We start from the raw sequence: 144,179 nt of genomic DNA, 5'->3' as shown, positions 1-144,179 counted from the left end.
TGTTTGTATTTGCTCTGAAGTTCAGGGTGCTGGCTTTTTCCCTGAACTAAGTGAATGGTATTTGTATGCTGAATAAAGTAAGCCCATTAACTCCTTAATGTTGCTTTCCTTAGTAAAGCAGATCAAAAGAAACTGGGCTTTTGCAGTGTTCTGTGAACTGGTTGTTGTTGATTTTACACCCCCCACAGCAGCTGCTAGCCAGATTGTTGAAACAGGAAGACCCCAGAAGGGGGTCAAAAAGGTTTTGGGATGGAAAAGCCCCATGTTGTGGTATCATGTTTTAGGTTCCTTGCTGTTATGATGAAGTGGGATAACTGGATGTGGGAGTGGAACATTTGGTTATGGGATATAGTTCTCTGATGTCTGAATAAATATTATACTTCTTCTACCTTCTTTATGGATCATGTCTCATACTTTGCAATACAGAACTACATAGGCATTTTGACAATTATCATCTACATTGTCATTGGCGCCTTACTGATACACGTGGTCCTCTTCAAGAACAAAGGACAAGCACAATATTTACATCACAAACTTGGAGTTAGTGACTCTATGGATATGAAGTAACTCTTAGACCACTCAGGTTCCCTAAAACACATATCTGTCTCACTACTCTGTAGTCTTCTTTTTAAACAGTAGATGTTTAGACCCTTGGAATAATGGGATGACAGGATTTCGTTATGGCAGCTAGGCAACACATTGGATACAGCACCAGACCTGGAGTCAGGAAGACTGAGTTCAAATACAGCTTCAGATATTTACTAGTTACGTGACCCTGTGCAAGTCACTTAACCCTCTTAGTCTCAGTTGTATCATCTGTACAATGAGCCAGAGAAGGAAATGACAAACCACTCCAGTATCTTTGCCAAAAAAAACCCTAAATTAGGTCATAAAGAGTCAGGCATGACTGAAATGACTGAAAAACATTTCATTATTTAAAAATTTTTTAAACTGCTTACGATACTGGCTCAATAGCCAATACTGAAAATAATTAATCTTCCATAAGATGATATAGATATAAGTAACCTGGTCTTTGAAAGGCCAGGAATCACAGAAAAGGAGCCAATAAGGAGGTATTTAATTATGAAAACAACTAGTCCACATGATCCCTTTATGAGGTGCAAAAAAAGTTCTTGAGCTTATTTTGAAAGAAGCTTCACCTCTGAAAAAGAAAAAAAAAATCAGCTATATCCACAGCGGCTTTAAAGTAGTTAAGCTGGACAACAATTTGAAGGTTTGGAGAAGACAAAAAAAAGAACCATTTATAGAAGAACCTAGCTCTTGAACTCTCTGGATGATGGGGGAAAAGAGGAGGAGTTTTGTCTTTCTTCATCCCCATGTGGTATCTAACAGCAGAGTTACTTGCCTAGAAGACTCTTCATTCAACAGTTGAAGAGTCAGAGAAACTGAGACATGGTTAAGAAGCACATAAGGACAAAGAAAGACAATCACTCAGGCCAGAGGCAGCTTTAAGGAGTATGATCCCTAGCAGTAGAGAAGAGAGCCAATTATGAACTCAATAAAGAATTTGCCCTGGCAATCGAGTGTTGAGCTTTGTGAAGACTCCACATTGTAGAGAAAGGACTTTCTGTTGCTGCAGTTCTCTGGTCCCAAATTGCCTTGGCCACATGTTCCCTCCATGTGTGCCACATTATCATTGTATCCTAATTTGTGTCCATTCTTCTCATAGACACTTGGTGTATTTGTGTGAGAATGTATCCAAAATTTGGGGGTGGGGGAATGTTTTAGCCTACTGTTATTACCGCACCATCTGAGCATAGACTTTCTCTAGGAGGTAATTGTATCTACTGGCTAATAATCTATTGGCTAAGAAACACAATAGTGAGGATTCATAAGCTACTGTGTTAGGAGTAGAGACACACAGGTACTCTGGAACTCAAAACAACACTTATACCCTGAGAAATAGATCCATGTGTGGGTACAAATTAGGAAAGTAGCCCAGGGGAGATGAAACACAGACATCTTAAATGCAACATGTTCAAAATTCAATGCATCATCTTCACCCGCTCCTAACCCCATCCCCTTTAGAACTTTCCTATTTCTGTCTGCAGCGCTTCTTAAACTGTGTGTCCTGACCCCATACGGGGGTCACAAAAAATTGGCAACAGTAAAAGGTTTCAGAACATGCAACAAAAATAATTAATTCAAAATCAAATGCATAATGAATCCAAAGTGTTTCTGGCAGCGCTTGCCAGTGTTGCATCTTCAACTTCACTGCACCCTTGGTTCTGAACACACAGCATGCCATGTGTATTTTGCACTGTGCATGCCCTCAGGCCAAAATTTGAAAAAGGGTCTCGAGTGAGAAGAAATTTTAGAAGCCCCGCTGTAGAGGACACTACCATCCACCCATTAACCAGGCTCTCAATTTAGATTTCATCAATCTGTCTCACTTCCCATATCTATATAATTGCTAAATTCTGTCGATTTCCCCGTTGAAACACTTTTCATATCCACCCCTTCTCTCCACCGACTACAATCACCTGGTGCAGGCCTTCATCACTTTATACTTGAACTACTGTAATTGCCTTCTGGTTGGTCTACTTCAAATCTCTCTCTACTCCTAAAGCACAGGTCTCACTATGTCACATCTCTACCCCACCACCACATATATACTCAATAAACTCCAGTAGCTCCCCATCATCTCCATGATCAAATATAAAATCCTGTTTGGCATTTGAAGGCCTTCCAGCCTGGAACCTTACTAAGTTTTCAGTTTTCTTATGCCGCATCTCACCATCACCACCACCCCTAAAGTACTCTGTGATCCTTTGACATAGGCTTCTTGCTAATTCTCACATATGACACTCCATCTCCCAATTCCTTGAATTTTCACTGGCTACTCCCCACTCCCAGCTCCCCTTTCCCCATCTTCAGCTTTCTTTTGTGTTTTGTTTCCCCTCATTAGATTGTAAGCTTCTTCAGGGCATGGACTGTCTTTTTGTTATGTGCATCACCACTGCTGAGCACTGTGCCTGGGACAAAGTAGATGCCTAATAAATGTCTATTAATTGGACTCAAGTCCTGCCTATGGCCTTGGGACCCCTGTTTCTCAGTTCCCCCCAGGCAACTCCATAAAACTCTGAGTCACAGAATAGTTGCTGCTCTGCATTGGCAAAAGAGTCTCCTTCTAACACTCAAACCACAACTTCAGAAAATATAACTAAATGAATGAATAAATGAACAGAGATAAATAAATGAGTGGATGAATAGATAGATAGATAGATAGATAGATAGATAGATAGATGATATCTGCATATAGCTAATTTTATCAGACTTTTCAAAAATAGCCTTGGCCTAGATTACTTAGCACACATAAAGCATTTTATAGGTGTAAATTCGTTGAATTGCCTAGACTGCTGTCTACTGTGGGTTTAATCTCCATCCCTTGCTTGATATCCTGAAAACCTACCCTGACTTCTTCCTATGAAGAAACAGGAGCACTAAAGGGCACTAACCAGAGCCAACCTCACATGAGGATTGGTTTCTCCCACATGGTTCTGCCTTATTCCAACCGTTTATCCCCAACTCAAAGCCGTCTAGGAGAAATCCCTTTTTTATTTCTTTATATCAGGTATCAGATCTTACCTAGCCTAGTTTAGACACCCCACTTCTTACCCTTACTTCACCTAAAAGCAATGGTTGGGGTTTCTATTAAGATTTTCCTGAAAGTGAACAGAAAGCAGACAAAATAATTAATGCAATACATAGGTTATTGAACTACAGCACACAGGATTCTTGTCCTCAAAACCTCACAATCTTGCCAACATTTCCAGCACAGCTTCTTATATAAACTACCTCTCTCATCTCCCTAGCACTTCAGCCTGGTCCTGACCATAGTCAGCAACCATCTTGCCTGATTAAAAAACCTTATACTTCGTCCAGACCTCATCTGTAAGATGACTGGATCAGTCTACTTTACATGATCACTAATGTTCCTTTGGTATATAGTAGGGAAATCACTAGTTTTGGAGTCAAAAGTCCTAGATTCAAGTTTCTGATCTATTTCTCTAAGCTTTGGTTTCTTCATTGGTAAAATGATTAGGATGGACTTAGTTACTTCTAGCTAGCTATGTCATCCACCCAGCTCTTGCATGTGCTTGCTATACAAAGCTAGGGCCTTCATGATCTGTCTTATCATCGTCTACAGTTAGTACTTGCAAGTATTTGGCCTTTGTATAAATTTTGTGTTTTATCTTTCTACGTATGCATTATATCCTCCCCTTCCCTCATAATATAAAAATACAAATATAATAATTATATAATAATTTATCTGTGTAATATATATATATCTGTATATGTCTATGTGTGTATAGTTTATATAAAATATAAGCCCCTTAAGGACAGGCATTGTTTTTTGTCTTCACTTTCCCAAAATTTGACATAGTGCCCTGAATATAGCCCAAGCCTACTTCATGCCTACTTCATGCCAGGAATTTTGCTAGGCATAAAGACTCTTTCTTTATGGAGGAAAGGGAATTAAATGTGATTTCATGAATATAGGAAACTTTCACTGCTACAATCAGAACCTACACTATAAACCTATAATCTTAAGCAGTTGCCTGGGACATCAAGAAGTTAATTGACTTGCTCAGGGTCACACATCCAGTCTGTGTCAGAGACTTGTGACTTGAACCCAGGTCTTCCTACATCTAAGGCCTATCTACTGCAGGTCCACTGTAGCATATTTTTGTCTGTTTCCCAAGCCCTTATCATAGTGCCCTTGCACATGCTACCTCTTGGCCTAAGGATACAAGGACAAAAGTGAGACAGTCCCTGCCTTCAAGAAGTTAATGTTGAATTTTGTGAATTCACAAATTGTTGGATTCAATTGAATTGATTTTTTTGACTTCAGTTGGCCGATTGTTTTGTTTGAACCCTGTGATATGAGGGACTCCAAAGATGTTAAATATTGTTATATGTTTACAGCTGCAGAGTACAAGCCCTTGGACATAGCTCCAATCCATATTTACTAACCTACATGAAAGAAATGGAGTCCAACAGCACACAAAACACTGAAGAGGCAGAACTTTTCAAATATCAAACCTGAGGTAGTGGAATTTGTATTGAAGGAAATGTGTTCATGTCAGATAAAGGCTTTCACGATTTACCACATTTATTCTACTTCACTGGTAAAACCTAGATGAAACATGGAAAAGAAGTCATTCAGTATAAATTGCAATGTCAGGTTAGGTTCCTTCTTTATCAGTCTAAAGAAACTTCCTCATAGAAAAAAATCATAACAACCAACATTAACACGATACTTTACATATGTCATCTTGGTTGATTCTCACAACTGTGCTGTGAGATTGTTATGGGAGTTGGACTCTGAGGTCTAAATGGTCTCTAAGGCATTCCTAGCACTGAGCACAGGGCCTGGCACACAGTAAGCACTTAATAAATGTTTGTTGCTTGACTTCCAGCTCTAAGTCTATGGTCTTGCTGTAGAAGGAGCCCAGGTTGAAAGAGACCATGTTGCTTGCTCATGGTCACACCACTCCTAATTGACTAAGGTAGATCTTGAATTCAAGTCTTTCTGATTCCAGAACCTAATCACTACTCCATATTGCCTCCCACCATGCCACGCTACCACTAATATCTAATGGTTATTATTAAATTGAAAGATAATGTTTGTTTAAAGTCATAATAAGGCCTCAATTAACTATGTTGTTATAACAATTATATAACAATTAACTCAATTAACTATGCTGTTCAGTCATTTTTCATTTATGTCCTACTTCATGGTCCTATTTGGGGTTTTCTTGACAAAGATACTGAAGTGATTTGCCGTTTCCTTCTCCAGATCATTTTACCGATGAGGAAACTGAGGCAAACAAGGTTAAGTGATTTGCCCAGGGTCACATAGTTATTAAGTGTCTGAGGCCAGATTTGAACTTCAGAAGATGAGGCTTCCTTACTCTAGGCCTGGAACTCTATCCATACTGCACCACCTGCCTCCAATTAACTATATGAACTTCCATAAACAACCATTTTTGATACTTCGTTGTGGCACGGTAGTGACCTCTGGTCTAGAAGATTATGCCAACAGAGTACAAAACCTGGTAGAATCTACCAAGATGCAGCTGCACTGAACACTGAGCCTGTCTTGAGTTGCATGTCTGTTGACTGAGAACCAGCCTAGCTAATGATAGTGGCTCATCACAAGAAGGCTAATCTCATAGTGAAGAATTTTTCAGGCACAGTTACTCTTGAAGAATCTCTGCTAAGTTACAGAGGGATTCAATCCATGACAGCAGAATGAGCATCCACACCAACAAAATGACAGGTTATTGAAATAGCTCCCAACCTAGTGCCTTTGCACATATGCCATTCTTAGGATTCTCTTCTCCCTCACCTTGCCCTCTTAAAATGTCTATCATCCTTCAAGACCGAACTCAAGTGTTATCTCCTTCTTAAGAGCCTTCAGATTTCCTTAGCCATTTTTGTTTTCTGCCTCTTCCCTCAATTTACTTTGTATCTAGTTTGTCTATATTTTATATTTACTCATCTCTGTAGAAGTTATTTCTCTTCAATAAAATATAAACTCCTTGAAGACAGAGATAGTTTTATTTTTCATTTTGTATTCTCAGCAGCTATCATAGTGTCCGACTGTGGCATGCATAGAGCACTGGGGCAGGTGTGCTGGCACCCCTGGAGAAAGTATTATGATTGGTTCTCTCCCAAAAGAAAGAGCATTCCCCCTCCATCCCCAAAGAAACGAGAAATATCAATGGTAATGCTTACCCTGGGCTGCTAAGTGGCACAGTGGATAGAGTGTCAGGCCCGGAATCAGGAAGACTCATACTCCTTAGTTCAAATCCAGCCTCAGACACTTACTAGCTGGGTAACCCTGGGCAAGTCAACGAACTCTGTCTCAGTTTCCTCACCTGTAAAATGGAGCTGGATAATGAAATGGCAAACCAAACCATTATCTTTGCCAAGAAAACCCCAAAGAGAGTCATGAAGAATCAACCCAACTGAAACAACTGAACAACAACAAAAATGCTTGCCCTAGGGTGTGTTGGCGCACCTCGTCTATTCTCTGCATGTGCCTATGTGTCAAGCACAAAGTAGGCAACTAATAAATAAATTTTCATTGAATTGAGTTTATATGTCAGATCCCTTTATTGAGACTTTAAGTTTCATGAAGAAAGAAACTATGGTTTCTTCTATAATATTTGTATTCTCTCCAGTGTTTGGTGAAATGGTCTCTACACCATAAGAGCTTACATCTTTATTGACATGAAATGAATTCTAAACTCCCAGGTTGGATTGCTTAGAATAAGACAAAAGAATGAAAGAGACCAGCAGCAAAACCAGAGAGAGACAGAAGGTCAAGAGGTCATTATCAAAAGGGTGGAACCGTAGATTAGGAGAATTCCACCTTTTTGGTGGTAGTAGTATGGTGACAACAGTGTTAAAGACATCAGGTGCCTGGAAATGAATTGTGTGTGCCAGACTGGTGCCAAGTGAAGTTCTGTTACCCAGTTGCAAAATGTTCATGCAAAAATCCCTCAAGTGAGCACAGAAAATAACCTAAGTGCTTCATATAGATGAAAACTGATTTTTCTCATGAGCTTGTCTGAGGCTTAAAATTGTCTATTGGATTATTTTTCTTTAAGGCCCCATATGAACAAAGCAACTCCTGAAGGTTAAGGCTTCTGGGTGCCACAGACACTTGCTTTAGGCTGGGGAACCTGTCATAATTAATCATCTTCAAACTAAATCATAACAGATTATGGTAATTCCATGCAAATCACTTTTTTAAAGAGAAAACCTAGTGGTAGCAGCATGGCTGGCTTCTTGTTTATCTGCTATGTCACCTCAAAAGTTGACAGCTCAAAGTGTCCCTGAAACTCTGTAATTGTGAAAAACATTTAGGCAGCCAAGCATGTCCGTGCAATTGTGTTAGATGGCACTGAAGTTCATTCTGTGGGGTTGGTGTAGGGCTAGAAGGACTTCCTCCAATGTTGCTTTCCTAAGAGCCAAAGGAAAAACCCAAGTATGTTGTCATCATAATAATCCCCAACTTTATGTGGTGCTTTAAGGATCACAAAGTACTTCCTTTTACTTGTCCAATAGTACAAATTATAATAGCCAACTCTCCTACAATATTTCATGGCTTACAAAGCTTGTGTATCTCCCCTGTAACTTGCAAGACAGGCAGAGTTTCTAATTATAATTCCCATCTTATGGGTGTGGATATTAGGGTTGACAGGAACTGACTTGTCCAAGCTCATGGGCCAACCCAGTAGCACAGCTGAGACTAGAACCAAGATTCTTGACTCCCCATCAAGGCATGGTCTTTATGCTAGAAAATGGTGATGGAAAGGAAGATGGAGCTTAGAAGCCTGACCCCAACATTCCCTTGAGCAAGGTGCTTCACTCTCGGAGACCTCACTTTCTGTGTTTGTAAAATGGGTTTATTTGGACTACCTGGACTGCTCTGAAATTAATTAATAGGTGATTGGAAGCTAGGGAGTCAAAAATTCTTCCTGAGTAAAAATATCCAGTCTTGACCAAAATGTAATTCTCGGTCAAAAACCAGAAAGCTTTTGCATTTGAAATATAAATTGATTAGACCTAGTTTGATGTTATTGAATGCTATCAAAAATAGTAGCAGTTTGGCATTGATTCCAGGCTGTGGGGTGCACTATCAGCATAATTAAAGGCAGAGAATCTCAAGCTATTTCCCGATCTCGCTTTCTTATTATTGTCTAATTGCTCAGAATGTCTGTCTGTTACAGAGACAAAGCAATTAGGCACAGCAAGCGGCAACAATGGGGATCATAAAGCTAGAGTCAGCTTCATTAGCAACTTGGAAATCAGCATAAGAAAACATTAGAGAAAGGAGTGGAATTGTAATTGAAAATAATTGGATGACACAGTTCGTTTATGCTCTCTGTGCATGAATGTCCCCCCCCCCCTTTTTTTAACTTGGCAGGGTCTTTCTTCACCTGAGCTCTGAAGCTGGAGTTCTTTAAAAATAAATAAATAAATAAAGGTGGTAAGATTTAGGAACTAAAAAAAGATCCTTTAGGCTAGATCAACTTTGGGAATAATCTTACTGAGAACTGAAAAGAGGCAGCATGATAGAAGTGACTAGAAAGGTCTGAAGGGTTTGGGGTCCTGGACTGGAGACCCAGATCTGCCTCTGATTAGCTGTGTAATCTTGATCCAATCACTTTCCTTCTCTGAACCACAATTTCTTCTCCTATATTAAGAGACTAATACCATTTGTGTTACCTTCCTCACAGAGCTGTTTCAAGACTCTAATGAGAAAATGGATGGGAAAGTGCTTTGTAAGGGAAAAGTGTTGAAAAGCCCCGGCATTGTAGAGGTAAAAGAAACCCACAAGTTTATCTAATCCAGGTCTCTGATATCACATGATGTCTCCATATAACATTTCAAAATTCCATCAACTAACCAGTGGAGGGAAAAGGGGATTAGGTCACTGTCCAGTTAAAGACAATTCACCAACACATAAATCAGACTGGATAACCTCTGAGTTCCTTTCCAACTTAGAGAGTCTGTGATTCTGTGAAAATAATCTCCCATATCTTCTCATCTTTCTGCCCTTTCTGATGTTACAACTACACCGTTCTACACATTCCGCCATATCTAAGACTAATCAGTTTCCTATTTCTGGAACGTGCACCTCTTTCACCTGTTAAGTTACTTTATATCCTTTGAAGGCCAATTTGAATGCTATTCCTTGTAGCTTTCCCCAAAGCCCCACTCTACCCACCTTTATTTCCTATTGGTATTGGTCTTCCCCAGTAGACTTATCTTTCTGATGCATTTACAATGCAATACAGTGTATTATAGTTGCCTGTCTCTTTCTCACACTGTATGCTCCTTGAGGATCATAGATTTAGAGCTGATCAGGAACTCAAGGACCAGAAACCATATATTTTCTAAACTTTGAAGTTCCCCTAGAACTTCACACTACACAGTAAATGCTTAATGCATGGTGTTTATTTGGTTGAGTAGGTGTGGATTTAATTGGATGAATAAATAAATGAATTATTTGAAAATGTCAGATGACAATATAAATAGTACCGTACTTAAAAAAAAAAAACAACCTTAATGTAGATGGAATTTCTCAGACTCACCAGCTCAGCAGGAAAAGGTAAAGGCATTTGTGGGTTTTTATCCTTTGTGAGGGCTAAGCTACAGCATGTCCAAAGAAACAAGTTTGTGCTTAGAAGGAGCAATGCATCAGAGAAAGGAGGGCCCTACAATTTCTGCTACAAGGTAGATCTTGGTTCAGGACCATCAGAATTAGACTTACACAGACTGAAAGAATCCTGGGGTTGGAAGGACCTCAGAAGACATCTGGTGTAACCCAAACCTGATCAAGAATCTCTATTATAACATCATCAACAAATTCTCAAATCTTTACTTAGGAACATCCAGCAATTGGAAATCCACTACCTCCTGAGGCACCACATTGCACTATGGGACATTTAATTGTTAAGGCAATTTTCCCCTACACTGAATGATCTCACTCTCTCCTCTTCTTCCATCTTATTCTCCTATTTCTGCCTTCTGGGACCAACCAAGACAATAGGATTCCTCTTCTATCTCTCCTCCATAGGATCTCTAACAACTGGTGATTCAGCCTCTACCTGGAGACATTCATTGATAATGAATCAACCCACTACCTCTAGAGGCAACCCATTCCACTTTGAAGCAGGTCTGACTCTTAGGAATTTTTTTTCCTTGCATCAAGTCTAAATCTGTTTCCATGTACCTTTTACCTTGCACTCAGGAGTCAAGATTGACAAATCTAATCCCTGAAGCAACTAGGTGGCACAGTGAGTACAGCACCAGCCCTGGAGTCAGGAGGATCTGAGTTTGAATATGGCCTCAGACCCTTTGACATACTAGCTCTGTGACCTTGGACAAGTCACTTAACCCCAACTGCCCTGCCTTCCCCCTTCCAAAAATAAAAATAAAACAAAACAAAACCTGACAAGTCTAATCCCTGATTTGCATGATTGACCCATAAAATACTTAAATATACCTCATCACCACCAAATCTTCTTTTCTCCAAGCTAAATATCCATTTTTCCTTCAAGAGATCCTTAAACTGTATGGGCCCTGGTTGGCTCAGAATGAATGTAAATGACAATTGTTTCTCTTTTTTTGACTAGGTAAAGAGACCATTCTCTGCCTCATTTCTTCCCTAGCTTTAATCACTGAATGGGCATTGCCTCAGGCAAACCAAGACCTGTTAAAGACCTTAGCTTAAAAAGGTCAAGTTCTCCCACTGCATCCACAGCCGTCTCCAGACATCCTGATCTATATCTCCCCACTGGGCCCAGCTGGCTCCAGAGGAGAAAGTGAGGCTGGTGACTTTGCACAGCCCTCCCTCACTTAAATCCAATTCACTTGAATTTCATGGCATCACCTCCCTGATGTCACAGTCCTCTTCAAGAACAAAGCATAAACAACAACAGCCCCTACGGGTGAACCCTAGTTTATCATTTCCTTTCTAAATCATGGCATCTGGAATTGAACAAAAGTTTACAGATGTGGTCATACTAATGACTAACATTGAGCTTGCAGTGCACTAAAATCCTCAAATCTTTTTTTTTCACATGAATTGTTGTCATCAACATCTTGCCCATCTTACACAGTGGATTTTTGTTAACCTAAACATATGACTATGTTGTTATTCAAGCATTTTCAGTCATGTCTGACTCTCCAAGACCCTATTTGGGGTTTTCTTGGCAAATATATGAGAGTGCTTTGCCATTTCCTTCTCCAGCTCATTTACCAATGAGGAAACTGAAGTAAACAGGGTTAAGTGACTTGCCCAGCATCACTCAGCTAGTAAGTGTCTGAGGCCAGATTTGAACTCAGGAAGATGAGTCTTCCCGACTCCAGCTCCAGTACTCTATCCGCCATGCCACCTGGCTGCCCATATAAATAGGCCCATATGAATGTGGTGTGGCATAAAAAACTGATAATAAATGAGTGAAAAACCTTGCATTACATGCTTACTATGTACAAAGCATTGCACCAAGTTCTGGGTATACAAATAAAGACAGTCCTTGCTCTCAAGGAACTCTCTTCTGTTTCTTTTTTTTGGGGGGGGGCAGGGAAATTGGGATTAAGTGACTTGCCCAAGGTCACACAGCTAGTAAATGTGTCAAGTGTCTGAGGGCGGATTCAAACTCAGGTCCTCCTGACTCCAGGGCCGGTGATCTACTCACTGCACCACCTAGCTGCCCCACAAGGAACTCTCTTCTAATGGGGTAATAACATACATGGAAGGTTTCATCTCCAAGTCATATGGAAAGATCCTATTGTTCTTAGGGGACAGCAGCAAAGAAGATGGTAATGCAGTTTTTCAATGTAATTTCCACTGTTAAATCATATCATTTTCTGATGTTGAACTATTTGACAATGCCAAGGATTTTAGTGGCAAGAATTTTCTTTTCTGAGTCTTCAGTAGCTGTAACTGCATGATTCATAGAAGCAGGTGCCAGACCACATCTCCCAGGGGGGTTACTTCCAAGGATAATGGCTATAGTAGTGGAGCTAGAAAAAGCCTATTTGGTCTGAGTTTAGTCTGAGGAGCTGCCACTCCTGGGGCTCTTAGTCTTACATGCCTGACAGTGGCAAGTAGTCAGAAGTTGGTGGTGGTAACAATAGTTGTGTTGGATGAGCTCCTTCTCCATGATGTATGTTTCCCTCAATGATGACTGCAAGATTTTTTGCAAGCCTGCAAGAAATGTTGGTGGTCTAGGTGTCATTGCTATTCCTAGGGTTCTTATATTCTGAATTCTGAGCTTTCTCCACTGAGGTTCAAAGGGAAGAGGTGGTCAAAGTGGTCCTGGTGTTGATTTATCTGGGACATGCCCGCTCCAGTCTCCCTCAAGGTGTTCTGCTACTTACACTAAGCTGGCTTGTCTGCTCTGTGGGTAGCAATTGGCCATAGGCAAAGGGGGGATAGATAGGATTCTCCACTGAATTTGTTTCAGATGACCTGAGTTCAAATCCCAACATGGGTGTTTCCTATTTAGATGACCTTGAGCAAGCCAGTTAATATCTCTAGGTCTCAGATTGCTCACTTGGGAAGTAATGGAGTCACACGAGAGAGTTATTAGCCTTCATCACCAAATCCTATGACTTTGCTATTAAATTTAATCTTATTAGATTTGGCCTATCATTCTAAATGATGTATATTCTTTTGGATCCTGGCTCCATTATACAATTTATCTGTCTCTCCTGACTATATAATCTATAGCTTTGATAAGCATGCCAATTCTGTTTTCCATATAGTCATTGATAAAATTGTTGAACAGCTCAGGATGATGCACAAATCCTCTGGGCTGCTTCAGTTAATCATGAGTCTCCTATCACCGAAAATTTCTAAACAGAAACTGGATAACCCCTTGTTGGACTGTTAGGTTATACTAGATGCCCTCTGAGATGACCTCTGAAGTCCCTTCCAGCTCTGAGATTCTGTGTTATCAACAGTCAATAAACTCTAAGCTAGGACGTATCCAAACTGTAAGTGTCCTCCCTCCTTATCAGCCCAAGGTTTCTCTTTCTAAGAACAAGGATGTTTCTGTTCATGTGTGATGCTTCAAGATTCTTGGAGACAAAGTCAGCTGATATTCTTTGCTTTTCTCTCTGAGCTGGGAATTCCGTGCTCTTTGGAAAGAAGTCCATGTGTGTTAAGGTATTTTTTCATCATTATTTTTGTTATCCTCTCAAAACACTTTTCAAGAATATAGAGAAATAGAAAGAAAAAAGTACAGTTGTGCAATTACAGCTTTAAAATAGTGTTTGAGGCTCTTTCTGAGAAGGCATTTGTTGGTTGTCCTTCAAAGAATGACATAGTTAAGTCAAAGAAGTTATCAGGTATTATCAAGTTATCCAGAACATTGGTAATGGCAATGCATCCATCCCAGTGTATATAGCCACCATGCTGGGAAGCAACCCCTGTGGAGCTACAGCTTGGCATCTGTTCCTGCAGGTGTTAAAGTCATAGCTACTTAAGACCCAGAAAGGAAAATCCTTTCCACCATAGTCCTTGGCAGTGTCACATGATTTAGCATCAGAAACTAATATGATTTGATCAGTGGGGGTGTGATATCAAAGAAGAGGCATTACCATCTATTTTGCTTCTGTACCCTAAGGACCATGGGACCTTTCTACCTGACTTATAGCTGAAACCTTTCATGTGTGATGTCTCCTCCATCAGAATATGAATTTCTTGAGAGTAGGGAGTATCTTACTTTTCTATTTGTATTCCCAGCAATTAGCACTGTATTTTGCACATAATGAGTACTTTTTCATTCATTCATTCAGAAGAGGAGGAATGAGCATCCAGTCAAGGTCAAAGAAAGTAGAGGAGGAGTATCTGGTCATTCCTTTCTCAGGGGTCCTAAGGCAGCTGTTTTTCAACTTGACAAAAGTAGTACAGAAAATTGCTGCCTTCTCAGGGCATGCATCCAAAAATCATTACAGAGAACCTCCTAAGATTTATCAGAATGGAGGACAACTCTCCTTAGGTTGTATTTTCCTCATTGTGCTGTTGCTCACTGAAAAAAGTGATGCATAGGAAAAAGTAATTTGGGAAAAGAAATACTAGATAAGAACATGGTTTTAGAGATGGGATTTGGGTTCCTAACCTATAGCTTATAATGTAGGGATATCAGATTCCTGGCCAGAGATGAAGCATATGTATCTCCCAGATTAAGCACCATGGAGAGTAGACACAAAGAAAAAAGAGAAATAACAATTTAGACATCCATAAATTCACAGAAGACAATCAAAGAAAATAGTCAACATTAAAACCTATGACCTTAGCTGTCTATTGACAAACACCAAAAGTTTAGGAAACAAACAGAAGAACATGGAGATCCTAATGCAAAGAAACAAATTAGACTTCATATATATCACAAAGACTTGGTGAAATTAATTCCAGATTATAGCTTTACACAGGTGTAACTTATTTCAAAAAGGGAGGGGGCTAGCATTGTATATTAAAAAGATATCTTAATGTGAAGAAATCCAGGAACCCAAGTGGGGAAGCATGATATAAGACACAGCTGTGAATAGTAAAGAAGGAAGAAGCAGAATTGATTTGATCATTAGAGGATACTGCAGACTACCTGGTCATAAAGAGTATAAAGATGAAAAGTTTGAGAGCAGATCATAAGATTAGCATAGAAGCATGATATAGGAATAATAAGGTACTTCAATTATCCAAACTTAGATAGGGGAGACAGAGCTGGCCTCAAAGCCAGAAAAACCTGAGTTCAAGTCTCACCTCTGCCATATATGAGAATGTTAGCCTGAACAAGTCACTTAACCTCTCAGGGCTGTAGGTAATTTTCTAAGATTATAAGTTACAGAGAAAGTACGGATATATAGTGGTCACTTGAATTGATCGGTGAAACAAATATTGGTTATGTGGATGAATGAACAAATGCATTATAGATTCTGAGAATGGGAACGGTTGAAGGGACCTCAGATGTCATGTAATTCAACCCATACGTGAAAGGAATGTCCATTATAATGTATTATTTAAAAGTGGTCATTCAACCTCTGCTTGAAGAACTCCAAAGAAGGTAAACATACCACCTATATCTGATAGCCCCTTCCCCTTTAGGACAACTCTAATTTTTAGGAAGTTTTTGCTGATACCAAGTGAAATCTGCCTCTTTGCAATTTCCATTCTTTGTTCTTGGTTCTGGCCTCTGGAGCTAAACAGAACAAAGCTAATCCCTCTTGTTCAAAACAGCCCTTCAAATACCTGAAGGCCCTACACCTCCTCCCCCATTCACCTTTAATCTCCTCCCAGACTACACATGGTCAGTTTCTTTAACTCATTCTCGTATGACATGGGTTATAAAGTTCCTGCATCATCCTGATTATCTTCCTCTGAACACTCCAACCTAGCAACGTCCTTTTTAAACTGTGGTGCCTGGAACTGAGGACAATTTTCTAGATAAAGAATGATGAGGAAAGAGTATGGGGTAACTATCACCTCCCTATTACTGGAAGCCAAGGCCCTCTTAATATAGCCAGATGCTATATCACACTGCTAATACATAATTAGCTTGTAGTCCACTGTAACACTCCCAGTCTTCATCAGAGAACATCATAGACCAGTAGCTGTCTAGCCACACCTCCTCTACCTTATAATTGCAAAATTAGCTTTCTGTTAACAAATGTAAGACTTTATATTTATTTTTAATGATTTTTTTCTTGTTGGCTTCAGCTCAAAGCTCTAGCCTGTCGAGACCTTTTTGGATCCTGTTCTGTGTCATCTTCAAATTTTATGGACATGCCATCAATGCCTTTGTCCAAGTCACTCATATAAATGGTAGACATGTGACCCCAAGTAGCCAAAGTGATCCCAAGGTCACTGTACCAGAAACCTCTTGCCACTTTCATATTGAACCCTTATCAACTATTCTTTGAGTCTTACCATCCAACCAGTTCTAAATCCATTTAATTATGTTGTAATATAATCCATATCTCTCTTGACACAGAAATGGAAGCTGAATAGCAGAAAGTGGGAGCACCAAAGGGTACCTGGCACAAGAGCACGATATTCTGGGGATTCAGAACCAAGGCTAGTTGCTGATGGAAACATGGAGAGATAATTGGAGAGTTCTGAAAGCTCAGAGCCTTCTATAAAGGGAGACTTTGGGAGGAGATTACTTCTCTAGCCCTCCAATTGGAGAGGAAAGACAACTGAGGGAGTTAAGGAGATACTGTAAGTCAAAAACTGAGTCAGGCTGCTTGGTGCTGAAATTTCAGGTGATCAAGTTTATCCTGAAGGAGGCATGGTGCTTCTTGGAATCAAAACCAAGAAGATTGGCTGCTGGAAAATGAACAAGCATTTATTAAGCATGTACTCTGCAGCAGGCACAGGCTAGGAGCTGAGAATACAAAAGAGAAAAACAAAATCATGCTTGCCCTCAAGAAGCTACCATTCTAACACATTCTGTTCAGAGTGTGGGCAGCCAGTGGACCAGGAGACAGAGTGCTGGGCCTGAAGTAGGGAATATAAGCTCCTTCCCCCTCAATTCAGTAGTAAGTTGGCTAAATAAACCAATCTTTTTTGGAGTTAAGAGCATGAATGTGTTTTTAAATGTTGTGTGGGACAGGAACCAAGTTTCCTGGGTCTATTTTTGGTTCTAAAGTCCATATCCAAGGATAACCTTCATCTTTCTTAACTGTAGTTTCTCAGTCTGAAAAAAGAAGGAACTTGTATTTGCCACATGGGGAATGATGTGGGTGATATCTCAAATCAGAGAGCATTTATAAAAAAAACACTTTGCCCAGTGACTGGTAGTAGGTGTATAATAAATGCTTTCTTCCCCCTTAGGACAAAAGAGCTATGCTAAGACCCTCTTAGGGACCTGCCAAATCAGGGTGAGATTTCTGCCTTTCTGCTGGCTGGTAGAAGGGCCCTACTGATGCTAAGGGAATTAAATAGTCCTGTCTAGCAGTAGTAGAAACAATACAATCTGTGTTTGGAAAAGCAGTATTTTAATTCTCTTTTTGGCTTTGGAAATCACAGTGAATGTAGTTCTTAAATGGTCTATCATGGTTTTGCAATGCTGGTCATTTCTAGCTAACAAGCAATGACAGACAGTTCACCTGCCTTCTTGGGTGATAAATCAAAATCAAATTTACGACATTGAATATCATAGAAGCCTAGACAACCAGCCCCAGGAGACACCTTTACCAGTACTCAGGGCCAGGCCCTGGCCTTCAGCACCTAAGCGTTCCAAGACAGATGAAAATATATCATTTGGGTGGATGGTGGCAAAAGAGTAGGGGGTGGCAGGGACAGAGAGAAGAGGAGAAATGCAAAGAACAATTTTCCAGGTGCCCAGGGCCAGTATGGGAGAGGTTTGTGTTTGCCTTTTTGGGTAATTTAATTATCCAATTTGCACAGCTCAGATTCAGCATCTGGGCATTGAATAAAGGCCCATTTTTCCAGCTGGGTTAACAGAGATACCACAAGGTCAGTTTACTTTTTTTGAACACATGCTGATCTGTGAGGGAAGAGGATCCCTCCTCAGATCCCCCTGTCCTCACATAGTAAACTAGTGGGACAAGGGACCAGAATTTGTTGGTTATGCATAGTAATAGCATCTACTCTTTCATTTCCTTCTGGAAAATAAATGATGCAGAGACTTGAAGATGTTGAAACAGTTGGATCAGGTTTGTATTAAGCAGGAAAAGCCTGATTCATGAATTTGGAACCTGGGGGTGGGGGGTCTAGGGAGAAGTATCTGCAGGCTCAATCTTTTCTTATGTGGGCATTACTGATAAGAACCTGATAAAAATCAGTTTGATGGAAACAATCACAAACCTAAAAAGAAATTCACCCCTATGGTAGAGACAACTTGGGTTAAGTCTTATGGGTAGGGTAATGAATCTCCCACCCCCACCATTTAAAATTTAATTGAGTTGAATGTATGACCATTGGAAATCAGGAAATGTAGATTCCTCCAAGAGGTCAAATAGCTTTACATGCATTTACTAATATACCATTAAGATGTAAGGGTACTCAGGAAAGATAGTGGACAGAGGCCTGGGTTTGGAATCAAGAAGTTCAAATCCTGCTTTTGACACTTTGGATCTTACCCTGGCACAGAGCATAGTGCTCTAAATAGTTATTCAGTTGTTTCAGTCATGTCTCACTCTTTGTGAACCCATTCAGGGTTTTCTTGGCAAAGACATTAGAGTGGTTTGCCATTCCTTCCGCAGCTCAATTTACAGATGAAGAAACCAAGGCAAACAGAGGAAATGACTTGCCCAGGTTCATATAGCTAGAAGTGTCTGAGGCTGTATTTGAACTCAGGAAAATGAGTCTTCCTTTCTCCAAGTCTGGGCGCTCTATCCACTATGGCAACTGAGTCAAAATCCTAATTCTGATCCTTACTACGTGTGTGAAGTTGGCAGGTCATTTAATCTCTCTGAACTTCAGTTCCCTTATCTATACAATAAGCATATTGGGCACAAGGGCTTCCAGAATCTCCTCCAAGGCTAGACCTATATACTTTTTTAGTATATGATGGTATATAGTATATAGTATATGCACAGGTGAACACAGAACAACAAAAACTCACATTTATATAACGCCTTATGATTTGTTACTTTTCTATAGCCCTCTAAAATTTAAAAAGTACTGTCATGAGGATGAAACAAAATTCTTCTCATGAGAACATTTTTCTTTCACATAAGAGAATGTATATGAATAAATGACAGTGGTATAAAAAAAATCTGTAAGTTGTGACCCAAAACCTGAAGCTGTGGGTCAGGTTTAATGTCTCTCTCTCTCTCTCTCTCTCTCTCTCTCTCTCTCTCTCTCTCTCTCTCTCTCTCTCTCTCTCTCTCCCAAACCACCTTGCTTCTTTGAAATTTCAGACTATACCTTGAACACAGTAGCTGTCTAGATCACTATGAATGTGAATAAAAGGGTTGTTGACTCTTATACAAACACCCAAGGTAACAATATACATACTGGGTGCAAGACAGCTTTTATTTTAGCCCATATAAAATGCAGAAAAGTCATAAAGGATTCATAGTAGCCCCATAAACAATCATGACATTTTTCTTCTCTCTCTCATGAGTCCCACCTTACCCCAGACTCGTAGAACCACCTTGTGAACTGGGCCTCCTAAAGAAGAGAAATGAATTTGGGGTTGCTGGTCAAGTCAGACTACCCCATGACATTCTAATGAAGCTCCCACTTTCACTCCAAAAACACACAGACATACAGAATAGTAGTACTACTCAGCACTCTCCACAAGCACAGCTACATGAAATTTTGCAGCTAGGCCCAGAGTCCCTGAGATATACCTCAGGAATAATGAAGAATGCCACATGAAATGAAGATTCAGTAAAACAAAGAGAAATACCACTGAACTCCTCTGTCTCATCCAAAACTGTACCAGGTGATAGGGGTTGAACTGAATGAAGTCTCTACTAGAGGTCAGTTGGAACAACACCAAGAGAAGAGGTTTTAGACTTCAAAGCTCTAGACTTCCTGGTAGGTGAATGCTAAAGGATAAAGAACCAAAACCAGGGCAAATTCCTGGTTGTGAGCTGTAAGTTATAATGGTTATGGATTATAGCAGTAGGTAAGACCTGGTCTTCATTTCTATGTCCATCTAGTCATTACAGTTTAAGACTGCAGAAGGAAAAGTCTTGATTCAAGTTGGATATGAACCCAGACATGACCCCATAGACTGTAGAAGAGGAGATAGGACTAGGACCAAGCCATTTCCTCCAGAACTTTGTATCTTCAGAGACATACAGTCTATATCTAGGATAAAGCTGAACCTTGATACAGTGATGCATCATTCTAGGACTAAAGCTAGAAATAGAACTAGGGCCTATCCACCCCATTCAAAATTGCAGGGGGCGATAGAGTTTGATCCTAGAATAATTTTCCAATTACCTGAGTAAATGGAAGAAAACACCTAATGCAATAGAAAATGCTGTGACTTAAGAGAATCCAATATAAAATCCTAGAAGAAAATAACTGTGCAATAACTACAAGTGGAAACCCACAAAAAAGTATGGATTGAGCACAAAGAATACAAAAGTATATGAAAGAAATGAGTGAAGAGTTTATACAAGTGCTAAAGCATTTGGAAAGAGAATAAACAGCTTAGAACAGAAGTCAGAAAACCATACTTAGGGGTGGAGCCAAGATGGCAGAGTGAAAACAGGGACTTACCAGAACCCTCTTACAAATTCTGTCCAATACCTCTAAAAAATGAATCTGAGCAGATTTGAGAGAGGTTGGAGCCACTAGGAGACTGAGTGTGACAGATTTCCTGCCCAGGAGAATCCTCAGGGTGGACGAGACAGATCTGTGGGCTGGGAGAGCCCCAGGCACACAGAACTGCACCAGACCACATCAGAGTGCGAGCAGCAGCAGAACTCAGCCAGCAGACCAGGCTTGGACAGTGCTGAATGCTTAGAACTAAACCATATTGAAGCAAGAGTGGGAGCAGGCCTGGGGCTGAATTGCCAGCTGCAGTGGCAATCCACAGGCCTCTCAACCCAGGATGGGAGTGTGTTGGGGCTACATGAGACAGAAGCACAGAGCCTGGGGCCACAGCAGCAGCTACTCCTGGGGCTATCAGCCCACAGTCAAAAGGTTTGAAACTCACCTTCTTGAACTTCCAGAAGCCATGATGATCAGGTAAAACAGCTCTCATCCCTCCCTTGAATAACCAGAGAATAGTGCCCTAGGAGAAACCCTAGAATACAGGAGCCAGAAGTGGGGATTCATTGGTTTTTTAGCTCAGGGGGCTGGGGAAGGGGGCCCCTTTTGTGGTGATGGAAGGAAACCAGAATAGGAAGGGAGGCATGCCAGCAAGTCCCACCTTAACAGACCAGCAGGAGATCCTGAGCACCACTGGGTGGAGCCAGCAAGCACCATCACCAAGACCCCAGGCATGGCTTTGCACAGCCAGGGGATTAGCAGACACCAGCACAGACAGCTGAGACTACCCATGCTATATAGCGCAGCTCTAGGGGAAGAAGAGACTTCCAGCAGCTAGATCACCCCTCCCCCACACCTCATACTTTAACCCCGGAGGAAACTCAGAAAAATGCCACTGGGCATCGATCCTTGATGCACACCAGCCAGCTTCAGCTCAGCACCAGGTGAGTGGCAGCATTATATAGACTCTCGCTGACAAAACCACGGACCACAGCACACAAAGCCAGTAACCAGGCCCATACCTCCCAACACAAGACACTTGGGATAGAGCAACCTGGGCTCCAGAAGCAGAGATGCTCTTAAAAAGTCAGGAAAAAGGCAACCACTATGAAGAAGCAGCAACCACCATGAAGAAGCAATCCAGAAAAACAAGGACCATTGATTCTTATTATGGAGAAAGGGAAGATCGAAACACTAATTCAGAAAAGGACAGCATTGACACTATACCTACATCTGAAACCTCAAAAGGGAATATGAACTAGTCTCAAGCCCAAAAAGCATCCCTGGAAAACATCAAGGAGGATTTTTACAAGCCAAATTAGACAGGTAAAAGAAAAAAAGGGGGAAAAATCATTGATGAGAACAAATCTTTAAAAAGTAAAATTGGCAAAATGGTTAAGGAGGTACAGAACCCAACTGAAAAAATGATTCCTTGAAAAGTAAAATTAGCTAAGTAGAAAAGGAGGTAGAGAAGCTAAATGAAGAAAAGAATTTGTGAAAAATTAGAATTGGGAAAGTCAAAGCTAATGACTCTATGAGGTATCAAGAATCAGTCAAACAAAATCTAAAGAATGAAAAAATAGAATAAAATGTAAAATATCTTATTGAAAAAACAACTGACCTGGAAAACAGATCCGGGAGAGACAATCTAAGAATTATTGGTCTCCCTGAAAGCCATGATGAAAAAAGAGCTGGGAGAGTATCTTCCAAGAAATCATCAAGGAAAATTTTTCTGAGGTCCTAGAATCCACCAATCACCCCCTGAAAGAGAACCCAAATTGAAAACTCCGAGGAGTATTGTAGCCAAATTACAGAATTGTCAGGTCAAGGAGAAAATACTGCAAGCAGCCAGAAAGAAACAACTTAAACATCATGGAACTACAGTCAGGATCACACAGGACCTTACGACGTCTATGTTAAAAGATTGGAGGGATTGAAATATGATATTCCAAAAGGCAAAGGAGCTTGGACTACAACCAAGGATCTGAGCACACTTTTTCAGGCAAGGAGATGGACATTCAATGAAAAAAGGGAATTCCAGACCTTCCTGATGAAAAGGACAGAACTCAATGGAAAAATTGATCTTCAAATACAAAACTCAAGAGAGATATAAAAAGGTAAACAGGGGAAAAGAAAAAAAAACCTTGTTATTTGATAAGGGCAAATTGTTTACATCCTTATATAGGATTATATTGTTTTATATATATATATATATATATATATATTTATATATATATATATATATATATATATGTTAAACTTGATAATGGTATAGTTATTATGACAATTAAAAGAGATATTCATAGACAGAGGGTGTGAATATAAATTAACTGATGTGCTGATTAAAAAAATAATTAAGGTAGGCAAAAGGATTGTTCTGGGAAAAGAGGTAAGGAGGAGATAGAAAAGGGTAATTACATCACATGAAGAAGCATGAAAACATATTACAGTAGAGGGAAAGAAGGAAGGGAGAAGAGCAGTGTGTGAGCTTTACTCTCATCGGATTTGGTTCAAGGAAAGAATAACATACTCTGATAACATAGATAATATAGAAATCAAACTCGTCCTACAGGCAGTGTGAGGGGAAAGAAAGGGGGGGCGGGGTTTAGAAGGGAGGGAAGAAGTAGTAAGGGAAAGGGGTAAGATAAGGGAAAGGGTTGATAGGCAGGGAAAATTGAGGGAGGGGGTGATCAAAAGCAAAATTCTTTTGAGGAGTGGAAGGGAAAAGGGAGAAATAAGAGCATAAACAGTGGGGAAGGATGGAGAAAAAGACACAGATAGTAATCATAACTGTAAATGTGAATGGGATGAACTATCACATAAAATGGAGGCAGATAGTACAATGGACTAAAAACCATAATCCTACAATATATTGTTTACAAGAATTGACTATTTCTGCCTTTCTGCATGGGATTGTGAGGTTTTTATGCCCTAGTACATGGTCAATTTTTGTGTGTGTGCCATGTACCAATGAGCAAAAGTATATTCCTTTCTATCCCTATTCAATTTTCTCCAGAGGTCTATCATATCTACCTTTTCTAAAATTCTATTTACCTCCTTAACTTCTTTCTTGTTTATTTTGAGGCTAGAGTTATCAAGTTCAGAGAGATCATGATACAATAAAAATTATTTGTAATAAAGGGCAATGGAAAGATAAACTAAAAACTGATTGGAAACTAAATAATCTAATCCTAAAGAACGAGTGGGTCAAACAAAAAATAATAGAAACAACCAGTAACTTCATTCAAGAGAATGACAATAATGAGACAATATACCAAAACTTATGGGATGCAGCAGAAGCAGTTCTTAGGTGAGTGTTTTACCTTAACTCTCTGAATGAGAGCAGAGTGTTTGAGCTTTACTATCTGAATGAGTTTTATGTCTCTGAATGCTTACATGAATAAAATAAAGAAGGAGATCAATGAATTGGGCATGCAACTGAAAAAGCTAGAAAGAAAACAAATTGAAAATCATCAATTAAATACTAAATTAGAAATACTGAAAACCAAAGGAGAGATTAATAAAACCAAAATCCAGAAAACTACTGAACTAATAAATAAAACTAGGAGCTGCTTTTATGGAAAAAGTCAATAAAATTGATAAACCTTTGATCAATTTGATTTAAGAAAAAGAAAGAAGAAAACCAAATTACCAATATCAAAAATGAAGAGGTTGAACTTACCTCAAATGAATAAGAGATTAAAACAATAATTAAGAATTATTTTGCCCAATTGTATGCCCATAAATTTGATAATCTTAGAGAAATAGATGAATACTAACAAAAATATAAATTGCCCAGATTAATAGAAGAGGAACTAAAATATGTAAATAACCCCATCTCAAAAAAAGAAATTGAACAAGCCATGAATGAACTCCCTAGGAAAAAATCTCCAGGGCCAGATGGATTTACAAGTGAATTCTCTCAAACATTTAAAGAATAATTAATTCCAATCCTTTATAGACTATTTGGGAAAATAGGGGAAGAAGAGATCCTACCAAATTCTTTTTATGACACAAATATGGTGCTAATTCCTAAACCAGGGAGAGCCAAAATAGAGAAAGAAAATTATAGACCAATTTCCCTAATGAATATAGATGCAAAATCTTTAAATAAAATATTAGCAAAAAGATGACAGCAACTTACAACAAGAATAATACACTATGACCAGGTAGGATTTACTCCAGGAATGCAAGGCTGGTTCAATATTAGGAAAACTATCAGCATAATTGATCATATCAACAACAAAACTAGCAGAAACCATATGATTATCTCAATAGATGCAAAAAAGCTTTTGATAAAATACAACACCCCTTCCTATTAAAAAACACTAGAAAGCATAGGAATAAGTGGAGTCTTCCTGAAAATAATAAATAGCATCTACCTAAAAACATCAACAAACATTAGATGTAATGGGGATAAGCTAGGTGCATTTCCAATAAGATGGGGGTAAAGCAAGGATGTCCATTATCACCCCTATCATTCAATTTAGTACTAGAAATGTTAGCTTTAGCAATAAGAAAAGAAAAAGAAATTGAAGGAATTAGAATAGGCAAAGAAGAAACTAAGTTATCACTCTTTGCAGATGATATGATGATATACTTAGAGAATCAAGTAAAAAACTACTTGAAATAATAAATAACTTTAGCAAAGTTGCAGGATATAAAAAACCCACATGAATCCTTGGCATTCCTATATATTGCTAACAAAGCCCAACAGCAAGAGATAGAAAGAGAAATTCTTTTTAAAGTTAGTGCAGACAATATAAAATGTATGGTAGTCTCCCTGCCAAAACAAACCCAGAAACTATATGAACACAATTACAAAACACTTCTCATAAAAATAAAGCCAGATCTAAATAAAAGGAAAAACATCAGTTGCTCATATTTATGTCAAGCTAATATAATAAAAATGACAATTTTACCTAAATTAATTTACTTATTTAATACCATATCAATCAAACTACCAAAAAGTATTTTATAGAGCTAGATAAAATAATAACAAAATTCATCTGGAAGTACAAAAGATCCAGAATATCAAGGGAATTAATGAAAAGAAATACTAGGGAAGGAGGCCCAGTCATACCAGATATTAAATTGTATTGTAAAGCAGCAATCATCAAATCTACTTGGTACTGGCTAAGAAATAGAGTGGTAGGTCAATGGAATAGGTTAGATACACAAGACACAGTAGTCAATGAATATAGTAATCTATATAATTGTGGCATAAGAAATGATTAGAAGGATGGTTCAGAAAAAACTGGAAAAGTGAAAAGAAATCCTGGGGAAGGTGGCCTAGCCATACCAGATATTAAACAGTATTATAAAGCAGCAATCATCAAAACTACTTGATACTGGCTAAGAAGTAGAGTGGTAAATCAGTGGAGTAGATTAGATACACAAGACACAGTAGTCAATAATTATAGCAATTCCTCTTTGATAAACCTAAAGAGTCCAGCTTCTGAGTTAAGAATTCACTGTTTCACAAGAACTGCTGGGAAAACTGGAAAATAGTATGGCAGAAACTGGGCATAGACCAATATGTTATACCATATACCAAAATAAAATAAAAATGTGTTCATGATTTAGGTATGAAGGCTGATACTATAAGCAATTTGGGAGAGCAAGGAGCAGTTTACCTATCAGATTTAGGGAGAAGGGAAGAATTTATGACAAAACAAGAGATAGCACTACAAAATGCAAAATGAATAATTTTAATTATGTTAAATTGGAAAGTTTTTGTACAAACAAAGCCAATGCAACAAAGATTAGGAGGAAAGCAGAAAATTGGGTAAGAATCTTTACAACTAGTGTCTCTGATAAAGGCTTCATCTCTAAAATATATGGGGAACTGAATCAAACTTACAGATTCCTGTAAGTCATAATATGACAATTAGTCATTCCTACAAGTCATTCCCCAATTGAGAAATAGTCAAAGGATGTGAACAGGTAGTTTTCAGAGGAAGAAATTGAAGATATCTATAGTCATATGAAAAAATGCTCTAAATCACTATTGATTAGAGAAATGCAAATCAAAACAACTCTTAGGTATCACATCTCTCGTGTAAGATTGGCTAACATGTCAAAACAGGAAAATGATAAAAGCTGGAGAGGATGTGGGAAGATTGGAATATTGTTACATTGTTGATGGAGTTGTAAACTGATCTAGCCATTCTGGAGAGCAATTTGGAACTATGCCCAAAGGGCTATGAAAATGTGCATACCCTTTAACCCAGCAATACCACTTCTAGGTCTGTAGCACAAAGAGATCACACAAGTGGGAAATGGATCACTATACAAAAATATTTGTAGCAGTTCTTTTTGTGGTGGCAAAGAATTGGAAATCAAGAGGATTCCCATCAATTGGGGAATGGCTAATCAAACTGTGGTATACAAATGTAATGGAATACTATTGTGCTATAAGAAATGAGGAGTAGACAGACTTCATAATAACCTGGAAAAACTTATATGAACTATGCTGACTGAGAGAAGCAGAACCAGGAGAACATTATACACAATTACAGACACACAATATCTGTAAGTACTAACTTCAATAGACTTGCCTCTTCTCATCAATGCAAGGTTCTAAGATAGCTCCAAAAGACTCATGATGGAAAAAGCTATCCATATCCTGAGAAAGAATTATGGAGTCTGAATGCAGATTGAAGCAAACTATTTGCTCTCCCTTTTTTCCCCTTCGTTTTAGTTTTGTTTCTTCTTTCTTATGATTCATGCCATTGGTTATAATTCATTCTTCTTTACAACTTGACTACTAAGTAAATAAGGTTAATGCAAAGGTATATGTAGAGCCTATATCAGATTACATGCCATCTTGAGGGGGAGGAGGGAGGAGAGGTTGGGAGAGAAAATTTGGAACTCAAAAACTTGTGAAACTGAGTGTTGTAAACTAAAAAGAAAAAAAAATAATAAACAAGCAAAAAGACAAAAATAAAAACCTGGAAAGACTTATATGAACTGATATAATGTGAAGTGAGCAGAACCCAGAGAACACTATACACTGGAGATCAATTATGAATGAATTAGCTATTCTCAGCAATATAATGATCCAAGACAATTCCAAAGGATTTATAATGAAAAATGTTATTCACCTCCAGGGAAAGAACTGATGAAGTCTGAATACAGATTGAAGGATACTTTTTTAAACTTTCTCTACTTTTCTGGGGTTTCTGGGGTTTCACAATATGACTAATATGGAAATGTGTTTTGCATCATTGTATGTGTGTAACTTATATCAAATTGCTTGCCATCTCTGGGTTGTCATTGTTTGTCCTTCATTCTCAAATTGGATTTAAGTGAGGGTGGGCTGTACAAAGTAATCAGCCCCACTTTCTCCTGTGGAGCCATCTGGGTCCAGTGGCAAGATATAGAACAGGATAACTGGAGATGGCCCCTGTCATCTCTGGGAGTAATGAGGTAAGGGAAGGGGAAGATAATTTGGAACTTCAGATTTTTTTAAATGAAGGATAAAATTGTTTTTACATGCAATTAAAAAAATAACAAAAATTTTCATTAAAAAAAGAAAACCTTACTTAAATACCAAATGCCTTGAAAAATAGAAATAAAGTGAACAAGATTCAATAGTTGACTGAGACAACAAGAATAAAGGTCAAAGTCAAAAGGCAGAAAGATTACAACACGTGATTTATCTACTATCAAAAACAGCTGGCCTGGAAAACAAGATAAGAAGAGAAAATTTAAGAATCATTGTCCTCATTGAAACTCATGACCAAACAAAAACTTGGATACCATGTGGTAATAAATAATAAAAGAAAATTGCACAGATCTATTACTGAAAACAAAGAAAAAAAATAGAAAGAATCCATATCATTTCCTCAAATATACCCCAAATTAAACACACCCATAAATGTCAGAATCAAAACTCATAACTTCCAGGTTAAAAATAAGAATAATAATAATAACAATAATAATACATCTATCCAGGAAGAGATCAACTATAAAAGAACCAAAATCAGGATCACACAATTTTTAAAAATTTATTATTTTTATTTTTTCTACTAAAACTTAAATGCACAATAAGAAAAGGGGGAAAAGCATTGCCATGTGCACAGAAGAATGTAAGAAAGGATTCAAAATATACAGCAATAAATGTCTCTTTCAAGAAAGCCTATATATTATACTATACATTATGTTGGGAGCTGTCCATCTTTTTTTTTGCTTCCTTAAAAATTTTCTTTTGTTCTCTGCTGTGCATTTTTTACTTTGGTTTTTTTTCCCCCTTACTCCTCCCCCCCACAAAGGGTACAATTAAGCATGGATGTACAAATATATATATATATATACACACATATATATATATATACATATATATACACATACATATACATATGTATACATACATACATGAACACACAAAAAGATATATACACATACATATTCACATGTATACACATATGTGCACATACATATACACATACACATACATACATACCCTTACACACGCATGTATATATACTTAAATATCAATAATCATACTCATATATCGACAAATACATTCATTCATATATATCTATATAAGACTGTAATATACTTAATTGCCTTCTGTTTCTCTGACGGTGGCTAACTTCTTCCTTAATAAATCCAAGTCCTTCCAAATTTTTCCTGGTCCACCAACTTGTCATTTCCTATACCACAACAATATTCCAACCTTATACTGTCTAGTTATTTTAAATACTCTAAAATGACATTGATGAATATGGTTGACACATAATTACCCTATTTTTCTCTTTTGATTAAGCCTTTTTTAGCCTTAACTTTGTCCAAGATCATGATTACCCTGCTCCTTTTTCTACTCCTGATCTTTATTTTATATTTATGTGTATCTCTTATTTCCTATCCCTCCTGACTCCTCTACTTTACTTCTACCTGCTATCCTGCCCTCCTATTACATAAACTACCTCTCCGCCCAGAATGCCTCCCTTATATTCCCATTCCCATTAATCTAAACACCCTTCTATACCCCTCTTTATCCTATTCCCTCACCCTTTCCTCTAAAGATCCCTCCCTTATCTTCTCCCCCTTCTTATCCCCTTAGCATTTCTTTCTGAATTTAGAAGACTTTTATGCCCTTCTAGATATATGTGTATTGTTCTCTCTTGAATGCATTCCTGATGAAAGTAGGTTTCCAGAACTACCAGCCCTCCTCCATCAAATAATTCCGCTATGTTGGTTCTTCCTCTCACATCTCATTTGTATAAGCTAATTACTCTTTTTAGCTGTTCCTAAATGGTTTGACTTTTTATAATCACATCATACTCAGGTCTACCCCAATCTTTCTTACAAACTATCCATTACTAATAACAATCTTAGACATATATTTTACATTTCCTCATATAAAAGGTAAAAATCTGTCCTTTTTGAGTCCTTTATAATTAGTCTTTGATATGTACCTTATATTTCTCTTGGATCTTCTATGTCAAATCTTCTATTGAAATCAGGGTTTTTGTTTGTTTTTTGTTTTGTTTTGTTTTTTTTACAAAATCCTGTAAGTCAGACAATTCATTAAATATCTGTAATTTTTCATTCAGGATTATTCTTAGCTTTCCTGATAATGATATTTTGGGCTAGAACCCCAGTTCTTTTGATATACAGTGTTTCAAGACCTGTGGTCTTTTAGTGTTGCCACCGCTAGATCTTGTGAGAGTGCAATTGTGGCACTACCATATGTAAATTGTTTTTTCTTTTGTTCATAATATTTTGTCCTGGAGCTAGGGGTGGAATTTAACTATAATATCCTGTGGGTTTTCCTCTTATGATCTCTTTCAGGTGGTGATCAGTGGGTTTTTTTTGTATTTCTACTTTCCTGTCTTGTTCTAATGCTTCAGGACAGTTTTCTTTCATTTTTTTCTTGCATTATTGTATCAATATTCTCTTTTTTATCATAGCTTTCAGGCAGTCTGACTAGTCTTATGTTTTCTCTTCTTGATCTGTTCTCTAGATCAGTAGTTTTTCTTATGAGATCGTTCATATTCTCTTCTGTTTTTTTTATTCTTTATATTTGTTTTATTAAACTCGGTCTCTTTTGATTTTGCTGGCTTCCCCTTGCCCAAATCCAATTTTCAAGGAGTCATTTTCTTCCATAAGATTGGGGATTTCCTTTTCTAATTGGTTGACTTTCTTTTCATAATCTTCTTGTTTTTCTTGAATTGTTCTTTTTTTTTAGTTTTTTTTTCCTCAAGCTCTCTCATTTGATTTTTAAAGTCTTTTTTAAGCTCTTCTATGCATTCTTTCTGAGCAGATGACCATTTGACATTACGCTTTGGGAAAGGAAAGGGTTTCTTTGCTTCAATATCCTCCTCTGAAGATGAAGCCCAATCTTCTCTATTCCCATAGTAACTTTCTGTGGTTGAATTCTTTCTCCTTGGCCTGTTCATTTTTGTTTGTTTATTTTTTGGTAGCAGCTTATTTTTGTAACCACCTCCAATCCTTGGGCATGGGGATGGTGCCTCTGGCCTCAGACTTTCCTTCAACTCTCCCCACTGGAACCAAAACCAGGATTTCCAGCATCCTGTAAGTGCTCACAGCCAGTAAGTAGTGTCCCCACCCCACTGCTTCTGCCCTCACTTGCATGTGCTGGTTCCTTCTCAGCTGGGGCTGCATCTCTGCAGCACAGCTGGGTCTGACATTCCTTGTCAGCAGAGGTTCCCTCAAACTTACCCAGCTTGGATGCCTGACTCCCCATGCTGTCTGGGAGGCAAAAGTTCCTGTGGCTGGGGCAAAGATACTGAAAAGAGACTGAAGTAGAAATTACTATGCCTCAGGTGGATGCAACATATTAGGAGAAGCAATCATAGTATTTCACAAATTAACGATGAAGGGGGAGCGGGTTAAATAGATGATTATAGGAATACCATCAATAAAAAAGAAATGCACAAAATGGCATATCATCTAAAGACTTAAAAGAAAAGTTCATTGAACTACAGGAAGAAATAGATATTATTGTTAGGGATTACACAAATCTAACTAAAATATAGACAAGTTAAAAGTTAAAGGCCAGAATACAAATTTAGAAAATTTAGCCAGACAGATCTCTAACAACTAGTGGTACCTCCCAGTTGTTTTAATTTTCATTTCTTTAATTCATGTCTTTTCAAATGCTCTCCTTCCCTCCTGCTTCTCCACCACCCATTGAGAAAGTAAGCAATATGATATCAATTATACATATAAAGTCATGTAAAACATATTTCCATGTTAACCATGTTACAAAAAAGCAAGAAAAATAAAGGTTAAAAAAAGTATGCTTCTACCTGTACTCCAAATTCATCACTTTTTTCTATCTCTGTCTCTGTCTCTGTCCCTGTCTCTCTCTCTGAATAACATTTTGGGTCCTTTGGAATTGTCTTGAATCATTGTCTTGATCAGAGTAGCTAAATCTTTCACAGTTGATTATTACAATATTGCTGTTACTGTGTACAATGTTCTCCTGGTTCTGCTTATTCTCACTTGTCATCAGTTCATATAAGTGTTCCCAGTTTTTCTGAAACCATCCTCCTCATGATTTCCTAAAGCACAATAGTATTCCATCACAATATTTTACTACAACTTGTTCAGTCATTCCCCAATTGATGGGCATCCCCTCAATTTCCAATTATTTGCCACCACAAAAGAGCTGCTATAAATATTTTTGTAAAAATAGGTTCTTTTCCCTTTTCTAAATGCCATAGTCCTAAAGAAAGGATAGATCAGAAAACAAATTATAGGAACAATAGATAATTTCACCAAAGAAAATAATAATTACACGATATAACTTTTTTGAATAGAAACCAAGGTAGTCCTTAGGAAGAAATGTATATCTTTAAACACTTTCATCATAGTATCCTAAAGTCTTGGACTTGTCTAGAAGGGAAGAGTATTTGGAGTTGCTAGGCAAGCAATTACCTTCCTATTGGACATTCATTGTCACTCACCACAATAGTGAATGACAGTGCATAGATCTTTTGTTCTCACATACTGTGAATCTGATTCCCCAATTCCCTTTCAGTTGAAGGAGACTACATACACAAAACTCTTGTCTGAGAGGCTGCAGCTGCCTGGGAAGTTTTCTTCTCTCTCTGGAAGGCTGAGCCCCAAAAAGGCTTGATCTTGGGGTATTGTAATTGGCTGTATCTATCCAAAGGCTTCCCTCCCCCTAGGGATCAAACTTTCCTCTTCTCTCTGACCTGTGCTCAGAAAAAAAAAGGAAAAATAAAAGGGAACCAAGACTATAATGGACCCTGTTTTTATAAACCCAACACAATGAGATGGCTTTGCCCCACAGAAGCCTGAAATGATGATGATAATGATGAGAGTGATAGCATTTATCACTTTAAAATTTGTTAAAATTTAAAAAAAACCTTTACAAACATTATTTCATTTGATCCACATAATAGCCCTGGGAGGTAGGTGCTACTATTATTCATTCCCATAGGAGGCAACAGAGAGAGGTTAAGTGACTTGCCCAGGTCATGCAACTAATAAATGTGCTTCATTTGAACTCAGGCCTTTTTGACTTCCTGTCCAGCACTCTACTGTGCCACTTAGTGAGCTACCTTTTCCCTGATCACTAAGACCCATCCTGTGTGAGGCACCAAGGGAAATATGCAGAGTCTCCCTAGAAAGTGTCAATCAGACCCTAGGCTGATCACCCTGTAAGTTTATCAAGTTGATCAGGAAATGCCTTTGATTAACACCATAGAGATCAGGAAAACTTTTTTTTTTAAACAATAAAACAGTATCCTTACTATAGCTATATATATATATATATGTACACATACACATATATATACACCTACGCACACATATGTATATACATATATGTGTACAAATATATACATGTACATGTGTGGGTATATATGTCTATATGTATATTATATGTGTAATATGCATATATATACATATAAGTAATGTTTTGAGCACTATAAAAGCACTTTTCATGCAACAATACTGTGAAATAGTCTAAGAATTCTCTGCATTTATTCTCTGCATTTTAATGCAGAAAATGCATTCTCTGCATTTTACAAATGAGGAAATTGAGTCTCAGAGAAAAGAGACTTTCCCAAGGACGCACAAGTAGTAAATGACAGAACCACACTCAAAGGGAGGCGTCTTGATTCTAAGTCAAGATTTCTTTCCATTAAGCCAAACTACATCTCAAATTCTCCAGCACATAGGAAAGACTTGGTATCCATCTTTACAGAAAAAGATCAGAGCACCACTGAGTCATTATATCTGGCTCTCCAGATGACTGTAGTCCCTCTGGAGAGATGAAATAGCTTGACTGGAGTGACCCAATGTCACTCAGTCAAGTCATAAGGCTATTGCTTCAGCTGAGCACCAGGAATGTGGAAAGGCAAGCAGGAAATCAGGAAGAAGGACCTTGAGCATTGGAAAGAAGACAAAGTAAACCGTTGCCCCATTAGCAGCCATCAACGTGCCTTGTGGTCTAATACAAATGGACACTGGTAATGGAGTTCCTCGTAACCTTTCGGATACAAAATATCATGAGATAAGAGGGAATAAGGAACTGATCTTGTTGTAAGCAGGAGAGTTCTTGGAAAGGAAGGTCAGAGCTCTGTGACAGCAAGCACCCTAGCATACCCAGGATGGCCTGCTAGCACAGGTTCTTTGATTTGCCTTTCTAAAGAGAAGACAACTTTTAAAGGGGTCAGCAATCTTACTTTAATTATAAATAAGTAGAAAATACAAGCAGAAAAATTAACACAGAGATTCCATAGACAGGGCTCCAACTGTCTGAACAAAGTAATACAATCACTTACATATACCACCAGATCAGGAGAGTATTAAATCTGAGTAGTTGCAGGGGGTGCTCTTAAAAAATGGCTACTCAGAGTCCCATCCAGGGAATCAAAGGTCCCTCTTATGAGTGAACCCCCAAAGCAAAATTTCACCTCAGAATACACACACACACACACACACACACACACATACTTTCGGCTAATAGGCTTAGAGATAGAAGGCATCACAACCTTCACGACTCAGTGCCTATCACCAAAAGGTGTGAAAACCTTCCTACAAGCAAACCTCCCCTAAGCAAGCCTCTCCCTAACCAAGCTCTTCCTCAGGAAAGTTCCTCCCCTGATGGGTTCTATGTGACTCAGAATGTATCACAGCTGGCCCGGAGTTCAAACAGCAAGACATCCGTGATTGAACACATGTGGTCACATAGGCCTATTAATGGACAGGGAAGATCTTCCTATTCCATTAGCATTACAAGGTCATATATCAGGAAGAGGGAATTCATATACCAAACAATAATCAATCATGGAATCATAGGAATTAAAACTGAAAGAGTCATTAAAATGATCTTAGACTTAGAAATAATAAATATTCTTAGAAACAATCTTTTACAATGGCTTCATTTTACAGAAAAGGAGAGAGAGGGGTAGAGAAGGCAAGGAACTTGCCCAAGGCCCCTCTCCACAGCAACATTTGCTACGTTTCTATTTTTATTAGCAATATGGGAAGGAGTGGCTCCTAATGCAGAGGATCAGTAAATTTAAAAAATTTGTTGAATATCGCTATGTGCCAGGCACTATGTTGGGTGCTAAAAATACAAAGATAAAAATGAAACAATTTGCTCCCAGAGAACTTACAGTCTATCAGAAGAAGGAAAAATGTACATATATAAATACATAAAAACCAATAAGTAGCTGTGGAAGAATGAAAAGAAGAATAGACTTGGAGCCAGCAGACTTGGGGTTTGAGTGCCACCTGACATTTATTGGACAAGTCACTTCATCTTTCTGGGCCTTAGTTTCTCATCTGCAAAATGGAGCTAAGGAAACTTATACATTACATTACTATAGTACATCACAGGATTGTTATGAGGATCAAATGTGACAGTGTGTATGAAGTATTTTGTGAACCATAAATCATAAATAGGAATGTAAGCTATGACTGGCATTTCTAACATCAAATGCCACTTGTATGGAGACCAAGAAAGAATAACATAAAGCATGGCACACTAGACCAGTACAATCTTTTTTTTTCAGGCAGCCTGGGTTACTTTATTGGAGAGTAAACATCCTTCTGAGCAGAGGGAGAGAAAGTAGAATTAGTGGGATACTTGTGAGATCAGGTAAATAAGAATCCACATGTCATACGATGGTCTGAGATAACCCAGTGGGAAAAAGCATGCAATCACAGCTATCCAAATATCAGCTGACCTTTAAACAACGGTTATCTCTATTGTGAAACTAGAAACTGAAAAGTGAAAAGGAAGCATGTTTTAATGGTTTCCTAGTCACTCAATTATAGAGTTGGATTATAGGGCATAGAATAGGAAATAACATTATAGATCATCCATATAAACCCCTCCTTTAGAGATGAATAAATTGAATCTCAAAATGGTTAAGTGAATTGACCAAGCTCATACTGTTAGTATATGGCAGAGGCAGGATTCCAACCCCTGTCTTCTGAACTGAAATCCAGTGTTCTTACCGCTATACCCTACTGTCTCTTAGAGACAATACTCACTAACCTCAAACACATTTTTAAGAAATTTGGACACACTTCCAGGTCTCTGTTCTCTAAACTTCTTCATACTTTATTGCTACAATTTTTCTGGAAAATCAATTCACCAAAAATGCCCTAATATGTAGCCCTTCAGTGTTACTTTGTGCCCTGGGTAGGAACTTGGCTTCCTTCCAGGGTTTGGTTTTCTTGGTCCAGATGTTAATGGACACAGGGGGTGCCTAACAAATTACAAGAACCTCCTCCTGGAAGGATTCATCATTAACAACCCAATCTGGCAGTGTTTCATGCCCCCTCTCTCCTTTTTACCTGTTATGATCTGTTTACTCTCAGGAACTCCCAGATATGTCTGCCAATTTTGTATTAAAGCAATAAATAGTGATTTACTTATCACAAAATATAACTGTCAAGTGATCTTTTCTAGGTCAAATGAGAGAAGCTACATTTCCTTACGTTATAATCATGAGTTTTAAAACTGTAAGGGACGGTTTAGTATAACCCCTCTCTTTTTGTGTGTGTAAGAGGAAATAAGAATGCTAAATCAGTAGATCGGGAAACTAGTGATTAATTATCCAGATTTTACCAAAGCATTTGATAGCCTCTCATGCTATTAATTAGGTGTATTTGGAGATAAGTGGTCAAAGGATATGAACAAACAGTTCTCCAAAGAACATTTGCAAACTATTGACAACCATTTGAAAAAATATTCAAGTTGCTAGACATAAGAGAAACGCATATCAAAACAACCCAAACCTCATACCCAGAAAAGTGGCAAACACAAGAAAAGATGGTAATGGGCAATGTTGGAGAGTTTGTGGAAAGATGGATACACTGATGCATTGGTGGTAGAACTGTGAATTAGTACAAACATGTCGGAAAGTAATTTGGAATCAAGCCAATAAAGTGATTAAAACTCTTAGACCAAGAGATTCCATTGTTAAGCATATGCCTCCAAGGAAATCATTAATAAAAATGAAGATTCCATATGCACAAAATATTTATAGTAGCACTTTTTGTGGAGCAAAGAATTGAAAACAAAGTAGATGCCCAACATTTGGGACTAGCCAAACTGTGGTAATGAATGTGTTGTAGGAAATAATGAATATGATGAATTCAGAAAATCATAGAAAGATTTACATGAATTGATGCAAAGCAAAATAAGCAAAGTCAAGAAAACAATATATACAATTGCTACAACAATGTAAATGGAAAGAACAACCACAAAAAAATAAATGTTGCTAAATTAAAAAGAATAAACTTAGCCCCAAGGAAGATGTATGAGAAGACGCCTCTCTCTAAACCTTTATAGAGGTAGGGGACCCATAGGTATGGAAGATTTCATAGAATATCAGATTTTTACGGCATTGATTGGTTTTGCTGAATTTTTCCCCTCTTCTTCCTCTTTTTCTATAAAAAGAAAGTCATCATTATAGAAGATTATCTCTGGAAGATGAAGAGGAAGGAATACAGAAGAAAATGTAGGCAATATAAAAGCAAAAAATATCAATAAAAATTTATTTTTAAACAAGTACTTTTTGAATTGGTTCAATTGCACACCCAAAGATTAGTCACTAAAGGTTCAACATCCAACTTTGATGGATAAATCCAGTAGAATGCCCCAGGCTCTGTGTTTGGTCCAGTGCTATTTAACACTATTTTCAATCATTTGGATAAAAGTATCAGTGACATGGTTATCAAATCTACAGATGACACAAAGTTAGGAAGAACAGGCTAGAACACTGGGACGTACCAGATAAGTTGAAATTTAATAGGAAGGAAGGAAAGAAGGAAGGAAGGAAGGAAGGAAGGAAGGAAGGAAGGAAGGAAGGAAGGAAGGAAGGAAGGAAGGAAGGAAAGAAGGAAGGAAGGAATTCATATGCTTAAGTTTAAAAAAATCAACTTCATAAATAATATTAAGGAGATAGGATGAGAAAATAATTCTTTTGAACAAAATATGGAGGGGTTTAGTGGACTACAAACTCAGTATGAGCCAGCATTGTGATACTGCAGCTGAGCAAGCTAGTGTGATCCTGAGCTATATTAAAAAGAGACATAGCATCTTCAATAAGGAAGTGATAGTCCCACTCGACACTAATGAGACTACATCTAGAGTATTGTGTTCATTTCATGTTTTAGGAAGGACAATTGATAAGTTGGAGAACATCCTAAATAAGGTAAATAGAACAGTGAAACTTTCATTCATGCCATATGAAAAGTGGTTGAAGGAACTGGGGCTATTTAAGGTGGAAAAGAGAAGACTCAGGGCAGAAATGATAGCTGTCTTCAATTATTTGAAGGGTTACCAGGTGGGGAAAGAATTTGATTTGTTTGGCTTAACCCCAGAGGGAAGAACTGGGAATAAAACGGATAGAAGTTGTAAAGCGGTCAATTTAGATGAGTTAAAATACCTTCCTAACAATTAGAGCTATCCAGACGTGAAATCATATGCCTTGGGAAGTAGGCAATCCCCCTTCATTGGACGTCTTCAAGGAAGGTGATTCTTTTTCTAGTATGGCTTGACACCAGATGGCCATTCAGTCTATTCCGCTTATGAAATTCAATGATTCCAAGGACCAGAGAGGGGAAGATTTGTCCAAGGTCACATAGATACTAATAGCAGCACTACTGTCTCATACAAGTGCCTGGTACTTTCTCACTTTTGTGCCTAAGCACAAGCTATTTCCTTGATAAACCTACCCACCTGTATGCAAACTAGGGCCTATTGAAATCCTACCAGTCTTTCAAAACCTAACTGAAATGCCCCTTTTCCGCAAAGCCTTTTCTGACTGTCCTGGACAGTAATGCCTTTGCCTATCTCATAACTTGAAAATCTCTTAATAACTCTGGTGTCATCATGCTTTATTCCGCACAATGGCAATCTAATGCAATTTAATTTTACAAATGTCAATTATGTGTTTCCTATGTGTTAGGCACTGTGCTAGGCACTGGGTTGTTATAGCCTCTCCAGTCATATTTAAGCTCTATGAGGACAGGAGCTATGATTCCATTATCTTTATATCTTTCCACCAATATGTAGCATGATAATACATATAAAATGTTTTGCAAGTCTCAAAGTACTATATAAATGTTAACTACCACTATTATTAGTGCTGCTACTACTATAACTACTACTATTATTAAAGCAGACAATAAACATATTGATTTGAATATAGACTATGATTTTTCTAAATTTGACATTCATAAAACCCAAGTGTAACCTACAATCAGAGTCACTTTTTCAATGAATAACTAAATGTGTATTTATTTTCCTTTCAGAGATGTTTCATTTTAGGGGTATGGCCTATATTCAAGGGTACCCTGTATTTGGAGATCAATATGGTAGAAGGATGTTATTAAATTGATGAATGAGTCAACTCTGCAGTAGGGTCCTTTCACATGGGTAGGAAATGACTCCATATAACATGCTGGGGAAAAATCAACAGTACATATATATCACCCAGTCTATGTTCCCCTTACACAGAAGGCATGGTAATTTTAAGAGCTGTTGTCTTAGGTACTCAGAGTGCTGTTTAATGGGACAAGACTTCATTTGTGGTGCACGGACCTGTTGCTGCCCTTAATTCATTGTCTAGACACAGAGTCCACACACTTCACAGCCTATAAACCAGTCCTCTATAATGTGCCACTTTAGCAGATGGATTTTTGTGGCCGTTGACAAATTAGGTATATTGTGGTCATTTGGCCTTTTCAGAGTGTTGTTTTGGAAATCCTGACAGATGGCTGAGCAGTGCTGCATGCTGCTGAGTCATTTTAAGAGTTTTTCCACCAAAGCTGAAGTCCTATTTATAGCCAATGAGGGCCTTGGTGACCCACCTCCACCCTGAGGCTCACCAGGCTTGTGTGGTCAGAGCATGGCACTACAAGGGGAAGCAAGAACATATTGATCAAATGGAATGATGGCTTCATAGTACAGTGGAAAGTTACTGGATTTGGAATCTGGAAACCAGGCTTCACAATCCCTGTACTAAGACTAGTTGCTACTAGTTATTTACTAGTTAGTGAGATGAAATTTATAAAGCATTTAACACACTGCCTGGAATACAGTAGGTGCTTAATAAATACTTATTTCCTTCCTTCCTAGTAGTTTTACCCAAATCATTGCAGCAAATAATTTCTGTTCTCTGGGTCTCCATTTTCTTCTATGAAAATTGGGAGTGATAAACATTCTTACCGATAAGCCAGGTTATTGTAGAGCATTTGGTAAACTCACTACGCTGTTGTAGGAATCCAATAAAATAGGTATATAAATGTAAAGTGCTTTGTAAACTGGAAAGTGCTCTCTCTCCCTGTCTCCTCTCCTTCTCTCTCTGTTTCTGTCTCTCTGTCTCTCTCTGTTTCTCTCTCTCTGTCTCTTGGTCTCTCGGTCTCTCTCTCTCTCTCTCTCTCTCTCTCTCTCTCTCTCTCTCTCCATATACATATACATATACATATACATATATATATATATATATATATATATATATGTGGGTGTGTTATTCTATTCCTTCCTCAGCCATCATTTTGATGATACTGCCTAATGTCCTGATATGACCGAGAATGAGATTCCAACATTATTTTTTTATGGGAAAACTGAACTCTCCTGAAATGCAGCCAGGATGCTGGCCACCACTGTGGAATGGATATTACAAATGACAGTCACTGGGCAGTAACCAACCATGCCATGGAAAATAATGGCGGCTCAGCAGTCCACAATCACAAGTCATGATTATACAGTTAATGGCTTGTGGCCCCACTGTACATAAAGCACTCCTCCTTTGCTACTCTGAAGCTGTTTACTGCTGACCTCCAATTTAAAGGTGACTCCTTGATCTAGTGGTTAAAGCCTAGAGCTCAGAGCCAAGAAGATTTGGGGATTATGTGTTGGCAGAGCTGCTCGCTTATAGTATGACCTTGGGCAAACAACTCGACCTCTTTGGGTGTCAATCACTTAACTGTGTAGCGGTTATATTAGCAGAAACTTGGTGGATAGGAGATTCTACACCAGAAATGAAGTTTTGTAAATAAATTGAAAGAATGACAGTCTATAGTTCCTAATAACTTTCTGAACAACAATCCATCTTACATAGTAATTATTATAGATTAGGAGACATTAACTGACATAAGGATTGGAGACTGTATTCTAGGACTAGCCTTTGGCAAAATTATGAAAACTATGAAATCGATCTTTGTTTTGTTATTGGTTTTTCCCCCACATTCCCTTTCTATTCTGCTTACTGCATGCCTGGTGCCCCATTCTGTTCATGGGCTTCTCAAGGGCTGCTCAGTGTACCCTGTCACCTACCCTACTCACTCTCTCCCAAGCTACCGTCTCTACCTTTGGGGAAAGGAACACTTCTTAAGATTTGTTTCAGGAACACACTAACCAGAAGGGCTTAGAGTAAAAACTTACCATAGGCAAATTCAATGATTGATCTGACCTCAGATGAATTACCATATCACTGCCACAATCCAAAGACCCACAAAAATCAGTGGAATCTTTCAGAGATATCCACTCTCCTAGACACATAAAAACAAGACTAACCGGCTTTTGTTATTCCCACAGCAAAATTAACATATAAATGAAAGAGAAAAGTAGAGAACATAACATCAACCGGAGGTGGGGAATCGACTTTTCTTAACCTATTGTACATAACAGTCACCCCAATGTTGCTACAGCATATTTTGGTTTTCTAGAGCACTATGGCTGGTCTTGACAACCCCAATCAGTGGAATTTTGGCACTGCCTTTAACACACTGATCATAATAATTTCCTGGAGGGTATAATTAATGATAGCTTGATCTTGGGGCACCTAAATAGTACAATAGATATACCACTGGCCTAGAGTCAGAAAGATCTGAGTTCAAACGTGGCCTCAGTCAGTTACTAGCTTTGTGACACTGGGCTAATCACTTAACCTGTTTGCCTCAGTTTCTTCATCTGTAAAATAAGGATAATAATAGCACCTACCACCTAAGGTGGTTGTGAGGATCAAATGAGACAATAATTGCAAAGGGTTTAGCACGGTGCCTGGCACATAGTAGGTGCTTTATAGACATTATTATCATAATCACAGTCATCGTCATCAGCATTAGTGTTACTACATTAGCCTTTTGGCTTATTTTCTTCATGCCTTCATATTTGCTATTTTCCTGATAGTTCTGCTGCTGTCAAAGGGACATGGCTACCATTGCTTCTGTATTGTTTTATTTCACTGTTCCTGTTTCCAAACCCATCTTCTCTTTTTTATCCCATAAAAAAGTTACTTCTTCCATGACCTGTTCTCTCAATGACCTGTAGTCTGCCAGCCAAAAGTGCTGTATCCTAACATATGAACTAATACTCATAGGGTGTTAATGATTAATATTTATCTGATGTATCAGCCCTTGGTCATGAGGCACAATTCTAGATACACTGTAATGAAGGCCACAATAACATAACTCAAAGGGAAAGTCTGTCAATGTATCTCCCTCCAAGCTCACACTCATATCACACTTTACAGCTTATATAACAATTACTTCACAACTACCCTGTGATATAAGTAGTACAAATTTTATTACCATTCAACAGATGAAAATAGGGCATAGAGAGAGGAAATGACATGCACACAGTCATACGAGAAAAGCACAAAGACACAACTTCATGCCTGCTGATTGCAAGTCAAATCCTCTTTCAACTATTCCATGCTGCCCTTCGGCCTAAATCAAGGGTTATTAACCTGATGTCCAAGAACTTGCCTTTTAATTTTTTGATAATTATATTCCAATCTGATTGGTTCCCTCTAAAATTCTATGTATTTTGTTGTATTTTGTTCTATGCATTTAAAAACATTCTGAGAAGGGTTCATAGGTTTCACCTGACTGACACAGGGTCCATGACATACACAAAAGGATAAGAAACCCTGGCCTAGACAAAAGAAGAAGTATATTGATGCATTATAATGAAGATTCTTTATGGGTCTGGTTTGAACTAAATGGCTGATAAGGTCCCTTCCAACTCCAAAAATTCTGAAATTCTGTGAAATATGGTGCCAATGGAAAGCAAAAGAAGCCATTCCTTTCAGAGGAATCTTTTTAATACATTGCTCTGGGCTGCAGCACTTACCTATTCAAAAACCTTCCATGCCTCCTTATTGCCTACCAAATCATGTATAAATGTCTAGCTGTGGCATTCAAAAACTTCCAAAATCTGACTCCAATCTAATGAGAGTGGAAGGAAAGATGAATATAAATAACTATGATACCTAGGGAGAATGTGAAAAGTGCAAAGGTGAGGTCCCAGCAAAGAGCACTGAGGAATTTAGGATGGAAAGATTGCTTTCACTTGGGGGCGGGGGAGGATAGTTAAGGAAGGTGGCACCTAAAACAATCCTTAAAGGGATGAAAGGGCTCCAACAGACATAGAGGGACATCTATTCTAGATATGGGGGAGTACATGAACAAAGGCAAAGAGACAAGAAGTGGAGGGATGAGAAAGCGGGATGGAGGGTTGTCAGAATCATGGAATCCTAGAATTTAGAGTTAGAAGGGACCTCTGTGACAGCTGATCCAACCTGGCTGGAATGTAGAGTATATGAAGTTATTTGTGGCAGTTAGGTGATACAGTGGATAGGGCAGGAAAAACTGAGTTCAAATCCTGTCTCAGACACTCATTAGCAGTGTGATTCTGGGCAAGTCACTTAAGTTCTGTCTGCCTCAATTTCCTCCACTATAAAATAGAATTAATAATGGTACCTACTTCCCAGGGTTATTGTGAGCACCAAATGAGATAATATTTATAAAAAATGCTTAGCAAAATACTAGTTACTTAGCAGGTACTGTTTCAACAATCCGGCTAGCAGTTTCTGTGGGGGTGTAAGATCCACCAACAACCAGCATCCTGCCAACACAGGTCCTTTTGATCTGCTTCACTGAGGAAAGCAACATTAAGGGGTTAACAAGCTTACTTTAATTCAGCATACAAATATTCACTTAGTTCAGGGGAAAAAACCAGCACCCTAAACTTCAGAGCAAAATACAAACAAAGTACAAACATCGACAGACAGACCTTGTCTGATTCAAATCCCAATACATGGTTACCAGAGCTTAACAAAGTCTCAGCATCTGGGTTACAAGCTGGAGGGCTCTTAACTACAGCTGCCCGGAGTCTCCGCATCAGCACCACCGCGAGTGAGAGCCCTGCGCAAATGGCTCTGTCTTCTCTTCTTAAAGCATTTCAGACGTCATCAAACATCATCTGAATGACCAGAACTTAGGCTGCTATGATTGGCTCTTGAGTTATCACCTCCTCTCAGGACCCTGGGAGGTTCACACCCACATAGGTTTAGCACCTAATAGGGGTTTGGGGCTAGGGCTTAGCACCTAGTAAGACTCAATGAAATACACTGAATTACTCAAAGGAAACAAAAGCCAAACCCTTCGAGGGCACTTGGTTGAATGAGTGCTAAGACACCATTTTGCTTACCAACACAGGTATTCACTAAATTCTTGTTTCCTTCCTTCCTTCCTTCCTTCATGTCTTCAACTCGTCCATTAGATTGTGAGCTCCCCTTGAGAGCAAAGTTTGTGCCATATCCATCTTTCTTTCACTAGTATCTGGCACGTGCAAGGCACTTAATAAATGTGTTGAATTCAATCAGAGAAAGTATCTAAGAACTGCATGTGGATGTAGAGGAAGAAGCAAACATCTTCAAAAATAACTTAGGATGGTGGAGACAATAGTCTGTTTGGAGACATGGAGAGAGTTCTGCCACTTTCCTTGGGATCTTGGGCAAGTCACTTAACCTCTCTGGGCCTCAGTTTCCTCATCTATAAAATAAAGAGGTTGGATTAGCTGGCCTCTAAAATCCTTTCCAGCTCTAAATCTATGCTCTGTTTTCTGCTATAAACACTTAATCCAAAATTCACATCATTTTTTTATTAGAGCAACCATTTGATAGCTAACCATCTCATTTACAAGTACGCCATTTCAATCCTCCATAAAGGAAAAATTTCACTTCTTGAGAAGTACCTGTTTATTGATTTGTGGTTGTAGGATGTGGGAAAAGGTTTTTCAGCTGGGAGTGGGACAGCTATTGTCTGCTATTGTCTTTGCAGATGCTTTTGAGAAGTAAATTCTATTGAGCTTACATATTTTGAGGGTTTGAGTTTATTATCCATCAAATACAGTGCAACTTGTTTTGAAATATCTCTCACAGTTTATCCAAGGGCTTTCCAATTCTGGGAGGCAAAACAGAATGAAGCCCTGGAGATATTAATTCCCTCCCCCAACACTCACTTTCTATAGCAGAGGTAAGATGATTTTGATAAAACATGATGACTTTTTTATGCTGTAATAAAAATGTTAAGTCTTTTACAGGAATCCTCCTGCCAGGGGCCTTTTACCCACCCCTTATCACAAAAAGGAAGGCACAGAAATTGAAACAGAGAGGGCTATAAACAGCTGAAAAGCATGATGGGATTCATTAGGACTGACTAGATGGATACTAACTATCAAAGAATCATAGAATTATAGAGTCAGAAGGAACCTCTGAGTTCACTTAGTCCTCCTGTCATGCAGAGGTTGAACTTTCCCTGTTTCTCTGTCTGTCTGTCTGTCTGTCTCTCTCTCTCTCTCTCTCTCTGTCACTCTCTCTCCCCGCCTCTCTCTCCCTCCTCTCTTCCCCTTCCTCCTCCTCTCTCTCTCTTTCTCTCTGTTTCTCTGTCTCTATCTCCCCCTCTCTCCCCCATCTGTCCTTCTCCCCCTCCCTCCTTTCTGTCTCTGTCTCTCTGTCTCTCTCTCTCTCTCTGTCTCTCTCTCCCCCCTCCACCCCCACCTTCTCCAAAGTTGGAAACAATATGCGGTCAGAGAGGTCCTGCTTATAAACTGCAGAGACAGAGATCTCACTGCCTTCCTTTCAGAGCACCCTGTTTTGAGGTTGGGTAGACCTAATCATCAAGCAGTTCTTGATTACACTGAGCCAGAATCTTCCTCCCGGTAGCTTCAGAGATTCACAGATTTAGAACTAGAAGGAGTCTTGGAGGCCATCTAGTCTTAGCCCTGCATTTTACAGAAGACAAAGGATGAAACAAAACAAGGTGCTTGAGATCACATAGGTAAGTGGTGTTTGAACCTAATTCCTTTGACTCCAAGTCCATGGCGCTTAACATGACTCAGTACTACTCTCCACCTTCCACTCAGCCTCTGGATTCATATAAAAAAAATTGACCCTCATTTCTGCAGGATGATCCTTCACATATGTAAATATAGTAATCCTTTCCCCACCAATTCATCCTCCAACCACCCAAAGTCTCTTTCTTCAAGCTGTGTCTCCAGTTCTATGAACCGATCATCATATAAAAATACTCCCCCCACAATCTCGGAACCACCTAAATTGCTTTACTTTGAATATGCTCAGGGGTGTGCTGGAGCCAGATCAAGCAGGCTCAAGAGTAGTATTTGTACCTCAGGAATCATCAAATGCTATCAATCAGGGCTTGATATATTGTTTTGTTGATTACCTAAATTTAGGGGAAATGTCAATAATACAAATGAAACCTAAAAGCGTGTTGAGCGTACTTTTTTTGAGAGCTGATTGTTAAACATTTTACCAGCACATCCCTGGATAAACTCTAGTTTGCCAATTCTATGTTCAATCTATGGACGCCAAAAGCAAACCGAATGTTCCAGATGTGTCTAGCAATAGAACAGAACTGTAACTAAGGGTAGGCAAAGCAGAGGCCCACCTAGAGTGTAGTATCTAGGGTAGGGAGGTGGGGCACAATGTTGTAGAGGAAGCAAGGCAGCTAGCTGTTGCGGCAGATAGAGCTCCAGAGTCAGGAAGTTCTAAGTCTGAATCCTTTATATGATACTTACTAGCTGTGTGACCCTGAGCAAATCACTTAACCTCTCTCAGCCTCAATTTATTCATCTGGAAGATGGGGATAACAGTACCTGCCTCACATAAATACCACACAAGATAACATATGTAAAGTACTTTGCAAATTTTAAAAGTGCTATATGAATTCTAGCTGTTATTGTTATGCATATCGATGAAATTACAGGTCCCTTGGCATCCTTGGAGTAGTTTTATGAATTCCCATTTTCTTGACACCAGAAAGCCCTGTCGTTGGGATTTGTTGTTATAGCTGTTCTTAAATACAGTTGTGTGTGTTGCAGTAAAGACTCAAAGCCTTCAGTGGATAGTAACACCTAAGAGGTGTAACATCCAAACCTTGCTGAAAGGGTACAAATGCCTTCTCCAGACTCGGTGGCACTATCTCTCCCATTCTAGACACTAGGCTTCTGTTACTGCTGCCTATGACACAGATGAGCTGCATGGGGAGAAGAAATACTCACAAAGATGAACTTTCAGATCCCTGAAGTATAAATAAGGCTCCACTGAATCTTTTAGCTACCATGTTCCACTCTTGGCCACCTGTTGAAAAGCCCTGTTTGACTCCAAATACTGATGTGAGGAATGGTCTCTCCCTGTGGTGGGGCTCTGTGATATACCCCAAAGTGAGTGGCTGAAATAGTAGTCCTTTTTCAAATGTAAACATGGGACTTTCAATATCCTTACAAGTAAAAAGGAAAACAGGAGGGGTTGCTGTAAAAGTACAGCTATAGTCTGGTTCTATTACTACCCTGTGAATATGGGTAAGTCACTTAGCTACTTGGGCCCTCAGTTCCTTTATTTGGGACTAGCATGAGCTCCCCGCCGAGCCACTCCAAAAACCTATAAAAAATGGCTCTGAACCAATTCTAGAACTGCAGAACCCACAAAATAGCAGAGGGAAGCAGGACTCCAGCCCAGGACAGCCTGGATGGTCTCTGGGTGAGGTCTATCATGCATGGAACTGGGAGCAAAGCAGAGCGGAGTGGAGAAGAGCCCAGTGTGGGCGGCGTGGACCAACGAGACCAGGAGCAAGGCAGAGCAGGCCCTTGCGCCCTGAATCAGTGAGCTGTGGCAGTTACCAGACTTCTCAACCCACAAACACCAAAGACAACAGAGAGGTTTAGTGGGAAAAGCTGTGGGAGTGGAAGGAATTTGCGGTTAGGCTACCACCCCGGGGGCAGCGGAGGTGGGGCAGCTACAGAACTACAGCTGCAGTTGCTTCCGGCCCCAGGCCCACCTGGTGGGAGGAATTAAGTGGCAGATCAGAGCAGGAGTGAAGAGCCTGCTGAAGATCTAAGTCCAGTCCAGGTTGGGGGTTCTTGGGGAAGGAGCAGTGCTGGTGTGGTAGAGCTGGTGCATCCCCCCAGGCTTGGAACATAGTTCCCTTAACTCTACAAGCAGTCATACCCCACAGAAAAACTCAAGGATCAAGTTAGTTGGCTGGGAATATGGCCAGGCAGCGAAAACACACCCAGATTCAGTCTCAGACTCTAGAATCTTTCTTTGGTGACAAAAAAGACCAAAACGTACAGCCAGAAGAAGTCAACAAAGTCAAAGAGCCTACAACAAAAGCCTCTAAGAAAAAAATGAATTGGTCTCAGGCCATGGAAGAGCTCAAAAAGGTTTGGAAAAGCAAGGTAGAGAAGTAGAGGAAAAATTGGGAAGAGAAATAAGGATGAGAGAAAACCATGAAAAACAAGTCAATGACTTGTTAAGGAGACCTGAAAAAATACTGAAAAATATACTGAAGAAAACAATACCTTAACTCAAATGGCAAAAGAGCTCCAAAAAGCCAATGGGGAGAAGAATGCCTTGAAAGGCAGAATTAGCCAAATGGAAAAGGAGGTCCAAAAGACCACTGAAGAAAATACTACCTTAAAAATTAGACTAGAGCAAGTGGAAGCTAGTGACTTTATGAGAAATCAAGATATTATAAAACATCATACGGGGGTGGAGCCAAGATGGCAGCTGGAAAGCAGGGACTTGCGTGACCTCCCCACCACGTACCTCCAAAAACCTATAAAAATGGTTCTGAACGAATTCTAGAACTGCAAAACCCACAAAATAGCAGAGGGAAGCAGGGATCCAGCCCAGGACAGCCTGAATTGTCGCTGGATGAGGTCTATCACGCACAGAGTGGAGGGGAGTGGAGCTCAGCGTGGGAGGCAACAGGACTAGCCAGATGAGGAGCCAGACAGAACAGGCCCTAGCACCCTGAATCAGTGAGCTGTGGCAGTTCCCAGACTTCTCAACCCACAAACACCAAAGACAACAGAGAAGGTTAGTGGGAAAAGCTGCGGGGCACAGAGTTCACAGTTCAGCCACTGTCCCAGGAGCAGTGGGGGAGGTGCAGCTACAGAACTACAGCAGCAGTTACTTCCGGCCCCAGGACCACGTGGTGGGAGGAATTAAGTGGCGGATCAGAGCAGTGCTGAAGATTTGCGTCAGGTCCCGGTTAGTGGTTTTTGAGGAAGGAGGAGTGCTGGGGTGGCAGAGCTGGGTGTATAGAAATACCTCTGAAATCAACAGCACATCCCCTCAAGCTGGGAACAAAGTACTCTTTGCTCTACAAGCAGTCATACACCAACAAAAAACTCAAGGGACAAGTAAGTTGGCTGGGAACATGGCCAGGCAGCGAAAACACACCCAGATTCAGTTTCAGACTTTGGAATCTTTCTTTGGTGACAAAGAAGACCAAAACATAAGGCCTGAAGAAGTCAACAAAGTGCAAGAGCCTACACCAAAAGCCTCCAAGAAAGACATGAACTGGTCTCAGGCCATGGAAGAGCTCAAAAAGGAGTTGGAAAAAGAAGTTAGAGAAGTAGAGGAAAAATTGGGACGTTAAATGAGAATGATGCAAGAAAACCATGAAAACAAGTCAATGACTTGCTAAAGGAGACCCAAAAAAATACTAAAAAAAATATTAAAGAAAACAACACTTTAAAAAATAGGCTAACTCAAATGGCAAAAGAGCTCCAAAAAGCCAATGAGGAGAAGAATGCCTTGAAAGGCAGAATTAGCCAAATGGAAAAGGAGGTCCAAAAAACCATTGAAGAAAATACTACCTTAAAAATCAGATTGGAGCAAGTGGAAGCTAGTGACTTGATGAGAAATCAAGATATTATAAAACAGAACCAAAGGAATGAAAAAATGGAAAACAATGTCAAATATCTCATTGGAAAAACCACTGACCTAGAAAATACATCCAGGAGAGATATTTTGAAAATTATTGGACTACCTGAAAGCCATGATAAAAAAAAGAGCCTAGATATCATCTTTCAAGAAATTATCAAGGAGGATTGCCCTGTGTTTTAACAATCTGGGTAGCACCTTCTGTGGGGGTAAAAGATTCACCCACAGCCAGCACCCAGAAAGCTGCCAACACCACAGGTTCTTTCGATCTGCTTAAGCAAGAGAAGCAAGGTGAAGGGGTTGACAAGCTTACTTTTAATTCAGCATTCAAATATTATTCAGTTAGCTCAGGGGAAAAAGCCAGCACCCTGAACTTCAAAACAAAACGCAAAAAAATTACAAACATCAACAGACTTTGTCTGATTCAAATCCTAACACAGTTACCAGAGTTCAACAAAGTTTCAGCATCTGGGTTTACAAGCCGGAGGGCTCCTTAGCTACAGCTGCCCAGAGCCTGTTCATCAACACCATCTCGGGAGCCCTGCACAAATGGCTCTGTCCTCCCTTCTTATAGGGCTTCAGACATCATCAAACATCATCTGAATCACCAAAGCTCAAGCTCTGGCAATTGGTTCTTGAGTTGGCCCCTCCCCTTAGGACCCTGGGATGTTCACATCCACATGGATTACCTTAACACCTAATGGGGTTTGGGCCTGGGGCTTAGCACCTAGTAAAGCTCACTGAGATAAATTGAGTCACTCAAAGAAAACAAAGGCCATTCTGGTTACACCCTGATAATCTAGAGCCAGAGGGTAAAATAGAAATTGAAGGAATCCACAGATCGCCTCCTCAAATAGATCCCAAAAAGAAAAATACTAGGAACATTGTCACCAAATTCCAGAGCTCCCAGGTCAAGGAGAAAATATTGCAAGCAGCCAGAAAGAAACAATATTGTGGAAAAATAATCAGGATAACACAGGATCTGGCAGCTTCCACATTGAGGGACCAAAGGGCTTGGAATACGATATTCCAGAGGTCAATGGAGCTAGGATTAAAACCAAGAATCACCTACCCAGCAAAACTGAGTATCATGCTCCAAGGCAAAATATGGATTTTTAATAAAATAGAGGACTTTCAAGCTTTATCAGTGAAAAGACCAGAGCTGAATAGAAAATTTGACTTTCAGACACAAGAATCAAGAGAAGCATGAAAATGTAATCAAGAAACAGAACAAGAAAAAGAAATTGCAAGGGACTTACTAAAGTTGAACTGTTTTGTTTACACTCCTACATGGAAAGATGATGTGTATGATTCATGAGACCTCAATATCATAGTATCTGAAAGGAATATGCATATATATATATATATATATATATATATATATATATATATATATATATGTGTGTGTGTGTGTGTGTGTGTGTGTATACATATATATATACATATGTGTGTGTATGTATGTATATATGTAGGTGTATATATGTATGTATACACACACACACACACACACACACACACAAAGGGCACAAGTGAGTTGAAAATGAAGGGATGATATCTAAAAAAATAAAATCAATTTAAGGGATATATTGAGAGAGGGAGAAAGGGAGAGATAGAATGGGGTAAATTATCTCACATAAAAGTGGCAAGAAAAAGTGGTTCTGTAGGAAGGGAAGAGGGGGCAGGTGAGGGGGAATGAGTAAATCTTGCTCTCATTGGATTTGACCTGAGGAAGGAATACCATACACACTCAATTGGGTATCTTACCCCACAGGAAAGAAGGAGAAAGAAGATAAAAAAGGGGGGATTATAGAAGGGAGGGCAGATGGGGGGAGGAGGTAATCAAAAACAAACACTTTCGAAAAGGGACAGGGTCAAGGAAGAAAATTCAATAAAGGGGGATAGGTTAGGAAGGAGCAAAACATAGTTAATCTTTCACACCATGAGTATTGTGGAAGGGTTTTACATAATGATACGCATGTGGCCTATGTTGAATTGCTTTCCTTCTTAGGGAGGGAGGGTGGGGAGGGAAGAGGGGAGAGAATTTGGAACTCAAAGTTTTAAAAACAGACGTTCAAAAACAACAACAACAAAAAAAAGTTTTTGAATGCAACTGGGAAATAAGATATACAGGCAATGGGGCATAGAAATTTATCTTGCCCTGCAAGAGAAGAAGGGAAAGGGGGATGGGAGAGCAGTGGGGTGACAGATGGGAGGGCTGACTGGGGAACGGGGCAACCAGAATATACGCCATCTTGGAGAGGGGGGACGGTAGAAATGGGGAAAAAATTTGTAATTTAAACTTTTGTGAAAATCAATGCTGAAAACTAAATATATTAAATGAATTTATTAAAAAAGATGTAATAGAAGATGGCGGCTGGTAAGCAGGGAACAGCGTGAGCTCCATACCGAGTCCCTCCAAAAACCTATAAAAAATGGCTCTGAACCAATTCTAGAAAGGCAGAACCCACAAAACAGGAGAGGGAAGCAGGGCTCCAGCCCAGGACAGCCTGGATGGTCTCTGGGTGAGGTCTATCCCACACGGAGCTCGGAGCTGGGAGCTGGGAGCTGGGAACGGAGTGGAGCAGAGTCCAGCCTGAGCGGCGTGGACCAACAAGACCAGCAACCAGGCAGAGCATGCTCTAGCACCCTGAATCAGTGAGCTGCAGCAGTTACGAGACTTCTCAACCCACAAACACCAAAGACTGCAGAGAAGGTTAGTGGGAAAAGCTGTGGGAGTGGAAGGAGTTTGCGGTTCGGCTTCCAGCCCCAGGGGCAGCGGAGGTGGGGCAGCTACAGCTCTTGTTGCTTCCGGCTCCAGGCCCACCTGGTGGGAGGAATTAAGTGGCGCATCAGAGCAGGGGTGCACAGCCTGCTGAAGATCTAAGCCCAGTTCGGGTTGGGGGTTCTTGGGGAAGGAGCAGTGCTGGTGTGGCAGAGCTGGCACCTCCCCCCCAAACGTGGAACATAGAACTCTGTAATCTACAAGCAGTCATACCCCACTGAAAAACTCAAAGGTCAAGTTAGTTGGCTGGGAATATGGCCAGGCAGCGAAAACGCACCGAGATTCAGTCTCAGACTTTGCATTCTTTCTTTGATGACAAAGAAGACCAAAACATACAGACAGAAGAAATTAATAAAGTCAAAGAGCCTACAACAGAAACCTCTAAGAAAAACATGAACTGGTCCCAGGCCATGGAAGAGCTCAAAAAGGATTTGGAAAAGCAAGTTAGAGAAGTAGAGGAAAAATTGGAAAGAGAAATGAGAAGGATGCGAGAAAACCATGAAAAACAAGTCAATGACTTGCTAAAGGAGACCCAAAAAATACTGAAAAATACACTGAAGAAAACAACACCTTAAAAAACAGACTAACTCAAATGGCAAAAGAGCTCCAAAAAGCCAATGAGGAGAAGAATGTCTTGAAAGGCAGAATTGGCCAAATGGAAAAGGAGGTCCAAAAGACCACTGGAGAAAATACTACTTTAAAAATTAGATTGGAGCAAGTGGAAGCTAGTGACTTTATGAGAAATCAAGATATTATAAAACAGAACCAAAGGAATGAAAAAATGGAAGACAATGTGAAATATCTCCTTGGAAAAACCACTGACCTGGAAAATAGATCCAGGAGAGATAATTTAAAAATTATTGGACTACCTGAAAGCCATGATCAAAAAAAGAGCCGAGATATCATCTTTCAAGAAATTATCAAGGAGAACTGCCCTGATATTCTAGAGCCACAGGGCAAAATAGAAATTGAAAGAATCCATCGATCTCCTCCTCAAATAGATCCCAAAAAGAAATCTCCTAGGAATATTGTCGCCAAATTCCAGAGCTCCCAGATCAAGGAGAAAATACTGCAAGCAGCCAGAAAGAAACAATTTGAGTATTGTGGAAACCCAATCAGAATAACCCAAGATCTGGCAGCCTCTACATTAAGAGATTGAAGGGCTTGGAATACGATATTCCGGAGGTCAATGGATCTAGGATTAAAACCTAGAATCACCTACCCAGCAAAACTGAATATCATGCTCCAAGGCAAAGTATGGATTTTCAATAAAATAGAGGACTTTCAAGCTTTCTCAGTGAAAAGACCAGAACTGAATAGAAAATTTGACTTTCAAACATAAGAATCAAGAGAAGCATGAAAAGGTAAGCAAGAAAAAGAACAAGAAAAAGAAATTGCAAGGAACTTACTAAAGGTGAACTGTTTTGTTGACATTCCTACATGGAAAGATGACGAGTATGATTCATGAGACCTCAGTATTAGGGTAGCTGAAGGGAATATGCATACATATATGTTTATGTATATATATGGGTGAATGTGTGGGTATGTATATATCTATGTGTGTGTATATATCTATATATATATATGGGGGAGAGAGAGAAAGAGAGAGAGAGAGGGAGAGAGAGAGATAGGACACAGGGTAAGTTGAAGATGAAGGGAAGATATCTAAAAGAAATAAAATCAAATTAAGGGATGAGAGAGGAACATACTGAGAGAGGGAGATAAGGAGAGATTGAATGGGGTGGATTATCTCGCATAAAGGAGGCAAGAGCAAGCAGTTCTGTGGGAGGAGGGGAGAGGGCGGATGAGGGGGGGAATGAGTGAACATTGCTCTCATCAGATTTGGCCTAAGGAGGGAATACCATACATACCCAATTGGGAATCTTACCCCACAGGAAAGAAAAGGGAAGAAGATAAAAATAAATGGGGGGGATGATGGAGGGGAGGGCTGATGGGGGTGGAGGTAGTCAAAAACAAATACTTTCAAAAGGGGACAGGGTCAAGGGAGAAAATTCAATAAAGGGTGATGGGTTGCGAAGGAGCAAAATATAGTCTTTCACAACATGAGTATTGTGGAAGGGTTATACATAATGATACACATGTGGCCTATGTTGAATTGCTTGACTTCTTAGGGAGGGTGGGTGGGAAGGGAAGAGGGGAGAGAATTTGGAACTCAAAGTTTTAAAAACAGATGTTCAAAAACAAACAAATATGTTTTTGCATGCAACTAGAAAATAAGATACACAGACAATGGGGTGTAGAAATTTATCTTGCTCTACAAGAAAGGAAGGGAAAAGGGGATGGGAGGGGAGTGGGGTGACAGAGAAGAGCGCTGAATGGGGAACAGGGCAACAAGAATATACGCCATCTTGGAGTGGGTGGGAGGGTAGAAATGGGGAGAAATAGTAATTCAAACTATTGTGAAAATCAATGCTGAAAACTAAATATGTTAAATAAATTAAAAAAATAAACTAAAAAGAGTTTAAAAAAAAAGATATAATAAAACAGAACCAAAAGAATGAAAAAATGGAAGACGATGTCAAATATCTCATTGGAAAAACCACTGACCTGGAAAACCGATCCAGGAGAGATAATTTTAAAATTATTGGAATACCTGAAAGCCATGATCAAAAAAAGAGCCGAGATATCATCTTTCAAGAAATTATCAAGGAGAACTGCCCTGATATTCTAGAGCCACAGGGCCAAATAGAAATTGAAAGAATCCACCAATCACCTCCTCAAATAGATCCCAAAAAGAAATCTCCTAGGAATATTGTCCCCAAATTCCAGAGCTCCCATATCAAGAAGAAAATACTGCAAGCAGGCAGAAAGAAACAATTTGAGTATTGTGGAAATATAATCAGAATAACCTAAGATCTAGCAGCTCCTACATTAAGAGATCGAAGGGCTTGGAATGCGATATTCCAGAGGTCAATGGAGCTAGGATTAAAACCAAGAATCACCTACCCAGCAAAACTCAGTATCATGCTCCAAGGCAAAATATGGATTTTTAATAAAATAGAGGACTTTCAAGCTTTCTCAGTGAAACAACCAGAGCTGAATAGAAAATTTGACTTTCAAACACAAGAATCAAGAGAAGCATGAAAAGGTAATCAAGAAAAAGAACAAGAAAAAGAAATTGCAAGGGACTTACTAAAGTTGAACTGTTTTGTTTACATTCTTACATGGAAAGATGATGTGTATGATTCATGAGACCTCAGTATTAGGGTAGCTGAAGGGCATATGCATATATATATATGTGTATATATATATACACATATATATATGTTTATGTGTATATACATATATGTGACTGTGTATGTATGTATATATGTATGTGGAGAGAGAGGGGGGGGGCATAGGGTGAGTGGAAGATGAAGGGAAGATATCTAAAAGAAATATAATCAAATTAAGAGATGAGAGAGGAATATATTGAGAGAGGGAGATAGGGAGAGATAGAATGGGGTAAATTATCTCGCATAAAAGTGGCAAGAAAAAGCAGTTCTGAAGAAAAGAAGCGAAGGCAGGTGAGGGGGAATGAGTGAATCTTGCTCTCATCAAATTTGACCTGAGGAGGGAATACCATACATACTCATTTGGGTATCTTCCCCCACAGGAAAAAGGAGGAAAAAGATTTTAAAAAGGGGGGATGATAGAAGGGAGGGCAGATGGGGGTGGAGGTAATCAAAAACAAACACTTTCGAAAGGCCAAGGGAGAAAATTCAATAAAGGGGGATAGGTTAGGAAGGAGCAAAATATAGTTAGTCTTTCACAACATGAGTATTGTGGAAGGGTTATACATAATGATATGCATGTGGCCTATGTTGAATTGCTTGCCTTCTTAGGGAGGGTGGGTGGGAAGGGAAGAGGGGAGAGAATTTGGAACTCAAAGTTTTAAAAACAAATGTTCAAAAACAAAAAAAAAGTTTTTGCATGCAACTAGGAAATAAGATATATAGGCAATGAGGCATAGAAATTTATCTTGCCCTACAAGAAAGGAATGGAAAAGGGGATGGGAGGGGTGTGGGGGTGACAGAAGGGAGGGCTGAATGGGGAACAGGGCAACCAGAATATACGCCATCTTGGAGTGGGGGGAGGGTAGAAATGGGGAGAAAATTTGTAATTCAAACTCTTGTGAAAATCAATGCTGAAAACTAAATATATTAAATAAATTAAATTTAAATTAAAAAAAGAAATTTAAAAATGAAAAAAAAATTTGTAGCCTAGAAGATAGTTTGCATAATTATTTGGTCCAACATGTTTCTACTGACTCTCAGATATCCATGTTTCCCATGTGGGGAACTTTAGGAACCACTAGTAGCTGTCCACAACTGAAGCTCAGTTGGAAGAACAAGAAAAGTAGAATCAATATCACATGACTAGGTTTAACAAGACAGCTCCTCAAAGCTAGAAAGGACTTCAGAGACCACCCAACCCAACTCCTACCTGAACAGAATGCTTTTTGACAACATCCTCCACAAATGGTCATCCAGACTCAATTTGATTCATTACCTCCTCTGGAAGCCCATTCCATTTTAGGACACCTCTAATTGTTAAGGAACTTCCCTTCACAGTGAGCTGAAATCTACCTCTCCTCAGCTTCCATCCATTGCCCCTAAATGAGTTGAGCCTCAGAGGACCCATTCTTGTTAAAACTATTCTGACTCCTCGGAACTGTCATATTCCTTTGTAAATGTTCACCAACCATCTCATTGACAGCACATTCTGGATGCTTCCTGGAAACAATATCCTTTTCCTCCTCCCTCTTCTCTGTCCTAAGGCACCTCCCCCTTTCTCCATGATTTTTCGAAGATCCCCTGCATCAATTTAGTTAATGTGAATTTAGCCAGTTCTTTCAGATATAGCCCATCCAGGCCTGGTGATCTGAATTTGTTAAAGGCAAATGTTAACAACTATCTCATTAACAACACATTCTAGATTTTTTTCCCTGGAAACAAGATACTTTTCCTCCTCCTTCTTCTAAAATTTAGTACTCTTAATCCTCTTCTGTCTCCTTATGCAATGATTTCTCTTTTTTATTTCTAATGAGAATAATTTTATCATTATAGGGTTATATATACAACAGAATTATATTGGGAACAATAAGTGGTTATTCAAAATCTCTGTCACTTGCACTGAAGCCTCACTCATTTTTTTGCAAGGAACAAGTCATCAGAAAGATGTTGCAATTACTGCCTTGTGAACAGAAAGCTTTGACTAAATAACTTCAGTGGCAAGAATTGAGAATTGGAATTTCTTCTACAAAAGTCAAAACATTTAAAATATCCTATATAACATATGTGCTTGTTATGCATAAGACTAAAAGACATATTTAGCTTACCACATTCCTTTTTAAAATTTTGATCTAGGAAACTGGACAAACTTTTAAATAAACATCGAATGGCAAAAGATCTCAATAGCATAGTCTAATACTGCAAAATATTGTTGGCAAACCCATGAAAATTTGACTTAAAAAGGAATAATTTTTTATTTATATCTAAAATACCCCACACACTTGACTATTAGCTCTGGGAATTTTAGAGGCTCAGAAAACTTTTTTAGCACCATTTTAGAGCTAGGGGAAAGGTATAGAAGATTTAAGGAGGAAGTACCTAACAAAGTCCCAAGCTTGTAGTCTTCTAATAACTTGTACAAAGTCTGGAGATATCAGAGCTTTAGAGAAACTCAAGACTCCAGAACAGGTGTGTAAAACCTGATGATCCTGAATAATATGATGTTTAATAAAATAACAAATGTTTCTGCATTATCCCTTGGGCAAGAAGATGAACCCACAGGCCATATTGAGAAGGATAGTCTGGATCCTTTTGAACTTTCTCCAGGCTGTACTCTCCCCACCTCTTATCCATTTTTCAATAGTTTTGTTAGACTTATCAGAGCTTTAGTAGCCTGTATTCATGGAGATCATGTTTATTATTTTTAATGCCTCGTTTAGATAGTTTTGGACAGATATCATGGCTGCACATATGGCTGCACTCCCAAAACCATGCGTTATCAGACTAAAATGAGTCAGGTGGCCCTGGATGGCAGCATCCAGAACTGGGCTGGGTCTGGCATTTCTGCAGGGAGTCTGGTCCCAAATGAGAAGATCTGTGAATTCCTTACAGATTTGTTTAGTAGCAAGCAGCATGTTCTTTCTGGTACTGATTTCAGTCCTTCCTAAATGTGGTCTGGTTAAATAGTCAGCTACTGCTTCAGAAGGAAACTCACTTTCACAGACATAACCAAAATCTCTGGCCAGATGCAAAGCTTCACCTTCTACCAAGGAAGTCAATAATGTCGCTTTAACACTTTTCTACTTTTACTTGGAAGATTTAAATCGACTTTATCCAACTTTTCTGGAAAAGATCCATTCTTGGATTTAGATAACCTCAAGATACTACACAACAGGGAAGAATTTAAGCATTCAGGAGAACAAATTCTTCGCTGGATCTCCGCTATAGTCACTTTATATTTGAATGAGTGGGGAGGGAGAGAGTCTTCCAGAAACAAAGCAAAATGTTTCATTATGATTAACCACTACTCCTAGCATCCCATCCTTCTGACAGGGGAGATCCAAGGAGTTGTTTTTGGTCACTGAACTAGGACGTTTCCTAACGACTTTCTGACAACCCAATGACAAATGTTGGTCTTTCACATTCTGGGCATCTTCCATTTGATGGGCCATCTCTTGCACGATCAAGATTTCCACCGGTGCTTTATCTAGCCGGTGGCTGTAGGGCTGCAGGAGAAGCTCAGAACGTCTGTCGGTCTTCCTCCTTGCCCCAGCGACACCAGCATCCAGAAGAGATAGTTGGGGGACAAGCTCTGGCCCCGTGTGGTGCCTTAAGCCAGCTGGTTCCTGAATCTTCTGGCTGGCCACCTGCTCGGGCCCTAGATCTAGAACGAACTCTAAGAGGGAATCCGGCAAGGCAAATTGAGAGTGAGGCAAGCACTGGTAGGGCAGTGGGAAGTAAGGCGGCTGGAAGTCGGACGCCCAGGAATGTGAAAACCTGGGGCCTGTGAGGCTGTAGAAATGCCGACTGACCTCTGGGAGGCTGGGATCCTCCTTACTGTTCCCATCGTGCGGATCCGCGGTATTCTCCATGCTCTTCTGTGACCGTCCCTGGCTCAGGACAACACCTCCGTGTTAGCAGCGCGTTGTAGCAGACGGCGACGCCTCCGTGTTTTTCAAATATCACCTACATCAGTTTAGTTAACAACTTAGCTAGCTCTTTCCGGTGTACCTCATCTAGGCCTGACCTAATTTGTTAAGGGCAAGCAAGGTACCCTCCTGTCTTGTTATGATTCTATACTTGTCACTCTGATGATCTTCCTCATCAAAAGTGGAGGCAAGACAGAAGTTCTAATTCTGCTTTGTCATCGTCATATGTTTTCATCCCATCTACTTGGAGTAGTAGTTCTAACCTTTGGGGTTAGAATCCCCTTGGAGGATTTCCCTCCAGCCTTCAGTATAATTTAGAGGAAAAGGCTCATTTTCATTGCCAGCTTCCACTCATTCAGAGCTTTAGCACTCCTGATACTTTTCTTAAATGATGATGTCACCATTTGCCTTCATCTTCCTTTACCTGCTCTTGCTTCCAGTTTCTGCACATGTATTTTAAACATCTATAGTGGGAGATGAGTCTCTTAGGTCTCCCTGTAAGAGTCCTTCTCAGCTTCCCTCTTTCTTCCTCCTCAGCTTCACTCTTTCTTCCTCCTCAAAATTGTTCCTGTCGGCAAAGTGAGAATTTCATTTCTCAAAACTTTCCATTCCCCTTGGGCTGACTGCCCTTTAGAACCTTAGGCCAAGAATTCTATCCTATTTTTCCTCCAAATTGATTTAAGTATTCTCTTCAAAATCTAGGATGTAAGAGGAACCCCAGGTTTCCCATAATATTCTAACTTGAATTCTAAAATGGAGTAATCCCTTCCTCCCAAAATTCTCATTGTTTGTACTTCCACAACTAGTCCCTCTTTGCTAGTCAAATCCAAACAAATACTCTTCTCATAACCTCCCCCTTCACTTGCAGAGCGAAATTATCCTTAAGGTAATCAAGATTAACCAACTGCTCTGCTTTTTATCAGAGAGGAAACTGCAGCATGCCAATAAATGAATGCAATTTCACTACTATAGTTTGGTGCCATACCATATTTGTGATTTGGTTCCAGATTTATTTTTTATTTATTCCTCTTTACTGACTGGTCTGCAACATACTACCTCCATATTCTGTACTGATTATGACTCTGGTCAATGCCCTGAAAGTTAATGTGTGATATTGGAATGAAATGAAAAACTCATAAGTGATTGAACAGTTATCAAAAGGAGACTTACTTTGCCATGGCATGAGAAGAATATTCAGCCAAGATATGCCCTGAGAACATTCCAAGTTGATTCAGCTGAACAAAGCTCCCCTGCCTGGTTGCCCATCACGATCTGCCCGCCAAGTGGCAGAAAGTACTTGGAACTACCTATTGCTATTTTGTACTCAGGTGTCCAGGCAGTGATGTCAGTAGCTTGAGCCTCTAGTCCAATTAAGTCTTGAGGATTATTTCAATATCTTCTAAGGAAAATTTAGCCTAAATTGCGTAGGGGAAGTTGAGGGTAGTGATTTAGACTATTATTCCCACTGAATTACACTCCTTGATGGTAATGTCACAAAGCAAAACAAAAAGATACAAAGCCATAGACTTCGTCTATGCCAGTACATGTGCTCTATCTGCCATGGGCAAGAATTTGCCATTTCTACTGCAGGAAGATCCCTGAGGGCTGAGCTCAGCAGAGGCCTTTCATTGGGAGGAAAGGAGGGAAGAAAGGAGAGAAAAGGAAGAGGAAGAGGAGGAAGAGGAGGAGGAGGAGGAGAAGGAGGAGGAGGAGGAGAAGAAGAAGAAGAAGAAGAAGAGAGGATGTTAGTTCACTGTTAAAATTCAATGTATTATAGTTAAAGAATTTGTTTTTTTAGGAGAAAGGGGCTTTAGAGCCCATTCCATCCATGCTCTTCATGTTACAAGTGAGGAAATGGAAGCTCCGAAAGGTGAAGCACATTTTTCAAGATCAAACAGTGAGCAGGTGGCGGAGCTGGGGATTAGAAAAACAAACTAACATTTGTATAGAGTGTTATGATTTACAAAGCACTTTATCTCAATTATCTCACTTGAAACTCACAACAACCCCATGAGGGAGAGAGTTAGGCAGCATTATCATCACTTTATATTTGAAGAAACAGTTTTAGAGAGGTGATATGATTTATCCTACTTTGTATGTCCAGTATACGGAAGAGGTACAACTGGAACCCAGATATTCTAATGCTATGTCAAAGGGATTTCACCACAGATATCTCTAGAATTGGGTTCATTGGATGCTTAACGAGAAGTTCTAAGATGCATAGCAGTCAGGTGAGAGTTAAACACGGCACAATGAGGAAGTACTCTGAGTCTGGACTCACTTGATCTGGGTACAAATCCCAGATGTGTTATTTACTACCTCTGTGACCTTGGGCAAGCAACTAAACTATTCTTGTGCTCAGTTTTCTCATCAGTAAAATGAGATAAATGAAATCAATTACCTCTAAGACTCTTTCCGCCTCTGAATCTATGGTCTTATGATCACATAAGCCCAGAGACTTGAGTAATACCTTGGAAGGAAGCAACAATAACCTCTCTCCAAATGATTTCTTAATGGCCAAATCTAATGTCCCTTTCTCTGTCCTTATCCTTCTTAGCCTCTCTGCAACCTTTGACAGTGTTGATTATCCCCTTCTTGATACTCTGGGTTTGCATGTCATTGATATCTCTTGGTTCTCCTCCTCCCTGTCTGAGTAGGTATCCTCCCTAGGCTCTGTCCTGGGCCATCTTCCTTTCTTCCTGTATACTATTTTACTTGGTAATCCTACCAGGTCCCATTGTTTCACTTATCATCTGTATGTAAATGATTCTCAGATTTATCCAGCCTTAATCTCTCTCTTGACCTCTAGTCTCATATCTCAAACTGAATATTATGCTTCTTGATCTGCATGTTCTATAGATATCTTAAACTCAACATGTCTCAAATTGAACTTATTATCTTCCCCCTGCCTCCCCCAAGCCCTCTATTCTTCCAAATTTCCCTACCACAGTTTAGGACCATCTTCCCAAACACCCGGGCTCCCAACCTAGGTATCATCTTGAACACCTCACTTTCTCACTCCTCCCTCTCATATTCAAACTATCACTAAGTTCTGTTGATTCTACCTTCACCACATCTCTTGTATATGCCCTCTTCTCTCCTCCGACACTGCCATCACTCTGATGCACCCTCATCACCTAACACTTACACTAACACTATTGAAATAGCTTTCTGATTAGTCTCCCTTTCTGGAATTGCTCCCTATCCAGTCCATTAAGATGATAAAATGATCTTCCTAAAGTGTATGTATAATCATGTTGCCCACTTAATAAGTTCCAGTGGCCTCGTATTACCCCCAGGATCAAATATAAATAGCCTCTGTTTGGCTTTCAAAACCCTTTACTACCTGACCCCTTCCTAAATAGTTTTACTTCCCTCTGTACACTCTACATTCCAGAAACATTGACCTCTTGCTGTTCTTGCACAAAACACTCCATATCCTGACTATCTTTTCACTAGCTGTCCCCCAAGCCTGGAATCCTCCATCCTTACTCTTATCTCCTAGCTTCCTTATCTTCCTTGAAGTCTCAGCAAAATTTTGCCTTCTGTAGGAAGACCTTCCTGATCCTCTTAAATGCTAGTGCCTTCCCTCTGAAACTACTTCCAGGTTCCTATATGCATGTATATGTATACATGTATATGTATCTATCTATCTATCTATCTATCTATCTATCTATATATATATATATATATATATCATATGGACATAGTAATTTACATGTTTTCTCTTCCACTAGAATGTAAGCTCCTTTAGGGAAAGAAATGCTTTTTCCTTTCATTTGTCCCAGCACATAGTACAGTTCTTGGTACATAATAAGTGATTAACCTTTCCAAGTCACCATACAGAGAGAAGAGAAAGAGAGAGAGAGAGAGAGCGCTAATGAGAAGTTCTAATTGTACATACATAATGGAGAGACTGGCCAGTGAGGGCCAGGTCATTAGAGCATATTCATATTTGCACTTCCTGGTGGTTTATACAGAACATGTACAACAATTCATTATCTGACTGATCCAAAACATGGAACTTTGGAAAACCAGTTTTAATCATGATGACTAAGAGGCTGGTTTATTCTTTCCTGGTCTTGGGTGAATGAGTGTCCTGAGATGGGAGTGCCTAAGTGAATGGTAAGTTTGGGAGATCCATCAGAGGAGTCTCATCTAGCAACAAAAATTGGTAGCAGAGTCCAACAAAGCAGTAATGGCTGACGACAGAAGAAGCACCTATAAATGAGGATGGAAAGACAGTCTCCAAGGATGGAAGTGGTTTCACACACGACCTCTCATGAGAGAGAAAAATGCTAGCTATGGATTCCATAAAGGCACATTTCTATGAAATCCAGAAGATAGATACATTTGCAGTGAAATTCAAGAGAACTCCATGGAGGGAAAAGAAGATGACCAGGCCCCGGAATTAGAAGGTGCCCATTGGCCACTCATTTTCTCTACATGTGTATCTCACTCCTACTGTACTTTAAGTTTGGGTTAACTCTTCCCATTGTGTGTGCAATAGAAGATTGTGCCCTGGATTGGGGACAATTCCTTGTAACTGCTGTTCTTATTGTACCTTCTCAGCGAATACCCTTTTTCTATATGCTAATCAATTTTGATTAGTTGCTTTGTAACCAGATGGGGACTCAGAAGCAACTGTATTCAGGACTTCTAAAGTTCACCTCTGCCACCCTGAGAGGAGTAGTATTGTCCCTCTGGGATCTAACCTGCCAGTGCCAGCAAGGGTTAGGGAAATAGCTCCTGAGTGGGAGCTATTCAATCATCTGAATTTTAACATGAAGAAACAGCATCTGAGAGGACGTGACTTGCCTAGGATCACACAGCTAGTGTCTAAAGCACCATTTGAACCCAAGATTCTTAACTCCAAGTTTAGCACACTATACACTTAACCATGTTGTTATTCTTGTAGTTCAGTCATGTGACCCCATGGACTTTTGTCCGTGAGGTTTTCTTGGCAAAGATACTGGAGTGGTTTGCCATTTCCTTCTCCTTCAATGTATCCCCATTTTACAGATGAGGAACTGTCAAAAAGGGGTTCAATGACTTACCCAGGGTCACATAGCTAGCAAGTGTCTGAGGCTGGATTTGAACTCAGATACTCCTGACTCCAGGCCTGGTGCACTATCAACTTAACCATACTGCTTCCCTAATTAAGCAAGGAGTAAGTACTTCCCAGGCATTGGAAATGGCTTGTAGGACTACATAGAGGGAGAAGATGGAAAGATGAGTTTAGAGAAAAATGAATAAGAAGTCATTAAATGCAACGTGATATGGTAGAATGAATGCTAGGCCTGGTGACCTGTGTTTGAACCCTTTCTCAGATACTTTCTAGGTGTGCAATTGAGTTAACCTCTCCCAGACTCAGTTTCCCCAACTATAAAATGGGGACAATAATATTTGTACTAAATATTTGTATATCTTTAAATATCTGGATGAACAGTTGGGTTTTTTAAATTGTACATCAGAGGAGAGCCATTGAAGACTTTTGAGCAGGAAAGCATCGAAAGCGCACCTTAGTAAGGTTGTTTTGGTAGCCAGGTAAATGATGGACTGAATAGGTGAAAGAGGAGAGGTAGGAAGACCAACAAGACTATTGTAATATCTAGGAGAAAGTATCAAAGATTATGGTGAGGAAAGCACTTTGGAAACCTTAAATTGTGATATAAATGTGACTTATTATCTCTTCTATTTAAATACTTTACTTTCTTCAAGGCTAACATCAGGTATTACCTTCTTGATGAAGGCTTCCCTTATCTTCAAACTGCAAATGTTTTCTCTCTCCTCAAAATTTGCTAAAGAAGTTTGTCTGGATCCCTTCTTGTCTTCATTGCATTCTACTGTCTAGTATACTTGTCAGCATATACATCATATCACCCCTGGTAGAACATAAGTCCCTTGAAGTCAATCTCTGTGCCAGTTTTTATCATTATATTTCCAGTGCCTAGCACAGGGTACTGTTGAAAAAATTGTATGGGATTTCCATTCTCTACTACTTCAAGTACCCACTATCCTCAAATTTCTCTTTGACTCCCACCTATCAAACTCTGTTAAAAAGAAAATGTCTGTGGCAAGCCAATTGCACCTAAGAGTGAATATGTCATTGTATTCTATATCAGTTCAGTTCAATAAATATTTGTTGATCATTTATTTTATTTTCAAGAAACTGTAGGAGGCAGTGTAAAAAATTCAGAGACATGGCCCTTGCCCTCGTGGAGCTTAGAGTCTATTATATAATAACTCAATGGGTCACTTTGTTCTCCCTCTCTGAACTTCAACTCACATGTAAAGTGAGAGTTTTAAACAAGATTGTCTCTGAGGTGCCTTTCAGCTCTGACGTTCCATGTTCCAAAGTACCCTACAGCTCTGAAATTTTAATACTTGTAAGTTGTTCGAACTTTCAGCCTGATTTTTAACTATTTAATCAAAGGCTTTGTCTCCCATGAAAGATATTTCTGGCATCGCAGAGCAGATCAAAGTACACTACCCATACAATGAAATCCCACAAGCCAGATGGGGTGGTGGAAATCTATAATCCCTGTGACTGGGGAGGCTGAGACTGGTGGATCACTTGAACTTGGAGTTCTGAGCTACAACAGAGCTAAAGCAGATCTGGTTCCCACACAAAACCCAGCAGTAATACGGTAAGCACCTAGGAGCAAAGGGTTGTCAGGCTGCCTAAGGAGGGATAAACTGGCCCAGGTCAGAAATAAAACAGATCAAAGCTTCCGTGTGGCTAAGTAATGGGATCAGCGCTATGAGAGGCTGCTGCACTTCCAACCTGGGCGAAAAAGAAAAGAAAGAAAAGGAATCACGCCACAAGAGTAGCAACCTACTCCAGTTCTATGTAAGGTTAGCAGTGGCTTTGTACTTCCCACTTGCCTCAGGATCACATCAATGAAAGGAGGAGTCAAACACATGTGGAGGTACAGAAGCAGTACAGAAGAGGATGACATACACAGAGGCACCAGGCTGCTTGCAGAACTGGAAAGAAGTCAGTACATCCATGTGGCCACTGAAGAGAATCACGTGCTTCTAGTTGGCAGTATCAAATAGAGAACCTAGGAGAAAAGGAGCATTAATGAGGGAATGAAGAAAGAAATTCAGAGCTTCAAGGAGAGGAGATTGGAGAGGAGATAGAGAGATGGAGTCTAGCCAACATGGTAGAGCAGAAAGAAACAGGATAGCCCATCTCCCCAAACAACTGCTTTCAAAAAGATGGCAAAAGAGTACGAGGTTGAATAGCGATAGCAGTTTTAAGGAAAAACTTGTGTATTATCTTTCCCATTTAAGATCACGAAGTCAACCCACAGGCAAGTAACCAGGATATATCTCTTTCTGTTGAAGTGGAGTGGGCCAAGACTAAGCAGGATAGGGCTGTAGCACTGTCACTCTCATCCCAGAGAAGGGATTGAGATCTCAGCCTCGGAGGACTAAGGTCCATGATGCCTCTCACTTGGAACCAGAAGTTGGGAGCAAAATAGGGCCACACTGCTAAATCACAAACAAGTGTTCTTGACTTTATGCTACCTCCAAAGTCTCAATTCCCTCATCTTTTAAATGAGCCTGAGAATCATTGCTCTAACCATCTTATAGGGCTATTGTGAGAATCAAATGACATGATGTCTATAACCATGAGGTGTCATACAGATATAAGTAATTACTTTTGCTTTTAAATTAAAATGAATTTTAGACACAATAATAACTCATACTGATATAGTGCTTTGAGGTTATAGCTGCCCTGTAAGGCATATAGTACAAGAGTTATTATTCTACACGATACAGTGGAATGCATGTTAGAGTCAGAGGGCCTGAGTTTGAATACCACTCTGTCACTTACTACCTGAGTAATCTAGGACAAACCTTTTAATCTCCCCCAGTCATAGTTTCTTCATCTATAAAATTAGTGGGGGAGGGGACTAGATGTCTTCTAAGTTTCCTTAAAACTCTAAATCTGTGGTCCTGTGACTCAAAGACATTAAGTGACTTATCCAACATCTCATCCCATGGAACAACTGCCAATAACCTGGGTGGAACAGAGCCAAGGTTAGGAACCAGTGAAAGAGATAATGTCAAAGAACTAGATGGAAAGTGGTTGCCAATCAACTACAGAATGGTTGAGCAAATTGTGGTAAACTAATACAATGAAATATTATTACACCATAAGAAATGGCAAATATTAAGGATTCAGAGAAACTTGAAAAGACTTCTATAAACTGAAGCAGAGCAAAGTAAACAGGTCAGGAGAACAAAAGACACAAGAATTCTCACCAATATGGTGGCCAGTTTTACCAGTGAAGCTTGTCTCCCTCTTCTTGGTTGAGAAGTGGGAAACTATAAATATACACAATCTGTTGGGTGCTTTTACTTAATCAAGTCAAGTCAACAAGCATTCATTAAGCACCCACTATGTACCAGATATTGTGCTGACAATGGGGTTACAAAGAAAGACAAAAAGAAAAACAGTCTCTGCCTCAAGGAGCTCACAGTCTAACAGGAAGACAGCGTGCAAACTATGTACAACAAGATAAAAATAAATACAGGATAAATGAAAGACAATCTCCCAATGTTCCAAGGGAGAGAGGGTAGGAAATCATTGGAAAGTTACAATGATGTTTAAAAAGAACATCGATAAAACATTTTTTTAAAACATTTTAAAGAGTTATCATTATTCAGTCATTTCAGTTTCCCTGTGACCCTGCTTGGGGTTTTCTTGGCAAAGATACTAGAGTGGTTTGCCATTCCTCTTACAATTCATTTTACAGATGAAGAGACAGAGGCAAACAGGGCTAAATGACTTGTCCAGGGTCACATAGTAAGTATCTGAGGCCAGATTTAAACTCAGAGAGACAAGTCTTCCTAACTCCAGGCCCAGTACTCTATCCACTGTGTCAGGCCCAGTACGCTATCCATTGTGCCACCTACCTGCCACTACCCATAAAGAGTTAATACAGCCCCAAAGATACCTAACTTAGCAGCTTCAGAGCAGCTCAGCAGGCCAGTTGAGTGCCAATAACTTGCTAGTGCAAAGACAAAAGCCAAAGTGGAAATATTGAATTCCAACTTATGGACACCAGGGCTGACATGGTTATTGTCTGACTTACCAGATCTTTCCAGAGAAACTTGAAGTGCTCATAGGATCATTTGGAGCCATAAAGGACCCCAGTGGCCATTGAATCTACCTCTCCCTGAAAGACTTTAATTTAGAAAAGTCAAGGTTATCCACTTCATCCTGGGCCCACCAGTCGTCTTGACCTGTGCCTTGCCACTGGACTCTGGAAGAGAGAGCTAGGAAGTTGACCTTGTGCAGCTCTGCTTCACTTAAATCCAATTCACAAGCAAGTCAAGACCTCACCCTGTGATGTCCTTGGTCTTCTTCAAGTGCAAAAGACCATTAACAATAACAACAACAATCCATAACTTCAAATTCAAAGGAGATTCCATGACTTCTCCTTAATTCACACAGGTAGAATCAGAGATAGCATTTAAGCTCAGATCCTATGACCCCACACCCAGTGTTCTTTTACTACATCATGCTTCTTCCCATCAGACTTTATGCCCTTTTGTTTCTATTTCCCATCACTCCTTTTTCACTTCAGTATTACCAATGAGAAAAAGATTCGTTCACATAAGATAAGCCCCTGGACTATGGCAAACCAGCATAATAATTGCACATTACAACTTGGGCTAATGACATCATAATGGCTCTGTCTGCTCCAACATGTATAATCAGGAGTTTAAATTAAGGAGTTCTGCTTCCTGTGATTAAGGCGATATTAGCTGAAACATTACATTCCTAATTCTTCTGCATTTTCATTCGGTAACCCAATATCAAATGTTTTATGACATTGAAAATATGCTCAGTTTAAAGGGAACAGATGCCAGGACCTCTGAGTGCTAATTTCAAGCATCAATCCTGTTTTTCTTTAAATGGAACAATGTCGGCCGTCATCATGTATCTGCAGTATTGGGATTTAACAGAAAGAACACTAGAATCCAGAAACCAGAAGATATGGGCTATAGACTCCTCTCTGACCATAACTCGATATGAGAACCTCCCTGGGTCTCATTTTTCTCCTTTGTCAAATGAGAAAGTTGAACTAGATGTTTTCCAAGGTCCCTTTAAACTAGCATTCTATGTCCTGAAGTCCCTCCCAGGTCTAACACCCTATGTTCTAAGGTCGCTTTCAGCCCTGAAATTCTGTGTTCTAAGTTCCCTCCTGGCATTAAAAATTCTATAATTCTATTCTCACACACTTCTATCTACTGCTTGTTGAAATTATACGTTTAAGAGGAATTTGAACATTGTTTTTAAAAGCCATGAGAATGTAACTGCAGCATTGCTGTTAGGAAGAAGTAAAGGGTAGAAGAGTCAAGACCTAAAGACTCCTACATAAGTGCTATTATAATAAAACCTTAATTCAGCATTTGGAATCATTTTGGCAGAACCTCTCTATGAAAATTCAATTCCATTAAGATTTATTACATTCCTTCTAGGGATCAGCCTCTGTGCTAAGTGCTGTCCTCAAGGAGCTCAGAGTACTTGTTAGGAACACAAAACTTAACATCATAGTAGCATCATGGAATCATATTTGGAGAGATGAAAGAGGCCTGAGGACATAGAAATTAAGGACAAGACAGAGATAAAGACTTAGCTAAGGTCACAAAGCTAATGTGTTAGAGGCAGAGAAGAGCTGGGCTTCAGGCATCCCATCCAATGATCTTTTCTCTATACCATATCACCCCATTCATAAGTAAGAAAAAAAATGAGGACAATTCAAGACAACATTAAATCAAGTGACAAAATATATGAATTGAACCACAATTGCTATGGAACTGAATGCTGGCAGAAAACTTAAACTAATATGGTGTATCAGGAGGACAGAGTTTATAATCTCAAAGAAGATCATAAACATGTCTGAAAGGTTCGGAATCGCCGGATAGAAGAAACTCTCAAAGTAGAAGGCAGAAGAATCAAAACATTTATTTAGGCTCCACAGTAACCAACCCATGAACCAGAAGCCCCATTTTGATATGTTGGTCATAATCTTCCAGGCCCAATAGGTACGCCTTGAAAGAGTAACCAGGAGGCTACAGAGAAACATGATTGCGTAAAGCAAAATCATGTTTCCCCCTTGATGGTAATAAGATTACCCACTGGACTGAAGTCTTTGTTCAGCTTCCTCCCGTAGATCAGCTCTGCTGCTGGCAGCTCCTGCCTCAGCTGTGTCTGTTTCTGAAACTGAAGCTGCAACTGAAACTGACGATGTAACGGTCGTAACTGCCTCTGGCTCCAACCGGAAAAGGAAAGAGAGGAAGAATCTTCAAGCTGTCCTCTCCCCTCTTATAGGGTTTCTGACATCATCAAGCTCCGCCCAAATGACCAGGGCCGATTGGTTCCTGAGTTGGCTCCTCCCCCTAGGGTAGACCAGGTTCTGGAGCTAACACCTCCCCTCAGCCAGCCCCATGACTCCCCACACAGGAAGCCGTCTGCCTCCCGGCATGCTCCCCGGGCCTCCTGCCCCGGAAGAGCAAGCCACAGTGTCCAGAGGCTCAATGAGGCAAGCTGAGCCATTCAAAGAAAACAAAAGCCATTATGGCTACATTCCACCCCTTGTTATAGGATACATAATCTAATCAGCCATGTATCCTAGAACATACATTGTGATTCAATTACAAAGGAAACTAAAACATATCATTCATTATAAAGCAAAACATATCATTTGGTGACATTCCTAAACATTGGTTTAACGATTCAAATGCGATCCACCCCTAGGTCCCAGCAAGATAATCTCTTCAATCAATCATCCCCAAAATAATTATTAATAATTCAAATGTCCACCCCTAAATCCTTGTATCCATTACATAGGATCAATAATATCATAACAATAAAACAACACAGCAAGGATAACACAAAATAAGTAAACAGAACACTATCATCATTTCCACCCCCCTTGAACGATTGGGGCTCAAAATCTTGGGGTGAGGGGTGAAGGTCTCATTTTCCATAGCTTCTTCATGCTGAAATTGGATGTAGAGATGGCCCTGCCCCCAAAAAGTCCCATTCCAGAGGTCATTTCTTTAAGGAGCTGGCAGGAATTCCAAGAATGCTACATGCTTAGGCAGTCACCGGAAAGTGCAGGGTGTTTAAGCCTGAAGGAAACAAAACTAGCAACAAGGTTAGCCAAAACAAAGGACAAAAAGAATAGACAAGTATGGACTATAATTCTTCAAATAAAATCATCTCAAGTTTGGTTGAGATTTTAGTTATGCAAAGATCCAACATCAGAGCCAAACTCAGGTGGGAAATGTTTCTTTTCAAAAGGAACATAATGAGGAAGCCAAGAGGATCCCACCCTAGATATAGACTAAGATTGTCCTCCCAGCCTTTCCCCAAATGTACAAGTTTTCATCCGTTAATCACACAAGGTCACCTTCACTCTGAGTGGCTTGTGGGCTTGCAGGAGCAGTTCTTATTTCCCTATTTCTCGTGTTATCAAGTCCTCTATACATTCTGTATAATTCATTGGTTGGAATTCCATCTATCATTTCAAAACCTACTCCTGCTCTCAATAAAGCAGTAAACATTTCTTTCCTTGTTACTCTCCTTTGGCGCCAAGTTTGCTGGTTATACACTCTTCTCTCTCGAGGAGATCTATCCCTTCCCCAGTCACCTAAGTCATATAACTGTAAAATCTTATTTATCACTGTTGTAAGACGGCTCCCTACTTCTCCAAGCAATAAATTCAAAATTAGTTGTTTATAAGCAGGGGGAGCTGTCCTAATTATTAAATTCCTATGAGACAGTTCCATTGAATCATTGTAATATTTGTCTGCAGTTCCTGTCATAATGGCAGTCTTCATTACCTCCTCCTTTAGTCTCATGATACAATCTCTAAGTGAATACCAGGGTCTGTGCTCAGTGGGCCACATAGAATCAGTATCATATCTCTTATTGCATCCCACAGCGGCTAATGCCAACAGAGTAGTCTTGCTATCACCATCTCCTTGCTGATGATGTTCCCTAAAAGCTTGTTGAACTAGAGGATCATGGCTGATACCTATGAATCTCATGCAGTCTGTCCCATCTACTGATATTCCACCGGCCCCTTGATCACTGAGTCTTACCATCCAAGATATCAATGGTTCTCCTATTCTTTGGCTGAATCTACTCAAAATATCTGTGACCTCTTGCGGTGAGAAATCTTCCTGAATTTCCCTTGTAACTGAATCTTCACCTCGGGTTTCTGTCTTCCTCCTTTGTATGGGTCGAGCCCTTGTCTGATCATTTAACCATCTCCTATTCTCTGTGTGAGGCACATCCTGAACCCCAGTAGTGTTTTGTGCCTCAGCCGGCTCTTTCTGGGCTGGGTTGAAATGCACTCTGGGCTTTTTTGGTCTCCTGTTGCTCTTAGCCACATTAATAGAAAAGTTCTCATTTGAGTCAGTTTGGTCTTCTGCTATCTGAGATTTCCCTTCTTCCTGTGGGGTAGGAGTGCCCCCATGTCTTTCACTTAATCTCAATCTTTCGTATACTAGCCGGTAGGCTGATAACACTATCCAGCTTTGCCTAGATAGTGATGCCCCTGACTGAATCCCAACTTCTCGTAAACACTTTTCTAAATCCCTAGGATCTCCTCTCCGTAGCCTTGGTTCCCAGTTTTCACAGGGTCCAGCTTTTTTAGCCAATTCTTTTGCTAGGGAGGAATAAAATGGATCCTCCCATCCTGGGATATTTATCTCTTCCTCTGGAATTGTTCTGCTTCTAAATAGAGATCTTATACCTAGCGATCCTGTTCGTGACGCCAAATGTATCAGGAGGACAGAGTTTATAATCTCAAAGAAGATCATAAACATGTCTGAAAGGTTCGGAATCGCCGGATAGAAGAAACTCTCAAAGTAGAAGGCAGAAGAATCAAAACATTTATTTAGGCTCCACAGTAACCAACCCATGAACCAGAAGCCCCATTTTGATATGTTGGTCATAATCTTCCAGGCCCAATAGGTACGCCTTGAAAGAGTAACCAGGAGGCTACAGAGAAACATGATTGCGTAAAGCAAAATCATGTTTCCCCCTTGATGGTAATAAGATTACCCACTGGACTGAAGTCTTTGTTCAGCTTCCTCCCGTAGATCAGCTCTGCTGCTGGCAGCTCCTGCCTCAGCTGTGTCTGTTTCTGAAACTGAAGCTGCAACTGAAACTGACGATGTAACGGTCGTAACTGCCTCTGGCTCCAACCGGAAAAGGAAAGAGAGGAAGAATCTTCAAGCTGTCCTCTCCCCTCTTATAGGGTTTCTGACATCATCAAGCTCCGCCCAAATGACCAGGGCCGATTGGTTCCTGAGTTGGCTCCTCCCCCTAGGGTAGACCAGGTTCTGGAGCTAACACCTCCCCTCAGCCAGCCCCATGACTCCCCACACAGGAAGCCGTCTGCCTCCCGGCATGCTCCCCGGGCCTCCTGCCCCGGAAGAGCAAGCCACAGTGTCCAGAGGCTCAATGAGGCAAGCTGAGCCATTCAAAGAAAACAAAAGCCATTATGGCTACATATGGCCAACACTGAACTCATCAAACCACCTTCCCACTTGCCAATTTCTATTGGCACTGTTCTTCCAAACTTGTTACTAATTCTGACTTCTCCTTCTACCCAATGTCCAAGCCATCGCCAATTCCTATTTATTTTACTTTCATAACGTCTCTTATATCCAAACTCTCCTCTCAATGGGGAGTCATTTATCCCCCAAATCTGACTCTTCTCAATACAGTGCATTCCCTCTCCTTTCTCTTGAGCTTATTTGGATCTGTAGAATAAGCCAGAGAAGATAAATATGATGTAGTAGGACCAGCACAGATTTATAAGCAAGTCTGAATGCCTGAGTTTAAATTCTGCTAGTTACTGCATGTATGATCTTGGATCTTACCTCTCTGTGAGCATCAGTTTCTTTATCTGTAAAACAGGACTTATGATTTCATTGGCATAGGTGACTCTCTGGTAAGGAAACTTTTTCTACCAATGCAAGTTAGCACCTTTTCTTCAACTTACAGTCTTACAGAATTGCCTAGAGTGCCAAGAATTTAAATGGTTTATCCAAGGTCACACAGCCAGTACCCTGCAGAAGTAGGACTGGACCCCCAGTCTTCTTGGCTTCAAAAGACCACATCTCTATCTACAATACCACAGTGCCTCTAATCTGAAAAATTAGGCCAGTACTACTTGCATTCACAGTGTTGTCGAAAGGAAAGCGCTTTGTAAATCACAAAGCCCTATAGAAAAGCAAGCTGAGCTATAATACTTGCTAAGCTTCAGAAGCAGCTGATTGAATTCCTGAGTGCAACTCAATCAGCCAAGTAGCTGTACCTTCACATCCTAGATTGAGGACACTTAGAACAATGGCCTAAGGAGGAAAAAAAATAAAAACGGTGTGGAGGAGGATGGGGAGGCGGCACAGAATGACAGAACTCACATCAACTGCTGGAAAAATAGCTCATGGCTACTGCAAACTGGATGCCCAGAAACATACAAAATGGGGGGTTAATAAATGCTGTGGAAGATTCTTTTCATGACAGGATTTGTGAAGAGGGACAAGGAAGAGCTCAAAATTGAAAAAAGGAGTTCAATGAAAATTAAGAGCCTCAGAAAACTCTAAATCCAAACACTGTTAAGTCTGCTCAAATCTTTGTATTTCCATCCCACTGATGCCTCTGTTCACAGCTGGGTTTTCTGCCCCCCAGGCCTCTGGGTAAAATCAAGAAAGATCTTCACCTTACCCCCATCTGCTCATCTTAGAGAATTTAATCAATGAGTTATCAGAGGTGCCCTCCACGTCTACCTCCTTCCCCAATTAAGAGTAATCTTCTGAAAATGGACAGTGTGTTTATGCAGATGCCAGGGGAATGTTTCAGAAATTCCAATTAATTCCTCAGAAAGCATCCCTTCTTTGACCAGCTCCTCTGGAGAAAGCTTCTGTATTTTCTCAGCCTAACAGAACTGGGGCTGCTGTCGGAAGTCCTTAACAAAGCAGGCCATTGACTCTGACTTCTAACCTGTGGGGAGGAGTCCGAGTCAGCCACAGCTGGTTTGCCTGAGCAGAGAAGGGAGGCACTAAGGGAGGGCTGGCATCTGCTGGACTGGTCTACAGAGCTGCCCATCCACATCACATCTTGGAAACTAAGTAGGTGACCCAGATGCCCTCCCACCCCAGAGCATCCCTGTGACTAATCTCACTATTATTTTTATTCTGCCATACTCTCTTCCCAAAGAAAGCAGCATATTAGAACAAAGCTTAGGAAGTCTGCTTCTTTCCCAGCCCTTGGCTATCCAGAGTTTGACTCAGGCCCCTGATTTATTCATGAAGCACCAGAGCTCCTCAGAGGGCCTTTGGCAAGTACTCTCCGGGAAGGCCAGAACCTGTATAAACAATTTTTTTTAAATCACCTCTCAAGTTCACCGGAGGGGAGGCTTCCTCACCTTCACATGGGAGACATAACACAACTCCCCACAGTCAGGAGAGATGACAGTGCTATTGTACTCAGAAGGGGTCAGTGCCCTGACAACACCAGGAACCAAAAGATACTGATAGCAAGCATCCCAATAAAAACCCAACACAAAACTGTGTTCACTGTATCAGACTGGACAATAGACTCTTAGAACTAAGACATGCAGCCTCCAGGAAGTTTCTCCACAGGGTGCCCATGAGGAAAAAGGAATAGACTGAGGAATCCACAGACTTGTAGCTGAGGCTTAGCTCTGCTACATCCTAGCATTCATGACTATGCAAGGCACACTCTGAGCCTAAATGCTTATAAAACTTTATGTAGGGTCATGAATTTTGAGCTGGAAGAGACCTCAGAGGTTACTCCTCCCCCCAGCTGCTAGTGTATCCACTCAAAATGATCTGGTATTTAATTTATTTAAAATTAAATTTTATTTTTTTAATTAATCACACTTATTTCCTTCCCCCTCCTACCTCTTCCTTACATTGAAAAAGGAAAAAAAATACCTTTTAACACACATATCTTCTCTCTCTACTTCCTACCCCATCCCCATAGAATGTAAGGTCCTTGAGGGAAGAGTTACTTTCATTTTTGTCTTTTTTCCTTTCTCCAGTGCCTAGCACAATGCCTGGCACATAGCAGGTACCTAAGGAATGCCCGCTGTTGAATAATCAAGTACAGCCCCCTCATGGTATAGAGGAGGAAACCGAGAGACAGAAGTTTCTTAGAAAAAGAGATAGAAGTGACATGCCAAAAGGTACATATGCATTAATAGAGCTGCAGTTCAAACCCATCACTATCTCCCCTATGTAATGCTTCTTCTCTTAGTATCCTCATGTTAAATGAGAGGGCCTAAGGTGGTCAGGCAGGTAGTCAGCAAGCATTCACTAAATGTTTGCTATATATCAGACACTAGGGATACAACAAAAGATAAAACTCACATTCTAATTAGATAGAATGTAAATAACTAGGTACATACAAGATATACACAACAAAGATGGAAAGTGGTCTTGGAAGAGAAGGCACTGAAGGAATGAGAAAAAGCATTCTACAGAAGGTGAGAATTGAGCAAAGGTTTGAAGGAAACTAAGAGACAAGAGTAGTGAGGCTGAGCATCCTAGGCATGAGGAATAGCCAGCTCGAAGTCACAGAGATTAGAGATGGAGTGTCATGTGTGAGTAACAAGAAGAAGGTCAACCTTAAAATGCTGTTACGTTGTTGTCTTCATTGTTGTTGTTTGTCCTTCGTTTTTGAGGAGGACCAATGATATCACAGGATGATGTCTTGTGTGTGAATCATATTTAAGTGAAGCAGAGTTGCACATCTTCAACCTTACTCGCTTTTCCAGAGTCACCTAAGTCCAGTGTCAGGAAAAAAGTAGAGACGACTGGTTATGGGCTGGGATGAAGTGGATGGCTTTGGTGTCTTCAATGTCTGACCAAGCTCTAAATACTCCACAATGCCTGCTTCAGCCACCTTCATGGCCATTGTGGATGAGAGTAAAATAGAAGAAGATGGAAAGGCAGGGAAGGGCAAAATTGTAAAGAATATTAAAAGCCAAACAGAATAGGTTATATGTGATCCTAGGGATAATAGGGAACCACTAGAGTGGGTTTGTTGAGCAGGGAGGTGACACGATCACACTTAAGGAAAATAACTTTGTCGGCTGAGTGGAGTTTGGATTGGAGTAGGGAGAGATATGAAGTAGGGAGAACAACCAAAAGGCTATTGCAGTAGTCCAGGTTAGATATGATGAGGCCCTGAACTAGAGAGGTGGCTACATGAGTAGAGAGAAGGAAACATATATAGAAGATGTTGTCAAGAGAGAAATGACAAGATTTTTCTACTGACTGGATACGTAAGATAGGTGAAAAGAGGAATTAAAGATGACACTTAGGTCAAGACACTGGATGACTGAGATGTTAGTGGTGCCCTTGACAGTAATAGGAAAATTTGGAATAGGGAAAGTTTTAGCAAACAATATAACATATTATGTTTTAGACATGTTAAGTTTAAGATGTCTATGAGACTTCCAGTTCAAAATGTCCAAAAGGTAGTTGATGATGCAAAACTACTGTTCAGAAGACAGACTAAGACTGCATATATAGATCTGGTAATCATTTGCATAGGAATGATTATTGAATCCATGAAAACTGATTAGATTGTCAAGTGATTCAAACAAAACCAATGCAACCAACATTAGAAGGAAATCAGAAATCTAGAAAACAATTTTTACAGGAAGTATCTCTGATAAAGGCCTCATTTCTCAAATATATAGATAAGTAAGTCAAATTTACAAGAATACAAGTCATTCCCCAATTGGGGAATGGTCAATGGATATGAACAGGCAGTTTTCAGATGAAGAAATCCAAGCTATCTATCGTCATATTGAAAATGCTCTAAATCACTATTTAGTAGAGAAATGCAAATTAAAACAACTCTGAGATGCCACTCACATCTATCAGGTTGTCTAATGTGACGTAAAAGGAAAATGATAAATTTTGGAGAGGATATGGGGAAATTCAGATACTAATGCACTGGTGGTGGAGTTGTGAACTGATTCAACCATTCTGGAGAACAATTTGGAACTATGCCTAAAGAGGTATAACTTTGACCATACCCTTTGATCCAGCAATACCATTTACTAGGTTTGTATCCCAAAGAGATCATAGAAAAGGGAAAAGGACCTACAGATTCGAAAATATTCATAGCAGCTCTTTTAGTTGTAGCCCCGGGAAAAGGTCCCAGGATAAGCTTATCCACTCTTAATGGGTATGACATGGATGAAGATTCAGCAAAGGGAACTCAGAAGCAATACTTCAGGAGAGGGAGAGCCAGCAGTGAGCAGTGTTACAAAACCTAAAGAATAAAGAGTATCCAGGAGCAGAAAATGATCACATACTGCAGAAAAATCAAAGATGAGATTTGAGAAAAAGTTTTTAGATTTGGTAATCAAGAAATCTTTGGTAACTTTGGAACAGTGGCTTTTCAGTCAAAGGATGAGGTAGGAAGGCAGACTGCAGAGAGTTAAGAGAAGAGTGAGAAGAGCAAAAATGGAGGCACCTTTTCTGGCTTTCTCAAGAAGTTTAGCTGAGGAAAGATATAGAAAGTGGGGATGACTGGATCCATTTTAAGGATGGAGAGATCTGGATATGTTTGCAGGCAGAAAAGAAGGAGCTCGTAGATACAGAGATGTTCCAAATAATGGAGAGGGAGGGGATAATAAAGGGAGCAATCTGCTAGAGAAAACAAAAGGGGATGGCATCAAGGGTACACAATCTTTGAGATCCCTTTCTGCCTTAATAAGTTAAAATTTCTTGACTTTGGGGCATTCTCACCAAGCCCCTGCCCGCTTAGTATTCACTCAGCTGGTAAGTGTGCTGCTTCAGGGCACTGGCCACCTTTAAATGAGTGAACTTTAAATTACCAAGTACTCAATGGTGGCTTTTCAAATAGTGCCAACTCTCCATTCTCTTAATGGGAGTTCCAACTCAGATGGACTAATTTCTCAATAATGTACTCATTTAACTTTTCACAGACTATCCTCTTTTAAGCCAAGAAAACAATCTGACTACATCCTTTTAAAGTTCTGTTTTAGCTTTGTAAGCCGTTTTTAGCATTGTAAGTCAGTGGTTTCCTACCATGAAATAAATGAACACATAATAATGAACCCAAGTAAATCCTGAATGGTACTAAGAGAGTGTACCATTTGGCTAAGTGAGCACTACCCATACTTGTCTTCACAGATGCACATCGCACCCATTCTTCAAGGCTGACTTTGCCCTGGAACACTCCCTGATTCCTCTGATTCTAACTCCTTTCACATTTTTTGCCTATGCCACACAACTAGCATCATATTCTGTGCTGTCTTATCCATCAACAATGATTTATTAAAAGTCATTGTGTCAGAGATATCAGCAATAATCTAGTCCAAATCCCCCATTTTACAGATGTAGCCTCCCTTTGGAGTTATAGACACCTGGGTGAGAGGCCCGAGCATTGGAGCAACAGAGACTTTGGCTCCAAAGCTCTCTTCCTCACCTTTGGGGAGGAAAATTGTGGGAAAAAATGGAAGAGCCAAGCAAGTAAGAAGAAGATATGCATGTGCACAAGCTTGGAAGCAGGAAGAGAGAAGCCATGAGAACTTGTCAGAGGGCTTGGACAACTCCTGTGCTCAAACATCACCATGGTGAGAATGACAAGGGAAAGGATCCACAGCTCTAGGGCAGTGAGAGGTGACCTTCGATTGGAACTGATCCTATGACCTCGTCTACTTCCTAGGAAAATTAATTGGGACTCTTCTTGTTATCTATATGGGCACATTTATTTGTTCCTTATCTATCACTTTGAATTTAGATATCCCTTACCTACCATAAAACTGTTGGCCAGCAGAAATACTAAGGTGGGGAAGAGGGGGGAGGAAGAGAAAGAGTGACAGAGAGAGAGAGAGAGAGAGAGAGAGAGAGAGAGAGAGAGAGAGAGAGAGAGAGAGACTCATTCTAGAGAGATGAAATGTTTAGTTCGCACTCAACTTGGGGGCTTGAGAACTAATTTATAACAATCAGATAAAGGGGAAAGACCAATACTGGACAGTACAAGCCAATGAATATGGAATTCAGATGACTTTACAGATAAAAATTGAGAACCAGTATGAGTAGCAGGTTGTGAAGGGAGTAAAGCAAGGGCATTTTTCCTTTATTTTTCCATTATCTTGGCAGATTCCATTTGCCCCTACAGACTTTGAAAAGGAAGCCTTGCTGCACAAAAGAAAAGGGAGTGAGTTGATTGAAAAAGAATCCACATTCCTAAAAAAGAATGAACTATTAGGGAAACTCTGCCCACACAAATGGAGGAGAAGCTAATTGTACAAGTATGATCATTAAGTCCACTGGGTCAATCAATCAATCAGTATACATGTATTAAGTACCTGCTATGCTTCAGTTCCAGCCATTATGCTAAGCACTGGTCAGTGAATGATTGACAGTTCAACCTGTCTAGGTACTCTTAGACCACCTGCTACTTATACACAGAAAATAGTGTAACTCTCAGAGAGATGAAACGACTTTGGGTTAAGATCACGTAACTAGTTAGTGGTATCCCAGCTTATAGTGTTTTGCCATTGCCAAGCTCCTTGTTGATTGCTTGTCTCGAAGGAAGAAAGCTTAAGTGAAATAACTTTGGTTTGTAATTTTCAAAATCATGTTCATACTTATATTAGCACCCTCTTTGCTTATTGACTTGATTTATTGACTTTTCTACACCCCCACCAGCACCCCCAAAGTAACCTCAATATCCACTGTTTCCTTCTAAAAATAAATGAATTATGTCATTCCCCCCCCCAACTCATCAAACTTTCAATATGGCAGGTGGCAACCTCACTGTTAATCATTCCAACTTATATTGAAGACATTCTCTTTTTTTGTTGTTGATTTACCCTTCTGCATAATTAGACAAAGTGATTAGAATATCTTACGTGCTATTGGAATTTTGCCTGGGGAAACTCTGTGGCCCATTCATAATTCCATCCCATTCCCGGGTATACTGTGAATCCTTGCCAAATGGCTAAGGGGGTTTCTAGTAATATGTTCATTAGACATTTTAAAATAACTTCTGCTCCCCCAAGTAAAACCCTGCAATGGCTGTAGCTTAGCAACATGACAAAACACCTCCGCAGGCAAAAGCAGCATCGAAGAATTGCTCCTTTGTCATCCACATTTATTAGCAACAAGTGTGTTACTTACTGATAAGTGGAATAAACAGAGAATTACCACCACTCCTGTTTCCTTCTGTTGTTCTCAAAGATGTTCATAAGAAAACAAGAAGCCATTAGAGCCTGTATACACAAGTGGGCTCTGGCAACATCAGTGATATTTCTGGTTCTTCAGTTAACATTTCAGACCTGCTAAGCACATGTGAAATGCAGTAAACCTAAAGGAAAATCATTAAAACACACACAGACACAAACATCTTCCAAAAAAAAATTGGAAGTAATAACTAAAAATGACCTTCTCCCCTTGCATTGGCAGAGAGAAAAAAGCATTCCTTAGACAAAATGCTCGTCCATGCTCCGGGTTCCAAAATGACTTGGGTTTGGATTGTGAAGTGGGGATTGAATGGGCACCAATAACGTACTTGGCCCTGCTGAGAATATATAAAAGCCATATGCATTCTAAAAGCTAATGTTGCAAAGAACCATATAACTGGCTTTCCATAAGTAGGGAAGATATGCAGGGTCATTGGAAAAACAGAAGTCCTCAGTTTCTTTATCTTTAGGAAAAAAAAGCTGAACAAGTTGTAGTAGCAATTTAGATTTGAAGATCTTTCCCACCCATTATTAATTGGCCATGTGACCTGCTTATGTCACAGGAAGCCCAAGTCACATGTGGTAGAAGGAGCTTCCTGACAGGAAAAGGAAGTTATGTCACAGGAAATGCAGAGGGAGACAGAGAGAGAGAGAGGGAGAGAGGGAGAGAGAGAGAGAGAGAGAGAGAGAGAGAGAGAGAGAGAGAGAGAGCAGTTATGGCTTCAGTTGCGGTAGTTAGAACTGAGCAGGCTGACTTAGCTGTGCTGTGAGTTTGTTTTTGGGAAGACCCCAGCAGAGGGTCAGAGAGGTTTTGGGATGGCGAGGCTCCAGGCTGTTATATTATGTACTGAATGTTTTACTGCTCTGATAGGTTGGATAAATGGCTTGTGGGATATGGTTCTCTTGTGTCTGAATAAATGGTTTACTTCTGCCTTCTACGTGGAGAGTCTCATATACTTTGCCTACATAGGCATTTTGACAATTATCATCTACATTGTTATTATTGCCTTACTGAAACACAAGTTGATCTATAAGGTCAGCTTACACCTGTAAGGACCTTGGGCAAGTCATTTAATTTCTCTGGGCTTCAACTTCCTCACTGCTAAATTGAGAGGGTTAGTTCTAACATACTCTGCTCTACCTTATATGGTCCTTTCCAGCTCTGACTTTGTTTATTCTAAGGTTTCTTCCGAGCCAAGCATTCTGAGCTTTAAAGTTTCCTCCAACTCACATGTTCCATAATCTACTCTACCTCTGCTGTCTATATTTGAAAACCTTATCCAACTCTAAAATTCTTTACAATTCTGTACAGTAATGACAGGTATAGGGGTGGATAAGAGAAGAGTTGGGGGAGAAAGGGTAAAGATCAGGAATCCCTGAGTTTCACCATGAAGCAGGAAATCCAGATATAATGACTCCATGTGGCCGAGACTATTTGAGTAGAAAGGATAACAGTCTAAGTGGTCTTCTTAGCCAACAAATTAAATAAACAAACATTTATTGAGCACCTGCTTTGTTCAAACCAAGACATGTAAAAATTCATGGTCGTTCTAAGCAGGCTATAACATACTACTAATATATTTGTTGTCCGTCTGAAACAGTAAGGCAATAATAACAATGTAGATGATAATTGTCAAAATGCCTACGTAGTTCTGTATCGCAAAGTATACAGGATTCTCCACATAGAAGGTAGAAAAAGTAAATCATTTATTCAGATACCAGAGACCATGTCCCATAACCAAATGCTCAGTTCCCACAACCAGTCAGCCCACTTCATCATAACAGCAAGAAACCCAAAACATTCAATACAGAATATCACAACATGGAGCCTGTCCACCCTGAAACCTCTCCAACCCCCTGCTGGGGTCTTCCCCAAAACAAACTCACAGTATAGCTAAGTCAGACCATTCAGTTCTAACAATCATGAGGGCAGCCATTAGCAGCCACCAGCAGCCATATCATCTCTGTGTGTGTGTGTGTGTGTGTGTGTGTGTGTGTGTGTGCGTATGTATATTAGGAAGGCAGAATTTATGATTTCAAAGAGAATCTCATATGTGCCTAAAAGGTCCGGAACCGCAGGATATAAGGAATTCTCTAGGCAGAAGGCAGGAGAACTAAAGCATGTATTTACACTCCACAGTAACAAGCCCACAAACCAGCATCCCCATTTTGATATTTTCATCAAAAGCTTCCAGGCCCAATAAGTCCGCCTCACAAGGGTAACCAGGAGGCCACAGAGAAGCGAGATGGTATAAGGCAAAATCGTATACATGCTTCCCCTCTATGGTAAGAAGATTACCCACTAGCCTCCAGTCAGCTCTGCTACCAGCAGCTCAGCTTTGGCTGTAGGCGTCTCTGGCTCCAACCGGAAAAGGAAAGGAGGATCTTCAAGCTGTCTTCTCCCCTCTTATAGAGTTTTTGACATCATCAAGCGCCGCCTGAACGACCAGGGCCGATTGGTTCTTGACTTGGCCCCTCCCCCAGCGTAGACCACGTTAACACACCTCCCCTCAGCCAGCGCCACGACTCATCACAAAGGAAGCTCTCCGATCCCGGGCACGGTCGCTGGGCCTCCTGCCCCAGAAGAGCAAGCCCCAGCATCCAGGGAAGCTCAACGAGGCGAGCTGAGTCATTCAAAGAAAACAAAGTCCATTCTGGCTACACTCCACCCCTAACAATGTTCTAGGATGCACAATCCAATCATAATTCAAATTAAATTATATATCCTAGAACATTGTGATCCAATTATGCAGGAAACTAAAACATATCATTCACAATAAAGCAAAACATATCATTCAGTGACATTCCCAAATATTGGTTTACGATTCAAATGTGATCCACCCCTAGATCCCAGCCAGATAATCTCTTCAATCAATCATCCCAAAATAATTATTAATAATTCAAATGTCCACCCCTAGATCTTTGTATCCATTACATAGGATCAATAATATCATAACAATAAAGCAATATAGCAAGGATAACACAAAATAAGTACACAGAACACTATCATCATCCCCCCCTCAAACAATTGGGGCTCAAAATCTTGGGGTAAGGAGTGAAGGTCTCATTTTCCATAGCTTCTTCTTGCTGAAATTGGATGTAGAGGTGTCCCTGCCCCAAAGAGTCCAATTCCAGAGTTCAGTTCTTTAGCGAGCTGGCAGGAATTCCAAGAATGCTACGTGCTTAGGCAGTCACTGGAAACTGCAGGGTGCTTAAACCTGCAGGAGACAGAACTAGCGACAAGGTTAACTAAAACAGAGAACAAAAAGAGTAGGCAAGTATGGGCTATTATCCTTCAAATAAAATCATCTCCAGTTTAGTTGAAATTTCAGTTATACAGAGATCCAATATCAGAGCCAAACTCAGATGGGAAATGTTTCTTTTTAAATGGAACACAATGAGGAAACTAAGCCAAGAAGATCCCACCCTAGATGGAGACCAGGATTGTCCTCCCAGCCTTTCCCCAGATGTACAAGGGAAACCAGGAGGATCCCATCCTAGATAGACTAGGATTGTCCTCCCAGCCTTTCCTCAGATGTACAAGGGAAACCAGGAGGATCCCATCCTAGATAGACTAGGATTGTCCTCCCAGCCTTTCCCCAGATGTACAAGCTTTCATCCGTTAATCACACAAAGTCACCTTCCCTCTGAGTGGCTTGAGTCAATTACCAGCATCAGCCATACCTGTGGGGTCTGTGAATCTAATATTATAGCCCTATTCACGGTAAAATATATGGTTCAGGGGTACGATTTGGTAATTATCTTTCCCTGAGTAGACAACTGTTACAGTGTTGTTCTTCCCATGGGCTATGACTTCTGCAGCCTTTGGAATATCATCTGGCTTCCGTTTTACCCATACCTTAGCTCCCAACTTTATTCTATCAAGGGAGCAAGCCCCTTTTGCCCCTCTAGTAGTTATTCTGGGAGGAGGGTCAGTTTTCACAAAGGGTATTTTTTCACAGGGGATAATAATCACTTGAACTATCCTATCATTCCTACCAAATTGTACAGGTTTTTCACCCAAATTCTGGAGTGTCACAACAATTTCTTTTTGATAATTCGAATCTATCACTCCAGCCAATACATGTACTCCTTGAGCTGCTAATCCTGGTTTAGGTAATATCCGTCCAAAATGATTCTTGGTGATTCTCATACATACTCCAGTAGGGGGTTTTCTTATCTCTTTCCTATTCAACCTAAAATTCTCTATACAATGTAAATCATATCCTGCCGAACCAGGTGTTCCTGGACATGGTAGGGGGACATCTTCCCTCACAGTCCAAAATTCAATATTTTGGATCTCACGTGTTTGCTGTTCTCTAATCTGCAAATTTGGGGTCATCATTCTGGCTAGAGGTGTACTCCCCCCTAAGGGCCTATTATTCAAATTACGTAAGGCAATAGACAAATTATCCTTCCAATGTAGATATGAATTATTAGAGCTTAATTTTCTCAGCTGTTCTTTCAACAATCCATTCATTCTTTCAATCAGCCCAGATGCTTGTGGGTAATATGGAATATGATATATCCATTCTATATTATTCAACACACAATATCTTTTCACTTCTTTGCCCTTGAAATGTGACCCATTGTCACTTTGAATCTGCATTGGGGTTCCATAGTATAAACTTACAATATCTAGGGTTTTACAGGTGTTTTTCTGATTTGCATCCTTATAAGGACAAGCCACTAGGACACCTGAATAGGTGTCAACACACGTACATACATATTTACATCCTTTATCCTGGGGAAGTGGGCCAATATAATCCATCTGCCAAATTTGGGCTGGAACTTTTCCCCTTGCTATTTCTCCAGTTACTATCCTAGGAAGAGTTCGTTCTTTTTCTAATTGGCATATACAACACCCCTCTGTTATTTGTTTTAACAACGCATGAGAGATACTGATACCTCGATCCTGTGCCCATCAGTGGGTGGCCTGGACCCCTAAATGGCCGGCGGTCTGGTGGACCCATCTCGCCAAGGCTGAGTCATCAGTTGGAGTTGGAGTAGGGACAATACATTCAGTGGCAATCTTTGCTAGTCGATCCGCGTGTGCATTGTACTCACGCTCTGGTGTGGTCAGGGTCGCGTGAGCATCAACATGAAAAACTGACAAATCCGTAACCAAAGACATGTCCCATATATTTTCCCATAACTCTTTACCCCAAACTTGTTTGCCATGAATCTCCCAATTCTGATTCCTCCATATAGGCATCCAAGTAGCTAATCCATTAGCTACCGCCCATGAATCAGTAAATATATAACACTGTCCTCCCTTCTCCATTCTGATGGCCTGATGTACTGCCATCAGTTCACCATATTGGCTACTTCCCCCTATCCCAGAACTTTCCAGAGTTCACCTAGTACAGGGGTTATAGGCTACTGCTTTCCAATGTCTCTTCTGTCCTAGGTATTTTGCTGTCCCATCAGTAAACCAAGCGTGTTTCTTCTGTTCTACATTTAGTCCATCATACCCATTATTCCATTTCACTAAGGATGGCACCATCTGTTGCTTAGATTCAAGGGGTTTTTCATTTCTCTCAGTGCCAATGTTCGCCACCGATTCATGTAAAGCAGAAACTCCACTTTTGCCTGCTCTGGACCTATTCTGAATATACCACTTCCATTTGATTATGCTTGCCTCTTATGCATGTCCAATTCTGTGAGAAGCTGGGGTACTCATTACCCAAGTCATAATTGGAATTCCAGGCCTTAATATCACTTCATGACCCAGGGTTAGTTGCTCAGTTTCTACTAAAGCCCAATATGCAGCTAACAGCTGCTTCTCAAAAGGTGTATACTGCACTCCAGATGAGGGCAGTTTCCTTGACCAAAAGCCTAAAGGTACACTTCAGCTCTGTTGTTTTTGCCACAGACTCCAATTTGCATAGTCATCTTGTACAGTCACTTGTAACTCCACTGGCCCATTTTGCATAGGCCATAAGTCCAGGGCTAATTGTATAGCAGCCTTTGCTTCCTCAAAAGCTCTACTTTGTTCAAGGCCCCAATCGAATTCATATTTCTTTCTGGTGACTTTATACAAGGGTTTTAAAATTTGTCCCAAATGTGGGATGTGGTATCTCCAATAACCAAATAGCCCTATGAACTTTTGGGCCTCTTTCTTATTAGTAGGGGTGGGAAAATCCTGAATTTTTTGTCGAGCTTGTGGGAGAATTTCTCGCAGTCCTCTATTCCACTGTATCCCCAAGAATTTTACAGTTTGAGCTGGCCCTTAACCTTTGCGGGGTTGATTTCCCATCCTTTGCTTTTCATATGGTCAATTAATAATGCTAAACTCTCCTCCACTTCTTTTATATTCCTTCCCTGTATCATGATGTCATCTATGTAATGTGTAAGCTGTACACCAGGTAGCTTTAATTCATCCAAATGCTCAGCTACAATCCTGTGGCAAATAGTTGGGCTATGAATATATCCTTGTGGCAGGCGTGTAAATGTATACTGTCGGCCTTGCCAAGTAAAAGCAAACTGGTTCCATTGCTTGGGGTCTATTGGGATCGTAAAGAAGGCATTGGCCAAATCAATAACTGCATACCAAGTCCCTTCATGTTTTTGTATTCTCTCTATTAAAGTAACTGTGTCTGGAACAGCAGCATACAAGGGAGGAGTCACTTTGTTCAGCTGTCTATAATCTACTGTCATCCTCCATGTCCCATCTGACTTTCGGACTGGCCAGACAGGGTTGTTCCATTGAGTAGTTGTAGGGACTAACACTCCTGCCTCAATACATTCTCTTATAGTGTTGGCAATTTCATCTTGCCCACCTGGCACACGATATTGCCTCAAAGTAATTACTTCAGAAGGTTCAGGCAAAGTGATTGGATCCATCTTGATTTTCCCCACTAAGACTGCATTAATGTCTATTTTCCTCACAGCAAATTGGTATTTCCCTTCAGGTAAATTTAAGGTCATACCCTTCAAAATGTCTATTCCCATGATGTATTCAGGAATAGGCACAATAACCACAGTATATTCTTTCTTGGGCAACTGTCCAATTTTCATCATCAATTTAACTTGTCTGGCTGATATTTCAGTCCCTCCTAGTCCTGTGATGGTAATAGGAGTTCCATGGCTGAATTTGTCTGGATTCCCATAGATAAGGATGGCCTCGGCCCCAGTGTCTATTAATGCCCTAGTTACTGTACTTGACCCATTTTTCCAATATATGGTCAAGTTAATGTGAGGTCTGCAATCCAGCTTACGTATTTCCTTAATTTGGGCTGGGGCCTGGCCTGTTTCCTAGTATTCCCTAGCATGTGATTCACTTGAGTATGAAGGTTCAACATCTGTAGCATTTGCAGGAGCAGTTCTTATTTCCCTGTCTCTCCTGTTATCGAGTCCTTTATCTCAGTACATCCCGTACAATTCATTGGTTGGAATGCCATCTATCATTTCAAAACCTACCCCTGCTCTCAATAGAGCAGTGAACATTTCTTTTCTTGTCACTCCATTTTGGCGCCAAGTTTGCTGGCTGTTCACCCTTCTCTCTCGAGGAGATCTATCCCTTCCCCAGTCTCCTAAGTCATGTAACTGTAAAATCTTATTTATCACCTCTGTAAGATGGCTCCCTACTTCCCCAAGTAACAGATTCAAAATTAGTTGTTTATAAGCAGGGGGAGCTGTCCTAATTATTAAATTCCTATGAGGGATTCCTACGGGATCATTGTAATATTTGTCTGCAGTTCCTGTCATAATAGCAGTCTTCATTACCTCCTCCTTTAGTCTCATGATACAATCTTTAAGTGAATACCAGGGTCTGTGCTCAGTGGGCCACATAGAATCATTAGTATATCTCTTATTGCATCCCGCAGCAGCTAATACCAACAGAGTAGTCCTGCTAGCATCATCTCCTTGCTGATGATGTTCCCTAAAAGCTTGCTGAACTAGAGGATCGTGGCTGATACCTATGAATCTCATACAGTCCCTCTTATCTACTAATATTCCACCGGCCCCTTGATCACTGAGCCTTACCATCCAAGATATTAATGGTTCTCCTACTCTTTGGCTGAATCTACTTAAAATATCTGTGACCTCTTGTGGTGAGAAATCTTCCTGAAATTCCCTCGTAACTAAATTGCCACCTCGGGTTTCTGTCCTCCTCTCAGATGTCCTGAACCCTAGTAGCGTTTTCTGTCTCAGTCCCTAACATTGTCTCATTTTCCCCCCACTCACTTCCCCTGCCACCATGGCAAGGACAAAGCAGGCAGTCAGGCTTGGTCTGGGCTGAGTTGGGATGCACTCTTGGCTTATTTGGCCTCCTGCTGCTCCTAGCCACATTAATAGAAAAGTTCTCATCTGAGTCAGTGGGTTCTTGAGCAGCAATTTGTTCTCCTGCTATCTGAGATTCCCCTTCTTGCTGTGGGGTAGGAGTGCCCCCATCTCTTTCACTTAATCTCAATCTTTCATATACTAGCTGGTAGGCTGATAACACTATCCAGCTTTGCCTAGATAGTGATGCCCCTGACTGAATCCCAACCTCTTGTAAACACCTTTCCAAATCCTTAGGATCTCCTCTCTGTAGCCTTGGTTCCCAGTTTTCACAAGGTCCGGCTTTTTTAGCCAATTCCTTTGCTAAGGAGGAATAAAATGGATCCTCCCACCCTGGGATATTCATCTCTTCCTCTGAAGTTCTTCTGCTTATGAATAGAGATCTTATATCTAGCGATCCCATCCACCTCATCGCCAAATAAATTAGGAAGGCAGAATTTATGATTTCAAAGAGAATCTCATATGTGCCTAAAAGGTCCGGAACCGCAGGATATAAGGAATTCTCTAGGCAGAAGGCAGGAGAACTAAAGCATGTATTTACACTCCACAGTAACAAGCCCACAAACCAGCATCCCCATTTTGATATTTTCATCAAAAGCTTCCAGGCCCAGTAAGTCTGCCTCACAAGGGTAACCAGGAGGCCACAGAGAAGCGAGATGGTATAAGGCAAAATCGTATACATGCTTCCCCTCTATGGTAAGAAGATTACCCACTAGCCTCCAGTCAGCTCTGCTACCAGCAGCTCAGCTTCAGCTGTAGGCGTCTCTGGCTCCAACCGGAAAAGGAAAGGAGGATCTTCAAGCTGTCCTCTCCCCTCTTATAGAGTTTTTGACATCATCAAGCGCCGCCTGAATGACCAGGGCTGATTGGTTCTTGACTTGGCCCCTCCCCCAGCGTAGACCACATTAACACACCTCCCCTCAGCCAGCGCCATGACTCATCACACAGGAAGCTCTGGTCCTGCCCTGGAAGAGCAAGCCCCAGCGTCCAGGGAAGCTCAACGAGGCGAGCTGAGTCATTCAAAGAAAACAAAGTCCATTCTGGCTACAGTGCGTGTGTGTGTGTGTGTGCGCGTGTGTGTGTGTCTGTGCGTGTGTGTGTCTGTCTCCCTCACTCTCTCAGCATTTCTGTGGCATAACTTCCTTTTCCTGTCAGGAAGCTCTTCCCACCATGTAACCCAGGCTTCATCTGACCTAAGCAGGTCACATGGCCTATTAATGGGTGGGAAAGACCTTCAAATCAAAATTTCTAATACACCTTCAAACTCAAAGAGGACCAAAATTACATTACTATGTGTGGTCAATGTACAACATTTCTGACTGTAGCTGAAAAAATCATTATAAGCTCAGAAGGCTCTACCACAGTTCAGGCACAAATAGTCTATATAACAACCACTTGAATAAAAGAAGTGGCCTAAATGAAAAATACCATCAAAAGATGCATATGACTGGACAAGGAGATGGATGAGTCATGGTGGGATTGGGATAGACATTGGGATAAACAAACCAAGTGCTCTTCATGGAATATTAAGAAATGTAGTGGAAGTGCGTGGATGGCAATCACACAGGGAGAGAAAAGCATGGCTATGATGAAAACTAAACTGCTCATGAGGGAGTACCTAGATTAATGAGGTCACAGGTTCTTCAAAGCATCTAAATGGTCTCCCCCAAATCACTTAAGGTCTCTCCTCATCTGCAAGCTCAAAGAAGATCATATCATCCTTAATTTCTACAACTGTAAAGTAGGGATAATAATAGTGCCTACCTCCTAGGACTGTGTGAGGATCAAATAAGAAAATATTTGTAAAGTACTTAACACAATGCCTGGCATGCAGTAGGTGCTTAATAAATGCTTGTTCCCTCCAGCCTCCCCCTTCCTCTCTTACATTTTGAGGAAGGAATGGATAAATAGTTCCTAAATAAAGTATAAAACACTTTACAAAGAGAGATACATATTCCTAATACATTATTAGTCTGAACATAGACTACAGTCCTCCTCCATCACAACTACTACCACAAAATCTAAATATGACCTATCCTTAACATTTTCAGTGTATATTTACATATATTTTCCTTTTTTAAAAAAATCTAATCTTAGAAGCACTTATGGTAGTAACACATATTCAGAAAACTGTGGTAATTTAATATGGAAATTAGGACACAACCATGACATTAAATGTGCACAAATGTAGAGCCAACAGATGGCTTGAACCCAGCCTGAATTAGCATGAATAGCCAGAGTGAAAGGGTAGATTCTGTATACTGAGTCTTTCCAAGCTGCTTAAAGATCGATCTTACACCTGCAGTACTGAGAATGCCATGGGAAACCATTTTCCTTCCATGAATACTTTTATTAGCAAATCAAATAAGCTTGAGGAAGTACTTAGGCATGATGCCAAGGGAAAAATAATGCTAGTGTTGTTTTTCTTTATTAATATTATTAATAAATTTTTAATTACCACTAATGATATATATTGCTCAAATAGTGAATTGGTCCAAATATAGGACACATTTTTTCCTCTCTAAATCTGGCTTGTAGAAAACCAGAGCACAGCTTATGATCATGTTATTTTCCATTGTATACTTATGTCTTTTAGTTTCCTTTTAAATAGAGACCCTGGAGGATTCAAATCTCAGCTGTGCTACTTATGACCTACATGACCTTGGGCAAGTCATTTATTTTCTCTGGGTTTCAATTTCCTCATAGGTAAATTGAAGGGCTCAGGTTAATTTGAACCCCAAGGTCTCTTCTAGCTCTAAAGGTACGCTCCTCTGAGCCTAAAATCTCATTTTAGTGATGAGGCCTACATTGGGACCCATATCAGAGTATTGCTCTTCCAATAAGCTGTAGCAATTAAGACAATTTAGAATCATTACCTCTTATGATATTGCAGGAGACCAATAGCAAAGCAATTATCCCCTTTTACAGATGGAGGAGTTGAGACAATGTGAGGTTGGGTAAGGTCAGTGAGCAAATAAAGTGCCATTCACTCAACTTCCAATTTAATGTTCTATTTGCCCTTATTCACTTTCCCAAATTGTAGCTCTGAACACAAAGAGCCTTAAACTAGCATGTCAAAGCAAAATAAGCAAATTCTCAGGATAAAATTTGGAAAGTGATAGAGGAAATACAGTCCTGGACTATGATTTAGGAGACCTGGGTTTGAGTCCTGGCTTTTCCACTAATTAGATATGGAGAAGGGGGAAAAGGGAAGCCAACTCTAATCATTGCATGAGAGCTGATTGGTAAATTTTCAGAGTGAGCATTTTACAACTATGAAATCAGCAACTGCTACAAATAAGACCCTGATTTATTGTTCTGTTGTTTGTCTAGACTTAGGAAAGTGTTAATAATACAGATTAGACTTAAAAGTGTGTGCAAATATTCCCACCCCAGTTGTTATACCTTTACCAACACACTCCTGTATTGCTTTATAAACATTGCTTGAGCTTAGCAGGAGTGCATTAGAGGGCTCAGGAAATGAAGTCATTGCCAGGATGGAGGCCTGGTGACTATAGGCTAATAATAATAATAAATACCTCACAATTATAGGTAAAATGCTTTTATATCCATTATCTCACCTGAGCCTCACAACACTCCTGTATGTTTTGTTGTTTGGTTGTATGCAGATCTATCCAACCTTTTGTGACCCCATTTGGGGTTTTCTTGTCAAAGATACTGGAGTGGTTTGCCATTTTCTCCTCCAGCTCATTTTACAGATGAGGAAACTGAGGCAAATAGGATTAAATGACTTTCCCAGGGTCACACAGCTATTAAGTATCTGAAGTCAGATTTGAACTCAGAAAGAAGAGTCTTCCTGACTCCAGATCTGGTATTCTATCCACTGCACCACCAGCTGTGAAATTTAATGCTCTAAAGATTGTCCAACTCATGGCTCACAAAACTCCCCAGCGAAGTCTGAACCAGATTAAAATATAATTAGGAAATGTTTAATAAAATAAATAAAAATACAATTCATTTCTATATCAATATGCTGCCTGCAGGGGTCTGTTTCTATTTGTTTAACACCACTATCCTGAAGCTTCCCTCTTCAGATTCCAGCATTTTATATTTCTAAGGTTTGTTCCAGACCTAAACTTCTCCATTCTATATTTTGTGATACATTAGATAGAGCATAAGACTTGGAGTCAGGGAGCTAGGTGGCACAGTGGATTGAATGCTGGGCCTGGAGTCAGGAAGACTAATCTTCCTGATTTTAAATTTGGCATCAGACAATTACTAGCTATATGACCCTGAGCAAGTCACTTCACCCTGTTTGCCTCAGTTTCCTCATCTTTAAAATGAGCTGGAAAAGGAAACGCAAACCACTCCAGTGTCTTTGCCAAGAAAACCCTAAATGAGGCCATGAAGGGTCAGACATGTCAAAAAAATGACTAAACAACAAAAGGACCTGGCGTCAGGAAGACTTGAGTTTGAAAATCACTTACCTTCTATCTGCTTCACGTTCTTCAACTGTAAAATGTGGAGAGTAATCATATACCTCACAGGGTGGATATGAGGATCGGATAAGTTAACATATGTAAAGTGCTTTGCAAATCTTGAAGTGCTATATAAATGTTAAATATGTCATTATTATAACCACTCTATGTGATACCTTCTGAGCATATGACTCAGTGATAGGTAAGCGTAAGAAATAGACCAGCTCCTAAAACTACTTGTGGGGAATCTCTAAGCCAGCTTCCTTGGTGTCTGCATAGGCGAAAAAGGATAACATGCTTCACCACAGTGGGGATATCCTTAACCAAGATGCTTACAGAGCCATGTATCCCGAGGTTTGCTGCCTGTTGTTGGTTGTAGACGCTCATCTGGAATCGGAACAGACGGGGTAGGAGAAAAATGGAAGGAGGAGTAAAAAGGGAGGGTCCTATCACTTGTATCAGGGCCAGTCTCCTTCATAGGCAAAATCGGCATGATGATGTCCTCATACCCCCACCGCCGCCTGAAAATATCTCCCTGCTAACCACCTTGTGCCCACAATTCCATTCCTTACACCCTGGGCTTAAGACATTAAATGCTGTGACAAAATGCAAGTGCTCTCTGGGATCAATACCATGTTTGTAGTAGATCCTGGGTTTTCCTTTATTGTTCTTCCTTCCTCCTCTCCCTTACGTTTGAGTGCCCAAGGCATGTAAGTGATGTCTGCCTAATGGCACACATGGATGTAGATGAGGCTGGTAACTAGACTTGAGAGAAGTGGTCGGGCAAATAGAAGAGGAAGTGGAGGAGATGGGAGGAGAATCTCTGGGGTAGGAGGAATCTGGAGGTTCTGCGCTCATCCTACACAGGGAGATGGCTCCAAAAGGCTGGAAAACCCTAAAGACTCAAAGACTCATTTTTGCCTACCTTGAGAAACTGTGGACCATGAAACTGGTAAAGAGCCATGAAGAGTAACAGGAAAGGTGGAGTGAGGAGAAAGAGGGTGTGACTCATTATTTTACTAAAAGAGGATGGAAAACACCTACATATATAGAGGAGATAAAAAAGAGATGAGGACAGAGAAGAGAAGGAAGAATAGGAGGGCAGGAAGGAGGGAGAGAAAGAAGAAGAGGAGAAAAAGAGGAAGACGATGAAGACGATGAAGAAGACAAAGATGAAGATGATGAAGATGGAGGAGTAGGAAGTGGAGGAGGAAGAGGAGGAAAAATTATGAAAGAGGAAAGAAAAGAAGGAAGGTGAGAAAGGGAAGGGAGAGAGAGAAAAAAGGAGGGAGGAAGAGAGAAAGTTACTACTCCACTTCCCTTTCACCAGGCAGAGGAAAGTAGCTTAAGATTGGACTTGGCAGAATGGGGAACACTCTATTAAAGAAGCTCTCGTATTTAGGACTGTGACTCTAGAGATTTACTTCCATCTTTGCGAATACTTAAATGGTTATCCCTCAATAGCCTGTTTTTTTCCCTCCTCTTAATAAAACTTTCTACCCTAATATTATGAACTGGTTGCTTGCAAGTGGGTATCAGTCTGAGTTTGGATGAGCCAGGGAATAGCACCCATATAGTTTCCCGCATTTCCTGGGTAAGAGCCAAGAGAGTAAGAAAATCTTCCAAAGTACACAAGTCCTTCGTGTCACCAGTCTTCGACACATGAAACCATTACCAGCCGTTAGCACTTGAGCTAAAATTGATCATGTTAGGTGTAACAGAGATAAGAGTTCTGAGAGAATGAAAAAAGGGATAGGTGAGGAAATTAGGAGAGGTCCAGAGCTTAGGGTACAACCTGAGGAGAAAAGCCTTGATGGGAACCTCTGCGTTCTTCTGATCTCAAAATTCTGATCCAATACCTGACATAGCCACCAACACAGAGTCAGAGCTAAAAAGGAGTGGCGTTTTAGATTATCTAGTCCAGACCTAGTATTTGAAAGTAAAGGAACTTGAAACCAGGAGAGGAGAAGAGACTATTTAAAGTCACACAAGCTGATAGGAAAAAAAAGGCCAGGACTCTTTCCATTCTACAAGAAGGAAAACTATTTGAAGAGGGGACTGCAGTGCAGGAAGTGGGCAGCTACAGCTCTGTCCCCTAAGTCTTACGAAGTCCCCATATATCTTCAGCTCAATAGCTTCCAGACAGTTGCTTGAATATGCCTTCTCTATGTGCATGAAGCATTTTAAAGATCCAGCTTTAGACAGGGCCTCTCTGGAGCTAAGTTATGCTACCTGTGGGCCTGATGTTCTTCCAGTTTGCCTGAGGTAAACAAATGTTCCCTTCTTATCTGTGGAATACTCTGCTAATTAAAATGCATGAACTGTTTTACTTTGCAGCTAAAGTGGAGTGGGGGGTGGAGAAGAGCTTTCACTGAGCTCTCTCTAGTTTAAAACAAAAATGGAAAACAGCATTCAAAAGTATAAGCAGAAACCTTACCATGGAAGATCTGTCTGTAGGGTGGGGGAAACCCCTTTACTGGTTCCTGCCAGGACCAGGGGATCAGGAAAACCTCTGCCAAAGAGTTCCAAAAAAGAGACCTCCAGAATAATTATATCACTGATGTGCTCTCCATTCTGTTCAAAGGAAAAAAGGAAAATTCAAGAGTACACATGTATCTGGTATCCCCTTGAAAGGTAGACAGCTGGGAAGGTGGTGCTGTGATACTAATTGGAGACATGACTTTAAACAAGACACCTACCTCTTTGATTTTTAGTTTTTCTATCCATAAAGTGAGAAGACTGAACTGGATAATTTCTAAGGAAACTTCTAGGTCTAGGATCCTGTGATTACAAGATTCTTGGGATTTGTTGGCCAGAGGCATTAGATTTCCTGGGCCCAGACTTTCGGGCTCAATCAGATCTCCTCTGAGATTGGGGCTGGGTCCTTGTGGGAATCACCACCAGAACTAAAGAAAGGAACGCTGGGGGAGCTTAGAAAGGGTCAGTCAAGCAAGAGTACAAGATGAAAGGGACTTCATAGCTTTGAGGTACTCCCAAGGCATCCTTCTTCACTGGCTTCAGGCAGAGAGTGGACTTAGAGATGCTTCCTCCAATAGGGAACAGCCAGAAGACCTCATACTACCCTCCAGAATGAATGAATTACAAAGTATCTAAGGCTTACTCTGAACTAGGGCTACAAACACAAAAACAAAATAGACCCTGCCCTCAAGAAGCCTACATTGTAAGCTCTTTCGGGGGTTTATCGCTTACTCAAGCCTTTCTTGTATGTGAGCAGAAGAGGCAAGAAGACATATCCTTTTTGTGCATAAATGAAACATTCCACACATTGCTGATACTTTTATAAATGTTTATTCAGCATATATTCATAAATGTTTATGGTGTCTCCCCTGATAGAATATAAGTCCCATGAGAGCAAGAATTGTTTCATTTTGTGTATTTGTATCTCCAGTTCCAGGCGCATAACAGGCACTTCAAATGCTGATTGATTGATTATAGTCTACTGGGGGTAACTAAGAAAGGGTATTTTTGTCACAGACGTCACAGGATGGTGAGTGCAGTCATAAGACAATAGATTGGCATGTCCTTTGCAGGAATGGCCCTGTTGATGTGATGACTATTCCCGGTGCTAAAAGTGAAAAGTTGGAAGGGTATGCTAGCGGGGGGCCAGAGAGCAGGAGATCAGGCTAAACATGCTGACATCTCACCTATGAGAGGCCTGAGGCCCGCGTATAATAACACCATGCAAAGATGTGGCTTTTCAGAACCTTCAGTTTCTTCTGTGATCCTCCCTAGAGCCCTGCTAAATAGACCGAGTAGGTACGGTGGTATCATTCACCTCATTTTACGGGTGACACAATGAAATTCACAAGAAGTAAAGTGATTTATCTAAAGTCTCCCAGCCAAGAAAGGGCTGCTTGTTCTTTTGTCCTTTGTTCTCAAAGAGGACCAGAACATCAGGGAGGTGATGCCATGACCTGTAAATGAATCGGATTTAAGTGAGGGATGGCTGTGCAAAGTCACCAGCCTCACTTTCTCTTCCAGAGCCATCTAGGTCCAGTAGCCACATATAAATCAAAAGGACTGGAGATGCCCCCTCTGAAGAAGGGGGCACAGCAGTAAAAGCAGTCTGGACTTGGGCAGAACGTGAAGGAGGGAGAACAATAGATATTCTGGTTGAGTCATGGGGCTGCTCTTTCTCTCTTCAAAGTTGCAGACCTGTCAGTAAGGGATTGTTACCTTTGCAAATGTGCATTTTCCACCTCCCACCACCCCCAGTTGTTGGTAAGACACATTTGATCATCCACACTCGGTACTGACAGACATCAGCTAATCCATTTTCCATCTCTGGTCTAAAAGCAGTTGATGGATTTGTAAAAACAACGTAGTCACTGTGGAGGTGGGAAGCAGCAAAAAGACAGGCCTCTGAGCCCCCTAAGAGAAGACACCCTTGCATGAAATAACCTTTGCTCCTGTAGCCCTTTCTTCAAGGAGCTCAAAGCACTTGGTAGACATTATTCATGGATCCTATTCTGATCTCCCTAGCTTAAAGGTCAGACCAACACCCCCTTGCCTACTCCCAGCATTTTATTTTTCTCATAGGAGTCAGCATGGTGCAATATAAAGAGCATTGGATTTGGAGTTAGAAGTCCCAGGTTCAAGTGCCACCTCTGATGCATACTGTCTATATATTCCCTTAGGCAAATCCATTAACCTTCCTGGGCCTCATTTTATTAATCTGTAAAATGGGGGGGGAGGGATTAGACTATATGGCCCCTACATTCCCTTTCAGCTCTAGATTTATGTTCCAACAATCTAAACCTAAGTCTCAATCTCAGAGCTATAACTTACTACTAGTGTGGCCTTGGATAAGTCACTTGGCCTTAGTTGGCTCATCTATGAAATAGGAAGGTTGGATTAAATAACCTCTGAGATCCCTTCCAGCTCTAAATCTACAATTCTACAACCTAGCCAAGTCAACAAGAATTTCTTAAGTATCTACAATGTGCCAAGCACTGTGTTATGCAATGGGGATACAAAGAAAAGCAAAAGACAGTCCCTGTCTGAGGATCTCACAGTCTAACAGGGAGACAACATGCAAACAACTATGTATAAACAAGATACACACAGGAGAAGCTGAAGGTCTTCATGGGGAGAAGGCACTAGCATTAAGAGAGACAAGAAACAGCTTCTTGCTGAAGGTGGAACTGTAACTGGCACTAGAAGGAAGCCAAGATGAGGAGATGAGGAAGAAGAGAATTCTAGGCACAGATGGGCGGCCAGTGAAAATGCCTGGAGCCCGGAGATAGAGTGTCTAGTGCGAGGACTAGCAAGGCGGCCAATGTCACTCGACCACTTGGAGTACTTGAAGAGGGGAGGAGGATGAGGAATGAGAGGAGTGAGGTATAAGAAGACTGGAAAGATAGGAAGGGGTCAGGTTGTGAAGGGTTTTTAAAGCCAAACAGAAGATGTTATATTTGTTCCTGGAATTTATTGAATGGAATGATGCCATGGTCAGACCAACGCTTTAGGAAGATCAATTCACTGACTGTGGACTGGAGTGGAGAGAGACTTGAGGCAGAGAGTCCCACTAGAAAGCTGTTGCAAGTATCTAGACCAAGGTCTGATTCTCCAGTGCTACCAGTTTACTACTCGTGTGATATTGGGCAAATCACCTCACCATTCTGAGCCTCTGTTTACTCATCTGTTTGCCTTTTTTCTGACTTAAATTTGATTTCTGCTTCTAGGGCCCAGGGGACACTGTCCCAGACTTCTTGTGCTGGGGGCTAGGGGCCTGATTACTGGTTTTGTGTGTTGGGGCCTCAGGTGCTGGCAGCTGGGTGTCGTAGTGGTCTGGTAGTCTACCTGGTGCTGAGCTGGAGCTGTTCGTGGTGGCTGATGTGTGCCTGATGTTGGTGCTTGCCTGCTCCACCACCCTGGAGCTTGGGATCTCTGGTCCACTGAAGTGGGGCTTGCTGGGATGCCTCCCATCCTGTACTGATCCCCTTCAGCCACAGCAAGAGCTACTTTTCCCATTAATCCCCCTAGCCTCCCGAGCTAAAAGACTGCTGCACTCTGTCTTTCTGCTCCTATTACAGAATTTTTCTTGGGGAGATATTTTCTGGGTTTTTCAAAGTCTATAAGGGAGGGTGAGAGTGACTTACTGCTTACTCTGCCATCTTGGTTTCCAGAAGTTTAAATAGATTGGTTTTCTCATCTGTAAAACCAGAAAGTTGGCCTCTGGGTAATCTCTGAAGTCTCTTCTAGCCCTAAATCCTTGATCCTCTGAATCATATTTCTACCATAGTCACCTGTTGTATACATCTCGCTACTCCTGCTAGACTGCAAAGACTTTGATGGCAGGTACCAGATCTCATTTGTCTTTGTGGCTCCTGTAATGCTGGACACAGGATATCGAATACAGTAGGAGCTTAGTCAATGAGTGCTTTTGGTGACCTGATAGAAATAGTTATTTTGAGAAGCAGAAAGTGAAAGGCAGCAAGATTAGATCACATACTATGCTCAATCATTCTGCAATAGTCAGAGCTGAGAAACAAGAAACATATCCTTGCCTCCCCATTCCGCACCTTATCTCCTGAACCTAGTAGCTCAAGATCTGGAAAAATAGCTTTTTCTCTGCCCCCCGATTTGCTTTTCAAAGAGACTTACAAATACTAGCTGAGGGAAAAGCACCAAAGAGAACACTATTTTTCAGTTTGCTTTATTTTGTTTTGGGGGAAGAAGGCACAGGATAAGGAGTCAGAGGACCTGGATTCGAAAATCATCTGTGACACTTCCTGCCTGTGTGACTTTAGGCAAGCCATGTAACCTCTCTCCTTTGACTTGGAAATTGTGGCAATTGGTTTAAGAAGCTCAGTGAGCACAACAGTGCTACATCTTGAATCTTCTATTTACTATCTATGTGACATTGGGAAAGTCACTTCATCTCTGAGATCCTCAGTTTCCTCATCTGTAAGGCAGACATATTTGTACTATCTACCTCCAAGTGCTTTGATAAAAACATTTTGAGAACTTTAAAGTATGGGGGAATATGTGAGCTCTTATTAAGTTTAAAATATAAAATTTGCTCACAGCAATGAAAAGGAATCCAGTTCACCTCTATCGGTGAGCATGAAGGTCTAAACTGCATGAACTGGAGTCAGCAAACCAGAGTTTGTCCACCATATAAACCTATTGATATGTGGGCAAGACTCGGTCCAGTCAGGTTTCTTCCTGGGGGCCATCAGCAGAAACCACACTTTATTAAGAGAATGTTGGCGGGTCATTTGGCTTCCCCGCTTCTGTGAGGATTCTTAATGGCTCCACTGCACACATGTCATTTTTCAGCAAAATCTAATATTTATGTCATTACGGGGAAGGAACATTTGCAGCCCTTGTAATGCATCATTCTTTGTTTCGCTCCATGGCCCAGGCTGGACAAATCACCATGGGATTTGTCATCATGTCTTCCCTTACACTTTTCAGAGGTACCAGATAAGGCCAACCTGAAAGAGAGGGGGAGGGCAACACCTAGGAAGTAAAAGGGAAGGCAACACACAGGAGGACTTCATCAACATACATCAGCATGCAATTTCACAGGATTGTGGTGCTAGAAGGGGTCACGTAGATTTTCCTAATCTTAGTTATATGTTTGCATACATACCACATATATTTGAAGGTAGATATAAGAGAGACAGAGGGAAAGGGAGAGGAAGAGAGAGAGGAAGAAGGATGGGGGAGGGAGAGGGAAAGGGAGAAGGAAAAGGGAGGGAGAGGGAGAGAGACAGAGAGACACAGAGACAGAGAGAGAAAGAGAACACCTATGATTTCATTGGTATAAGGAACTTCTAGAAGGCAAAACTCTCTACAAATACAGTAGTCACCCTATCTGCAACCTATAATCTTAGATCGTTGCCTGGGGCATAGAAAAGTTAAGTGACTTGCCCAGAGTCCCAAAGAAAATATGGGTCATTAGCAGGACTCAAACCCAGGTTTTCTTCACTCTAAGGTTAGCTGTTTATTCATCAGACCATAACATTTTCACATGCGTCTATGTGTGTGTGTGTGTCTGTGTGTATATACGTATTTTTGTGTATATACATATACCTGTGTGCTACTACATGTATGTATATGTATACATGTATATAACACATTTATACATATATGTATAGATTTATACAAAATGTTCCAAAAGTCTCAGTGCAGTTTTACGCTTTCATAGCTTATATGTATGTCTATATATGTGTATGTATTTTAAAATAACACTTATAGGGTAGACTCAAGTTTTATACAAGCCAGATTTAGAGGGGAAAGCACAACCTATTCAGGTCAATATGATATATATAAAATAATTGTGACTTGAACTCAGGTCTCCTAACCCCTGCCCTGGCATTTGTCCACTAGGCTCATTGTACCACCTTCTAGGGTTCCTGTAGTGTAAGAGGGAGGATGAAATGATAGCCTGTTTCCAGTTTTTTTTTTTTGGTTCAGAATAGTTCCCCGGGTCCATTCCAGAGGACACATTTCAGCAAATAGCATTTACAGAAGTGTCTGTCCATGAAGACTCCATCATACAGTAAACAGTATTGTCCCTGAGTTATTTGTCAAACTGCTGATATTTTATCTGTAATTTGCAAGCAGGAATCTAGCAGCGGATCAGAGTGGGAGTGTAAGGAACGCTTTGTGGGCACAAAGGCAAGAAAATGAAATAACTATGTTTTAGGCCAGACTCCACAGCTTGAGAGAGAGAGAAACAGAAAGAAAGAGAGAGAGAGACAGAGAGAAAAAGAGAGAGAGAGAGAGAGAGAGACAGAGAGACAGAGAGAGAGAGAGAGTGACAGAGAGAGAGAGACAGAGAGAGAGAGAGAGAGAGAGAGAGAGAGAGAGAGAGAGAGAGACAGAGAGAGAGAGACAGAGAGAGAGAAGAGAGAGAGACAGAGAGAGAGAAAGAGAGAGAGAACCTGAAGGAAACAGTCTGCAATTTGGCCTCCTGGGTAGTTTGGAAGAATACTCAATTGCATTTTGAAAGTCTGTTTCTTAATTAAGATACTCTCTTGTCCTGTCGCACCAAAACATTCTACAACAGCAGATCCAGGAAGGCTGAAAAGGGCTAAAGCAACTACATTTCTGGAAAACTTAAGGAAGAAGAAAAACTCTGAATGCCTTCAAAGGGTCAATTTCTCTTTTTTAAGTTTCATCGTTGTGCTTTGTTTTTACATTACAAACATTTACAGATTACCCCCACTTTGTGAGAGGTCTCTTGTAACAAAGTAAAGCAATTAAGTAAAACTAATAATACAGTGACCTCATCTAAAAGTCTATGCAACGTTCCACCCCCACCTCTATTTTTTTTAATTAACAGAAATCTATTTTCTCTCCTTCCCACTCCCCTATTCCATTAAGAAAAGAAAAAAGAAAAACTAACTCCTTGTAACGAATAAGCAGATTCAAACAAAACAAATTTCCCCAGTGGCTGTACACAAAAATGTTTATATCTCATTCTGTACCCTAAGTCTATTGCCTCTCTGTCATGGATAGCATGTGTTATCATCAGGCCTCTCAGATCATATATGGTCATTGTATTGATCATAGTTCTTACAGCTTGGAAAGTTGATTGTTTTTATGGTGCTTATATCATTGTATAAATTGTTTTCATTTGACTTCATTCTTCATCAATTTATGTCTTCAAATTGTTAATTGGTATAATATTAATGTTACAAGTTATTTTTCTAGTTCTGCTTACTTCACTCTGCCTCAGTTCATATTCACATGTCTTTCCACATATCTTTGAAGTCATCTATTTCTTCACTTCTTATAACACAATAGTATACCATCATATCATATACCACGGTTTATTCAGTTGTTCCTCAATTGATGGGCGTTTCTTTAGTTTCCAGTTTTTTGCCACCGCAAAAAGAACTGCTATAAATATTTTTGTACAGGGGCAGCTAGGTGGCGCAGTGAGTAGAAGCCCTGGAGTCAGGAGGATTTGAGTTCAAATCCGACCTCAGACACTTGACACACTTACTAGCTGTGTGACCTTAGGCAAATCACTTAACCCCAATTGCCCTGCCTACCCCCCTCTAAAAAAAGTAAAAGGAGCAAAAAAAAAATTTTGTACATATAGGACCTCTTCCTCTTTCTTTGATCTCTTTTGCACCACCTAGCAGTGGTATAACTGGGTCAAAGGGCATGCACTATTTAGTGATATATTTGTGTATTATTTCAATTTCCCTTCCAGAATGGTAGACCATTCACAGGTCCACGAACCCTACACAAGTGTGTCTATTTTCCTACAACTCCTCCAACCTTTATCACTTTCCTTTTTTTTCATCTATGTTAGTTAGTCTGATGGTATAAAAGGTAGAATATCAGAAGTGCTTTAATTTGCATTTCTTTAATTAGTAATTAGAAGAATTTTTTCATATCACTATTGGTAGCTTATTTTTCTTCCTTTGTGAACTGCCAATTTGTATCATTAGACCACTAACCAATTGTGCAATGGCTCTTATTCTTATAAATTTGAATCATTTCTTTATGTATCTTGGAAATGACACCTTTATAAGAGAAACTTGGTGCAAAGACTTTTCCTAGTTAATTATTTCCTTTTTAGTCTTAGCTTTATTGTATTTGTTTTTACAAAAACTTCTTAAAATTTTGCATAATCAAAATTATCCATTTTATCTCCTGTGATTCTTTCCCTTGTTTGGTCATGAAATTTTCTCTTATCAATAGATTTGACAGGCATTTTTCTTTCATTTGTTTATGATATGACTTTTAATACCTAGGTTACATACCCATTTGAAGCTTATCTTTTATTCCTATAAGGTTGTTGGTTCTACATCTGCATTTCTTCCATACTCCCCATCCATATTTTACCGAGTTTTTGTTCAAATCGTAAGTCCCTTGTCACCGTAGTTGGTGGTGTTTTTCACTTTACAAAACTAGGGCAACTAGATACATTTGCTTCTGTATGTTCTGGTCTAATCTGTTCCATCGAGGACCTTCTCTTTTTTTTTTTTGGTTTTTTGGCAGGGCAATTGGGGTTAAGTCACTTGTGCAAGGTCACACAGCTAGTTGATATGTGTCAAGTGTCTGAGGGCGGATTTGAACTCAGGTCCTCCTGACTCCCGGGCCAGTGCTCTACTCACTGCACCCTATCTGCTGTGACATTCTCTATTTTTAAACCAGTTCCAAATGTGTTTTGATATTTTTTGCTTGTGATAGTTTGAAATCTAGCACTATAAGGTAATCTTCATTCTCATTTCTTTTCATTATCTCTCTTGGTATTCTTGAACTTTTTTCTTTCATATGAATTATGTTCTTACTTTTTCTCCTGTAAAATAATGCTTTGGTTGGCCTGACATTGAGTAAAGAAATTAATTTAGATAGTATCGTCATTTTTATATATTGGCTCATCTTACCCATGAGCAATTAATATTTTCTCAATTATCTAATTCTGTTTCTATGTAAAAAATTGTAGCTTTCTTTGTGTAGTTCTTACGTGTATCTTGGAAGGCAGACTCCAATATTTTTTATATTCTGTAGTAACAAATGGAATTTCTCTTTCTGTTTTTACTCTCCCTGGTTTAAATATCAAAACCGTATCTATCAGAGAAAAAATTTGACAGGATCCCATCTTTTACTATTTTGCAAATAATTTATCTAATATTAGAATCAATTGCTTTCTGAATATTTGATAGAATTCACTTGTCATTCCATGTTGTTCTGGAATTTTTTTCTTTAGAAATTCATTTATGGCTTACTTAATATCTTCCTTTGAAAATGAATTAAGTTCACTATTTCTTATTCTGTTCATTTGGGTATTTTATATTTTTGTAAATAAGCATTTTTTTTTCATTTAAGTGGTTGGTTTAATTGGCATAGAATTGAGAAAAATAATTTCTATTAATATCCTTTGTTTCTTCTTTTGTTGTACATTCTTTTTTCATTTCTGGCATTGGTAATTTGGTTTTCCTCTTCCTTCTATTAAATCAAATTAGTTAACAGTTTCTCCATGTTATCTTTTTTCAAAAAGACAGCTATTAGCTTTATTAATTGAGTAGTCTTTTTTAATTTTTGTAAATTTCTTCCCTAATTTTTAAAATTTCTATTCTGGTCTTTAATTAGGGTTTTTAATTTATTGCTTTCCAGGATTTTTAGTTACATTCCAGAATCACTGGTCTGTTCTTTCTCTTTTTTATTAATGTGGTGGCAAGCAAAGTGGGACTTTTCCCTGTTTTATCTTTTGGAATGCTTATTAGCACTAAGGCAATCAAATGCTTTTGACTGAATCTTGCCTTTGTGTCAGTCAAGAGTCTTTGATTGAATCAAAAGTCTTTGATGACCTGCTAAAGTCACAAAAAAGCCTAAGTCACATGAGTTTGAGTCACATGGTTGTGACACCCCCTGACTCTGAAGAAGTGTGTATATACTCTTGAGGTTAGCATTTTGCTTCAGGCTCTCACTCATTGGAAGAGCCTGTGTGTGATTTTGCCAGGCAAGACTCTGGGTAGCCATTAAGGAGCCCCCCGGCTTTGAAAACTCAGATGTTGGTGCTTCTCTCTCTCTGGTGACTATGTACATATTGCTTTGGACAGACAGAAGCCCTGTCTGCTGATTTGTGTTATTTGTTCTGTTTATATAATTTCTGCTTGTAATTTCTGTTTGTGTTTTCTCTGAAGTTCAGGGTGCTGACTTTTTTCCCTGAACTAAGTGAATTATATATGCATGTTTAATTAAAGTGAGATTGTAAACTCCTTAAAGTTGCTTTCCTTAGAAAAGCAGATCAAAGAACCTGTGCTAACAGCCCTCCTGTGTGCTGGTACTGTTAGTCTTGTTGTTGGTCTTACACTTCCACAGCAGCTGCTAGTAACATTGTTTTTACAATTAATTAAAAATATTTAGAGATACAAATTTTCTCCTATGGACTGCTTAGGCTGCATGCCCAAAGTTTTGTATTTTGTCTCATTGTTATCGTTATTTTTAATGAAATTTAATTTCTATTATTTGTTCTTTGACTCAAGAGTTCTTTAGTTTGAGTTATATAATAGATTACATAATAGATTTTTTTCCATTGGCACTTTATTTAGTATGATTTTTATTGCATTGCAATCAATTAAAGGTGTTATTTCTGATTTTTATTGTTTATTTGTAAGGTTTTTATGTCCTAAGACATGATCAATTTTTGTAAAAATGCCATACACTGCTGGGCACGTGTATATCCCTTTCTATTTCCATTCAATATTTGCCAGAGAGGTCTATCATATCTAATTTTTTTAAAAATTCTATTCATGTCTTTTACATATTTCTTGTTCATTTTTATTAGATTTATCTAGGACTTATAGGGGTAAATTGAGGTCCCTCGGTATTACAGTTTGTTATCTATTTATCCTTGTTATTCATTTAGTTTTCTTTCTTAAAATTTAGAAACCATGGCATTGGATTTAAATGCATTAAATATTGTAATCAATTTGTTGTGTATTTTACCTTTCAGCAAAATGTCATTTCCCTCTGTCTCTTTTAATTATGTCTATTTTTGCTACTGCCTTGTCTTAAATCATAATTGCTAACCCTGATTTTTGTGGTCAGATAAGTCATATTTTATACCAACCCCTTATTTTAACTCTGTGTGAGTATTTAGTTTTCAAGTATGTTTCTTATAAAGAGCACATTGTTGAATTTTGCTTTCTGATCTAGTCTATTTACTTCTTCCATTTTATGGATGAGTTTATCCCATTCACATTCACAGTTATTATAGTTATTTCCCCTACATTCTATTCTCTTTTTCTTTTTCTTCTCCATACTCCTCGTTCCCTCTTTATATTACTATTTTTTTTCTTTTTACCTTCTTTTTACTACCACCTCTCCAAGTTTAAGGTCATTTTATGTCTTTGTTCCATCTCCTACCCGATGCTGGGAAGTGTAAAAACTCCTTTTTGAGGGAAAAAGTTGTCAACAGATGTGCTTAGGGGCATTGTGCAGTGCTGAGGCCCTGGCCTAAGGGCCTGGAAGTAATGGCTGTATTTCCCCAAGAAAAATCATGGTTAGTCAAGATGTAGATGGCTAGCACTGTAGGGAGCATGCAATGTAATGAAAAGACCCTGAGGCTGATAGATGAGCATCATGGAATAATTGGAAAGGTGCTTGACTTGGAGTCAGAAGGCACAAACTCAAGTTAATTCTTAGACATTAACTAGTTTTATGTGCATGCACAAGTCATTGTCCTTCTCTGGATCTTGCTTTCTCCATCTATAAAATGTAGATACTAATCCTATTTACATCATAAAGTTGTTAGGAAAATACATTTTAAACCTTAACATTCCATGTAAATGTGTTTCATTAATTGGCCTCATTAGGTCTCAGTTTCCTCATCTGTCAAATAGGTTAACAATTCTCAGGATTGTTGTGAGAATTACAACAGGGGGTACACTTTCAAAAGTTAAAAATCCTATACAAAGATAAGGTAGTATTGTTATATTTGAGGGAAATTGCATCATTATTGTCATTGTTTTGCCAAAATACATTAATTCTTGGATTTCCAGACTCTAGTTTTTAAACTTCTTAACAAATATTTGGAATGCAAGGTGAGAATTTAAACCATATTGGGCTAAAACATGAAAATTCAGAGAACATATTCAGCACATCAAATTGAGAAGCTGTTGATGACTTAGATTCCTGTAATGTTAATACAATTTGAAGATCTTCCCCAGCCTTTAATAGGCCTATGTGACTTGCTTTGAACCAGAATCACATGGAAGCCTGAGCCACATGAGCCTGGGTCAGGAGGGTTGTGATGATATATATATTCTGAGATTAGCATTTTGCTTTGGAGCTCACTCAGGGGAAGGCTGTTCATGTGATTTAGCCAGATGAGACTCTGGGTAGCCGTTGAGGAGACCTCTGGCTTTGAAAAGCCCAGATGTTGGTGCTTCCCTCTCCCTGGTAACTATGTATGCATTGCTCTTGGTCAGACAGTTAGAAGCCCTGTTTGTTGGTCTTTGCTGTTTGTATTTGCTCTGTTTATATGATTTCTGCTTGTAATTTGTTTGTATTTTCTCTGAAGTTCGGGGTGCTTACTTTTCCCCTGAACTAAGTGCATGAGATACAGATAGATAGATAGATAGATAGATAGATAGATAGATAGATAGATGTTTGATTAAAATAAGATTGTTGATCCCTTTTAAGTTACTTTCCTTTAGAAAAGCAGATCAAAGAACCCATGCTAGCAGCCCTCCTGTGTGCTGGTGTTACTGGTCTTACACCCCCACAGCAACTGCAAGTAGCATTGTTGTTACAATTCCTGGCATTATTCAAAGAGCATTACCCAATGAACATTCCCTAAAAACTCATTTTGAAAGGAAACTTGTGATTTTATTGATGGCACAGAATGTATAACTAAGGCAATAATATAGAACAAAAGCACTTAGGTAGAACTTACTAACCTTCAGTCCTAGTGAGTCTTGCCCCAAGTTGATTTTCATGGCAACCAGAGCATTGTGGGAGTCGAAAAGAATCGTCCTAACTCCACATAGCTTCTTTTGCAGTTTTTTTATGTAGAATCTCCAAGAGGACCTAAAGAATGCAAACCAATAACCAGGGTCGAACAGTGGTTGAAAAGATGCTCCTTACCTCAAGTCACATGGAATATTGGGGATCAGAATTTCTGAATATAGCCAGAGAAAAAGCATCTTTAAAAGACAAACACGAAATACCTAATGGCTTCTCAAGCTAACTGGCTAGATGCATCTGGGTGAGTGTGGTATCACAGAAGAGATGGCCCACTGGATTTGGTGATCTAACTAAGGAACTGGCAGATCCCCCATCCTATGAGGGAAGAGATCACACAGTGACCCAAGATGGGCAGATGGTAGCAGAAAGTTGCAGAAGAAAAAGAGATGTTCAGCAGAAAGAACAAAACAGCAGAGAATCCCAGCTCAACAGAGAAAGCAACTTGCCCCAAAGACAACCTGAAAAAAAATAGGCATCAATCATTGTAACATTGAAGGAATGACTTGATCTAGCCATGAATGTTCCCTATGCATGCCTCCATCCATGCATGTTTCTTGGTTGCAGGTGTTTCCTGTATAACAGAGCTTTGATGCATACCCATATCACCTAAGGAAGCACCCGTATCTCTCTTTCAGTAACAGTCAGCCTGGGATGGAATGCGATACACTCAGATAAGTCAGCCTTCATAGCATTAAGGACAACGTCCTGGTGCTTAGTGGCTCATTTTACAGGATGTCACTGTTGTTTGACCACACCTGGAGCCCTCTCCATCTGCAATCACAGAACGTTAGAACCAAAAGAGATCTTAGAAGACAGAATGCTGGATCTGAAAGGGACAACTAGAGGAAGTGATGTGCTCGTGATTATACCACAATTAAGTGGCAAAGCCAGGGTTCAAACTCAGGTCTTCTCTCTCCTGATCCATTCTTGTTTCCCCCCTGCATCACATTGCCCGGTACTAATGACTCCGTACTATTCTATTCTCTCTCATCTCCAAATGATTAGGACTTTGGGTGCACACTAGCATCTATACATCTTGTTCTCTGCTTGTTTCATAGGTGTGAATGTTATCTCCTTAACTAAATTGTGGGTGCTTTGGAGCTAGAGAAGGAGCCTTCACAATTCTAACACAGAGACCGGTGAGGGGTAGCTGCTAAATAAACATTGTTTTAATTGATTGATCTAAGGCAAACCAACTCCTTCTCAGAAGGTACAAGCTTCTTCTCAGCCCCAAAACTGAGGGAATGCCTTGTGTTGCAGTCAGAAGGAGTTGTGAGTATACAGCAATACAACACACTAGATCATATTTCAGTCTCTTCATTTCATCTGACAGCAAAGAAGCTGATTAAAAACAGCCGTACAAGTCATGAAAGGGTAACTGGGCCCTTCATTTTCCCTCAGCTCAGAGGCAGCAGCAACTGTACTCCATGAGATAACTATTCAGGCAGAAAATTACTAATAGACACCATCTAGCTGATGAATGTCTTCTCCTTAATAATTGATATCATTCCATCTATTTTCAAAGGTTAGTCTTACATTAAAATTACAATGCTGAATAGGTCAGCCTGTAATTTAACGATAAATTATTTCACCCCTTCATGTTAGTGTTGTGTTTGGATAATGATGAGGTTCTTATTCCTACACACCTTCTGCCCCACCCCCAATGAAACTATGAAAGAATTGCTCATTTGGCCTAATCTCTCTTACCCTGGATTTGGGGACCTGATTCATCCTGACTCATTGTCAGTTACAAGACCACATACTTCATGAACAAGTATGCATGTATTCTTGTTCTCTTTGTCTCTGTCTCTGTCTCCTTGCTCCCTCCCCCCCCCCCCTCCTCCTCCTCCTCCTCCTCCTCCTCCTCCTCCTCCTCCTTCTTCTTCTTCTTCTTCTTCTTCTTCTTCTTCTTCTTCTTCTTCTTCTTCTTCTTCTTCTTCTTCTTCTTCATCTCTCTCTCTCTCTCTCTCTCTCTCTCTCTCTCTCTCTCTCTCTCTCTCTCTCCCTCTTTCCCCTATGTATATGGGTTTTTTTCCATCCTCTCTCACTTTTAGTAAAATAATGAGCCACACTCAAGACTTACCTTTCTTTTTTATTTTAATTTAAATTTATTTATTTGACATATTTAGTTTTCAGCATTGATTTTCACAATAGTTTGAATTACAAATTTTCTCCCCATTTCTATCCTCCCCCCCCACTCCAAGATGGCTTATATTCTGGTTGCCCTGTTCCCCAGTCAGCCCTCCCCTCTATCACCCCCCTCCCCTCTCATCCCCTTTTCCCTTCCTTTCTTGTAGGGCAAGATAAATTTCTACGCCCCATTGCCTGTGTATCTTATTTTTTAATTGCATGCAAAAACTTTTTTTTGTTTGTTTTTGAACATCTGATTTTAAAACTTTGAGTTCCAAATTCTCTCCCCTCTTCCCTTCTCACCCACCCTCCCTAAGAAGTCGAGCAATTCAACCTAGGCCACATGTGTATCATTGTGTATAAATCTTCCATAATACTCATGTTGTGAAAGACTAACTACATTTTGCTCCTTCCCAACCCATCCCGCTTTATTGAATTTTCTCCCTTGACCCTATCCCCTTTCCAAAATGTTTGTTTTTGATTACCTTCACCCCCATCTGCCCTCCCCTCCATCATCCCCCCCCCTTTTATTTTTTTTTCTTCCTCCCTCTTCTTTCCTGTGGGGTAAGATACACAACTGAGTATGTATGGTATTCCCTCCTCAGGCCAAATCTGATGAGCGCAAGGTTCACTCATTCCCCCCTCACCTGCCCTCTCCCCTCCTCCCACAGAACTGCTTCCTCTTGCCACCTTTATGTGAGATAATCCACCCCATTCTATCTCTCCCTATCTCCCTCTCTCAGTATGATGCTCTCTCATCCCTTAATTTCATTTTATTTCTTTTAGATATCTTCCCTTCATCTTCAACTCACCCTGTGTCACACATATATATACACATAGATATATACATACATACACATTCACTTATATATATATATACATAAACATATATATATATATATATATATATATATGCATATTCCCTTCAGCTACCCTAATACTGAGGTCTCATGAATCATCCATGTCCTCTTTCCATGTAGGAATGTAAACAAAACAGTTCAACTTTAGTAAGTCCCTTGCAATTTCTGTTTCTTGATTACCTTTTCATGCTTCTCTTGATTCTTATGTTTGAAAGTCAAATTTTCTATTCAGTTCTGGTCTTTTCACTGAGAAAGCTTGAAAGTCCTCTATTTTATTGAAAACCCATATTTCGCCTTGGAGCATGATACTCAGTTTTGCTGGGTAGGTGATTCGAGGTTTTAATCCTAGCTCCATTGACCTCCGGAATATCGCATTCCAAGCCCTTCGATCTCTTAATGTAGAAGCTGCCAGATCCTGGGTTATTCTGATTGGGTTTCCACAATACTCAAATTGTTTCTTTCTGGCTGCTTGCAGTATTTTCTCCTTGATCTGGGAGCTCTGGAATTTGGCGACAATATTCCTAGGAGATTTCTTTTGGGGATCTATTTGAGGAGGCGATCGATGGATTCTTTCAATTTCTATTTTGCCCCGTGGCTCTAGAATATCAGGGCAGTTCTCCTTCATAATTTCTTGAAAGATGATATCTAGGCTCTTTTTTTGATCATGGCTTTCAGGTAGTCCAATTATTTTTAAATTATCTCTCCTGGATCTATTTTCCAGGTCAGTGGTTTTTCCAAGGAGATATTTCACATTGTCTTCCATTTTTTCATTCCTTTGGTTCTGTTTTATAATATCCTGGTTTCTTATAAAGTCACTAGCTTCCACTTGCTTCAATCTAATTTTTAAAGTAGTATTTTCTTCAGTGGTCTTTTGGACCTCCTTTTCCATTTGGCTAATTCTGCCTTTCAAGGCATTCTTCTCCTCATTGGCTTTTTGGAGCTCTTTTGCTATTTGAGTTAATCTGTTTTTTAAGGTGTTGTTTTCTTCAGTGTATTTTTCAGTATTTTTTTGGGTCTCCTTTAGCAAGTCATTGACTTGTTTTTCATGGTTTTCTCTCATCCGTCTCATTTCTCTTCCCAATTTTTCCTCTACTTCTCTAACTTGCTTTTCCAAATCCTTTTTGAGCTCTTCCATGGCCTGGGACCAGTTCCTGTTTTTCTTGGAGGTTTCTGTTGTAGGCTCTTTGACTTTATTAATTTCTTCTGTCTGTATGTTTTGGTCTTCTTTGTCAGCAAAGAAAGAATGCAGAGTCTGAGACTGAATCTCGGTGCGTTTTTGCTGCCTGGCCATAATCCCAGCCAACTGACTTGACCCTTGAGTTTTTCAGTGGGGTATGACTGCTTGTAGACTACAGAGTTCTATGTTCCACGTTTGGGGGGTGGTGCCAGCTCTGCCGCACCAGCACTGCTCCTTCCCCAAGGACCCCCAACCCGAACTGGTCTGAGATCTTCAGCAGGCTGTGCACCCCTGCTCTGATCCGCCACTTAATTCCTCCCACCAGGTGGGCCTGGAGCCTGAAGCTGCAGCAGCCGTAGCTGCCCCACCTCCGCTGCCCCCGGGGCTGGAAGCCGAACCGGGAACTCCTTCCACTCCCGCAGCTTTTCCCACTAACCTTCTCAAGCAGTCTTTGGTGTTTGTGGGTTGAGAAGTCTCGTAACTGCAGCAGCTCACTGAATCAGGGCGCTAGGGCCCCCTCCGCCCGGCTTCTGGTCTAGATGGTCCACGCCGCTCAGGCTGGGCTCTGCTCCACTCCGTTCCCAGCTCCCAGCTCCGTGCGGGATAGACCTCACCCAGAGACCATCCAGGCTGTCCTGGGCTGGGGCCCTGCTTCTCTCTGCTGTTCTGTGGGTTCTGCCTTTCTAGAATTGGTTCAGAGCCATTTTTTATAGGTTTTTGGAGGGGCTCGGCAGGGAGCTCAGGCTGGTCCCTGCTTTCCAGCCGCCATCTTGGCTCCGCCCCCCAAAAAAACACTAAGACTTACCTTTCTACTTTTCCCACTTTTTAGCCCAGTATATTACACATAGGAGTCAATTAATCAGTCAGTCAATAAGCATTTATTATGTGCCTATTATGTGCCAGGCACTGTGATAAGCACTGAGGATCCAAACAAAAGCAAAAGACAGTCCCTGCCCTTGAAGAGCACACAATCTAATGGAGGAAAAAATGTGAAATCAATAATCCACAAGTATTTATTTAATGCCTACCATGTGCCAAGCACTGTGCTAGGTGCTAGAGATACAAAGGCAAAAAAATGAAACAGTCCTTATATGAATAGAGCTTCAGTTCTAACAGGGGAGACCACAAGAAGTATATCTTTAAGAATGTACAGAATAAATTTAAAGGGAATTAATAAGAATAAAGACAAGATAGTTAAATGTAGGTGAGTCAGAGAAGGAGAGGACTGTAATGAGGACAACCTTCTCAGGACATATGACCAGACAAAGAAGTATTCATGTTTCTAGTAAGAGTCGTTATTTGTCCTTCATTCTTAAAGAGGTCCACAATGTCAGGAAAGTGATGCCATGACTTGCATGTGAATTGGATTTAAGTGAGGGAGGGCCTGTGCAAAGTCCAAGTTTCACTCTCTCCTCCAGAACCATCAGGGTCCAGTAGCAAGATATAGATCAGGATGACTGGTGATGGCTCCATCTAGTAAGAGTGAGGGATGACAGATGGGCAGCCTGACTTCTACAGGATAATTACTAAAAGAACCAGCAGAAGGCCTCTGGGGCTTTAAGAAAATTCTCAGTGGAAACGTTACAGAAAGACCCAAACAAGAATCACACAGGCAGGAGAGTGGAGGTGAGTTCTATTTTGTGCCAATGGAGGGAATGCACAGACCAGTGAGCTCAGGGATCCAAGGAAGTAGGATCCTGGGTACATTTTTTTTTCTTTCAAAGCTTTCTTAATTTAGAAGCATGGTACTCTGAGGAAGTCTGTATTCAGACCAACATGCCTCAGTCCTGATATCATTACAGCACTGAGCTGGACCAAGCACTTTTATTTCCATGATTTTCCCAACCACCCTATAAGCTATGGACTATTGTTGTCCTTACAAAAACACCACTACCCCTGATGTCAAGCGTGTTCAAGTTTATAAAAATAGTCATATAGCCCAGTGGATAGAGTCAGGAGGGCCTGGGGTTTGACTCTGTCCTCAAACACTAGCACAAATGTGACCCTGAAGAAGCCACTTAACTCTCCCAGCCTCAATTTCCCCATCTGTAACATAAGAATGTTATGTTAGCACTTCCCTCACCTGTAGCACTTCCCTCACAGAGTTATCATGAAGCTCAGGTAAGACAATATCTGCAAAGCACTTTGCCAAATAGAAAGTGCTATATAAATGTCAATTATTTACAAAGAGCTTTACATGTATCATCCCCCTCGAGCCTTTATGAAGTAGGGACTAAGACTTTATCCCCATGTCACAGAGAGGAAATGGGCTCAGAATACTAAAGCCATCTGTTCAAGATTATATAGCAGAATCTCAACCAAGTCTAAGGTTTTCTGATGTCTAATCTAATTTTCATAATATGATATGATAAACATTTATTAAGTGCCTACTATGTATCAAACACTTTGCTAAGTACTGGAGACACAAATAAGGAAAAGAAAAATAGTCTCTGCCCTCAAGGAGTTTCCAATCTAATTGGGGAAGACAATACACAAAAGAAAACTGAAAAACAAGGGACAAATAGTGTAAGAGAGTATCCAGCATGGGTGTGGCGGGGAGGGGGTGGGGGGTGGCAGGGTGGCGTGGCAAAGAGATGAAGTAATGATGATAGGGTTGAAACCAAGCAGATCAGCTGGTGTCAAGTGAAGAGATGGCTGGCATTTTGAGCCCTCTATTAAAGGAGGCCATGGCAGGTTTTTGCTCCGGCCTCCAGCGCTTCTATCAGAAAGGCAGAAGCAACTAAGGATACTGATGAGGTGTGATAAGGTGGTTTGTCATCCAAACATTCACCCTTTTCGTCAGAAATATTTAATAAGTGATAGTGGAATAAATAAATGAATGAATGGGGGTTTTTGTGAAATCAAGTAGTATCATAGTGGTTCAGACTACTGGTCCATCCAGTCCAATATTCTCCAATAAAATATTGGGGAAAAAATGGTCGGTTGATGTGATCATCAATTCAATTCAAACATTTGTTAAGATTTATTATTCTGGATTTCTTTTCTCTTCCTAGTACAAATCTTCTTTATTGACTGGAGTTTGTGGTGAGCAAGATATGGACAGATATACCCACCTCTGAGTTTGCTGGGCTACTTTTGCCCATCACTATCAGTCTTCTACTTATTCCAGTTCTGACCTATTGATTTCCATTCTTGAGGACTCCTCGCCACCCTTACCCCCACCTAGGGAATTCTTTCTCTCCTCCTCCCAATTTCATCTTATTCTGTGAAATCACTTCCCCCTCCTTAAAGGACTCTGTGGTTGTACATTTAAGGAAAATAAATACCTTTTTGCCAATAAATACCTTTTTGACTGTGTGTTAGGAAATGGAGAAACGCAGATGAAACATAATAGAGACCCTGCCCTCAAGTAGTTTATTGTCTATCAAGGGAATGAAACAGCAAATAACTATTCATTCAAGTTAAGATATAAGTACATAAGAGAGGCCAAATAGAAAAGCCTGAAAAATTCAAGGAAGGGGACATCATTACTAGCTGGAGGAATCAGGGAATGCCTCATGGAAGAGGTGGCACCTGAACTGAACTTTAAAGGCAAGAGCAATATTTAATTAAGCAGAGATGGGTATGGGGTGGAGGGCATCTGTTCCTAGCACTGGGAAGGTGCATATAAAGAAACAGGGGCAAGAAGAGGTAGGATGAGATTAGTGGGTGGCAAGAATTCAGTCCTACTGGAGTACTGAGTTCATGAAGGGTGGTAGTATGAAATGCCATCATCTCAAAAGGCTAGGGCTGTATCCCCAACATACTTAGCTTTCAATTCAATTCCATAGTTATCTAGTAAGTGCAGTAAATAAACAGATTCAAAATGCTGTTCTAGGCATTAAAGAAGGTCAAAAAATAAATCAATTAGGAAGAATTCTGGTGAAGACGGCTGAATGAAAAGTCACAGAGGAACCCAGGTCTCCTCTATGTTCTCCAGAAAAGTCTAAAAATAGCACCAAACAGCTCATAATTAAGACATGCAAAGAGAAACCACAATAAGCTCCTTTACCCAGTCCAAAACTATTCAAAAAGATAAGCAGAGTGCTGAGGGGCCAGTCCACTAGGGAAGCCAGCATGAGTGAAGGTAAATAAGCCAGAAGTCTGTCAGCTATCAGACCAGATTGTTTCAGGAGGCACCTGATGCCTAAAGCACTTTAAGGGGGAGTTGCAAGGAAAGCAGAGAAAAAACCCAGAGTAAGTGGACAGAAAAGCCCAGAAAAGAAGAAATTTGCAATGCTCTGATTTTTCTGGCCACAGATTTGGGGACAAGGTCTAAATGTGACAACCCTGATACTAAAAATGAATTTCAATCAGACCCAAGATATTCAGAGGACTCTGAAGTCTGCAGAGCTCAATACTAGGGAATAGGAAGCCTTGGAAGATGGGAAACATGAGAGCTCTGGGAAACCTGCAGCCCTCTGACCTCTGTTACCTCATGCTCCAGAATGAGAGCCAGTAGCTCTGACTGTAATATTCCAAGTAGCTGTAAATCTACAGCAATCTGATTTAAGTTGCTCCAGGGATCCCTTAAGACTACAACACTCTGAACCTGGGAAACTCATGGGAGGCTAAACACTGCAGCATTCTGAGGGCAGACAGTCCACAAAAGGTAGAAGTCAGGAGGCCAAGATATCAAGATCAGGACCAAAGAGGACCTGTACAGGAAGAGGTAAACCTAGCACAAAAAAAAACCTAAAACAGCAACTGAAGCTGGAGATATGAGTAGACAAAATAAGACACTGAACACTATGAAAAAATATGGGTCAAGAGACTCCCAAGGAGTGTATCTAAAAGAAGATAATAGCTCTATAACTACAAGCCAAGCCTCAGAGTTAAAAACTGGCTTGACCACTAGGATCACAATCGTATTCAGGAAAAAAAATGAAGAAAGAAATTTTTAAAAAATAAAAGTATAAGTGAAATAAGAACTTGGTAAGAAAAAAAAGAAAGCATTTAAAGGAAAATAAGTAGTTAGGAAGAAAGATGGAAGACTTTTCCCAAGTAATAGATTTTATGAAAATTAAAATGTAGCAAACAGAAGTCAATGATTCTGTGAGGAATCATGAAATATTAAAGAAAAGATTAAAATTCATTAGAGAATATGAATAATTTAATCCTAAAGATTGGTAAATTACAGAACAAGTCATAGAAACAATACATAATTCTATCAAAGAAAATGATAACAAAACAATATGCTAAAAATTTGTATGGTACAATCAAAGCAGGCATTAGGCAAACTTTATAGCTCTACACACTTTCATTGACAAAATATAGAAAGGCCAGATCACTAAATTGGACAAAGAACTAAAAAGAAAAGTAGAAAACCAATAAATTTTAAGGCTTTAATAGAAGTTTAAATAGAAGTTCTAAAACCCAAAGAAGATATTTAATAATTTTTTAAAAGTCTATCACATCAATAAGTAAAACTAGAAACTATTTTTGGAAGGAGGGGACTAATAAAATAGATCAACCACTAACTAATTTAATTTTCAAAAGAAAGAGGAAAATCAAATAACCAGTATCAAAAAGGAAAAGGAAAAATTCACAACAAAGGAAGAGGAAATTATTAGAAATCATTTTGTCCAATTATATGCTAATAAAACTGACAATTTAAATGAAATGGGTGGATATTTACAAAAATATAAGATACTCAAATTGACAAAACAAGAAAAAAATAACTTAAAACTCAGTCTTGGGGGAGAGGGGCAGGGGGAAGAACAAGTCATAAATGAGCTCCCAAACACAAAAACCCTAGGGCCAGATAAATTTACAAGCAAATTTTTATCAAATCTTCAAAGAACAATTAATTCTAATATTACATAAATGGTTTAGTAACAGAGAAAAGTAAAAGACCCCCCCTCCAAATTCCTTCTATAAGTACACTAATATCCCTAAATAATATTGAAGTTAAAGTGTAAATAAAATGTCAGTAAAGAAGCTACAGCAATACATTAAAAAGCTTCTAACTATAATCATGTTAAATTTATACCAGGACTGCAGGGTTGGTTCAATATTAGGAAAACTATAAATACAATAGACTACATTAACAATAAAAACTATTAGAATCACATGATTACATTTTCAAAAAGCTTTTAACAAAATATATCATCCAGTTATGTTTTTAAAAAACATTTTTTAAAACCTAGGAAGAAATAGACTTTGCCTTAATATGGTAAATATTATCCTTAAAAACTAAAATGAAGAGCCAAACATATGGGGTTGAGCTGTAGTAGTGGCTGCTGGAAGTTTAACCTTGACTTAGCAGCAACCTCATCTGGCCTTCCCTCAGGGCCAGGAGACCTCTAGCAACCTCCCTTCCTTGCTTTTCTCCCAGTGTTAAACACAACCAAGTCCACCAATGAAACTGTTCATTCACCAGCAGCCTGGCTTAGTAGTTGAAAAACAAAGACAAAGACAGCACAGGAATAAGGCACCAGTGTGTTGAAGGGAATGTAGAACTGAGGAAAGCTAAGAAAGATGACCAGATGCTAAAAAGAAGAAATATCAGCACATTTCCTGATGATACTACTCTGCTCACAAGAAAACTGCAATAACCAGGGCTCTGGGCTTTGATCTGTTGAAGAAATTGTCAAAGATATAAATAGTAATAATCTGGAGGTTCAACTTCAGGTTACCCAAGGAAACTCCTTTCTAGGGAAAAATTGCTTTCCTCCCTCCCCTCCCTCCCAAATAATTGATGTTGGCATGATTCCAAAACTTGCAGGCTTCTTGAGCAGGACAAATTATCATCTTATTCAGTTTTAATCTGCTTGGGCACTTACCAACAAACATTGCTTCTGAGACATCAGACCAAACCAAGACTCTGGTAGATGTAGAGGGACTGTAGTTCGGGTCATGGCCCTATGGTCCTCGTCCCAGTCTCACATCAGTGAATAGGCAATGAGCAGGGCTCTGGAAAACCTTGCATGTGATGGTTCAGCTTAGAGAGACTTGGTTATCTAGCATGGTGCAACAGACGCTGTTCTAGCTCTGCTTATGTTACATATGTAGTTCCTGATACGTCAACACTAACACTTAAGACATCTTACCTAGACACTTTCAAATCTTTGTTATCATGAGAATCGGCTCCCCTAACAGAAGCCATTGAGCAAATCCTTTCCACTTTGGTTCACCTTTTGCTTCATGGTGATCCAGAAGCTCTGACAAATACCTGTTAGGTTATTACCTACCTCATAGATGGTTCAAATGTCTGGATTGAAGTGCTTGTGGAAAATACTTGTCCCACAGTTAGTGAAACTTCTAGGATCTTGTAAAATGTCAATGGTGTCTCCTTCCTTACAAGCTATCAGAAACACTGTCATTGAGACAGATGAACAAACTCTGATTGCCATAGACTCAAGAACATTTGCTGTCTTTCCTAGTCTACTTACCTACTTGTATCAGTAAGGCAATAAACACAGGATCAACAATAATAGTGAATATGCCTATGTAGTTCTGTATCACAAAGTATGAGAGACTTTCCATATAGAAGATAGAAGTATAACATTTATTCAGAATCCAGAGAACCATATCCCATAACCAAATGTTCAGCTCCCACAGCCAGTTAACCCACTTCATCATAACAGCAAGGAACCCAAAACACAATATCACAACATGGAGCCTTGCCATCCCAAAACCTCTCCTACCCCCTGCTAGGGTCTTCCCCAAAACAAACTCACAGTACACCTAAGTCAGCCTGTTCAGTTCTAACTATCATGATGGTGACCATTAGCAGCCATAACTGTGCTCTCTCTCTCTCTCTCTCTCTCTCTCTCTCTCAGCATTTTCCTGTGACATAACTTCCTTTCATCAAGAAGCTCCTCCCACCACATGTGACTTAGGCTTCCTGTGACATAAGCAGGTCATATGGCCTATTAATGGGTGGGAAAGATCTTCAAATCTAAATTGCTATTACGCTTCCCTGAAACCAATATCCAGAAGGAGGTTGCATGGACAATCTCAAACATCACAGCTGGTTATCAGAATCAAAACATGGCAAGTTATGAATCATGGACTAGTTCCATACTTGGTTGGAATTCTCTCAAAGGGAGACTTTGACTCACAGAAAGATGTTGTATGGATTCTCACAAACTATACAAGTGGTAGAACAATTGAACAGATTGTGTATCTTGTTCAAAATGGAATTCTGGAGCCCTTAATCAACCTCTTGTCTGCAAAAGACAGCAAAATTGTCCTGGTCATTTTGAACACAATTTCAAATATTTTTCTAGCTACTGAAAAATTAAATGAAATTGAAAAACTTTATCCTAGTTGAAGAATGTGGAGGACTAGACAGAAATTAAGCATTCCAATCCCTCGAAAATGAAATCATAAATGAGGCTTCCTCAAGCCTAATCGAAAACCATTTCTCCACAGAGGAAGATTGAAATGTTGTTCCAGAATCTACTTCCAATGGCTATACCTTCCAGATTCAAGATGGCACACCTGAGACCTTTAACTTTTAGATTTTATAGTCAAAACATCAAGTCTTGTATGCCTTGTTCTTGGTATAATTTGTCTTCTCTAAGATCTTTTTTTTAAATGTGCCTTTTTAATATAGCACTAAAACATACTTGAACAGTGCACGTTCTGTATAAAACCTCTCTTCTCAATGGGGTTCTTATTTCTATGCAGAATTTCCTGTCTTGCAGTGTCCTGTAAATAAAAATTTATCTTGTCCCCCCAAAAATGAAGAACCAGCATAAACTGGAGGCCTTTCTAATAAGATCAGGGATAAAATAAGCACATACATCTACTATTTTTTGGTATTTTTCTAGAAATGCTAACTACAACAATAACAAGAAAGAGAAATCTAGGGAATAAGCAGATATAATAGCTAAATAATTAGAGCAGGTAAATATTGCATAATCACTTTTTTTGGCAGATGATAGGGTCTGTATCAGAGCTGTCCAACCTTAGGTTTTTATTGAAAAAATAGACAATATATTTTGATTTGCCATTTTAGTGAAGGCTCTGAGGTAGCTCAGCTTCATTTTCTAAAGCATTTATGTAAATTTCTATGCTTGTAGGTGGGCCACATAAATCGCACTGCTGGCCGCATGCAGCCGTGGGCCACATTTTGGACAGCCCTGGTATACATGAAGAACCGTAGATAGCAAACTTCAGGAAATAATCAGGATATTTTTGAAACCCATATAAATCATTAGCCTTTCTCTACATATTACCAAAAATAACCCAGAATGAAGAGAGAGAGGTTTCATTCAAAATAACTACCAAATATATAAAATATTTGAGAGTCCACCTACCAAAACACATATAGAAACTGTATGAAAAGAACCATAAAACAATGTTTACAGAAAGAATGGCAGACATTTAATTGGAGTCATATCAATTGCTCATGATTGGGCTGTTCCAACATAATAAAATTATAATATTATGTCAATTAATTTTTCTTCAGTGTCATACCAATCAAACTACCACGAAGTTTCTTTAAAGAAACTAGAAAAAATAGCAAAATTCATCTTGAAGAACAAGAGGTCAAAAATTTCAAGGAGAGTAATGAATATAACCAGAAATAAGAATACTTAGGAATACCAGTAATTGTTAAAAACTATTTGAGAATTGGTGAAAAACAGAAAAGTTAATTAATAAAATATATTGGGAACCTAAGATCCAAAAAGAAATGAACAAAGAAGCTTAGTGTTCAATGAACATAAGGATCCAAGTAACTAGGGTAAGGACTTTCTATCTAATAAAATCTTTTAGGAAAACTAGATATCAGTTTGGCAAAAATTAGATTCAGACTAGTATCTAACACTATCTACTAGTGGAAACAGGATTCGGATGTGAAAGGTCACATCATAAATAAAGTAGAGAAACAGTGAAGTAGTTATCTTTTCTAACTATGGACAGGGGTAGAGTCTTTGACCAAAAAAAGAATCACAGAAGATAAAACTATTTTAACTACATAAAATGAGGAGGGCAGGGGAATATGACTGAGTAAAATAAATTACATTTAGAAGGAAGAGAGTTAAGTAGGGGAAATATTTGTAGAATGCTTCTCCAATAAAGATCTGATATTTGAAATATATATAAGGAAATATAAAATATATAATAACAAGAGCCATTCCCTAATAGATGGATGGCAAAAGGACATATAAAGAAGCAGTTCTCAAAAGAAGCTACTAATAATCATATGAAAAATTCTCCAAATAACTGATAATAAGAAAAAATGAAAATTAAAACAACTCCAAGGTTCATTTCACACTCATCAGATTTGAGGAATGGATATGACAGGACAGGCACACTAATACACTGTTGGTGGACCTGTAGATTGGTCCAGCCATTTTGGAGTGCAGTTTAGAGCTATACCTAAAAATTCACTGAACTGTTCCTACTCTTTGACTTTGTTGTGCCACTACGAAGTATAGATCACAGGGACATCTAAGAAAGAGGGAAATAACCTATATGTGCAAAAATATCCATTGTAGTACTTTTTTACTGTAGCAAGGAACTGGAAACCAACTAGGTTCCCATCAATTGAGGAATGATGACAAATTATGTATACAACAAATTGTGGTATATACACAGTACACAGTTACCATATATTAACATGGAAAATTATTGCATCGTAATGAGTAATGAAAGAAATAGATTTAGAGAAACTTTGAGAGACTTACATGAACTAATAAAGAGTGAAGTGAAAAAGGCCAAAACAATTTATACAATGACTAGAATATTTTCAATAAAAATGACTTTGAAAGAATAAGCACTCTGATGAACTACCAGATGATTAATCATGTTACCCACCTCCTGACCAGGAGGTGAGGGAATAGAGATGCAGAATAAGACCTGCCTTTTTTGAGATATGTCCAATGTGTAGATTTGTTTTGCTTTACTTAATGATTGCTATGAGGGAGAGCTTTTTTAAAAAGAGGAAGAGAACTGTGAGAGAGATAAGGTTAGTCATTGTGATGCCAAGAAAAGAAGGAAGAGTCATTGGAGACTTTCTTCAATATATAGAAGAGAGTAAAAGACAAATACATAAATAGTATAGCTCTGAAACAAATACATTGAATTTGTTTTGTCCTTTTAATATAATATTTATACTTAATAATGTTCCATATTTTCTTATAGAATCTTCCCTTTCTGCTCTTTTTGCCTGTGGAAATGTTCTTGTTTTCTAGTGTTTGTCAAATTCAGAATTATAAAAAATAATTTTTAAGAAAGATAAATCACACAGTTCCAAATTTATGAAGCTCATAGTCCAATAAGAGAGGTAAGGGAATGAGAATTACAACCATATGACAATAAGTTTTCGGAATAGAATATAAAAGCATGAGAGAAATACAGAGTGCTGCACAAGGTCCAAGGAAATCATCATCAAATAGGGGAATCATAGAAGGCCCAATGAAGGGGATGAAACCCGACCTGAGCTTCAATAATAATCTCGTTATAAATACATATATATACATATATAATGTATATATATATTATATATATGCTTCTCCAATCATTTCTTGAACCTATATTTTCCAAATGTGCCACTCCTTGGGGTAATGAGTTCCATGATGAGGAAAGAAAGACTTCTTTTCATTTATCCTAAAATTATCTTTTTCAAAACTCAAGACAGGGTGGGCTTGGAAAGGAGGGAAGAGCAAGAATTAGGGAGGCAGAGCTCATGGGCTTCAGGGAACACATCTTTGCTCATCTTCTTCATACCTTTTCATGACTACATAACTGTCAGTCACACTCTCCATTAACCTTTGCCTTTCCAGATTAAATCATCCTTGTTTTCTCCTCCCCCTTCTCAGGACCTCCTGTACCTATGACATATGATGATCAAAACACTTCAAACATAATGGGGAAATACAAATCATGGTGTGGTAAAAGGGAAAAAAGATGTTCTGTTTTTGTCTCGATCTTATCCAGAACCTTGCTCATCTTTTGGACCACAGCTTTTGCCTTTAAGTAGTGGTCTATAAGGCTAGCTATGCTATTGACTGACACATTTAAAAGGGAAAGTCACAGATTCACTCAATTTGAGAGCTGAAAGGGACCTCAGCTGTTATCTAGTCCAACCCTTACCCAAAGACACCCTCACTATGATGCTTAACCACTTTTGGGTCTCTGTTTGCTCATCTATAAAATGAAAAGTCTATTTCTAAGCTACCTTTCAATCATAATTCCTATGCTCTTGTGGACCCCTTTCCCCCCCCGCCATGTGCCTTTCCTAAATGAAAATGACAGGAGTGGGATAATGACCTGGGCCCAGAATTGAGCAGAATAAGCAGACAATAATGGCCTACACTTCTATGTTGTTCTGAGTGGGCAGGCTGAAAATGGTGTTGCCTACATCACAAGTCTATTTAGTTAAATGATAATTTCTATTGTCCCTGTGAAAGTAAAGTCATAAAATGGTGAGCAAAGCACTTTCCTCACAACAACTCTGGGATGTAGGTGGGAATGATATTATTATCCCCATTTTAAGCTGACTAAACCTTTCTCAACCCCTACACACACACACACACACACACACACACACACACACACACACACACCTTAACTGCTGGTGCTTTCCCTATGAGAATACCTTTCATTTAAAGTGTCTATGTCTTGTACATACAACTTTTTTATGTGTCCTCACCCTCATTAGAATGTGACTTTCTTGAGGGAAGGGACCAAGTTTTTGTCCTTCTTTGGATTCCTAGTACTTAGCACAGTGCCTGGCACATGTTGGGCACATAAGTAATGCTTGTTGACTGATTCAGTGAGGTTGTGACTTGCACAAGCGCCCCTGTTTTTGTTATTTAGTTGTTTTTCAGTCATGTCTGACTCTTTGTGACCCTATCTGGGGTTATCTTGGCAAAGATACTGGAGTGGTTTGCCATTTCATTTTCCAACTCATTTTATAGATGAGGAAACTGAGGCAAGCAGGGTTAAGTGACTTTTCCAGGGTCCCATAGCTAGTAAATATCTGAGGCCAAATTTGAACTCAAGACCATGAATCTTCCTAATTCCAAGCCCAGTGCTCTAGCCACTATCCCACCTTGGATACTGCTACTACAGCTTTAAAAGGGTGTTCTGTTACTTATAGCAACTCATACTTCAGAAACAGCATAAAAGACATTACTCAAGACAGGCACTGCTGGAAAAGGAGCTGGGCCAGTCACATAGCAAGCATGAGAGGCCACAGATGGCCTGTTCCAGAGCTGCCAAGGTACCCTCAGGATACAGGGAGAGAACCAGAGGACTTGGATGCCATACCTTGGATAGACTTTACAGAGGACTCGTGTGAAAACATGAACAAGAATTATACCAGCTCAAAGGGGCTGTGGTCCACACCACTGGAGGAAGTATCCCCTCTGGTGAAATACACAGATCCTTCAAAGTACCAGAAGTGATAGATAGCTCTCCTGTTTCATGGATGAAATAGCTGACGTTTATTAGAGTCAGCACAAACTCCAGAAGCTGTTGCTCACTGGGTGTGCACATGTGCAGGCTGAAAACTGTACTGGCAACATCACATGAGTCCATTTAATTAAATGATAATTTCCATTGTCCCTGTGAATGTACCAAGTCATAAAATGGCGACGCTTAAAGGGGAGAGCCTGGGATAATGTGCAGTGAGCTTAATTGATACTCAAACCACTGATTGTAAATATACTCAGGTGGTGGAGAAGTTCACACTGTTTTATGGCAGAAGGCATTTTTTTACTGGCAATTCCACGTAATTGTGAAATTCTGAGAATTACTGGGCCAGACAAGATTTGGGTTGGGGTTGGGGTTTTGACTTTTCTTGTTTGAACTTCTAAACCAGAGCATTTTTCTTCCTCTACCTCCAATCCAAATTCTGAAGTGCCACAGAAGAAAATCTCTCCTAGATTTCAAAGTTCATAAGCCTAACAGGCCACCTTAGAGCATAGCTAGCCCCAAATCCTCATTCTTCCCCAAAGAATTACAGATGTAAAGCTAGAAGGAAACTTGGAGGTCATCTAGTTCAACTCTCTCATTTTACAGGTGAGGAAACTGAGGCCCAAAGAGTCTATGTGACCTTCTTAAGGTTACACATGTAGTAACAGACATAGAGAGGACCACCAAGTAGTGGAAACACTGAGAACAAAACCTATGTCTTCTAACTCCTGTTCCGGAGCCCTTTTCACTACACCACACTGCCTTTTGTGCAAAATTTTGTCTGTTATCTGTGAACTGAGTGGAGAGGATGAAGGCCATTTAAATTGGATTCCCACCCTTCCCCACTCCCCTTTTTCCACCAGCACCCCCCACCATTGGCGGCCTCTGACTCTATAAACATGTTTTTCCAAGGTTGATGTTACTTACTGTCTTACTGTCTACCCTGCGGCACCATCTTTTCCTCTCTTCACCCAGAGCAGCATCCTCCAGAACATGTTTCCAGAGACCACAATGCCCCGTTTCCCTGGAGAAGTTAACCCACTTGGTTTTTTAATACCTCCCTATCCATGAACTGTCCTGACTGATGAGTGAGTACAAAATCACCTAACCCATTATATCTATCCAGACCCAGACACCTGCTTCACTTTCTATCTAGCCATTTGGACATCTTATCATCTGACCTTCTGTCACACATATATCTCATCCCCTACTTTCTACCTCTTCCCCTGGAAACACTAAACAAATCAATACTACCATTCTACCAATACTACCAATTTAACATTTTGTAAAGGCAATCACAATCAACTACCTTATAGTTCCACTCAGCATCCCAATCAATAAATCAGCAAGCATTTATTAAGCACCTACAATGTGTTGGGAATTGTGCTGGGCAGTTGAAACAGAAAGTTAAAAAAAAATAAACAATCTTTGCCCTCCAGGAGCTTACAGTCTATTGGGGGAGTTACTGTGTACCTACATAAATACATGCAGAATAATATAGACACAATAAATAAAAAATAAACATAGAGTAATTAAGTGCAAGATATCTGGGGAAGGGTGGGGAGAGAATTAGCACTAACTCCCTTCCCTGCCCAGAATTTTCTTACATGTGTTGTCTCCTCAAATTAAAATGTGGTCTCCTTGAGAGAAAATACTGCCTCACTTCTGAATTTGTATTTCTAGTGCTTAGTTCAATACATGGCACACAGTAAGTGTTTGACAAATGCCTTTTTTATTCATCCATTCAAGGAATGGAAGATAATAAGTTACCTTTAAAAAATCCCCGGGAAAGAGATAGCTGGTGGTATAATGGATAGAGTGCTGGATCTGGAATCAAGACCTGAGTTCAAAGATGGCCTCAGATACTTACTAGCTACATGGCCCTAAGAAAGTCATATAACCTCTATTTGCTTCAGTGTCCTCAACTGTAAAATGGGGGTCATAACAGAGGATCAAATGAGATAATATCTACAAAAATGCTTAGCATGGTGCCTGGCAGATATAAAGGCTTATATAAATTTATATTGCATGTATTGGCGTAATATAAATGCTAATTCCCATTCCCATAACCCCCTGCCATCTTCTGACTACAGACCAGTTCAGGTAAGTGATACTTATGTCTTCTCTCTTCAGGTGCCCTTGATAGCAGACAAGTGGAGCTTTTTTTGTTCCTTCAGAAAGGATCACCAGTATTAAAGTCAGAAAAAAATTTAGAGGCCATTCACTTCTAACACCTTCATTTTACAAATAAAGAAAAGGAGGCCTCAAGAAGTTTAGCGATGAGCAAGTTTACGCAGCTAGAAAGAGCTGCAATTCATTATGACCAAACAAGAGATAAAGAACATTATGAAATGCAAAATGGATAATTTTGATTACATTAAATTGAAACATTTTTGCACAAAGCCAATATGACCAAGATTAGGAGGGACGTAGAAAATTGGGAAAGAATTTTTACAACCAGTGTCTCTGATAAAGGCCTAATTTCTAAAGTATGTAGAAAATTGAATCAAATTTATAAGAATACAAATTATTCCCCAATTGATAAATGATCAAAGGATATGAACATGCAGTTCAGAGGAGGAAAGTAAAGCTATCTATAATCATATGAAAAAGTGCCCTAAATCTCTATTGATGAGAGAAATGCAAATCAAAACAACTTTGAGGTACCACATCATACCTATCAGATTGGCTAACATAACAAAGCAGGAAAATTTTAAATGCTAGAAAAGATGTGGGAAAATTGTAACACTAATGCATTGCTGGTGGAGTTGTGAACTGATCCAACCATTCTGGAGATCAATTTGGAACTATGCCCAAAGGGCTATAAAAATGTACATACCCTTTGACTCAGCAATACCGCTTCTAGGGCTGTTTCCCAAAGAGATCATAAAATCGTGAAAAGGACCCACATGTACAAAAATATTTATAGCAACTCTTTTCATGGTGGCCAAGAACTGGAAATCAAGGGGATGCCCATCAAGTGGGGAATGGCTAAACATGTTGTGACATATGAATGTAATGGAAGACCATTGTGCTGTAAGAAATGATGAACAAGAGGACTTCAGAAAAACCTGGAAAGACTTATATGAACTGATGCTGAGTGAAGTGAGCAGAACCAGGAAAACATTGAACGAAGTAACAGCCACGTTGCATGAGGATCGATTTTGACAGACTTAGCCCATCTCAACAATGCAAGGACCTAAAACATTTCCAAAGGACTCATGATGGAAAATACCATCCACATCCAGAGAAAGAACTATGGGGTCAGAATGCAGAGCAAAGCAGACTATTTTCTTTTTTGTTTCTATTTTTTGTTTCTTTCTCATGGTTTCTCACATTCATTATAATTCTTCTATGCAGCATGACTAATGTGAAAATGTGTTTAATAGGAAAGTATACGTAGAGCCCATATCAGACTTCATGCTGTCTTGGGGAGGGGAGGGGGAAGGAGGGGGAGAAAATTTAAAACTTATAGAAGTGAATGTTGAAAACTAAAAATAAATAAATAAATTTTAAAAAATAAAAATGAAAGAATGTATATATACAGCCTTTATCAGATTGCATGGTGCCTTAGGGGGAGGGGAGGGGAGGGAGATGAAGAAACCTGATGGAAGTGAATGTTGAAAACTAAAATTAAATAAATTAGTTTAAAGAAAAAAAATAACTGGGATTCAAACCCACATCCTCTGAGATCAAATTCATTCCTCTTTTCAGAAGCAGAGTTGCATTTAAATCCATCCATTTATATCTTCCTGAGTTATGATATAGCCATAGGATTCAAGGACCCATTTTTATAGAATTTTAGGCAAAATATTCTTCTGGAAGCAGAGCCCAACCTAGCAGAGGATGAAGAGTGCTTCATATCATATATAGTTGATAGGGAGGAGGGAGACACTTCTCATTTTGCCTCCTCAAAACTCCAGCCTGCTCCCCTCCTAGTTATGGCTACCTCTAACCCTTTCCAAGAGTTCCTCAGTCTTCACAACCCTCTCATGGGACACCTTCCCACAGGTCCAATAGACTGCACTCAACCTAACCCAAACCAAACCTTCAATAAATCACCTAACCTTAGAACAACAAGCCACATGGGACACTTGGGATCAATGCAGTAACAGCAGGAAAGCATAATAAATTATGATTCATGGTAAAGTAAGCCCTAGCGTTCTCTTAGTATTCTCTGACCTCCTTTTTCATTGCATCATCTGTGAATCTTCTTGGATTGGAGTCCGGGAGAAAACTCATTGGATTTTGAGTTAAAAAAAAACCTAAGTTGCGACCTGGAGAAAATCATTTTACCACTCTGGGTCTCAGTTTCCTAATCTATAAAATGAGTGGATCTGACAGTCAATAAGCAGCTAAGCACCTACTGTATACCAGGCGCTTGCTGAGCTCTGGGCACCATACTAAATTAGATGACTTCCCAGGTCCCTTCTAACTCTAAATTGTTAATTCAGGCTCCTATTCCTGCCATCTTCGGGTACTAATTAAAATCTAGCTTTCTCCTGGGAACACATTTCTTGGTATCCTCTCCATACTGACTGTTCCATCTTTCAACCCTTGTCACACGAAGCCAGGAGGCATAGTTGGCAAACTCATTTCTGCCTACTGCCACTTTGGGGCATTCCATGTGACAGACACCACCACTCAGCAGCTACTTCTTTCTCCATCCCACCCAGACACTCTTCCTCCTCCCCAAGAAGATCAGGAACCTCTTCACTCCCTTTTCATCCTGATCCTCATATCCCTGGCCTCCCAGTATCTTAACCTCCTCAACTCCTTTACCCTCATTCAATCTACCTGGACCAAAAACAAGAGTATTCTTAGAATAGTGCCTGACACATAGTAGGTGCTTAACAAATGCTTCATGACTTAGCTTAACCTTAGAAACCCTCCCTTAAGCACAAATTAATTTACCCCAAAATCCCAGTTACAGTGTCCCTCAGACAGTGACAGAACAAAGCCCATGTTTCCCCATGCATCACCACTGTCTCCATAGTATTATTGTGGTTGTTCAATAGTTTTTTTGGTTGTGCCCAACTCATTATGACCCAATTTGGGGTTTTCTTGGTAAAGATACTGTATTGGTTTGCCGTTTCCTTCTCCAGCTCATTCTACAGATGAGGAAACTAAGGCAAACAGGGTCAAGTGACTTGCCCAGGGTCACACAGCTAGTAAGTGTCTGAGGCTGGGTCTGAACTAAGAAGATGAGTCTTCCCAGGCCCAGGCTCAGCACTCTATCCACTATATAAGCTGCTGCTTACATAGCCCTATTGCCCTAAGCTGTGATAAGGGATAGTGCCTTGGCCTGCTATCCACAAACAGGCTTCCTATTTTAGTCGTCTATATGTGGTAAGGTGCTTTTCCACAGTAATTTTCAACTCCTCTCTACCTATCCCAAAGGAAACTCCCTTCACTGGTCTGAGGCTTTGCAAAGTTTATCCAGAGGCATGCCACAGATATGAAATCTCTTTTTTTTACCTCAAGAGAGATGATGCTATAAATACATTAGGCAAACTAATAAGCAACACACACATACATACAATTGTGTACATGTACACACACACACACACACACACACACACACACACCAGCTTATGGCCAGTCTACAGAATCAGAAACCTCAGGACCTCAAGAGATCTTCTGATCGACATCACCTGCCTCTAGGCAAGATTGTACCTGAACAGCATACAGCTGCTTATTTTCCTGTAAACTTCCTCTGTATGTACAGGGAACCGAGGCTAAATACAGGCAGTGACCCATTTACAACATTAAAACTAGAGATCAACTTTTAACTGGGTCACAAAACTAGACCCCTTTCTCTTCATGAATGTTGACTTACTACGTGCATAATAACACTCACGAGCCGTAGAATTAGTTTGAAGAGACCTCAGAAGTCATAGACCAACTGGGGCACCTAGAAAGCCCAGTGTATAGGATACTAGGCCTTGAGTCAGGAAGACCTGAGTTCAAATTCAGCCTCAGACACTAGCTTTGTGACCCTGGACAAGTTATTTGGCCTCAGTTTCCTCAACGTAAAATGGTGATGATAATAGCACTACCTCCCAAGGTTGTTGTGAGGAACAGATGACAGGACTTTCGGACAGTGCCTGCCAAATGGTAGATAATAATAACTAACATTTACATGGTGCTTACTATATGCTAAGCACTTTACAACTGTCATCTCATTTATGTTAGCTCTTACTTTTTTACCATTATTATTATTAATTCCTACCTGACATATTAATCTCTTACATAACATCCATGAGGAGAAGTCATCCAATCTCTTCTTGAAGGTCTCCAGCGGTAGGAAACTCACTACCTCTAAAGGCAGTCTATTCCATTGATCAGTCAATCAATAAACATTTATTAAGCATCAGCTATGTGCCAGACACTGTGCTAAGTACTGAATGAGTATGACACCGATAGATATGTCTGCTTGTCAAGAAATTCCTCCTTGTGTTGAGCCTAAATCCATTTCGAGGATAAAATTTCCATTCCATTGATAAAAATCAAGCAGCCAGCATTTATTAAACACCTATTATGTACCAGATCCCGTGCTAGGTGCTAGGAATACAAAGATAAAAAATGAAATATTCCCTGCCCTTGAGGCACTTTATATCTGTCAGAGATCCACATATACAGAGTGTCTCAAAATTCTTAGTGGCACTTTAAGCTTTTAAAAAATTTCAGAAGTACAAATGCTACAAACTTACCCCCTATAACTGAAAGCTGATTTGTATGTCTTCTACACTTATTTAATTTTATGAATTTTGAATACATTTTTCATCTTAATTTTAACATGATTGTCATTATACATTACATGTGTGACCAATTCTGAATGACACTTTCTCAGACCAGTGGATCGATTAAAGAGGTCCTCTGCTTGACCACCTCAGTCACCTGATCTCTCGCCATTAGACTTTTTCTCGTAGGGTCCCATCAAAACTGTCATGTATGTGTCAAAACCTTATTCTTTGGATGACCTTAAGGCTAGGATTACAAATGCATTCTTTTCAGTCGCTGAACAGCAGATGATGAAAGTATTTACAAGTTCAAAAAATGAATATAGCAATACATAGCAAAAGGTGGTGATTATGCTGAATTTTAATAAAGAAACAAACATATCAATATTTTAAATAATTAAGCTTTCAAATGTCTCTGAAGTTAGAAGCATTTATACTTCTGAAATTATAAAAGCTTAAAACTGCACTAAGATTTCTTGGGATACCGTATAAGTAGATTAAAAATACAGAGATAAGGTAATTTAGGGGGAAGAAAGCAACTGAGGGGATCAGTAATGGCCCAATGTAGAAGGTGGCACCCAAGCTGAGCTGTGAAAGAAACTACCAATTCTACGAGGCAGCGGTGAGGACAGGCAAGGAGAACAGCCAGGACTCCAAGTTCTGATTCCTTCAAGAGCTTTAGAAAATCAGGTTACCTTCTCTTTTGCCTAACTTCATTTCAAAGCACTGAATTTGTACTAAGACCTACCCCCAGGTCCTAGTTGAATCACAGAGAGACCATAGAATTAGAACTGAAAGGAGCCTGAGAAGCCAACTAGTCCAACTCCATTCATTTAATTTTTTTATCCTCCTTTCTTTTTTCATTTATTTATTTATTTTCAATTTATGGAATAAAACAAGCATTTCCTGCTAGTATTATGCCCAAAGAGTTATTAAATTGCCTATACCCCTTGACCCAGCAATACCTCTACTAGATCTGTTTCCAAAAATGATTAGGGAAAAAGGTAAGGAACCTATTTGTCCTAAATGTTTATAGCAGCTCTCTTTGCATTGGCAAAGATTTGCAGGAATGCCCATCAATTGGGGAATGGCTGAGCAAGCCACGATATATGATTGTGATGGAATACTCCTGTGCTATAAGAAATGATGAACTCGAAGTTCTTAGAAAAACATGGATAGACTTGCACAAAATAACAAAGAGCGAAATGAGCAGAACCAAGAGAACATTGTATAACTGTAACTGCAGTATTGTTTTTAAAATGACTGTGGAGTAAGTTATTTTGACTATTGTCAATACCCAAATTAACTATAAAGGACATATGAAAAAAGATGCTATCTGCCCCCATTCATTCTATAGATAGGGAAACTGAGACCCAGTGAGGTTAACTAACATTCACAAAATCACACGAGAAAATGGCAGAGTGGAATTTGGACCCAGTTTCCTGGACTCCAAATGCAGTAGTTTTTCCACCATTCCACCCAGGAGACACCCTCTGAACCTCCTCATCTACGAAAGTAAAGAGAAGTCCAACTAACCTACCTTTAAAGGAGGAGGAATTCTTAACCTAGACTTTATGGATTTGTTTCATACTTTTTTTAAAAAATGTATTAGAAACTATTTTTAAGATAATTGGTTTGTTTTATAATCCTGAGTATATGATTTTACACATTTAAATACATTATTCTGAGAAGAGGTCTATAGGCTTCACCAATGCAAGCATGCTAATACGCTGTTATTTCTGTGGCAGCTGGTCCCGGTCAGCAACATGTCTTATACATTAAGCTGGATAAATCAGCAAAACTGCTCCCATAAAAACAACCATTGCATGATCCAGGGTACACAGACTGCTGTGTGTGTGCTGTGGGTGGAATTAGGAGCTTATCACAGAATGCTCAAATGGGAAAAGGTATGGGAAGAGAACCTGAATGAAAACAGATGGTTTCTCTGTCTCTCTCTCTCTCTGTGTCTCTCTCTCTCTGTGTCTCTCTCTCTCTCTCTGTCTCTCTCTCTCTCTCCCTCTCTGTGTGTGTGTGTGCGTGTGTCTCTCTGTCTCTATCTCTGTCTCTGTCTCTTTCTTTCCCTCCCCCCCCACTTTCCCTTCCTCTCTCTCCCATCCCTCTCCCCAGCAGCTCTGATACGTGTTGCATTATCCTATTCACCTACATACAAACACGGCTGCTTTTCCAATTCCAGCTGTAAATGAGCACTAATGTAGCCCTTTCAACTCAGTTGTTTCTGCCCTTACCCAGAAATGCTTAACAATAGAGGAAAATAAGTCTCAAATTGTTCCCAGTGGAAAGCACAGTGTGCAAGCCAGCAGAGAGGGAGGCCCCCGCTGCATTATATCCCGTCAAACCCAACACGTTAAAGACCTAAAGGGCTGTAATAAAAAACACACGCAGTTCTTCTTTCCAGTCAGCATCCTGGTTTCTCCTGTGCGACTAAGGACACAAAAATAGCTCCCAATCTCTGTTTAGAGCCTCCAAGAGGAATTCAATGTGTCGGGGACAGTAAAATATGCAGGGCTTCGGGAAGTCAGAAAGCAAAGGGAATGTTTTACTGCCACAGCCAACGTCCTTTCCACTAGGCACATTTTTAGTCTCTACACAATGCAAGAAATGGGCAGCAGCTCCTGGCATCTGTAAAATTCTGGCCCTAATTAGGCCACAAACCATTTTCTACACCTGGCATTTATAGAATAATAGAATTTTAGAGTTGGCAGGGGTGTCAAACATCAGCCAGTCTGACCCATATTTAATTTGGAATCTCCTCTAAAATATCTCCAACCCCGAGTCATGCCAGCTCTACTTGAACACCTCTAGTGACAAAGAGCTCACTACCTTTTAGCCCTGCTGTTTCATTTCTGAACATTTCTAACTGTTAGAAAGTTTGTCTTTGAACTAAAATCTGTTTCCCAGTAGTTCCACCCTGAGGTCCTAGCAGGACTAAGCAGAACAATTAGATCTTCTTCCAAAGAAATAGTAGTCTCTTGAATCTGAGGTTTGGAATCAAGAGACCTGGGTTTGAATGCCGCTGCTGACACTTACTAACTGGGTGACCACAGACAAATAACTTCATCATTTGAACTTCAGTTTTTTCATTTGTAAATTGGGTCTAATGATAGCTGCACTGCTTCCCACACAAAGATGTGAGGAATGTGCTTTGTGAGCCTTAAAGTAGTTTGGAAATGTGAGCAATCATTATTATTTCTCCACAATCTGCAAAATAACGATGATAGTAACATTTACCTACTGCTTTAGGGGGCAGCTAGGTGGCACAGTAGATAAAGTGCCTGCCTAAAGTCAAGAACACTCATCTTTCTGAGTTCAAATCTGGCCTCAGACTCTTACTACCTATGTGACCCTGGACAAGTCACTTAACCCTATTTGCCTGAGCTTCTTCATCTGGAAAATGAGCTGGTGAACAAAATGGCAAACCATTGGAGTATCTTTGCCAAAACAAAACAAAGCAAAAAAACAAACTTCCTGAAGGATAACTGAAGGGTATAATCCTTGCTTGAGTTAAGCCTACTGTGATGATCAATATTCATTCCATAGGTCTAGAGACCTGACCCCATGAGGCCTGGAATTCACAATAAGTTGTAGAGAGAGAGACAGAAAGAGAAAGAGAGAAAAGAGAGAAAGAGGAATAGAGTCATTTCTCCATCACAGATACTTTTCATACTTTTCTCAACACTAACCTATTTGGAGAAATGCCTTTTGCTTCACTCCGACATAGCCTACTGGTACCACCTTTATTTTATCTCCCTCCTGTATCACTTTTTCTTCATTCCAAAAGCTTACACACTGACTATAAGGATTCCTTCAAGTCACATCCCCTGGAAATATTCTCCATCTGCTCTTTCAACCTTGCTTCCCCTTTGCATTTCCTAAGCCAAGGCACAGGACTGCCAGGTACTAAGACCTCAGCTTGGTGACACACACCACCATTTTTTATAAGACTCTGTTGGTACCACACCAAATACACCATATGCAATGTATCCACCAGAGGGGAAGATACCAAAGATGTTTAAAAAATGTCCCAGCCCTTACTGATACTGAGAAAAAGATGACCAAGAAAACATCAATAACCCGGGCATCCAAAGCAGGCACTAGTAGGAAACAAGAAGGATTTCATAAGTGAGATTCAATAATGGACTTCATCTTTACTATCTTTCAGTTTACTGAAAAATGTAGAGAATATAAGATCCCACTGTGCTTATTGTTTATTGATTATAAAAAGAAAATCTGATTCAGTAAAACAAAGCACAGCTTGGTTTTAAAATAAACTAAATGTTTCCCCTTCGTATTTACAGATCACTCAGGATTCCTTGGAATATGGAACAACGGAAATAAATAACACTGTTTAATTAGCCTCTGTTAATAAACATCAGGTGAGGCATAAAACAAGGAGATGTATGGTCACCAAAGTCAGTCAGTCAATAAATATTTATGCCCAGCACTGTGCTAAAGTGCTAGGCATACAAAGAAAGGCAAAAGTCATTCCCTGCTCCCAAAGATTTCACCATCTAATGAGGAGACAACATGCAAACAACCAGGTACAAACAAGAAATATACAGGATAAATTGGGAATAATCAACAGATGGAAGGCACAAAGGAGGCCTGGAGGAAGGCTTCCTCTAGAAGATGGGATTTTACCTGGGACTTGAAGGAAGCCAGGGAAGCACTGTGATAGAAGAGATCCATCTTAAATCCCATCCAGATCAGGGAGGGATTCCCTATGAATAGGGAGGTCCTTCAGGTTCTCCTTTTTGTGGATGATATTGTGCTGATTGGATTAAGCACCAAGACATTGTAGAGCCTCCTGGAAGAGCTTTGGCCTGTACATTCACACAGGAAAGACCAAGTGGATAAAAAATGGCTATTCCCCAGATTTCAACATGAATTCAAATTTGTGCACTACAGACCTTTTGAATACTCTGTGTATCCAGCATAGATGTTAGAGATGGACAATGAGCTGGGTCCAAATTTAACAGGAGAAGAAGGGTGGGTTATATTTTCAGGAAATTACAAAAGTCACTTGACCCCAAACTTATTGTGAAAGCAAAGGCTCACCTTTTGATACTGACAGTTGCTATTCACCAGCAAAATGGAGATTATCACTCCCTCACAAGAACTAACCATTATCAAGCAATAAACATTAAGCCCTTAATATGTGCCTGCCAGACACTGTGCTGAGCACTGGAAATACTAAAAAGAGGCAAAAGACAGTCATTGCTCTCAAGGAGAGTACTCACACTGTATTGGGGAAACAAGATAAATTTCACACAGAGGGATTCATGGTGGATGTTAGCAGGCTCTAACATATAACCATTGAGGAACTCTGAAGAACAAGAGTATAGGATGTCACCAATGAATTGATGTAATGGCAGGAAGAAAAGATGGGCTGAGAGTAAGGAACGATTGAGGGCCAAAGTGTTCCAGTGATACCTTCATGATATCAGGAGAAAAAGAAAGGCCTTGAACACATGAGGTAGATCTCCTATGGTAACTCTTGAGAGAATATGGTCCAAAGTCATACAGAATTATCAGTCATGGATGTGTTGTGACCTACATTTGTGGAGGCAATTCCCAAACCAATAAGATGGCAGATATATTTGAATATGTGAGTACTGTTATACCAGAGGCAGAAGGTAGAAGATGGTTTTTGGAAATCTGTAGCCAGATTTGTTTTTGCAGGTGGCCAAACGCTAGTTACTCTGCTATTCACTTGATAAAACTGGGACACCTAGTTGATGTTACGCATCACTAGAAAATGAAAAACCCGTCTTTACTCTTCTTCACAAATCAAAGGAGAATATGACTTTGTAGTCATTTATTTTGAATAAATGAACAAATGAAAAGCATTTATTACATGTGAAGCACTGTAAAAAGAGCTAGGGATATAAATACAAAGTCCCTATATTCAAGGAGCATATGAAAAGAGAGAGACAATCAATCATTAAACATTTATTAAGCACCTACTATGTGCCAGGTATTATGCTAAGCTCTGGGAATGCAAAGAAAAGCAAAAAACAATCCCTGGTATCAAGAATCTCGCAGTCAAATGGGGAAACAACATGTAAATAAGTACAGGATATGCAGGTTAAGTTGGAGATAACCAAGAGAGGGAAGGCACTAGGATTGAGGAGGATCAGGAAGGGCTGAAGGAAGCCAGGGGGACCAAGAGGAAAAGATGAGGAGGGAGTATATTCCAGGCATATGGAACAGTCAGTGAAAATGCCTGGAATTCAAAAAGCAAGGAGGCCAGTGTCCTTGGGTCAAAGAGTATGTTAGAGTTATGAAGGACCTTGAATGCCAAACAGAGAATTGTATATTTGATCCTGGAGGTGATAGGGAGCCAGTGCAGTTGAGAGGAGTTGGGGGGTGATGTGGTCAGACTTGCATCTTAGAAAGAGCCCCTTGATAGTTAAGTGGAAGATGAATTGTATTATAGAGAGGCTTGAGTCAGGCAGAATAACCAGCAGGCTATTGCAATAGTCCAAATGTACAGTGATAAGAGCCTAGACCAGTGTTCTGGCAGTGTCAAAGGAGAGGAGGCACACGCAAGGGATGTAACAAAGGTAACACTGATGGGCCCTGGAAACAGAGACGAAGGAAGTGAGAAAGAGTAAGGAGTCAATGATGACACCTAAATTGTGAGCCTAAATAATTGGGAGGATGGTAGTACCTTCAACGATAGTATTGAAAGGGGCAGCTAGGTGGCACAGTGAGTAGAGCACTGGCCCTGGAGTCAGGAGGACCTGAGTTCAAATCCAGCCTCAGACACTTGACACACATACTAGTTGTATGACCTTGGGCAGGTTACTTAACCCCAACTGCCCTGCCTTCCCCCCTCCAAAAAAAACCAATAATATTGAAACTAGTAAAAGAGGATTTTTTTTGAGGGAGAGGAATAATGAGTTCAGTTTTCGACATCTTGAGTTTCAGATGTCTATGGGACAGCCAGTTGAAAATGTCTGATAGGCAGCTGGAGATTCAAGACTGGAGGTCAACAGAGAAATGGTTATTCTTGCGTTGTTTTATGGTTCCAGTCATATCCAAACAGGCTTAAGTGAGTTGCTCAGAATCACACAGCTAGCAAGTGTCTGAGACCAGATTTGAATTCAGAAAGAAGAGTCTTCTGACTCTACACACAGAACTTTATCCACACAAGTAGCACCAGCATAGATACGATCATTGATCATGGTAGCTGATGAGATCACAAAATGAAACAGAGGGAGAAGAGAAGAGGGACCGCAACAGAACCCAAATATTTTTGGACACGATCTGGATGAAGACCCAGCAAAGGCGACAGAGAAGGAGCAATCAGACAGATAGAAAAAACAGGCAAGAATACTATCATGAATAGCCAGAAAGAAGGTATTATCAAGGAGAAGAGGATAATGAACAGTGTCAAAGACTACAGAAAGCTCAAGAAGGATTAGGACTGAGAAAAGACGATTAGATTAGGCCATTGAGAAATCATTAGTAACTTTGGAAAGGGCAGTTTAGTTGAATGATGAGGTCAGGAGCCATACTGTAAAGAATCAAGAGCAGAGGCTGTGGAGGCACCATTTGCGATGGACTTAAGAGTTTAAAGAGAAATATGAGATAATGGCTAATGGGGATGGAAGGATCAGAGTGAGGGGGTTTTGAGGATGCAGGAGGCATGGGCATGTTTGTAGGCAGACGGAATGAGCCCATGGCCAGGGAGTGACTGAAGATAAGTGAGAAAGTGGGGATAATAGAGGAGAAAATAGAATGGAATGAGATGATTTGTGCATGTAAAGCCATTTGCCTCAGTCATGAGAAGGGCCATCTCATCATGAGACAGATGAAAAAGACAAAGGCAGAGGCATCTGAGTTGAGGAGTGAAGAAGATGGAGCTCTTGGCAAATGGCCTCAATTTCTTCAGTGAAATATGAGACAAGGTTCTCATCTGAGAGGGTGGTGGGAGCGAGAGCTCTGGATGGTTGGAGGAGGGATGGAAAGGTTTAGAAGAGTGTTATGGTGAGTAGGGAAGGGAATGAGCATTATTACTACTCACTTCCTAGGTGCTTACAAATATTGCCTCATTTGATCCTTATAACAACCTCATGAGGTAGGTGTTATTATCATCTCTATTTTCTGTTGTTGAAACTGAGGCAGACAGATGTTAAGTGACTTGCAAAGGGTCATACAGCTGGTAAGTGTGTGAGGCCACATTTGAACTCAGGTCTTCCTGACTCCAGGTCCAGCATTCTATCCACTGTACCACCTAGCTGGGATAGTGAGTCCATTAGGAAGATGTGAAAAGGTACTACTGTAAAGATACTACTGAAAAGATACTACTTGCTACTGTGAAGGCTCAGTTGAGATGATGTCATATAGATTTGCAGTGGATTCAGTCAGCATGGTTTTGTGATTTTCTCCAGCTTAGTTCATTGGCATATTAGTATGAGTGAAGACAGTGGGTAGTGAGAAAAATCCTAGATTGGGACTCAGTAGGGCAAGATAGGCCATAAGATATGGGGGTGAGACTCAAGAGTAAGTAAGTAACATTGTAAGTTGAACTGGTGTATTGGCAACCAAAAATGGGCTCCTTAGCACTTAGTCAACAAGTGGCCTTGACTAGTTTGGCTTTTTCCCCTGAACTGAATGCTGTTTGTATGTTGGACTGGAGTAAGCTTGTCGGCCCCTTCACCTTGCTTCCCTTGCTTAAGCTGATGGAAAGAACCTGTGCTTTCCCGGTCAACCCCTTCACCTTGCTTAAGCAGATTGAAAGAACCTGTGCTTTCCCCGGCGTACCTTACACCCCCGCAAAAGCCGGATGGTTAAAAGCAGCTCCTGTTGGAGCCAGAGGCTGCTACAGCTACAGCCGCAGTCACAGCTACAGCCACAGCGACAGCTGAAGCAGGAGCTGCCAGTAGCAGAGCTGACCTACGGGAGGAAGCTGAACAAAGACTTCAGGCCAGTGGGTAATCTTTTTACCATAGAGGGGGAAGCATGATTTTGCTTTATGCAATCATGCTTCTCTGTAGCCTCCTGGTTACTCTTTCAAGGCGTACTTATTGGGCCTGGAAGCTTTTGATCAACATATCAAAATGGGGTTGCTGGTTCATGGGTTGGTTACTGTGGAGCCTAAATATATGTTTTGATTCTTCTGCCTTCTACTTTGAGAGTTTCTTATATCCGGCGGTTCCGAAC

General features: G+C 39.9%; 2 pseudogenes; one reads left to right on the top strand and one right to left on the bottom strand.

Moving 5' to 3' along the window:
* Positions 1-58,811: 58,811 nt before the first annotated feature.
* Positions 58,812-60,152, bottom strand: LOC118842081 (annotated as a pseudogene).
* Positions 60,153-66,972: 6,820 nt separating this feature from the next.
* On the top strand, positions 66,973-123,338 carry LOC118842080 (annotated as a pseudogene).
* Positions 123,339-144,179: the final 20,841 nt, after the last annotated feature.

This window comes from Trichosurus vulpecula, chromosome 3, assembly GCF_011100635.1.
Source record: "Trichosurus vulpecula isolate mTriVul1 chromosome 3, mTriVul1.pri, whole genome shotgun sequence".
Taxonomy (NCBI): Eukaryota; Metazoa; Chordata; class Mammalia; order Diprotodontia; family Phalangeridae; genus Trichosurus; species Trichosurus vulpecula.
The sequence above is the reverse complement of the archived record's forward strand: the minus strand, read 5'-3'. Positions and strand labels throughout refer to the sequence as shown.